The sequence below is a fragment of the Schistocerca gregaria genome, chromosome 2 (genome assembly GCF_023897955.1).
Source record: "Schistocerca gregaria isolate iqSchGreg1 chromosome 2, iqSchGreg1.2, whole genome shotgun sequence".
Lineage (NCBI taxonomy): Eukaryota > Metazoa > Arthropoda > Insecta > Orthoptera > Acrididae > Schistocerca > Schistocerca gregaria.
The window spans coordinates 823,409,831-823,554,009 of record NC_064921.1 but is presented as its reverse complement, the minus strand read 5'-3'; the positions used below and the strand labels follow the sequence as shown (position 1 = coordinate 823,554,009).

Here is a 144,179-nt window from a genome sequence, read left to right as displayed (position 1 = left end):
TTTTCTTGTAGGCAGTATCTATCTTACCCCTAGTGAGATAAGCCTCTACATCCTTACATTTGTCCTCTAGCCATCCCTGCTTAGCCATTTTGCACTTCCTGTCGATGTCATTTTTGAGACGTTTGTATTTCTTTTTGCCTGCTTCATTTACTGCATTTTTATATTTTCTTCTTTCAACAATTAAATTCAATATTTCTTCTGTTATCCAAGGATTTCTACTAGCAAGGACTAAGAGATGTTATGTCGCAATGGCAGTCACAATAGAGTAACATCCAGGATGGTTACACTAGAGGATTTGCAGTTCACATAATTAAGTGGGTTGAAAATACTAAAAATTCTGCTACTGTTAGTAGAAGTTCCATTAAGTTTTAGATGGATTATCACCTCGTTGAATGGAAGATTGAGAATGACAGTTGGTGTAGTGGGCATAGAAGATGGCAAAAATTGTTCATGTTGTTTCAGTTGAAGTTACTTACTCCTCACATACTGATGAAGATAGGGTTTTCATATATCAAAAGAAATCTTGGGATGAAAGCTGGAAGGTTTAAAACAGTAGTATTTATTTGTGTATTGTACTTCAGCACATCAGTAATATAATTTAAAAATAAAATTTTGTTTGTACTTAGCCAGCAGGAATAATATTAATAATTAAATTTCTGTAATTGTTTTTGTGTTTTGTTGGTAGTGAAAGATCGTTACTGTGTAAGCTATTCATAAGATACGTATTCACAGTTTTACTGTTGCCTCAAATACTTACATCCACTACTTTTCTATTGCAAATTTTCAGGAATTTGACCATCCACACATACTACTCAGTGACAACAACAGTATATTTTACAGTATGGTTGAACAGACTGGAAAGGCAGCAGCAGAAGAACTGAGAGCAATAGCAGAAGAAGTAAGTTGGCAGATACACAAAGTGATACATAATTTGCCCTGTTATGCACAATAATATATATGGTACCCATCAAGCAGAATGTAAAGTCTTCATAAATGTAGGTGCAAGTCTGAGAACTACCAGTAATTAAGAGGTTGTTGTGTGGCATTCTTTGATATCAGTTAAAGTTGTTAAGAAAAAAAAGGTTTCGTTTAGTGTTGAGTTTAAACCACATAGTGATGTATGTGAAACAGTCTCTGTAGTTCATTGAATTGTTTGTGGTGAACAGGTTGGGTGAAAAATCTGATATTCGGTGTAGCTTTTAAGTTTCAAGAAAAACGAATATCAGCAGGAAAGGCGATAATTGACAAACTGTAAACTGAGCTTCAATAGAAGCAGTTGTGATAGTTCAGAAAGTGCACAACTACTGAAAGTGATGTGAACCTTCAATAAAATTTGAACTAGACATGCCTTTTTAGCCACCGGGCAAGGAAGAATTGAGGATAGGTGATAAAAACCTGCAGCCTGTTGAACTGTAGAACAGGAGATTCGCTTTACCAGGTCAGAGGATACACATTTAAGTTTGTAATGAGCACTTTTGTAAACAGTGTTTCTTTAGCCATTATTGTCTCTTCTTATAAATCTGATACGTAAGGGCAGTAAGGTAATCATCAAACAAGTCTGTAAAATAACTAGTGACCCATCTGACTTCACATGTGTTGTACTAACTGGACAACTTACCTGGCTATCAGTAATAACTGAAATAGATAAACCCTCCTCAAAAATTGGTCTCTGTCAGTGGAAACTGTATCGGAGTCCCTACAGTAGTTTCTGAGATCAGACTTCACATACAGACAAAAAAATACAGGGAGTATAAAAAGAATTATCAGATTTTAAAAAATCATGACCATTATTATGTTTGTGATGGATGTGAACAATGTACTGTTCAAAAGAGCAAACTAGATAGTTCTACATGGTCCCTGCTAGGTAGCAAAAGTATGTGCCCACTTCAATTCTAGTAAAAATGGTGTTGGGACAGCAGAAATTATTGTTTCTTCATGCAATAATTTACCAACAGCCATAGGTATTGTAGAAATTTATTTTAGAAATTTATTTTATGTACTACTTATGTTGGCTGTTGGTAAAATGTTGCATCAAGAAATACATGCCAGCCATTGTCCTACCGTCCATAATGGATCAGCAAAGAAAGTGTTGTGTGTTTAAAGTTTAGTGCAGTGGCAGTCAGTAATAACTTTCAAACTATATATGGTTTGGATTCTCCTACAGCACAGAGCATTATAGACAATGGCATGAACAATTCAAAGAAACTAGTTGTTTGTGTAAAGCAAATGGCCAGGTCATCCCACTGTGTGTGACACAGATGTTGAACGCACCCACCATAGTTTCACCAGGAGTCCACAGAAACCTATTCGCGGTGCTGTTGAACAGCTGAACATGCAACTGATGTCAACCTGATATGTGTTGCTACAATGTTTACACATGAAACTGTACAGAATTCTGCTGCCGGCTCTCCTTAAAGGTGACAAACAATAATACGTGGAGTTCTGGAATTTCATTCTTGGCAATATGGAGGGTGACAGTTTTCTTCCACGCTTAGTGTTCAGTGACAAGGCAGCATTACATTTTAATGGAAAGGTGAACAGTTGTAAAGTGAGAATACAGGGTACAGAACAACCACATAAAGTTGTACAACATGAGGGACTCTCCAAACTATAATGGTTTTTTGTGCAGTTTCACAAGGAAAGGTGTATGGTCCATTTTACTTCTCAAAGAACACTGTTACAGGAAGCACATATCTCGATATGCTTGAGAACTTTATTTTTCCACGTTTGAAGACAGATTCAAACTACTTCATTTATCAACAGGATGGGGGCACTGGCATGTGGAAGTACAGAAACTTTTTAATCGAGGGATTATTGAATGATGGATTGGTCACACTGGACCAAATGATTTAGCCTTAAATTACTCTCCTCAAAGATCACCGGACATGACTGTGTGTGATCATTTCTTGTGAGGGTTCATAAGACTGTTCATGTGCCTCCATTACCAGCAACAATGAATGAACTGACACATTGCATAACAACAGCTGTGGAAGCTGTAACTCAAGACATGCTCACTGCAGTGTGAGAACAATTTGAATACTCCATTGACATATGCCGTGCATCTCAAGGGGGCATATTGAACACCTATGAAACGGCATGAAAAATAAATTTTTGTATTTCCCTTTGAATGCCAAATTGAATGACACTTTTTTGATACACCCTGTACGTGGATTTTAATTTATAACATACAAAAGTTACGTACTACAGGATGGCCTTGCAACCTGAAATCTAGGTCACACAGTGTTAATAAAGTTCTGAAATTTCATTTTGTGTGTAAGTCTGACAAATCTACAGGAACCAACAGAACAACATTAATTCAGGGATAGATTGAGTGGTTAATTAATTATTTATTCATTTATGTTATTCGTAGCTTTTGACAAGGAGAACCTTCAGGGATTTCGAACTGGTGGTGGTGGTGGTGGTGGTGGTGGTCTTCTTCTTCACTCCTAAGAGTGGTTTGAGGCAGCTCTCCCTGTTGGTCATCCTGTGCAAGCTTTGTAACCTCTGAATAACTACTGTAACTTAGACCCATTTGAACCTGCTTACCATATTCATCAGTCGGCCTCCATTTACTATTTTTACCCCTGCCCCCAATCAATCAATCACTTTTTTAGTAAAGTTATGCCATAAATGTCTCCCCCCCTCCCCTTTTGCCTCACTTCCATGCAAGGCTATATTCTAGACAACTGTGTTCAGAATAGACTTCCTAATATTTAAATTTATATTTGATGGTAACAAATTTCTCTTTTTGAGAAATACTTCTTTTGCCATTGTCACTCTGCAATTATGCCATCTATACTTGAGCCATCATCAAATGTTTTGTCGGCCAGGTAGCAAAACTTGTCTACTGATTTTTAGTGGCTGATGTCATGATCTAATTTGATCAGCATCACCTGATTTAATTATACAATATTTCTGTAACCTTGTCTTATTTTTGTTCATGTTCATCTTTAACCTCCTGTCTGTTCCAAAAGGCAGTATGTCTTTTAAGCTGCTCTTCAAAGTCCTTCGCTGTCTCTGACAGCCAAGCATACACGAGTAAGATATCTAAAGTGTAGAAATTTAATCTGTACGCTGCATGAAAAGCAAACTATAAATATAGTGCTTAGTACAATTTGTTGTTACTTCAAACAGTTGCTTCATTTGTTACAGTAAAGGCCTGTTAATCTTCATGATAAATTGTTTGTAAAACCAGAGTGACTAAAAATGCTAAGTATTATGATCACACTCCTGTTGTGCTAAAATGTTGCTGCAATTTGTTTAAATTGTGTACATTTCTTATGTTTCCTGTGTGATTAATTAATATTTGTCTTTTGTTCAGTCTTACAGAAGTAGAACGCACAAAAAGTCATCTTGAGGATAAAAAAATGACAAGAAGTCAGAGGAAAAATACAAATGACAGTGGTGATTTCTAAGTGCTAAACTGTGCCACTGTAATGTTTCCAGCTGCAGTGCATGGCAGGGCAGGACAGAGAAGGCAACAGTAAAAGAAATCAGCACAAAAAAGGCAGTGAACCATCATTCACTTTCTCATTTCATGTATCATCTCATACTATTTATTTTATTCCATATATTCTTTTAATGCATTGTCATGTTTTATATGTAGTCAGTTGAATGTTTGTATTTGTGTGAAATAAGTAATGCATGAAGACAAAGCAGATGAAAATGTTATATCTAGAGCTATATTTTAATTGAAAGACACCATTTACAGAGTGACGACTTGGTGCTAAATGATGTAAAGGAAAAAATGTATTCTTTCTGAGACATCCAGAGAACCTTTTTTAACTAAATGATCACTTTGTGAAAATAATAAAACATAAAATGTGAAACTTACATTTATCTATCTTACTTCTGTCTCACCTCCCCCCCTCCTTTCCCCATTGTAAAATCACTGACATTAGCTCACAGTATTGGAACATGATAGGACATTAAGTCTAGGAACTCCTGTGCTGCATTATTCAAGCTCTTCCTCCTGATAATTGTTGAGGCTCCCTTAGCAGATCCTCCATCTATTTTAGAATGAACAAAACTTTTAAAATGGATCAGCGTACCACTTCAATTCTTGTTAACATAATCTAATTAAAAATATGTGTAAGAGTGTGGCTTCAGTTACCTGAGACTGCAGTCGTGTGCCAGATGTTCTGCCATATTCCTCTTTCCATTACAGGAGCTGGGCATTGGTTGTTAGCCTTTGGTCTAAGATTTGTTGTACTTCTGTCACTTCCTCTTTGCATAACCAATCAGATGCTTCTGGTCGTCTCACTGTAATTCCTACTGGATAGATTTCGAGGATCGCTAGAAAAGCAAAGCAGTGGTTGGCGTGCTGCCAAAGGCCCCTGTTTAATCTGATGAGCACACACACTTGTGGGCACACAGAAGGAGTTGCCTGTTCCTCATGCACCAAAATCTGTACCCAGACATTTGTTTTGTAGCGTATTATTGATGTGAAAATGGCATCATTACAGGTTCTCACTGCATGCAGTGGTAGCGTGTGGTTGTATGTTGATGTGCGGGCAATGTTGGACATTTTGTTAAAATAATCTGAATATACTGTGTTAAGTTATTCTTTGTTGTACAAGGTTATGCTTTTCATCTTGGTCTCAAAGGTATCGCATGATTGACTGGTGATACATATGCTTTCTAATTTAACAGTTGGATATCTATGTAATGAAGTTGACTTGTGAATGGTTGGGGCTCTGTGGGGGCTATGGTAAAATTTTTTGTTTATGCATCATCACCATATCTGGGAGCTAACATGTAGAATGAAGTAAACACGATTCACTGAAGAAGGCACACATGATTTCCTTCCTTAAAATCTCTCTGTGGGGAAAGTATGGTGAGCTGGTGGATACTTATCATTTTTGGTGCATAGAACTGCTGCCCATACCACCACAGTATACTCTGGCTGTAAGTTATCGTGTACTAATGTGCTCCAGCACAATGTAAATACCACACTAGAATTATGCCGCTTCTCTTTGAATGCGTGCTCGCATGCAAATAAGAGGTGAAAACATGTTTTGTACCCTTCTCTCCACAATAATTAGAAACCAGTATCAGGTGCTGAAATGAATGATGGTCAGCTGTGCTCCAATAAATTTGGAAGAGTAGTGCAGTTGTCTGTTTTTCACTGCACATGCTCTGATGTGATGTCATTCCTTCTGGCACTAAGAGTGCTACATTGCTCACAACACCAGATCAATAGTTTCTTCGAAAATATGTGTAGCATATTGTTCAAATTAGTCTGAGGGGTTTATTAGGAGGGACAGAAACAATGGTTCTGTGGGGGTGTGGTTGACAGCAGGTAATTTGTTAGCATGAGTTCAATTCCTGCTGTACTAATATATTTTTTCTTCATTTTAGCTTATTCCTCCCAATGTTAAGCAATTAATTATAAAATTTGAATATATTTAAACAGTTCAGTTTATACACTCGAATTAATATATGAAGTTAAAATTACTCCGATTGCAAGTTGAAAGGTTACCAGTCACCACATGGTGTCACATTTGTAATATTGCACAGGTGCTACCACTGATCCCCGTGCATAGTTCATGTAGAGCACTACCTTCAAACTCAATGTCTAAAATCCTTAGAAATAAAATTCATAAGCATTACATGTTGTTAAATACCTTCTGTGATGCAGATAAACCCTAGTTTTCATGTTAGTGTCATTTATTAATAGTACCAGTGATAGCTTTTGCATTTCCTGTTAATGGCAATGAGCCCAGATACCTAGCAGTTCACTAGTAGTATTAAACAGAGCATCTAGAACCCACAGGGATAAGAGCAGAGAAAGGGAACCAATATTTGATTTGAAACTTAATTTTTAAAAGGGAAAAGCAATGCTTCAGGACAAACAGCACAATTTTGTAAGGCAAATATAGTTACAGAATGTATTCATTGCACCCCAAATGGAAACTGAATAATTCATAAATAAGCTTGAATATGGACTAAACAGGCTCCATCTAGACGAAAAGTCATTAGTGCTGTGTCGGGACATTAACATTGATTTACCTGGAACCAGCAAAATAAGAGCTACTGCTCAACCTCACAGATGCTTTAAACTTAAAACAGACCATAAAGACCACAGAAAGAATCACAAAAATTACTGCCGCTTCCCTAGATTAGATATTTGTGAATACAAACAGTTTTGGACAAGGTAAAAGTACACACCTTTATCATGAAGCTAAAGTTGTTACAATACAAAGCTGCTTGCTGCCCACCCAGAACTAAAAACAACGGTGAAAGGTGGGAAGAATTTCAACAAACGGATGACACCAACAGAAATTCATTAACATTCTTCTGTGATTACTTTGAAATTGTATTCCCTCTCAAAACACAAGTAATGAGGTGAGTCTTCAAAAGCAAAGAGATAAATAAGTTACCAAAATATTGGGTGCAAGGAAAAGAGAATTACTCAGATATGGGAGAAACAATAACACACCCCCTTTTCTGCACAACTACATTTAGAAATACCTTCAAATGTACAAGAGACTGATAGACCAGGCAAAAAAAAGCCAACGATAAGTTCATAATGGAGTCGGTAAATAAAAGCCAAGCAGTATGGAAAGTAATAAAGAAGAAAGCAAGTAGTGTCCTCTAAAATGGAGAACGTAACTCTGAGCCAGGAGAATAGTACAAGTGATCCACAACACATTGCAAATCTTTAAAGTGTAACTGCAAATATCACAAATAATTTGTCAATGACAAAACAGATACTAGATAGAAACAGAAGCAAAAAGTGCAGTCCTGTTCCTCCTCAATGTGTCTTCGTGAACCTACTACAGATGAAATCATCCACGTTGCATCAACTCTTAAAAAAAAGGTCATCAGGAATTGATGGTGTTCATGATTGCATCATAAAGAAATGTATTACAGGCATTTTACTGCCTGGTGAGAGTACAGTCAGTTGATTTTTAATGACTGGCACATTTTCAGACTTAAATTGCTGAAGTGGTCCCTATTCCCAAGAAAGGAGGTAAATAAAACTACAGACAAACTGCCATACTGGGCTTTAACAAAATCATAGAAAAGTAATGTATAATAAGTTAATGAAATTTTTAGAGAATTACAAAATTCTCACTGATATTCAGCAGGCACTGAGGCAAAGCAAATCGACTAGTGCCGTTTGATGTCATATGCAATTCCCTGCAAACAAGGAATAAAAAAAAAGCCACACTGGCCTTAGACATCTGGCCCATAACATGCTGTTTGACAAGCTCCAAGTATATGCCATAGAGACATTGCACTAAAAATGGTTCACTTCATACTTGACAAATTGGAAACAAGAAATACAAGTAAGACATTAACTAAATGAAAACACTAAGATATTTCTCAGATGCAAAAATGCTAAAACAAGTGTGTCAGGTACATCCGTAGGCCAACCAACTTTCTTCTCTGTATAAACAAATAGGGTCTTGACATTGGGTCACAAATACTTTCTTTACAGATGACACAAGCGTCCTTATTACGGGAAACACCCAAAGTCGATTAAAAGTGGCTGTAAATAAAACTTCAGCACAGTTAGATTGATTTCAAAGGAATGAATAAACTACTAATACACAAAAATAACATTCCTACATTTTTGTTTGAAAGGTGGTACATGCAACACCAGTGTGACAAACTCCAACAAAATTTCATCTTCTCTGGAAACAAAGTATTTAGATATATGGCATACACATATAAACAAAATAAATGAAATAAAAAATGTCATAGTCGGCAGTTACTCACAGTTACAGCAAGCACTGTCCGAATTGGCTACTTTGCTCAATTCTATAACATCTTGCTGACGGAATTATATTTCAGGGCAATACACTACCTAATGCACTAGTTTTCCTAATCCAGAAAAGAACTGCAAGAGCAATGCAACATGCTCAGATTGTTGCAAACCCCTTTTTCAAAAGTGATCAATCCTCCCATTTGTAGCAGCGTGGTTCCGTTAGCCCATTACCTGCACCTACGTTTGAATTCGCTGTAGGAAAGCTGAGCAGAAATCTACTGTATTGCAACTCCCAACAAGTTGCATACAGTGCAACTAGTCCAAGAATCTGGAAAAGGTCTAGATTTTGAATGAAAGATGGAAGTAATGGCAAAACTTTGGTATATTCTGAACCTCGATATTGTACACTGCCAAGCCCTTGCTAATCTTAACACAGTCATCCAAAAACCCTTTCATTCATGTTAGCAATTTTTTGGTAATGTATTTCCTGATATCTGAACAGCTACCAAACACTGATTGTTGCTACATGAAAATACTCACCATACTATTAAGTTTATCAGTGTCTAATGCACCCACGTTTTTAGTCAACGATTTGCTCAATAGGCCACGTGGAATTACTTGCTCTCATATGCAAAATTACTTAAAAATTTTGTACCTTCTAAAAAACACACTGGAATAAATATGCTTCCAATTTAAAACATTTTTGACGCATGTATCACTACTAAAACCAGCAAATTACAACTTCCTTCAGAGATCATACTACACATGCCCGTACCATTGAAAAGCTAGGTCCGGTTGCTTTAGACTGCTGTAAGCATTCTGTATCTCCAAGGAAAAGACTCATGAAGAATACTCCGTTCTGATTCGTCAGTTTTCTTTAAAACCAATAGAAAAATGTTATTCTCCCACATTAGTTCACACTTTGTGACCTTGAACTGTACTTTTTACCAAAATAAATATTCCAAATTCTGATATTTTGTTTATACTTCACATTATTAACTATTTTCATTTGCACTTGCATTAGCTATCCTTTTACCATAAACTTGCTAAACAGACACCACGTGATCAAAAGTATCCAGACATGTGGCTGAAAATGAAGTGCACCCTCCATCAGTAATGCTGGAACTCAATACGGTGTTGACACACCCTTAGCCTCGATGATCACTTCCACTCTCACAGGCATACGTTCAATGGGGTGCTGGAAGGTTTATTGCGGGAACAGCAGCCCATTCTTAGGAAGTGCTGCACTGAGGAGAGGTATCAATGAGGGTTGGCCTGGCACAAGAGGTGTTCTATATGATTCAGGTCAGGACTCTGTGCAGGCCAGTCCATTACAGGGATGTTGTTGTCATGTAACCACTCCGCCACAGTCTGTGAATTATGAACAGGTGCTCGATCGTGTTGAAAGATGCAGTTGCCACCCCTGAATTGCTCTTCAACAGTGAGAAGAAAGGAGTTGCTTAAAACATCAATGTAGGCCTGTGCTGTGATAGTACCATGCATAACAACAAGGGGTGCAAGCCCCCTCGATGAAAACCAAGGTCAGACCATAACACCACCGCCTGTTTAATCTCACTGATGGCACAATACACACTGGCAGATGACGGTCAACGGGCATTCGCCATACCCACACCCTGCCATTGGATCGCCACAGTGTGCACTGTGATTCATCACTCCACACAATGTTTTTCCACTATTCAATTGTCCAGTGTTTATGTTCCTTACACCAAGTGAGGTGTCACTTGGCATTTACTGGCCTGATGTGTGGCACATGAGCAGCCGCTCAATCATGAAATCCATGTTTTCTCGCCTCCCACCTAACTGCCACAATACTTGCTGTGGATCCTGGTGCAGTTTGGAATTCTTGTGTGATGGTCTGCCTCTTACACATTACGACCCTGTTCAATTGTCGGCAGTCTGTCAGTCAACAGACAAGGTTGGCCTGTACACTTTTGTGCTGTACATGACCCTTCACGTTTCCACTTCACTATCACATCAGAAACAGTGGACCTAGGGTATGTTTAGGAGTGTGGAATTCTCACTTACAGACATATGACACAAGTGACACCCAATCACCTGACCAAGTTCGATGTCCGCAAGTTCTGCAGAATGCCCCATTCTTATATTTTGTTGGGGGTGTCTGGATACTTTCAACCACATAGTGCATTATGATACAAAAACCCCCATTGTCTGCATTCACACTGTCTTAAAACTTTCTCACACCACTTCGTACTGTTTTCATCAGTAGAACCGTGATCTGCATATTTACTTTAGACCACAATGACACATCATTCACACTACTAATAGCATATACAAAAGTTTACAAACATAAATAAACAAAAAAGCCTAGAAGAAATAAACAGAACAACTCAAAAAATATTCTCTTAACCTGTTTCTTGAATGTGTCTATGCAACAGAACAACTAAAAAAAAATATTTCTGTTAACCTGTTTCTTGAATGTCTGTGCGCTACTGTCCTCTAGCCAATGAAAATGAGAACTACGTACGTGACTGAATCTGCTTCAGACCATCTGTCACGATGCACGCATGAGTCATTCCCGAAATACACAGGCTCCATACAGGAGTGATATATGATACCACAACTCACACCTCCTATGATTATGAACTTTTTTCCAACATTTTTAGAACTATACAAGTTATCAAACTGAAATTTTAAATCTTTCAAATTCTCATTCTTATAAACAAAAATTACAAATTTCTTACTCTAGACTCGGCAGTCTACAACTAACCTAGTCTAACCTTTTAATTTCTTTATGAAAAATCATTTCTTCCTTGACATAACTGATGCAAATTTTCAAAATTTCAATAACTTTTCAATATTTTTAAATTCATGTTTCATGAAAGTCTTTCGAAGTTAACTACTTGTTCACTTTTTTTATTTACCTTAGCACCAGCTCAGCACATCACGTAGTGGCACCTTTGCATTGTAGCATCCATAACATACCTCCACTATCCATATATCTGTCCTGCCAGGGTTTACATGCAATGTTGTCCCAGAAACCATACTTCCATCTAAGACTACTTTCTTTGCTTACATCCTTATACAAAATCACTTATTATTACAGGAAATTATTTACAAAATTTATATTTTGTTTAACTTGACTTCAAATGAAAGTAAATTAACGGAGTGTTGCTTCCTTATTTTATTTTAATCATCAAGATCAAATCTATCAGAAATTATTTTTAAGAATTTAGTTCCATTAGAAGATTTAATAATTTTTTTAAGAAAACTCTAGTAGCTATCTTAAATTTTTTCTTTACTTTAACTCAACTGGAGAACATTTAATTGTGAAAAACACATTTCACACAAAATAGTTATTTACTAACATTTTATAATAAATAGGTACTACTTTTATGCAGTGTGTCTATGCATCACTTCTACATAATTTTTTTTACCACTGTTGAACATAAATCAATTTTTTTTGTTTACAATATATAAAAATCTACACATTCATTCGTACTCCTTTCATAATAAATTTTCTTCAGCTTCATCCAGGTATATTTTTGTCATATTTATTAAACTTCCTTTACCTATGTGGCCACTGTATATCCCTTTTCATCATTAGAACATGCCTTTTCTTGACCTCTACACTTTAGTGTTCCTCTTCAAAACCTTCTTTATTAACTGCTCTTATCACATCCAGTTACTTTCATTTCCCTACGTTTCGCTGAGCCTCCAATTTATTTTTACATATTCCAACAGGATATGCCTTCCTATTTGCCATTATTTTAACTGACGCATTAATGCTTTGTACACTTCCACATACCATGGAATAACTTCTCATATTACTAAAGTCAATCCTTACTGTCAGCTCTCAGCAGTATAATGCACCTTATTTCCACTTTCCCTTTACATCATCACCTTCATACCTTAATTATTTTTGAACATCAACATACTTACGTTGTCACTTCACTCCATTACAGTTTGACCCCCCATTTCTCTCGCCATAAAACTTACTTCATTATAAGACAACATAACACCCTCTGAGGCTCTCAAACACTTTTCCTTCACTGATAGAGAAGAAAATTAAAGATGATAGATTCAGCAAAGAATGACAGAAGAGGAAGATTGACAATATGAAAAGAAACTGAAATAGCAGTGTCAATAACCTGGCACCTGGTGTTTGTCAAACACCTAGCATTGCGTAGGTTGCAATGCCCTTTGAGGCCTCCATGCTTAGCTCACAGCTAACTCTAGACTAATATATATTTTCAACTCTAAATCTGGCATCTCTTTTACTTTTTGTTCTTTTATTTCCTGTACCACCTTGATTTCCTCTGGGTCCATCCCCACATTGTATCCATATTTATTGTAGCCCTCTAAATCTTCCATCCTTCCGCAATACCTAATTGGTACACTGGCTACTACTTATTTGGTCAAATTATTTTTCGAAAAAATGGTGCAACCACATTTTCCCATTTATTTAAAAAATACTACATTTATAATAAAATTTAATCTCCCTTTGTACTGGTTACAGAAATCTATGCCAATTAGCATTTTAAAACATACACTATGTGATCAAAAATATCCGCACACCTGGCTGAAAATGACTTACAAGTTTGTGGTGCCGTCTATCAGTAATGCTGAAATTCAATATGGTGTTGGCCCACCCTTAGCCTTGATGACTGCTTCCATTCTTGCAGACATACATTCAATCAGGTGCTGGTAGATTTCTTGGGGAATGGCAGACCATTCTTCAAAGTGCTTCACTGAGGAGAGGCATTGATGTCAATCAGTGAGGCCTATCACAAAGTCATAACTTCAAAACATCCCAAAGGTGTTCTATACGAATCAGGTCAGGGCTGTGTGCAGTCCAGTTCATTACAGGGATGTTATTGTTGTGTAACTACTCTGCCACAGGTTGTGTATTATGAACATGTGCTCGTTCGTGTTGAAAGATGCAGTCGCCATCCCCGAACTGCTCTTCAACAGTTGGAAGCAAGAAGGTGCTTAAAACAACATTGTAGCCATGTGCTGTGATAGTGCCACACAAAACAACAAGAGATGCTAGCCCCCTCCATGAAAAATACGACCACACCATAACTGCACCACCTCCAAATTTAACTGTTAGCTCTACACATGCTGGCAGACGATATTCACTAGGCATTCGCTATACCCACATTACGTACCGTGTTTCATCACACTACACAACATTTTTCCACTGTTCAGTCATCCAATGTTTATGCTCCTTACACCAAGCAAGGCACTGTTGGTCATTTACTGGTGTGATGTGTGGCTAATGAGCAGCCGCTCGATCATGAAATCCAAGTTTTCTCACCTTCCACCTAGTCATAGTACAACCCTCTTTGACTGTCAACGGTTTCTGTCAGTTAACAGGTGAGGTTGGCCTGTACGCTTTTGTGCTGTATGTGTCCCTTCACATTTCCACTTAACAATTGAATTGGAAAAAGTCGACCTAGGGATGTTTAGGAGTATGGAAATTTCGCTTACCGATGTATGACACCTGCCTTGCCCTTATAGCATCACAAGTGCCGTCATTTATAGATGCTAGTATTTCTTCTACATTGACATCACTGATCTCCTATAATTCTGCAGCTTGTCCGCAGCTAGCATTGCTGCCTCTGGATCATGGGGACCGAGTTTGATTCCCAGCCAGGTTAGGGATTTCCTCTGCCCGGGGACTGGGTGTTTGTGTTGTCGTCGTCCTCCTCATCCTCCTCCTTCTCCTCCTCCTCCTCCTCCTCCTCCTCCTCATCATCATCGTTTATGACAGAGACTAAACTGGACTGTCAAAAAGTTGGAACTGTCAAAAAGTTGGAACTCTGCACGGGAACTGATGACGGTGCAGTTGAGTGCCCCACAAAACCGCACATCATCATCATTTTCCAGCTTTTGTACTTTCTCCTTCCCCAGAACATGACTTGACTTCAACTTGGTTGCTAAGACTTTCTGATAATCAGGTTCTATCACATTTTCTGCTAATACATCACCCGTTTCATCTGCAATAGAGTGCTTATTTTATGTGTGTCCAAAAAATCCCCAAAACCTCCGGTAATGTACAGATTTTTATGTAGCTCATTTCATCTGTTGTTACTACCTTCTTCTGCCCCTTATAATCTGTCTGCTTAGTGCTTACTCATACAAAGGGTTTTGCTGGCAGGTTCAAATTACTATTTCCTGTCTTATAAATGTTAGCCTTTTCACAGACGCCATTTAGTTTAATGGATTCTGGGATTTTGTACCATTTTTTACATTTAGTCCCATTTGCTGTCGCCATGGCGCAATATCATCCTCTTGCACCAGAGAATACGATCAATAGTTGTGCACCTACTCCCCATTATTTCGCCTATCATTTGCTTGATATTGCAGTCTCCTGGGACCCCTGCTTCTGCTATTTCCACAGTACACACCAATTCTGTTAAACATTTACATTCTGCTGTGGTTCTGCATTATTTGGTGGTTTGACATTACGATCTGTATGCTCCTCCTCATGCAACAACTTCTCAACTCTCTCCAAATAACTAATGAATTTATGAACGTCATCCCTCGGAGTTGCAATAATTTTGTTTCACCATATCATGAGCAATTTATCTTCCAGGCCCATAACAATTTGTTCTGGCTTGACTTTATTGTTTAAATATGACAAATTTGTCATCCACTTTAATGTGAATGTTCTTACGCTTTCTTTTCTGGGATTAAACTCTTCCCCAGCCCAGAAGCTATTTAGCAACTCAATTTGTTTTTGCTTGCCCCGGTATCTTTTTTTTTTTTTTTTTTTTTTAAAAAAAAGCCTCTTTAAATTTATCTAGAGTACTGTACTGTTCAGTAGCAATAACCCCCCACGTTCTAGCCTCCCCCGAAGAATTTAGAAGTAATAAACCCTATTATTTGCCTGTCTAACACAAACTAGGTAGAACACCTTCACAGTTCTTCCAAAATTCTTTTGGATGTACATTTCCTGTTGGATCAAAACGTAAAACCCGTCTGTTGGTGAGGTATGATATTTCAGACTATTCTACTACAAAGCTACACCCACTACGGTTTGTTCCATGTCTGAGGTTAGTTTCAAGTTGGCATAATCCTCTGCTATGCTCATCCAACTTATTTTCAACCCCTTCTGCCTGGTTGGTTAGCTGAAGTACATTTTCTTCAGACACACCCACATAGTCAAACACACTTTTTACTTCATTCATACATTTGACATGTTCAGAACTGATTTTACTGTCTAACAATTTGTGATCATTTACATATATAGACTCTACAGCCACCATTTTGACCTCTACTTTCTGCACATTTTTAAAATCAAATCTACCCTTTGTTTGTTTCCAATAGCAACTTTTTGCAAGGCATCTGTTAATTCCCTTTTTGTAGTTTTAATGGATTGCTGGCAGTTATTCTCAACTTGAGAAATGTTGCCATCAACTTTATTTTCTAATGACTTCTCATCATTTTTCCGCATTTCGTTAAAAACAGCTGCCTGCTTTTCAAGTTTTTCATCAGGTTCACTAAATGTCTGACCGATTGTTTCAGCCACATTAGTATGTTGTTTGTTTCCATCTTTTATAGAACCAATTAATGCTGCAAACAATTCTGTCATAAGAAACTTCCTGGCAGATTAAAACTGTGTGCTCAACCAAGACTCGAACTTGGGACCTTTGCCTTTCACGGGCCAGTACCTCGTCTCCTACCTTCAAAACTTTACAGAAGCTCTCCTGCGAGCTTCTGTAAAGTTTGGAAGGTAGGAGCAGAAGTAAAGCTGTGAGTACTGGGCATGGGTCGTGCTTCGGTAGCTCAGTTGGTAGAGCACTTGCCCGCGAAAGGCAAAGGTCCCGAGTTCGAGTCTCCGTCGGGCACACAGTTTTAATCTGCCAGGAAGTTTCATATCAGCGCACACTCTGCTGCAGAGTGAAAATCTCATTCTGGAATTCTGTCATACTTCCACATTCTGCTTTCTGCATTACTGTTTCCTGTTTACCCTGTTCCACAAATACTATACCAAATTTGGCATCCCCATTTGATTTAGTAACACTACAAACACTGTCATTACACAATTGTTTGTTACCGATTTCATGCTTAATTTCACTTTCAGGATTTACATTACCCCCACTAGTTACATCAACTGACATCCTTGAAGCTCATTCTGCTCCACTGACCGTAAATAACACAGAAATATCGTCAAAAACATCCTCTTTTACTGTAATAACTACTCCTCTCTGTTCAGGTGTGCTAATTTGTGAAGTACTTACACTGATCGAGAGTTCTTTCTCTTTCATGGTATTTACCAAATCCTTATCACTTTCCATGTTACTCAGTCTTCCAGCACACACACACACACACACACACACACACACACACACACACACACACACACACAACAAATGTAAAAACTTATCTTTCGTTGAATGCTGCAGCCTCGGCATGCTGTCCGTGAACACTCTGCACCAGATCGCTGGTAAGAAAGCCGAGCAGCACCCTACCATACTACAACTCGCAACAGGCTGCACATAACGTAACTGTTCCAAGAGTCAGGAAAAGGTCATAGTTAGAAAGAAAGAAGTACTGGCAAAACTTTGGTATGTTCATATTGCACACTGCCAAGCCCGTGCTATTCTTAACACAGTCGTGCACAAACCCTTTTATCCACGTTAACAAGTTTATGGTAACGCATTTTCTGAAATCTGAATAGGTACTAAGCACAGACTGTTATTAAATGGAAATACTCGCCATACTATTAAGTTTATCGGTGTCTAATGCATTCAAGTTTTTAGTCACCGATTTACCAGTGCTCAATATGCCCGCAGAATTACTGTCTTTTGTCACACACAAAATACTTTAAAAAAACCGTGGAGTCTAAATAACACACTGAAATAAATATGCCACCACTTTAAAACACTTTTGAAGCATATAGCACAACTAAAACCGGCAAATAATAACTTCCTTCAACGCTCATACTATACATGACCACACCATTGAAAGGCTAGACTCTGGTTACTTGACACTGCTGTAAGCATTCTTCACTACTGGCCATTAAAATTGCTACACCAAGAAGAAATGCAGATGACAAACGGGTATTCATCGGACAAATATACTATACTAGAACTGACATGTGATTACACTTTCACGCAAGCACACACATCCATGCCTGAGGCAGGTTTCGAACCTGCGACCGTAGCGGTTGCGTGGTTCCAGACTGAAGCGCCTAGAACCGCTCGGCCACACCGGCCGGCTTTCGGTGCATAGATCCTGAGAAATCGGTACCCAGAACAACCACCTCTGGCCGTAATAACGGCCTTGATACGCCTGGGATTGAGTCAAACAGAGCTTGGATGGTGTGCACAGGTACAGTTGCCCATGCAGCTTCACATGATACCACAGTTCATCAAGAGTAGTGACTGGCGTATTGTGACGAGTCAGTAGCTCGGCCACCATTGACCAGACGTTTTCAATTGGTGAGAGATATAGAGAATGCGCTGGCCAAGGGCAGCAGTCGAACATTTTCTGTATCCAGAAAGGCCCGTGCAGGACCTGCAACATGCGGTCGTGCATTATCCTGCTGAAATGTTGGGTTTCGCAGGGATCGAATGAAGGGTAGAGCCACGGGTCGTAACACGTCTGAAATGTAATGTCCACTGTTCGAAGTGCCGTCAGTGCCAACAAGAGGTGACCGAGACGTGTAACCAATGGCGTCCATACCATCACGCCGGGTAATACGCCAGCATGGCGATGACGAATACATGCTTCCAATGTGCGCTCTTCGCGATGTCGCCAAACACGGATGCGACCATCATGATGCTGTAAACAGGACCTGGATTCATCCGAAAAAATTACGTTTCGCCATTCATGCACCCAGGTTCGTCGCTGAGTACACCATCGCAGACGCTCCTGTCTGTGATGCAGCGTCAAGGGTAACCGCAGCCATGGTCTCCGAGCTGATAGTCCATGCTGCTGCAAACGTCGTCGAACTGTTCGTGCAGATGGTTGTTGTCATGCAAACTTCCTCATCTGTTGACGCAGGGATCGAGTCGTGGCTGCACGATCCGTTACAGCCATGCGGATAAGATGCCTGTCGTCTCGACTGCTAGTGATACGAGGCCGTTGGGATCCAGCACGGCGTTCCGTATTACCCTCCGGAACCCACCTGTTCCATATTCTGCTAACAGTCATTGGAACTCGACCAACGCGATACGATAAAAACAGTCCAATAGAAGAACATTATTCTCCCACGTTAGTCCGCGTTTTTCATGACAAACGAATCAACAAATAACACACTTTCGATCCATACTTTTTACTAAAATACATATTTAACAGTCTGCTATTTTGTTTGTACTTTACGTTATTAACTACTTTCATTTGCATTTACATTAGCTATCCTTTTACCATAAACATACTTAACATACACACATCAAAAGAAGTTTTCCATCACCTCGGTTCCGAGAGTTCCTGAACTTGTACGTCCTTTTTCATTGCTCATGAAAACCACACATTGCATGTTGTACAATAATACAGCAAGACCTTCAGAGGTAATGGTCCAGATGACTGTACACACTGGTACCTCTAATACCCATAGCACGTCGTCTTGAATTGATACATGCCTGTATTCGTCGTGGCGTACTACCCAGAAGTTCATCAAGGCACTGTTGGTTCAGATTGTCCCACTCCTCAACAGCGATTCGGCGTAGATCACTCAGAGCGGTTGATAGGTCACATCGTTCATAAACAGCCCCCTTCAGTCTCTCCCAGGCATGTTGTATAGGGTTCATGTCTGGAGAAAATGCTTTCGATTCTAGTCGAGCGATGTCGTTATCCTGATGAAGTCATTCACAAGATATGCACGATGGGGGCGCGAATTGTCGTCCATGAAGACGAATGCCTCGCCAATATGCTGCCGATGTGGTTGCACTATCGGTCAGAGGATGGCATTCACGTATCGTACTGCTGTTATGTCGCCTTCCATGACCACCAGCAGTGTACGTCGTCGCCACATAATGCCAGCTCAAAACACCAGGGAACCTCCACCCTGCTGCACTTGCTGGACAGTGTATGGCGTTCAGCTTGACCAAGTTCCCTCCAAACACATCTCCGACGGTTGTCTAGTTGAAGGCATATGCGACACTCATCGGTGAAGTGAACGTGATGTCACTCCTGAGTGGTCTATTCGGCGTGTCGTTGGACCCATTTGTACCGCGCTGCATGGTCTCATGGTTCCAAAGATGGACCTCGCCGTGGACTTGGGAGTGAAGTTACGCATCATGCAGCCTATTGTGCCCAGTTTGAGTCGTAACACGACATCCTGTGGATGCACAGAAAGCATTATTCAACATGGTGGCGCTGCTGTCAGGTCCGTCCGAACCATCATCCATAGGTAACATTCATCCACTGCAGTAGTAGTCCTTGGGCAACCTGAACGAGGCATGTCATGGACAGTTCCTGTCTCTCTGTACCTCTTCCATGTATGAACAACATCACTTTGGTTCACTCCGAGACGCCTGGACACTTCCCTTGTTGAGAGCCCTTCCTGGCACAAAGTAACAATGCGGACTCGATCTAACTACGGTATTGACTGTCTTGGCATGACTGAACTACAGACAACACGAGTCGTATATCTCCTTCCTGGTGGAATGTCTGTAACTGACCAGCTGTCGGACCCCCTCCATCTAATAGGCGCTGCCCATGCATGGTTATTTACGTCTTTGGGTAGGTTTAGTGACATTTCTGAACAGTCAAAGGGACTGTGTTTGCGATACAGTATCCACACTCAATGTCTATCTCCAGGAGTTCTGGGAACCAGGTCGACGCAAAACTTTTTTTTGTGTGTATTATGATACAAAATTCCCTGTTATCTGCATTCACACTGTCTTAAAAATTTCTCACACCAGTTCGACAAGCGTTCTTTAGTACAACAATGACCCACATTTTACTTTAGACCACATTAACGCATCATTCACACTACTAAAAGTATGTACAAAAGTGTACAAACATAAATAAACAAAAAAGCCTTCAAGAAATAAACAGAACAACTAAAAAAAATATTCTCTTAACCTGTTTCTTGAATGTCTCTGTGCACTACTGTTCTCTAGCCGATGAAAATTAGAACTACATACTCGACTGAACCCGCTTCGAACCATCTGTCACTGTGCACGCATGAGTCATTCTCCCGATACATAGGCTCTAGACAGGAGCGATATAAAGAGCCACGCTTCAGACGCCCCTGTGTGAACAAGTGTTGCCCAGAAAGTAATGCACTACATGTTTTTTTCTCAACAATTCTGTATTGAACCTAATGAGAATTACGCAAACGAAATAATGGTGTTTTATGTGCGCACCCTATTTTTCCACGTAATCTTCATCCTGTTCTATGGCCTCCCTCCAGCGCGAAACAAGGGGGTGTCGGTACCAATCGTCGTCCTGGTGGCAGAGCCAGTGCTTGTGTGAATCACCTCCACATTGTCCTCAAAATATCTTCCATGAATGGCACCCCTTAACGGTCCAAACAAGTAGAAGTCTGAGGGGACTAGGTCAGGGCTGTGGGGTGGATGGAGTAACACTGTCCAACCCTGTTTTGCGATGTGTTCAGCAGTTGTCAGACTTCAGTGGAGCTGAGCGTTATTGTGTTGCAGCAAAATGTTTCCAGAGTTGCTATGGTGCCGAAGTTAGTAGAAGTGTGTTTTCGAGTTTTGTTGATGTGCTGACACATGCTTCTTAATTAATGATACCACCTCTTGGCACCACATCAGTGAGAATCGCACCTTCACAGTCCCAGAACACGGTGATCATGACCATGCTGGCAGAAGCAGTTGCTTTGAATTTATTCCACTGTGGGGAGTGGGAACGGTGCCATTCCATCGACTGTTGTTTTGTTTCAGTCTCAAAATGGTGAACCCAGGTTTCATCACCTATCACAATACGGGACAAGAAGGCCTCCCCATGGCTTCAGAACATTTCAACAGATCAGGACAACTTTTTTTTTTGGTGCAGTTTGTGATCAACTGTTAGACCACGGGATCCACCTTGCACACACTTTTGAATATTCATGAGTGCGGATAAGTGCATCCAAACTTCCTTTTCTGATTGACGATGCAGTGCTCACTGCTGAGTCATAATGCGTCTGTCCTTGTGAATGACATCAGCTCGCTGCAACATGTAAGGTGCGACAGCCCCGACTGCTGAAAATCGTGGAGCTCCGCCAAACCTCCTTCCGATGAGCTCACCCTCTGTGTCCAGGGACTAACTATACTTCTGTCAACAGTAGATTCTCTATAGACTTTGCACAAGCGTTTGTGTATATTCCTCATAGTTTATTTCTCTGCATTGAGAAATTCACTATCGGCACGTTGCTTGTATCTCACATCACATATAGCCGTCATTTTGAAACTGCCCTGCAGTTACTCTGTCAGAAGTGAAGGAAACTTGGCGTGCTCACTCAGAAGAGTTCAAGTAATACATAAGTCATCACCCTGCAAAACTTCCGCAATAAACGATGATATAAAAATTTACAATAGTCTTCCACATAAGGCAGAAACCAAACGTCATTCACACTCTTTGTAAAACCCTTAAGGGCATTCTTATTGGATCATCGCTTCTTTTCAGTAGCAGAATTTTTGGAGCATTTGAGATACAAGAGATTTGAAACAAGACAGTGCAGCTATTGCAAGTAGTGCAAGCTCTTTTGTGGAAAACGCTAAAATTTATGTATCTACTGAAATAATCTGTATTTTTACTGTGTTGTGTTATGTTACTGTTTTGTGTTTGCTCTCTGTCCCACAACCTGAAAAGATTTTTTGGGGGTGAATAAAGAAATATAAATTAATGGAATTTAAAAGAAACTCGCTGAAACCAACTTTGGAATGCAGAAACCATGTTCCTATATCAGTAATGTTTGTTTAAGACATCAGGTTAAAAGCTTTTCTACATTTTTTTTATTACAATACTTTTGTAAGATTTCATTCATCACAGAGTCAAATTCTCAGTATGTAATATACATGTGTAATAATATTCTTGTATTTTTTATTAAGGAATTTTTGATGGAGTAAATTATTGGCCAAAATATGAATGCCATAGAGATAACGGGCGCACCATGTATGTTATTGTACAGATGTATCATAGTAGCATGAAGCATTCACAAAATTCTTGTTTGATAGCTAAGTCTACTAGAAATTGCTCTGAGCACTATGCGACTTAATTTCTGAGGTCATCAGCGCCTTAAGTCTACTACAGATGCATATCTTACCTACAGTGTAACTGATACATTTTCGTTATGCAAATAGCTGTGTTTACATTCTGGATTTTCTCCAAAAATAAACAAAATGGTTTGGTGCACATTTTATACCTTATATTTCCATCAAAATTGCTTAGTATAGCATAGAAAGAGTTTTGAAGTTCTGTGGCTTAAAAAACTTCACTGTCTGTCAGATGGTATTTGCGTGTCTTCAATGATTTTTTTAACGTATCTCCTTTTATTTCTTTCTTTGCTGGAATGATACACTAAATGGAAATAAATGAACAAGAAAAAGCATTCAGCGGTCTTCAAGGAGAACTACAAAAGGAACTGAAACTACAATCAGATGTGATGGCTTCGTTATACACCATTTTTAATTGATGGTTTCAACCATCTGCAGAAAGAAATGGCTCTGAGCACTATGGGACTTAACTTCAAAGGTCATCAGTCCCCTAGAACTTAGAACTACTTAAACCTAACTAACCTAAGGACATCACACACATCCATGCCCGAGGCAGGATTCGAACCTGCGACCGTAGCGTTCACGCGGTTCCAGACTTTAGCGCCTAGAACTGCACGGCCACCCCGGCCGGCCAACCATCTGCAGACAGAAAGTATCAATACCTCAAATATTTAGTGTAAGCAGCAACTTCGATGACAAGTTTGTTAAGGTTAAAACACTGCACCTCTTTACTGCATGACAAACTTTTTTATGAATATGAGATCTTAAGTTGATGGAAGTTAATGCATAGAAGCCTCTGCTGCGTTTCTCCCTCGATCAGGGACGTTATAAAATTTCGCCCCACTTGTTAACTCTGAGAGTAAAAAATGGCGCCGTGCGGTAAAATTGTCAAGTGAAAACTGCACCAGTAAAAAATAACTTAAAACTGCAAACAATAGCAAGAGTTGTGACAAAATGTTAAAAGGTATCCAGTGTAGCAACTGTCACAGTTGGTTTCATGAGAAACCAAAGTAAGCATAAAGTTTGTAACTGACTATTATTCATGGTCTTGTCTTATGTTCATTAGTGATGTCTGTGAACCCAAATTTGGAGACGTAATCAGAAAAAAGGACGAAATAATGAGAACACTTGAAAGTGGTATGTTTGCTCTATGTAAAAAGTATACTGCTCTGAAGAAGGACAGTGCATATCTGAAAATAAAATATACTTTCCTCCGTCGCTACAATCATAATAAAGAATCCGATGTAAACAAAGCAGACATATTGATCCAGCCTACAAATTGTACTTTATCGAAAGAAGACAGCCGTAAACACAAGGAAACTCCGACAGACATCTCAGCTTCGTGTAATAACGGTTTTTCAAAGGCCTGTGCTAACTGTACGTCAAACAACGGCTCACCAGTAGAAGAACGGCTACAAATGCAAAAAAGTGAAACTATTTGGCAACAGTCACGCACGAAACATTCCGGAGTTTTTGATAAACAATGTGAATGACAATGTTCAGGTTTCTGCCACCGTAAACGCCGGAGCAAATTTCGATGGGATAACGGGGAGTGTTAATGATGAAAGAATGTTGTGACTTTTCAAGGACTGTTTGTGCTGTGTTCATAGGGGGTGCTAATATGGTCTACGGGAACGAAAACTGCCTCTATTGACAAACTGTTTTAAGTGCTGCGGTTCCAGCAATTCACCAATGTTATCGTAACAACATTGCCACGACCAGACTGCTCTTGCGTTAACAGAGAAATTAGAGTTACTAGTTTGAAGCTGAAAAGCTTCTGCGCAAAGTTTGTGAATGTTGAGGTGATAGACGTTATTAATTATGAAAAACTGTTTCATATACCGTGGCATGCATCTCAACAAATACTGTAAAGGGATGCTAGTTACTAAATAAACCATGCTCTTGAGAGATCTCTCTCGTCAACGAAAGTAGAAATAAGTCTGTTATTGTGCTGGGCATTCCTTCACAGGGAAACTGAGTGTACAAATAAATTCCCATGGAATTTGGCCCACGCAAAACAAAATAACGAATGCAGTTTAGAATTAAAGACCCACGCAGGTGCCACATTCGACTGGCAATTAAATGATTCTCTGTTTGATTTAGATCGTAATAATTTCATAATGCATCTTAATATAGACGGTCTCTCAGTAGGAATGATGAACAAATTGTATGAACTAGAAGTATTTCTGGAGAACACAAGTTGTATGCTTAAGCGAATTCTGGCATAAAAGTGAAAATATAGATCTGATAAACTCACTTAACGGTTACAATTTAGCAGCGAATTTTTGCAGAAAAATCGGTTTTGGAGGGTTGTGCATTCAGACTTTTAATTGCTTGAACGAGGAGCTATTATTTGAAAGCTACTGCATAGAACTTTTGGATTACAGCGTATTAATTATTAGCTTATATCATATTCCTTACTATTCAGCTACATGTGAATTTCTAGACAAATTTGAAACCTTGCTGTGTAGGTTGCAGATAGAAAAGTTACGTAAAAAGGTTGTAATTCGTGCTGACTTCAATAGATTAGATTAGATTCCGTTTTCGTTCCTTAGACCCAAAAAATGAGATGATTCTCATGGGTATGGAACATGTCAGAAAGTGTAAAATAAAAACATAAAACATTTGAATATAATACTTACCACCCTGATCATTTGTAAGGAGATTGTCGAATACAATTCAGTAAATTGGAACAGGATTACAGAATTAACACGCTGTCAGAACGAAACACTGTTACGCAGTATTAATAAATTTATCACACACAAAATACCTTATCTGGGCTGTTATGACCAAGCGCTGTGAAAACTGAAATCCAACAAATATTTTTACTTAAGCTGGCTTAACAGTCTCTGTTAAGATATTCATCTATGGAGTAGAAGGAGTTGGCTATCAAAAAGTCTTTCAAACTCTGTTCAAACCATTCTTAATCTGAAACCAAGTTTTCAATGGTTGCTGAAAATTTATTGAAAATGTGTGTTCCTGAATGTTGGACCCCTTTTTGGACCAAGGTAAATGATTTTAGGTCTTTTTATAGATTGTTCTTATTTCTAGTATTGATACTATGTATTGAGCTATTGGTTGGAAATAAAGATGTATTACTTGCAACAAATTTCATTAAGGAATAAATATACTGAGAAGCAGTCGTTAGAATACAAAGTTCCTTGAACAGGTTTCTACATGACATTCTTGAATTTACATCGCAAATGATTCTTGTCACATGCTTTTGCACCCTAAAATCTTTTGCTCGGTTTGATGCGTTGCCCCAGAATACGATACCATATTACATTATTCACCATTAATATCCAGATGCAGTTTATTGTTAGTCTCAGTGATATTTCGGATGCTGTTTTACGTTTCCAGTCCAATCAATGCAATACTCGATTCACCAACGCTCAAATCAACTGGCGGGAAGTAATTTGCACGTAATAAAGATGATCGTTCATTTAACTTCAAAGTGTACGACATTGCTTGTGAACCTCAACTGATGAATGAATGTTTAAACTTCCTCCTTATATAATATGCTTCTTCTTCTTCTTCTTCTTTGTGAACGTCAAGAGAAACATGATCGACAATACGCACCTCGAAATAGTCTAATGGCTGAGCTGTCTCTGGAAGGTATATTGCATTGGCCAGGGTCTCAACAATCTTATACCCCGCTGCAACTGACATCCGCGACGTTTCTACCCGTTTTTGTTTTGACAGGTAATGCCCAGACAAATTTGGAGTGTGTATCAATAACCATTAAAATACATTTCAATCCATTATACTCATGTGAATATTCCCTCATATCTACAAGATCAGCTTGCCACAAGCCATCCAGCCCTTTAATCACAACATGCCTGCGAGGGGATGTTTTGCGTGCTGGTTTGTGCAGTTCCCGAACTGCTGCCTCCATACTTATTCGATGATACCTCTCTCTCTCTCTCTCTAATTTCCGAGATCACTGAAACAACCTCATTCGAATGAGCTGTATTACCTGCAGCAGCTGATGCCATCAGCAACTGTAATCGATCTATTATTCGTTGGGGTCGTCATATATATAGGGGGATTCGATTGCTCGCTGCTTTATGCTCAATTTCAATACCATCACCGCTGCTGCTGTTGTTGTTTTCGCCTTCAAGTATTGGTTTTATAATGGTTTTATATTTCTTGTTGCTCAGGCTTTTCGTGATCTTGTTTACATCAGTCATGTGAAGTATTTCACGGTATGTTTCCCTATCATTAACTGAATAATTTATAGGTTTTTTGGTAGGTCTTAGGAAAATAAGATTCATGAAGCCGGGTGTCCTCTCAAATCATCTATCACCAATCTGTATTGTGTCATCAGTTACAGTTATAAGATTCGTACCCAACATGTACGGTCTCACTTGCTAACACCGAATGTTCTATGTATCTGACCGGGGATGTGACGAATAATGAATTCATCAATGGCAACACCCTCGTTATCGTGTGTTTTTGTTTTTGCTGAGAGCTGTCGGAGAGATTCAGTAACCGGCTTAAATGTCTCTTTTAGTGTATGCTGTCGATCCATATGCCCTAACCTCAGCAACCGTAATTTCTCACGAACTGCTTTACGCGCCTGAATCACTTTCTGCTTCGTCGACATCTCGGTGTATACTAATCAGACATCTGCGCAGCGTGAGGCTTTATATACCTGGTCATTTTCTTCCTCCTCTTACTATGATCGTGATTGCTGTTCTCAACAACAAGGAAGTCTACATCTATTTTCCCCTCAATAGCCTCATCCTTTCCAGTTAAGTCGGATTACTTTCTTACTGACTTGAATTAACTAGCTCATTTAAAGCATTTTCCATTCTCAGAAGAGTCTCGTAATACGTCTCTAGTTCCCTGCGCATACTTGCAACTTTATGCGCAATAGCCTGAATGTTCGCATCCATGTACAGGCGAATGTTCTGTCTGTGTACGCCCACCCACTCGGGTTGAGAGGCAGACACACGCTCGAAGTTGTCCATGGTGTAGCGTAGACTGGTATACCAACGTCTCTTACCGTGCTATATATGCAAAAAGTCTTGAAAGTTCCACCTGTACCTACAATCACTCAGTTTTCTTGTTTTATCAGTAACAAGAAACCCATACTGTGAATGATTCCAGCAATCTGCACATACCTTTACAAAATCATTAAACGACATGTCCGTTCCGACGTGTGCCTGGTAAATGTTTTTTAAATACAGGTTGTCTTGTTTAAAGGCTATAATGAGGTTTGCGTTATTCCTAACCAACTGTTTGGAGGTTCTGGAATATGTTTGACTTAGATAAAATACATCAGCACCCATATGACGGCCGAAACAGAAGTATTTTAGAATATGGTCTTGGTTTTCCACAGCAAAATCGTCAAATATGAAGACGGTGTTTGGCTTTGCTTTCTCAGGTGGAGGGGTATCACCTCTTTCACTGCATATCGTGTATGTAACACCATCTGCACAGCGCAATGTCTCCTGCAATAGCTGATACTTGGGTTGAAACAGTGCTTTTGAGAATACAGATACATGTTCAAATTGAACCCCGTCTTCGTGTGTTAGCAGAGTCATGAGGACATTAGTCTTCCCACAATTGGATGGACCTACAATAATTGCTCCTATATTATCAGGAAGGAGAATTCCGCTCTCCTTGTTCTTCTTCAGGTCTTCATTTGCATCTTCACAGTACCAGTCACCGCTAACAAAGTCACCCTGTCATGATACTAACTACGCCAGGTACAGACAAGTAGTTGACAGACATAGAAAAATAGACTTGAAAGGATAATAATACTATGTGTAGCCATTATAGTCCCATCACTTAAACGACTGAGGTATATTGACTACACAGAGAAAACAGCTATATATTTTACCCATGAAGAGTAACTTGATCAATGATCATCTCAGTAACTCGTATAGAATTGAAAAAAATTAATAATTGTAATATTTGATTATAATGAGAGAGGTATGAAATAAAACACAAACACTGTTTGAGATTATACATACATAAATTATTTACTTAAATATCATACATGGGATGTAGTATTTCAGGAATATTATTCCAATCTGTATGTATCTTCTTCTTCTTCTTCACACCTGTACAGTATTTACCAAATAAAGCTTTTTGAATGCAATAAATTCTGCCCATATCTCACTCAAGCCAATAGATGACTCAGTACTTAAGTTTTCCACACACACATTTAAACTGTTTCTCTTCATGTTTAGCGTTCATGTGTGAACAAACTTGCTACTTAAGATCGTCAACATGTATGCTATGCACACATAGGGAGTTTACAACATCATTGTGTACAGAGTCTATGCTAGGCAACCAATGGTTCAGTCTGTCCAGTGCAAGACGTATGGCAGTGTCCAGATCGTATAACTTCATAACTGAGGCATGTCACCCGATTTCACACAGAATGCACAGTCATCATCCACTGTTGCAATAGAAAGTGTCACACCAGTAAGGCGAATGTCTAGGGGAGGGGGGAGGGGGGGGAACGAGTTGGATAATACTCTGTAGCCATCTGCTGATTGATGTAGCTCTCTGCATAACATATTTCATCCCAGTCAAACTCCGAAATTGGCACTTTAACTCATCTGGATACACTTTCATTCTCCATTCTCGCATGCAACTCCCAGACATGATGCACTTCTATAGCAATGTTCACACGTTTCGTGTGTGGAGGTGAGAAGCGTAGGTGCACTCGACGCCTTCTTATCCACAGTATCTGCACTCTGTGGTTGCGCTATCATAAGGTTGTTCTGCTGGGATGGATCATATGTTGGTGACCAGTACAGACCTCCATATTGTTGTTTAACACCGCTAGCGAGAGCATTCAATGTGTCAGGGGCAGATCGCATGTCCTCATCACACAAATCGATGAGTGGGACGGATAACAGCAACTCCTTGTCCTGCTCCATCAAGTGGGCTATGTCCGCTACCGGATCCCACCTGGCCGCTACTCGTTCAGATGCCCTGGATGCTGTTGCTGCAGGTCTCGACAAGCTGGCAGCCGAGGTTGCTTCAGGTGGCAGCAGAGCTTGACATGTTGATGCTCGACCCTGTTGATCAAAGATGAGGACGCATTAGACATGGACCAAGATGCGAAAACATTGAATAATACTAGTAATAATTATACGAAGGATAACAACAGAGAAAAATGTGATATGGGATACTTACTTTTCCGTTTAATCCTGGAGTGCTGGAGTGCGACTGCTGTTGGCGCTTCATGGTTCTTCTTCTTTTTCTGCTGCTGCTGCTGACTGACTGGACAAGACTGAGGTCCCAGAGCTGCCGAACCTCGCCTATATCTCCTACAATGATGTCACCAGATACTACCATCCTATTGACTAAAGTCGAGTACATGACTGGATTAAGGGTTCCTATTGGTTCTCGCCATTTCCCCCCAACCCCAGAACGTCATCTTGGATTGTGTCACGGAACGGACAATAGCACTCCCTGGTCATGGAAATATGCACTAGGCCATGTGGTGAAAACAATGTATGCTGCCATCTTGAATAATGGTACTCTGTCATCAGCTGACGTCATGATTGACAGCGCCCTCTGCTGGTGGTAGTGTGTACTGAGTCAGTTGGAGTCTGGAGCTTGTGGTGAGCAGACGCACAGGATGGCTGTACTGCATGAAATAAAAACTTGAGTCTGAGTCCTTTTGCCCCTCCAGTTCCTAGGAAGAGGTGACTTAGGTTAGTTCAAGTGCTCTTTCTTTCATGCCATACTCCAAAATTCAAACTTCCTGCCAGCTCGTAGGGTGATGTGACTTAGGTTAGTCAGGGTAGCCCAATTTCCCTTTCTTTCCGCCATTTTCTTAGGTGTGCTGCATTGTCTTGCTGGAATTTGAATTTCCCACCATTTTTCTGGGGGAGGGGGGTGGGTGGGTTAGGCTAGTGGAGGTAGCCCAATTGTCCTGTCTTCCCGCCATAATTCAGACTTCTCACCAAAATCCGCCATATTGGATGGTATCACGGCCGCCATCTTGGATGACGTCATCACCACCAACTTGGATAACGGTACTTTGGGCCAGAACGCAGGTTGTCCCAATACTGTCTAATATCGAAATTATGGTAGAGTAAAAGCTGGGAACCATAGCAAACTAGTCTAGGGATTCCTTCATTACTCGCTTCGAAACAATTAGGTGAATTAATTGTCAGCATGACACAACAGTAATTACACGAGGCTGTACACAGTACTTTTTATAGCAAAGTAGTCTAGTGGTTGCTTCATTACTCGCTTCGAAACAGATAGGCGATTTAATTGTCAGTATGACACAACAGTAACTACATGAGGCTGTACGCAATACTTATTGTTATTATTACACTGGTTAGATACAAAGCATGAACAGCCTGAAGTTGTCCGATTTGTACCAGTTCCAAAGCAAGGAGTCCAGCATTCAAGTGAATCACAAACAGTTAGATTAGTGCAGACATTTGGACTTGTTTGATTTTTAAATGGAGTTGCAGTGTGCAGTTCAAGAAAATGCCAGAACGGAGACGAGTAACACAGGGCAAGTGCGTTTTGTAGCACATGTCTACTGTTACTGTGGATAGTTAGCTTTTTTAAATCTATGATGAAGTTATGGGTAATACTTAAAATGCACCGCAGATTGCTTCATCATTCATTCTAAATCACACACACAAAATATCATTCCTCTTTCATCATTTTAAAAATAGAAGTTTTCCAAGAAAAGTCTTTCATTCTACAGTTTAGTTAGAAGCTAAAGATGGTGACAATGTGGAGGGGGAAGGCTAAAAGATGGTAGTGGGGGAGGGGAGGAAAGGTACTAGCTAATGTCTGATCACACTCAGGAGTAATGATCTACCAAAGTTTGGGAACCACTGCTCTAGGAGCACAAAGAAATTTGTATCTATCTGTTCTCACATTCCTCACCATATACGTGTCTGCCCCCGGTAGCTGAGTATTCAGCGCGACAGAATGTCAGTCCTAAGAGCCCGAGTTCGATTCTAGACTGGGCCGGAGATTTTCTCCGCTCAGGGATTGGGTGTTGTGTTGTTTTAATCATCATAATTTCATTTCCACCGACGCGCAAGTTGCCGAAGTGGCGTCAAATCGAAAGACTTGCTCCCGGCGAACAGCCTACCCTAGTCACACGATGGTGGTAGTGATTAGTGTTTAACGTCCCGTCAACAACGAGGTCATTAGAGACGGAGCGCAAGCTCGGGTTAGGGAAGGATTGGGAAGGAAATCGGCCGTGCCCAGTCACACGATGTTGGTCATATATGTAACAGGGGGTGGTTTTGGGAGAGAAATGGTCCCCTCTGGGAAAAATTAACCCTCTCCCACCCCCCAGCCAGCCAGAAATAAAAAAATTGTTTCAGTGTTCCTCCACAGCAAAGCAACAAATCCGCCTCCTGAAATCTTATTCCTGCAGAAAAACTTTTTCAGCTGTTATACAGGGTGGAGAAAAATTGTGTCACGAAATTTTTATCCTGGACAGCTGATGCCAGTAGGAACTAAAATTACTAATGCTGTGTAGGTCGACAACGCACAATTTTTAAAGTACGGAAACTTGGCGCCACGCGCTCCAATTGGCCGTGTGATTGCCCTTTTGCCGGATGCTCTGGACAGCGCATGACCGCGAATGCTTTGCTTGCCAGAAATCGTAATTTATCTAAGGCGGCCCGCGCGCTCGGTGGTAGCGCGCCATCCTTCCACTCTGGAGACCTGGCGGCGAATCCGCCTGAGGCCCGACACACCTATTGTAGTTCCATGATACGACGTTCCGGGAACAAACCCGTCAACAGCTGTTAGTTCGCGTACAGAAAGTCTTTTACAAATTGTGTCGGCCCTTAAACGGGCTTTTTTGTAGCTAGGACATTGTTCACTTAAAGCAGGTGCTCGAATTGGTGACCCTCTGATGCGACACAAGCTTGGTAACGTCGAACGGTGTTTTGCCGAACTCTTTCAAAGATTCCTGGCATTGCCCTGATGTGATAGGTGGCATGTTGAAAGCTATCCATTAATTCCTCTTCGTTTCTAGGTGGTTCGCGCGTGGGTGGATGAACTAGAACCTCGAAGAACCCCCACACGAAAAAGTCCAGTGGCGTGTGGTCTGGTGAACTAGAACCTTGAAGAATCCCCACAGGAAAAAGTCCAGTGGCGTGTGGTCTGGTGATTGCGGGAGCCATTTCCTACGAACACCTCTCTCAATTACTCGGTCGTCGAAGAGCTCATTTAAATATCCGAGCACAGTACAACTGTTATGTGCGGCGCCTCTTCATGCTCCAACCACATGTATAGCCGTATAACCAGAGGAACCTGTTCCAGCAGGCCGGGTAGCGTGTCTCGCAAAAAGTCAAGGTAATTTTGCCTCAGTAAGTCGAGGAGGAAGACGTATCTGCTCGATCAGATGGTCACCACAATGCTTGTCCAAATGTTGAGCGAAAATTGTTCCTGGTGTCCGTGGATGTACGTGACGTCAGGTTTACCCTTGCCCAGTAATGAACATTTCGAGTGTTGTAAAGGCCATCCCGATGGAAGGTGTACTAGTAGATAAACAACACAATGGCGGGGAAGTCGGGGTCACGTGCAACACGTCGCAGAAACCACCGACCGAACCCTAGCCTGAGTTCATAGTCCGACACAGGATTTAGGTCTTGGACAGGGTGGAAACTAAATGGATGCTGGCCGTCATCCCTCAAAACCTCCCAGACTAAGCAGTGAGTGACCCCCGTGTCGTGTCCAACCGCTCGAGTACTTGTTGTAAGAGCTTCCTCGAATCGCTCAAACAGTCTCTTAAAATGCAGCATCCCGTCGTGTTCGAAGTCTTCCAGCATAACCATGAAATCCCGCTAACGAGCCTGTTTCGCCAAGTCTCCGGTGTAAACGTGTATGGCGCCTTGCTGGGTACCGTTCCTCATACAACCGTGGAGTTTCACGTGCATTACCGTCAGCTAATCCATAAACAAGAAAACCATACCTCGTTGTCCTTCAAACTAATACTGTACTGCCATGAATACTGGATGACTAAATCGCAGGTGACATGTCTGTGTTTCAAAGGGAAGCTTACGTGTAATGCCTCTGACGTGAGGTGGAGACAAACAGCAAGACCTATTCAACACGTGTGCGTATCAAGTTGGGGCAGTGACGGGGCGGTGGACGTTTGTATGTGTTAACCGACAACCTTAGCGCTGCTCGTCAACCGACGAACGGCAACAGAGCAATCCCACGGCCAATCGGAGCGCGTGGCTCCAAGTTTCCGTAGTTTAAAAATGGTGCGCTGTGGACCTACACAGCATTATTAATTTTGGCACCAGCTATCCAGGGTTAAAATTTTGTCTCACAATTTTTCTCCACCCTGTATGTAAATTCTCCAGTCGTATGATATTACTTATTGTTTGCTGTGGGTGGCGAATCATCTGGATTTGGGGTACAGGATCAGGGACTGTGGCCTTTCAATTGCAAGATGCAGGTGTACCAACGCCTTGCAACTAAGAGAGCTTGAAAGTTGTGCGTTAATACTTCTTTGCAAAGTTGATCAATGATTCTACTGTGGTGTGCATAAGTAAACTCTGTAATATTACTATCGCGAGCAGTACCGAGCGAACAGTTATTGAGAGGAGTCGGAAGTGGTCGGACGCATCGTGCGGTGAAGAGAAGCCGCACGACATGAGAGATCGCAAAAGGTTCAAATGGCTCTGAGCACTACGGGACTTAACATATGACATCATCAGTCCCCTAGAGTTAGAACTACTTAAACCTAAATAACCTAAGGACATCACACACATCCATGCCCGAGGCAGGATTCGAACCTGCGACTGTAGCAGCCGCGATGTTCCGGACTGAGGCGCCAAGAATCGCTCGGTCACAGCGGCCGGCGAGAGGTCGCAGCCTGCTGCGGTCGTGCTAGCAGCGCCGGTGGAGACATTGGTATTAATTGAGGATTTTTGGTAATTTGCCTTTTTTTTGCACGTAACTGTTGCTTCCTTGCGCACTGGATGGGTTTTGCCGCATATGTGTACGCTTACACTGAAAGCAATATCCGTATCTTTGTTGCGGGGAGAGACGTATTTATTGAGTACAGACATTGTGGAATAATTAAAGTCTGTGTTAAGCTTGTTAGTATTTAAATAATCTATTTTATGAATACAGTACGTTAAAGTCTTTATTGGTAAAAAAGTAATTACGATACAGTTTCACCTGCCGACCTGCCTGCCAGGATTTCGTTTCGTTGGACGATTTCTCAGTTAGAGGAAGTTGTTGCATAGCATTTTTGTTCCTTGGGCGCTGCTTCGCATTAATTCAAAACTTTTTATTTCAGCAGTTTTCTAGTTCAGAATTTATTTTATAGGACTGATGTTAACAGCTTTGTGTAAGATAGTTGGTTTGCATTTTGTATTATTTCCTTTATTGCTACAACGACAACGAAAACTAGAGAACAGGCAGAACTGTACAAGAGGTCAGAAATAGTTTCAAATGAAGTTTCGAAAAATTTGAGACATGGTGTAGAAATTTTTTATCAGGATAATGAAGTCAGAGAACTTTCGAACAATACTGTGATAATAATAGTGCAGTCTATTATTTTCGTCGTGCATGACGAACTGCAGAGAACTACACGCAATTCAGACGATCAAAATACCATAATACAACCCGATTTCGTTATGAGAGATTCAGGTATTGCTTCTACTTCTGCAGAGCTAAGTAATTTTGTCTTCCCCTCTTTCAGTAATAATGTTACACAATTAACACTAGCTCAGCTCGATGAGATGAGAAAATCCAGTAATGAATGGTTTAGAAAATCCAATAATGACATAACAGATTTTAATAAAGAGATAAAAAAATTTAACGGTGAACTTTGTGGCGAGAACAAAGAATCGAGTAGCAAACAGGAACAAAATTTCAAGATACTTTTCATGATTAAAAACTTTGAGACATAGGAGAATTAAACCAATATTTATATCACGTTTTATACCATCTTGTAACCCTTCATAAAGCATTAAGAAAGAATTAGATAAACTTTGCAGATTGTACTGCTATCGTCAGCACAGGAATTGCGATTTATATCTATCTCATTTTCAAAGTATCGTTGACGGACTACCGAATAATTCTACAGCTTTGCCTCCCCTCCTTGCACTGTTAAAGAACAAACCACCACCAGATCCTATACAACAGTTTGTAGCACTCCCTACACTACGACGTTTAAAACACCGTGAAGTGATTAACTTAGCATTGGAAAACACAAAGAAATCCGCAGAGAAAAGGAAGAAGCTACAGAATCAACGAGTTAACATCAAGAGTTTACAGTTAGGCCAGAAACTGTTGCTCAAATCGCATCGTTTATCACTTATAGGGATGTCTTTAAGTAGCAAGTTTGTCATGGTGTATGAAGGTACTTCTCGCGTACGGCGAATCGCACATGCAAATACTGTGGAACTTGAAACCATACGCACACGTAAATCACGAGGTCTTCATCATGAATCGAACAGCGAAGTGTGCAAAGAGTAGTACCCTAGGTGGTTAACTGTGTTTTGATAAACATATACAGTAGCGAGCATAGGTGCCACATTTTCTTACATTAGCTATCAGCACTGCTTCATATTTTTCAACTAATCTGTATATTTGTTAATGTATCTCTTACTGTCAATCTACTTAATAAGGAATTTTAATGAATAGTGATGATCTATGATTCTTGTTGTGTGAAGAAAAGTACTTTGAATTTGATAATACAGTGAAAGAAGACAATTTTCTTTTGCATCTATATTAGGACGAAGACAATATGGAATGGTAAGCCATCTGTGGACAATCTATATTCATATCGTATTATTCTGAGTTTACTTATGAAATATCTGATTGAAATGTGATAGTGTTATCTTACGTCATGAACGTGGAACTTCTGAGAGCTTGATATAGCAAAGTAGACTTGGTTTTGAGGTTCTGAGGTAATCATTATTTTACTTTATTTATTTTTTAAGGAAGATTGTTTTCACAAATAATGAAGTTTCTTGTGTCTTGTGGTAACTTATGATGTACATTTTGCTTTACCTTCACCAGACAGAAAACTATGTTATTTTTTAGGAAAGTGCATGAGATTATTTTTTCTGCAGGTAGATATTTTGTGCCCCCCCCCCACCATGAGCCATGGACCTTGCCGTTGGTGTGGAGGCTGGCGTGCCTCAGCGGTACAGATAGCCGTAGCGTAGGTGCAACCATAACGGAGGGGTATCTATTGAGAGGCCAGACAAACGTGTGGTTCCTGAAGAGGGGCAGTAGCCTTTTCAGTAGTTGCAAGGGCAACAGTCTGGATGATTCGCTGATCTGTCCTTGTAACACTAACCAAAACAGCCTTGCTGTGCTGGTACTGCGAACGGCTGAAAGCAAGGGGAAACTACAGCAGTAATTTTTCCCGAGGGCATGTAGCTTTTCTGTGTGGTTAAATGATGATGGCGTCCTCTTGGGTAAAATATTACGGAGGTGAAATAGTCCCCCATTCGGATCTCCGGGCGGGGACTACTCAAGAGGATGTCGTTATCAGGAGAAAGAAAACTGGCGTTCTACGGATCGGAGCGTGGAATGTCAGATCCCTTAATCGGGCTGGTAGGTTAGAAAATTTAAAAAGGGAAATGGATAGGTTAAAGTTAGATATAGTAGGAATTAGTGAAGTTCGGTGGCAGGAGGAATAATACTTCTGGTCAGGTGACTACAGGGTTATAAACACAAAATCAAATAGGGGTAATGCAGGAGTCGGTTTAATAATGAATAGGAAAATAGGAATGCGGGTAAGCTACTACAAACAGCACAGTGAACGCATTATTGTGGCCAAGATAGATACGAAGCCCACATCTACTACAGTAGTACAAGTTTATATGCCAACTAGCTCTGCAGATGACGAAGAAATTGAAGAAATGTATGATGAAATAAAAGAAATTTTTCAGATAGTGATGGGAGACGAAAATTTAATAGTCATGGGTGACTGGAATTCGAGTGTAGGAAAAGGGAGAGAAGGAAACATAGTAGGTGAATATGGATTGGGGCTAAGAAATGAAAGAGGATGCCGCCTGGTAGAATTTTGCACAGAGCACAACTTAATCATAGCTAACACTTGGTTTGAGAATCATGAAAGAAGGTTGTATACATGGAAGAACCCTGGAGAAACTAAACGGTATCAGATAGATTATATAATGGTAAGACAGAGATTTAGGAACCAGGTTTTAAATTGTAAGACATTTCCAGGGGCAGATGTGGACTCTGACCACAATCTATTGGTTATGACCTGTAGATTAAAACTGAAGGAACTGCAAAAATGTGGGAAATTAAGGAGATGGGACCTGGATAAACTGAAAGAACCAGAGGTTGTACAGAGTTTCAGGGAGAGCATAAAGGAACAACTGACAGGAATGGGGGAAAGAAATACAGTAGAAGAAGAATGGGTAGCTTTGAGGGATGAAGTGGTGAAGGCAGCAGAGGATCAAGTAGGTAAAAAGACGAGGGCTAGTAGAAATCCTTGGGCAATAGAAGAAATATTGAATTTAATTGATGACAGGAGAAAATATAAAAATGCCGTAAATGAAACAGACAAAAAGGAATACAAACGTCTCAAAAATGACATCGACAGGAAGTGCAAAATGGCTAAGCAGGGATGGCTAGATGACAAATGTAAGGATGTAGAGGCTTATCTCACTAGGGGTAAGATAGATACTGCCTACAGGAAAATTAAAGAGACCTTTGGGGATAAGAGAACCACTTGTATGAACATCAAGAGCTCAGATGGAAACCCAGTTCTAACCAAAGAAGGGAAAGCAGAAAGGTGGAAGGAGTATATAGAGGGTCTATACAAGGGCAATGCACTTGAGGACAATATTATGGAAATGGAAGACGATGTAGATGAAGCTGAAATCGGACATATGATATTGCGTGAAGAGTTTGACAGAGCACTGAAAGGCCTGAGTCGAAACAAGGCCCCCGGAGTAGACAACATTCCATTGGAACTACTGATGGCCTTGGGAGAGCCAGTCCTGACAAAAGTCTACCATCTGGTGAGCAAGATGTATGAAACAGGCGAAATACCATCAGACTTCAAGAAGAATATAATAATTCCAATCCCAAAGAAAGCAGGTGTTGACAGATGTGAAAATTACCGAACAATCAGTTTAATAAGCCACAGCTGCAAAATACTAACACGAATTCTTTAGAGACGAATGGAAAAACTAGTAGAAGCAGATCTCGGGGAAGATCAGTTTGGATTCCGTAGAAATGTTGGAACACGTAAGGCTATACTGACACTGCGACTTATCTTAGAAGAAAGATTAAGGAAAGGCATACCTACATTTCTAGCATTTGTAGACTTACAGAAAGCTTTTGACAGTGTTGACTGGAATACTCTCTTTCAAATTCTAAAGGTGGTAGGAGTAAAATACAGGGAGCGAAAGGCTATTTACAATTTGTACAGAAACCAGATGGCAGTTATAAGAGTCGAGGGGCATGAAAGGGAAGCAGTGGTTGGGAAGGGAGTGAGACAGGGTTGTAGCCTCTCCCCGATGTTACTCAATCTGTATATTGAGCAAGCAGTAAAGGAAACAAAAGAAAAATTCGGAGTAGGTATTAAAATACACGGAGAAGAAATAAAAACTCTGAGGTTTGCCGATGACATTGTAATTCTGTCAGAGACAGCAAAGGACTTGGAAGAGCAGTTGAACGGAATGGACAGTGTCTTGAAAGGAAGATACAAGATGAACATCAACAAAAGCAAAACGAGGATAATGGAATATAGTCGAATTAAGTCGGGTGATGCTGAGGGAATTAGATTAGGAAATGAGACACTTAAAGTAGTAAAGGAGTTTTGCTATTTGGGGAGCAAAATAACTGATGATGGTTGAAGTAGAGAGGATATAAAATGTAGACTGGCAATGGCAAGGAAAGCGTTTCTGAAGAAGAGAAATTTGTTAACATCGAGTATAGATTTAAGTGTCAGGAAGTCATTTCTGAAAGTATTTGTACGGAGTGTAGCCATGTATGGAAGTGAAACATGGACGATAAATAGTTTGGACAAGAAGAGAATAGAAGCTTTCGAAATGTGGTGCTACAGAAGAATGCTGAAGATTAGATGGATAGATCACATAACTAATGAGGAAGTATCGAATAGGATTGGGGAGAAGAGAAGTTTGTGGCACAACTTGACCAGAAGAAAGGATCGGTTGGTAGGACATGTTCTGAGGCATCAAGGGATCACCAATTTGGTATTGGAGGGCAGCGTGGAGGGTAAAAATTGTAGAGGGAGAGCAAGAGATGAATACACTAAGCAGATTCAGAAGGATGTCGGTTGCAGTAGGTACTGGGAGATGAAGAAGCTTGCACAGGATAGAGTAACATGGAGAGCTGCATCAAACCAGTCTCAGGACTGAAGACCGCAACAACAACAACATATTTTGTAAAGTAGGTTATGAATTCTAAAGGAATAACTGCTTACTGTATTTAGAATGAGACTGTGTATGAGTGGTTCTGAATTGAGAAAGGTATTTCTGGTGGATACTAATTTAACTGGGAACGTTTCTGACTGATGCTTGTTCTGCTATTTAGGAAGTATTTTGAAGAGTGATAATTTCAGAGTTGAATGCATACAAGTGATAAATCAAGTGAATACTGTGCGATATAGATATCGAATAGGGTGAGGAATTTGGCTTTAGGGTTGTCATGTGAGGCTTATGTTGTTATTATGGTTTAGTATACTGCAACTATGGTATATTATGGTGCAACTATCATAAACTTATGGAATATTATATGAAGTGAATTATGGCTCAAAGGTTATTATGCCGAAGTATAATGAAATATGTTGTTCTGAGGTAGACAGATACGGCATTATATACGATTTAGTGAGGAAGCATTTTTTGTAGCTATTTATGGAACAAGACAAGGTAAGGAATGTATACTCCGTAAACGAAGCTAACCACAGCTGTACTAGACACCTGGCGGCTCTGTTTGTGCACACTTTATTCGAAGGTAGAGTCACAGTGATATTTTCAAGAGAGACTGATTTTGTAATAAAAGGATTTCTGAGAGAACAGTACTACTGAAGTCTTTTTTGCTACTGACGAGATGTATTATGACGTTAATATTTATCGATTATGGATAAAAAAACACGAACTACAGTTTGAGATACCAATCATACCTGCTATATACATTGAAAATTTCAAAAACATGAAACTTTTACCTGTATGAAACACCAGCGCTTGCAGATGACACCTATTTGCAAATAAGAGTGCATATATATATGTATCTGTCTAGTAATGAGCAAAGATTGTTTTACAGAGATTTTTTTCTCTACTGCTAAATCATGTTAGGTTTGTGTGAAATCAATTTTTTAGCTTTTCGAAACTGTAAAATGAAACTGTTTCAATGAAAAATTTTGTTTTTCTGCGTATTACTACTTACACTTACCATACTTTATCTTTCGTGTGTGTCATGCTTATAACTGAATTTTTCTCTATTGCAGGTGTTTAAAAGGAACACAGAACTCTATGCGTTTATAGGAACTAAGTAAAATTTGCAGATCGGAGTAAAACGTACGTAGCGAGCGAGTTACATTGTGACAATGTAAATGTTGAAGTGGTCTGTTACGGAGAATTAGACATCCCAGAAGGATCCAGTCAAGTTAGAAACGTTGATTCCTGACTAGTGTTATAAGTATGTTATGCATTTTGACAGTTTTTTCTTTTCAGCTTGTAGTATTTTTACAAGTTGTTCGGCTACATTTTAATACAAGGTAGTAAACAATTGCATAAAATAATTTACTTCAACATTTTAGTGTCTTCCTATTTAAGCAATTTTATTTCCGACTTTCTCTTATGGTTCCGTTACAGCTGTGAGGCCGTGCCGATTCAATCACGTTAAGTTAGTGATTGTAAGTAGATGATTTTTTTTTCTCTTGTCGTTAAGCAATACTTATGCTTAAGAGAGGCTGTGTGCTTTCAGCTACTACTGAACAGTTAGAGTAAAAATCTTTTTTGTGATGCATCCTAGAGTAAGTTACATCATTATTAGATGCTTTATAAGATATGTCCTTTCAACATTGTATTTATTTTGCTGTTGCGGTTAACTACATGTGGCCATACGATTATGACTTCATACGATTCTGACTCCATACGATTCTGACTCCATTCGATTCTGACTCCATGCGATTCTGACTCCATTCGATTCTGAGTCCACTCACAGACAAGCTGACATTTAACATCTGACGATATTGAATTTTTATACTACTTACTATTTTCTATTCGATTATCATCACATAAAAATTACTATGATAGTTAAAAATGAAATAATTATGTTATAATAATATGGAAGTACTTGTGATAATCACAGACTCATTACTCAGTGATTGTATGTGTAATACGTTATGAGAACTAAATTGAATTTGCAGTCATAAGAAATGACATTCTTTCCTAACTTACTTTGAATGAAGCTCAAGTCACTTATACTGTACCAGTATAAGAAGGAGTTGCATGTATACTCACATATGGTATTTCTTTAATGCCTGCTGCAGAAATTGTATTATATGAACTTAATAATTTGATTGTTTACCTGTAATTTTAGTGTGTATGTGAATGTATCTTCGAGCAACGCTAATTTTCTATTGTATGATAATTTAAATTGCTTGTAATTACTAAATACATACCAACTCTGGGATCTATGACTAATTGTAACTTTTTTTAAAAATATGTCACTATTAATATCTTTGGACAAAACTGTATGTCATTCAGTTATATTGTATGTCACACATTTTGCATGTTCTGGTTCAAAACATGTACTTTATCATACGCTGTGTGCTGTACCATCAAAAAATGACTGTATATAAAACAAGTTTGCCACTATGTGGTTGGCCAAAACTTCATATTTACAACTGCATTTCAAGGAACTTGTGACACTTATGCAATTATCTGTGATCATACATATTTTCAGTTACTTACTGAACACTGAGCTTATGTGCCTATTCAAAAAGGTTGATTTTTATATTCAAATGCATATAACTTACTGTCATTCTTTTATTCACTATGATTTGTTTCTGTTATTGAGTCATACATGAGACTTTTGATCTTCTATGTCAATGATGAGAACCTGTTTTCTCAAAGGGGTACAAAGTCAATGCTTTTATGATCTTCATGAAATCTTTGGTACTCAACAAAGTATATTGTGCCTTATACTATTACTACTGATTCCGTACGTCATCTTTATCTGAATATGAAAAGGAGTGAAACACTAAAACATTTTGGTTTCGTTGACAGTGGACATACTGTATGTAATGAGTCCCTGAGTCTCCTTACATCTCAAACTTGTGTGTCGTCAAATGAATGTATTAACATTTTAGTGTGGATTGTCGGTGGACATAATCTGACTTGTCCCCGAGTCTGCTGCACCTAAAACATGTGTTGCTTTACCTGGTTTTCTACTGCCAGATGATTTTTATTCTCTTGGATAACTGTAAATAACATTTCGTTATCTTGTCAAATGAACTACCTCCAATGCCATGCAGATATGAGTGCTTACCTGCACAGCATTACTTGCATATTTATTTTCTCTCCCTTTGCGCTATTTGCTATTCTGTGTAATATTTGTATCCACACAAATGGAAGACAAATTTTAAATTCTTTGAGAAATATAAATAACATTTTGTTATCCTGTCAAATGAAGTACTTTCAACATCAGAAGATTTTCTTCTATATTACTTTTTCTTTACTACAATGTACAGCTTATCAGTTTGCTATTAGGTCCATAGCTTATGTAACCTTTTGCTTGTGTTTATGTGTTCCGTCACATTTGTAGAACATCTGATACTATTTTTCTCTATTTTATTTTGTAAGAATTTTGCGTTTGCTTCTTGCCAACATGTTAGGCAAGAATCATCCCAAAAAGCTCTTAAACGTCGGGGTGGGGGTTATGAAAGACTCTGAGTCCGAGATATTATTATCGCGAATAGTAGTGAGGGAACAGTTGTTGAGGCGAGTCAGAAGTGGTCAGACATAGCCTGCGGTGGAGAGAAGCCGCGTGATATGAGATATCGCAGCTTGTTGCAATCGTGCCAGTAGCGCCAGAGGAGTCTCTGCTTAGGTATTAATTGAAGTATTTTTTAGTAATTTTCCTTTTTGCTTCACGTAGTTGTGGCTTGCTTGCACACTGGAGGGATTTTATCAGATTTGTGTTTGCATATATTGAGAGTAATATTCGTATCTTTGTTATGGCCAGAGACCTGTTTATTGAGTATAGATATTGTGGAATTGTTAAGGTCTGTGTAAAGTTTGCCAGTGTTGAAATAATCTGTTTTGTGAATATAGTAAATTAAAGTCTTTATCGGTTTCTTTCGTTTTTTTTACACCGTTTAAGACCTGTTGACTAAACGCCTCCTGATCATTCAGTTTCTATTAATATGGCAGTTTTGTTGCAATTATTATGACCAGGCATTACTCTCTGCGTGGACCACAGTGTTGCTTCTGAAATATTTTTAGCGTGTTGCTGATCACGCTGTTGTAGCGGCAGGATGAGGTAAGTTGTTCGTTGCGAACTGGAGCATTGCCGAACAGTTATTAGGAGTTGTTGGAGAATATTTTAAAACTCGCAGTCATAGACTTGAGAATTGATTTCTTTGTGATCTATAGGAAGAGTAATTAATTTATGTTTCCTTTTGTTTTCAATCAGAATTTTATTATTGTCAGGTATGCAACGTCACATACTTCCGTACGTCTTTCAGCAGAACAAACAATAGTTACAAAAATATACACTAGTTTAATAAAGATAATTTCGAATCGGTTTCAAGCTCACTGCGCTGGGGGACTAGGGTTAACACGTAAAAAAAACGCGAATGTATCAAGATGTTTTCATTTACACGTCTTTCAAGGACAGATAAGTCGTAAAGCTAGTTTTCTTCTTTTACATCCCCAACACTGCCCAGAACGTGTTCGCCTGTTTTGTTCTGAAATAGAGGCTTTTTCTTTCTGATTATTAATATATGTGCGATGGTGGTTTTAACTGTTTTTTGTAAGATTTGGGTCCAAGAGGCATTAGTTTAGCGAAAGCTCAGAATGAGTGCGACTTAGTGACGATTTCGAGTATGCTGGTGATGTATAACTCAATGGGTGGCATTACAGAAGATACCTCCACTTTGTACTTAATTTTGGTTCCACCTGTGTCGATGCTGTAATCGACTTACTACAAGTACTGTTAATTCGTAATAATAATGTGTGTCTTGCAAGTGAGTGGCGTTGACGTCGCGGTTTTCAACGTGGCGATTAGATACGACGGCTGGGGGGATAACAGATTACGAGCTTAGCCTCGCTTAAGTTTCGGCCACACGGCAACACTTCAGTCACCTGCCTATTGTGGTACTAGACGGGTGTGAATGCAGTGCTGGTAAGGCAGAATCTTTTCATAAAGGGGACATATCACGTACGCAATGACACCGGCAGTGCGGAAACGTCGTATCGCCTTTTCTTCTGGCTTCAGTATGAGGAAGTCTGGTTAAATCGCCTAATGCAGGCGCATATTAATGGCAAGCTTTAGCCTGCACCGTTGTTAGGTTCTGTTGATTTTGTGGGATGTTCGGTCTTTATTAGTTTATGTTTTGAGTTGATTCGGAGTACTTAAGCTCTTTTATACATGGGGATATATTGTGTTTCATGTCGGAAAAATTCTGTTTGTGGTTTTCCACACAGCTTTGGAATATGTGACGTATATTTTCTGCTTACACCCAATGTAACGGAGAATCACTATAGTGCATTGTTTTAGTTGACTTATACGGGTAGTAGTAGTAGTAGTAGCAGTAGCTTTACTCATCCGTAGATCTCTTTTTACAAGGATACAGGAAATGTCAAAGTATTTACAAATTTAGATCAATTTAAATAAGCAAATTCGTATACACATATATTTACAGACTTCTAGTTAGAGACAATCATTAGATTTACTCCTGGGATACAATACTTTTTTTTACAAATAGCTTATTAAATAATGTAATGCCACATTGTTCACTCATATCTCACTATTTGTCGTTGCACACGCTATACACACATTGTTTCATAACACTTCACTCACTACACACACACACCCACACCCACACAGCCACACCCACCCACCCACCCACCCACACACACACACACACACACACACACTGGTGTTCTCTGGGCCATGTTCTGCACCGGAACGTCCCATTTGCTATCCTGAAAAACTGAGTCAGCATCCCTACATAATGAGTGAGATGTTGAGCTCAGAAAGAGGAAGAGGTGTTAGTATTGTGCTATGCATAGCTTGGGGGTAAGTATCTCTAGAAAGAAAAAAAGAATGAAAAAACATAAAGTGAAGGTGTTATGTGGAATGTTGTGTATTTTATAATCCTTATTATTATTATTTATTTGTATAACATTTTTTATCAAACCCCTTCTCTGTTTTAACTAAGTAATCCTCCAATGTATAAAATGTACTGCATAACAGGTACTTTTTAGCTGCCTTTTTAAATAAGCGTATTTTGGCAATTTATTTAATCTCTTTTGGTAATTTGTTGTATAGTTTCATTCCTTGGTAGAAAATGCTGTTTTGAGTTTTATGTTTTATGTTTTTTTGTGGTAAATGTAAGCTGAGTCTATCTCTTGTTGCATGGTCATGAACAGAGCTGTTTGTGCAGTAATTACCAATGTTATTTTTGATGTGTACAACTGTCTGGTAAATGTATTCACATGGAGCAGTTAAAATCAGTGTTCTGAACAGATCTTTACAGTGAATTCGACTAGAATTTTTGGTTATATTTCTTATGGATCTTTCATGGAGTTTGAAAATTGTGTTCATATTTTGTGCATTAGTTCCCCAAAAAAGAATTCCATAGCTAAGAATTGAGTGTATATATGAATAATATGTAACTAAAAGACACTGAATGTTACACGCTGATGATAGGATTCTAAGGGCATAACATGCTGATGACATTCTGTTTGTAAGTACCTTTGTGTGTTCACACCACTTCAACTGAGAATCAATATTCATTCCTAGAAATTCTGCATTTGTTACACAGTCTATAGAGGTGCCATCTACACTTAATTTAACTTTGTCATTTTTCCTCTTCAAACTGAAATTCATGGCATTAGTTTTCTTTATGTTTAATGCCACTTTACTACTTATTGATCAATCATAAACTTCCTTGAGAGTTTCATTTGCTTTCTCGGCAAGGAGTTCTCTTGTTTTCTCAGTGACTATAATATTGCTGTCATGAGCGAAGAGAATTTTTTCATCATGAGTAACACTACTGGGAAAGCTTGTCCCCATTTGCTTTTTTATAACAACCCAGATTGCTTTGCCTTTTTTCTCTGCATTATATATTATTTTGTCATTAAATGACTTTTTTGCAGCAATCAGCACCTTCTCGTAGATCTTTTTGTATCTGTGATAGAAATGTAAGAATTCTGGAGCATTGCGAATATTTTTCATGGAACTGAGGTGTTTAAGTGTTTGGGAGAACTTCTTAATACCTACTGTTATCCATCTGTTTTTGTGAGATGTTGATACAAACATGCATACTTTTCGAAATGTCTTTTCGAAGTTCAATTTAAACAATGTGGAGGATTTAGAGAATTTCATATTCACGTTGGTTTCCTTATACACATCATCCCAGCTTTGTTTTTCTAGTTCTTTTGAAAAACCTTTTATTTTGATTTCTGATTGATGTTGTTAGTAGGCTCGTAGTTTAGGGAATGATTCGATGCCTGGCTTTACTGTTGTTATTTGACAGAGATGGTCTGATAGTCCAAGATCTTTTACAGCTACATCACACTTTTCCTTGTCCACGTTTCTGGCCACATGGTCGATTACTGGCGAAGTCCTTGTTGTAACACTTGTTGCACTATTGAGCAATAGGGACATGCCAAAACTTTGAAGGATGTTTATGAAGGTGCTGCTGGATTCATTTATGATGTTAGTGCTGATGTTAATGTCCTCACACAGAATTATGTTGACCTTTGTACTTGAGACTTTATCTAGAACTTCTGTTAACTTATTGAAAAAAGAGTCCACACTAACACTGAGAGATCTGTACACACACACAATATGATTAATTTCTTGGTGATATCAAGCCCTGTTAATTCAATAGCTGATATTTCAAAGTGTTTATCTTCACTTATGGTAACTGACGTCATGTCTTGATTTTAACTGTGTTCCTTTTCTGATATAAATGCATGATCCTCCAACCCTTGAAGCAGTTCTGCAGTAAGAGTTTGCCTTTTCATATAATGATAATGCTACATGTTGGATTTCTGTGTCTCTACACCAGTGCTCAGTAATACAAACTACTGTGCAGTTCAAAGAATGGAGCACAACTTCTAATTGTAGTATTTATTTTTTATGGATTGCATGTTTTGTTGGAGGATTGTTAAGTCTGTGAAATGCCCCATGGTACTCTTTCCAATGATTTGTTGTTCTTTGTGACATCAGGTATATGTGATGTTTGAGGTGTTAAAATCTGTCTTGTGAGTGATAGTTTCAATATTTTTTAAAGTGCTGGAGATACTCTTTAGGCAGGGGAACCTGTTGTCTGGGTTTATCTTAAAAAGACATACTTTTCCTACCCATGACAATAGGTATTTGACCACGTGTGGCCTGGGATCCAGCCCTATACTTTCATAAATCAGCTGTACCAACCTTCCCTTCCCAGTCCTGTTTAGGTGTAGGCCATGCCTAGTGAAAACCCATCTGTTGATAGTCCCCATGGGCACCATAGAAATATGAGCAAAGTTGGCTGTCCTCAGAGTCATCCCTAACCCCACATTGATTCGCCTCACAGCTCCATCAAGGTGTGGTCTATCATGACGCCAGAACAGCTCAACAAAGTGTACGTTGGTGCCAAGAGTCAGGGAAGCTATCTTGTCCAGGTCACCACCTATGTCATATGTGCCATCCGTGTCCAAACCGTTTGCCATCCCACCCACTATCACTACATGGTCCTCTTTTGTAAAGTCCTTACATAAAGATCCTATGTCCTCTATCACATGACCTAGCCCTGCATTTCGCTTGAAGATACTGGTGGCCTGGTACACTGCCCTGAACTTTCCTGTAACTGAGGGCCTACTCCTCGCTCATGGCTAGTAGCAGCACTTTCTTCTTCCCAACACTTTGTACATTCCTAGGCTTCTTGGCCTTGGTTGAAGTGTGCTGCACATTTCCTGCTCCTCGTTCTACCTGAGGCTCTTCTCCACTTAACTCTGGCAGTGGTAGATACATGTTTTCTGTGTCGATGATAAAAGTATCAGATCGCATTCTCTTTCTTCCTATCCTCCTACCAGCTGCCAGTTCCTGACCACCTTCCTCCCCCCTATCTCCCTTGATCTTTATGAGTTCCTTCCTGGCTTCTTCCAACTATGCATGAAGGGCACTGATTTTCCTTTCCTGTTCCCCAATCAAAATGTTCCTACTGCATGCTCTGCCGTTCCAGGGGAGAGTCTCTTCTGTTTTCCAACATTCTCCCTATTGCACCCCCCCCCCCCCCCCCCAAGTGAAAATATTTCCTACAAGATTGGCAACAAATCCCTCTACTCAGTATCCTATAACAGCTCCCATATTTCTCACTCTGCAGGTATTATGGTATCCTGTTTAGAACGTTACTACAAGTTTTGCTGATTTTCTTAGAGTTTTGACAATATCTAATGACGTAACATTTAGTTGTAATTTTTCAAATGTTCGTGAAGATGGAACTGTTGCCCTAAACCTATTTGTGCTCTCATTTTATTGGAAGGCAAAATTTAATGCATCTTGTGTGGTTGATGTAATAAACTATTAATCATGGATCAAAAGGTTCAAATGGCTCTGAGCACTATGGGACTTAACATCTATGCTCATGAGTCTCCTAGAACTGAGAACTACTTAAACCTAACTAACCTAAGGACAACACACAACACCCAACCATCACGAGGAATCATGGATCATTTATACAACAGTTGTGGACGTTATATCAAGAAAAACATGTGTCAAATGATGCCTGATAGGGACGTGGGGTCATACTATTTATATTTCTTTTACGCCGCGCCTTAGTCAGTATTAGTGCTGATGTGAAACTTGGCAAGTGGTGTTTAGTGCATGAGGTTGTACCTAAGTACATTTCAGCTATGGTTAGACAGGCTAGTGAATATATTTGTAGTATTGGCCAATTGTGCTTTGGCAATGAGAGGAGGGACTTGTATAAAAAGAAGAATGATGCAAATTGGAGATAATACTTATCACGCCTTGCGTTAAGAGCTGCTTTGAGTGCAAACCTTTTTGGTGTTGTATATAGGTATATTATGAATCAAATGCTAATATTTAAGGAAGAATTAGACGCCAAACATGAACGCAAGTTTCGGGAGCTGTAGGCTGGTCAAAAGCTACAACACGAACAAGGTATCTGTTCCCATTTCCCCCCTTTCGTATTCTACTTCATAGTACAAAATCGCACCAATACACGGTTTTCAGGCCGGAAATTAGATCTGATGCAAAATGGGATCTCACTTAATAACCAAAAAAAAGATTTTCACCGAAGGTTGTTTTGACAGTACAAGAAGCGTTGGAAGCAGTGCAAAAAGAAACAGCATTGAAACAGCTTGCACATATTCGTGAAAGAGTAGTGAATACCCTGATGTCTGATTTGTCACTGCAGATCACTTCTGCACTATTCCTCCTGGGCCCTATAATTCATTGATTCTATTAAAGTTTTCATTTTCCTACAGACAACAGTTCGATCGCCATTCACCAATATCGCTCACTCTGAGAAATTCTTTAACCTTTAGTTATGACCCACCAACCAACATCTCTTGTGATAAAGTAATTTCCCTACCAACACTTCAACAAAATCTCTGTCACTCCGTGCACTGTCTGAATGCTTCAATTTGTTAATTATTTCCTAACTTATCCTTTCACATTTTCCTGTAATATTCTGGGGCTGTTTGAAAAGCTTTCATTATTTCTCTATGTCTATCTTTGGAGCAGTAGTCATCCAAGAATAGTATATAAGTTGCTTCAATATTTGTATTTCTCAATGGCATATGCCTCCATTTTGATCTTTTTATTTTTAAGCTTGCACTGCTTATTCTCGACGTACTGTTTTCAGACTATTCATCAGTAACTTGGCTTCCAACCTTAACTTCTAACCCTATTTACAACAGAAATTGAATTCATTTCCCCAATGAGATCGCAAAACATGTTGTAAAGCTTACTATTATTATATGTTTGCATTATTGAAAATGACCCCAAGAAATTTTTGTTTTAGGGGTTGTTTTATAAATCAGCCATCGTTTTCACGGCTTCAGAAGTGGTCTCTTTAATTTCTTCCAATTTTGCCTCATTCTTCCTACTACGCACCTGGAAAAGATGATTAGTCACTCTCTACTTTGGCTTTCCCTTGTTTACCCTCAATAGCTTGGTCTTAAGTGATTTTATACAAGCATTCTACCTTTTCGTTTCTAATACTTCCCGACTCTTCTTGCTATTGAAATATTCTAAGTTTAACTTTTTCCGGTGTTTGATCTACGGTTAGTTAGTTTGTCAAACATTGCATCCACTTCTTTTTGTGATTCATGTACCATTTTTCTCGCTGCTTTTACTGTTCTAACAGTTTCTTTCTGTATATCCACTTCTTTGTGTGATTCTTCCATTTTTCCTAACATTCTCTTCCGCCCTTCTGTCAAGCCCTCCTTCATCAGTAACACCACTTCGAACATCATTTCGATCGTCTTATTGTAGACGCAGGAAAAACAAAACGAACGGACAAACATGGAAGTGACACTCAGTACATTCCGAAATTCGTACTCCACTGTCAGATTTCGTCAAGATATCATTAAAACAACGCTGCCTTCTCACTACACGGCGGTCTATGTGATGTAACAGGAACCCATTGAACATAAATCTTACCAAAACTGATCGGTTTATCTCACGTACATATGTTTGGAGATAATGGAAATCAAGAATATTTAACTTTTCTCGGGATTAACCGAATATTACACCTATACAGAGTGCAATAACTTTTGTTATCTACCACACATGCAAGGAAGGCTCAGGAAAATCATAGGATGAGGAGTACTGAATAAATGTAAAAATCGAAAAATTCCCCCTACCGAAGTAGTTCACTAACAAGAAAACATCAGCTATTCGTGATTAGCTGCTGCCAGCTAGCTTTATGATGGACAGTGCAAACTCGTGTATTTTACCAACATACGAAATTATCAATATTAAAATTGACACAAAAGTTAAGGACCATGCAAATGCAGAAAATAACACTTGCATACAACACAATAAACACGTACACAATAAAAGCGAAAAAAAGACTGATTAGTCAAGCACCACTGATAACAACAGCAGTTATTTGCAATACTGAGTGCAGTGTCAGAAAATATGTTTGGCATGTTCCAACACTGCGGCAAGACGTTAGTAAATGAAAGAAATTAATTTTACTTTTTAACTGAAAGTTACAACTCGATGGACACTTCAGTTTTGAGAAATGCGGTGATAATGAGAGAGTAATACATATAGAGCAGAAATCATAGCTTTATTGCAAAATGCTTTCAGACAGTAGTCAGCGAGGGTTAAGCTTTTATAATATATGCAAAGTCAGCCTCCACTTAGCTGGAACTGTCAGCGTGTAATCATCGTCCGCGTTGATGAATCACAATCCAGTCGCGCGCAGTCCAGAAATCATCGCCGTCTTGCGAATCCTTTTGATCGTTACCGCTCGTTGGTAGATGCAGCTGGACAGCGCGATGGTTGAAGAATCATCTCGATTAGTTTATCCACAAGCGGCAACGCAAATAAGACGCTTCATGAAATTATTAAACAAGGTATCCAGAAATCGTAACGTTTGTTAGCCGTTTGTAGCCACAGTTTTGAATCTTCTGTTTCCCGTTCGATCTCTATTTGGAACATTTAAAACTAGCACAATCCATAGTAAGAAAGTACATTAATTTATTTACAATTCGATTTAACAAACCACGGTACGAGCCAAACAGTACATACTCTTCACAATAGTTAGTTACCGTAAACTCACTGTAGACACGCCGCGATCGACATATCGTAGATTTAAGATCAACGTTCCGAATATCAGTTCAGCTAGAGTAATAGTACGCTAAAGTGGAGACACTTTACTTAGCGTATCGCAGTTTGGATTCCAGAAGGGTTGCTCGACGGAGAAAGCCGTTTATGCATTAGCTCATTAAATAGTACACGACTGGCCATTAAAATTGCTACACCACGAAGATAACGTGTTACAAAGGCGAAATTTAAGCGACAGGAAGAAGATGTTGTGATATGCAAATGATTAGCTTTTCAGATCATTCACACAAGGTTGGAGCCGGTGGCGACACCTACGACATGCTCACATGAGGAACGTTTCTAACCGATTTCTCATACACAAACAGCAGTTGACCGGCGTTGTCTGGTGAAACGTTGTTGTGATGCCTCGTGTAAGGAGGACAAATGCGTACCATCAGGTTTCCGACTTTGATAAAGGTCATATTGTAGCCTATCGCGATCGCGGTTTACCGTATCGCTGCATTGCTGCTCGCGTTGGTCGAGATCCAATGAGTGTTAGCAGAATATGGAATCGGTGGGTTCAGGAGGGTAATACGGAACACCGTGCTGGATCCCAACGGTCACGTATCACTAGCAGTGGAGATGACAGGAATGGCTGTAACGGATCGTGCAGCCACGTCTCGATCCCTGAGTCAACAGATGGGGACGTGTGCAAGACAACAACCATCTACACGAACAGTTCGACGACGTTTGCAGCAGCATGGACTATCAGCTCGGAGACCATTGCTGCGGTCACCCTTGACGCTGCATCACAGACAGGAGCGCCTGCGATGGTGTACTCAACGACGAACCTCGGTGCACGAATGGCAAAACGTAATTTTTTCGTATGAATCCAGGTTCTGTTTACACCATCATGATGGTCCCGTCCGTGTTTGGCGACATCGCGGTGAACCCACATTCGAAGCGTGTATTCGTCATAACCATACTGGCGTATCACCCGGCGTGATGGTATGGGGTGCCATTGGTTACATGTCTCGGTCACCTCTTGTTCGCAGTGACGACACTTTGAACAGTGGACGTTACTTTTCAGATATGTTACGACCCGTGGCTCTACCCTTCATTCGATCACTGCGAAATCCTACATTTCAGCAGGATAATGCACGACCGCATGCTGCAGTCCTATACGGGCCTTTCTGGATATTATTAAGTGGTTTCCTGAAAATGGGTTGTCCCTAAATTTTGAAAAACACACGCTACATTTAACTCTCACGGTAGATAGAGTCATACCAACAACTGACAGAGGAGTCGGTAAATAGGATAGAATATTTCAAAGTTTTGGGTATACATATAGATGAAAACTTGAACTGGAAGAAGCATGTTACTGAGCTTCTCAAAGAATTAGTTCAACTACTTTTGCTTTTCGTATGATTGCTGACCTTGGAAACAAACGTATCAGCCTCATGACGTATTTTACATCTTTCCATTCAATAATGTCTCACGGAATAATTTTGTGGAATCACTTAGAACGTAAGTATTGGTTGCACACAAACGAACAATAAGAATAATATATCGTTTCCACCCATGGACATTATGTAGATACCTCTACAAGGAGCTAGGTATTTTAATTGTGCCGTCACAGTACATATATTCGTTAGTAAAATTTGTCACAAACATTCAGTCACAACTTGAGAAGAGCAGTGATGTACATATCTACATCACTAGAAGGAACAATGATCTTTACTACCCATTGTTAAAGCTGTCAGTGGCTCAATGAGGAGTTCAACATACAGCAACAAAAATGCTTGATCGTTTGTCCAGTAACATAAAATGTCTGACAGTTAGCGAAGCAAGTTTTAAATATAATTCGAAATCATTCTTCTACTTAAAAACTGATATCCAGTAAGAAAAGTGTAGTTGCATAATTAGTACTAAAAATAACAAATAACAATGCGTTCATTAATGTTAACACTAACCATGTATGTGTACCCTGTAAACTGGCTCGTTCCACATCATTCCGATAGAAGAAGCGGTCAAATGATCTATGGAACATGTAACTAACAGGCTAAGTGCATTAACGTATTTCTAGTCTAGTTTCACAGTCCGCAATATGCACTTCAACTAGATACAGTAACGCAAAGATCACCCAGGTTAGCAATTTGCTTGTAATAAGCTTTAAGATTAATCACTTGAATGTCAATCCACGATGGAAAGTTGCATTACAACATTTCTTTTTTATTCTGGTAGTCTGCAGTACGTAGAATACAGTTCGTGGCATTCGCACTCGATACTACATGTGCACATTCAGATCTCCAAATTGTAGTTTGGACAGATGCCAAATATCAATTCAGAATGAGAAGCAGTAAGACACGTTTGATTATTCGTTCCTTTGTCCGCAATACACACCATAATGAAAACGCTTATCACGGATAAAACAGTTTTTTTTAACATCGGCCAAGACGCACCACTCCAGCACACACGTGACACAAAAATCATCGCCGTTCTCGCTCTCCAGAATTTTCGTTGGCGCACCTCTATCGGTAAATTTCTACAGCTCAACACGTTTCACTTGACATTACACCGAGTACAACAATTCACAGTTTCGTACAAAATTACTACTTCATATTATCATGTTCATGGAAAATAATTTAAAGTAACATGTTAATAAACGTGCAAACTCACATCAGGAAAAAACAAAAATAGCAGTTCCATGCGTAGCAGTTTATCTACATCTATATCTACATTTATGTGGATACTCTTCAAAGCACACTTAAGTGCCTGGCAGTGAGATCATCGAATCACCTTCACAATAATTCTCTGTTATTCCACTCTCGGAAAAAAACAAACCCCTATCTTCCAGTGCGAGGTCTGATTTCCCTTACTTTATTATAATGATCATTCTCCCTATGGAGGTCGGAGTGAAAAAAATTTTGTTTCGCATTCGGAGGAGAAAATTGGTAAATGAAATTTCGCGGCAGGCCGCTGTGGCCGAGCGGTTCTAGGCGCTGCAGTCCGGAACCGCGTGACTGCTACGGTCGCAGGTTCGAATCATGCCTCGGGCATAGATGTGTGTGATGTCCTTAGGTTAGTTAGGTTTAAGTAGTTATGAGTCTAGGGGACTGATAAACTCAGATGTTAAGTCCCATAGTGCTTGAACCGTTTTGAACTTTCGCGAGAAGACCCCGCCGCAAAGAGAAACGTCTTTGATAACTATATGCATCCCAATCCTGTATCATGCCCGTGACAATCTAACCCCTATTTTCAATAATACAGGACGTCCTTCTCTTCCTTGAACTGTCTCGATGTACTACGTTAATCCTATCTGGTAAGGATTCCACACCGCGCTGTAGTACTCCAAAAAGAGGACGGACAAGCATAGGTAGGTATTCTCTTTAATAGATCAGTTACATTCTCTAAGTGTTATGCCAATAACACGCAGTCTTTGATCCGCCTTCCCCACAACATTCAAATTGTTCGGAATTGCATTTACTAGATATTTTGTTGAATTTACGGCCTTTGGATTTATTTGATTTGCTGTATAACCGAAGTTTAACGGGGGGGGGGGGGGGCGGGGGGGGGGGGGGGTAGGGAGGAGGCTTAACTGGGGGCCGAACCGCACAGTAAGGCAATAACCCTGGTTTCGGTGTGGGGCGGCGGTTGGGTGGGAGGACTGCTGTGGCCCGTTGTGGGATTGTGAACCACTGAAGGCTACGGCGGGACGAAGCCTCACCGTCGTATCTAGGTCCCCGGTTCAATACACAATACACACACAATATACCGATGAACAAAATGTCGTAACAAAGTAATTCGGAACTGCGCTATCGAATGGGCACGTAAGATTTCACTTCAAGAGTGAGTTTGTTCTTAACGGGATACAAACCGACGTTTTCCGTCGACAATGGGCGTTGCGTGAAATGTACGATGAGCAGTGTTTGTTTGGGGTGACTCTAGCTGTACATTAAACTAAACTAAAGTCGTCCCGCACAGGCCATGAAGGCCCAAAGGTACCGACTGTCCGCCATGTCATGCTTTAGCCCACAGGCGTCACTGGATGCGGATATGGAGGGTCATGTGGTCAGCACACCACTCTCCCGGCCCTATGTCAGTTTCCGAGACCGGAGCCGCCACTTCTCAATCAAGTAGCTCCTCAGTTTGCCTCACAAGGGCTGAGTGCACCCCGCTTGCCAACAGCGCTCGGCAGGCCGGGTGGTCACCCATCCAAGTGCTAACCCAGCCCGAGTGCGCTTAACTTTGGTAATCTGAACGGAATCGTTGTTACCACTGCGCCAAAGCCGTTGGCTTCCAGCTGTACATTGCAAAAGCGAAATTGGAAATACCTGCCGGAATACAAGAGGAAATGCACATGGCGACTCTCAGGAGAGGCACCTGGTACTGGAATTAGCTTCCTCTTTCTGGATAGAGTCGAGAATCAATACTCCTTATGAAACAAAATTTTGGCCATACAAGACGAGTGAGTGTAATGCTCATTATTTTTTCTGAATTCTTAATATACCCGATTGTTAAGTTTAGCCATGGTACACAACAATAACGCTATTACAGTGAAAACAACAAGCTGGCGTGTGTACCAGGTTGTATTTATTATTAGAAGTTCGCTTCACCGTGAAAAAGCTAAACGACTGAGATTACGGATACTTGTTTGCTCTAATGCCTGTCATAAATCACAATGAAAATTAACAGAGCGCAAAGTTCTGTAAAAATCAATCCAAATTACAAAATGTCGCTAACATTGTGGGAAGGTATCAAAAAGTGTAGAAGACTACCCGGAGAAAACGCAACAAAATCTGTTGAAGTTGCGAAGGAATCGGGTATAGAAATAATTCGATGGTGAAGGTCGAAAATTTGTGCCAGACCGGGACTTGAGTCCGGATTTGCCTCATAACACGAGTGGTTGGTTGCCTTAACCGCCCCAGCCATGCTGAAACGCTTCCCGTACTTCCCACAGCTTCTCAGCCTGTCACACGCCAAGTAACGTGCACTGTCCATTCGCCTTCTTGCTCGCCGCAAGTCCTGTATTCCCGCAAAGAGTTTCGATCCTTTGGTCGAACTGAAGTAATCAAGACTAATCAAGACCGTCACGCCTACTGATGAAGTACAGGGTGTTTCAAAAATGACCGGTATATTTGAAACGGCAATAAAAACTAAACGAGCAGCTATAGAAATACACCGTTTGTTGCAATATGCTTGGGATAACAGTACATTTTCAGGCAGACAAACTTTCGAAATTACAGTAGTTACAATTGTCAACAACAGATGGCGCTGCGGTCTGGGAAACTCTATAGTACGATATTTTCCACATATCCACCATGCGTAGCAATAATATGGCGTAGTCTCTGAATGAAATTACCCGAAACCTTTGACAACGTGTCTGGCGGAATGGCTTCACATGCAGATGAGATGTACTGCTTCAGCTGTTCAATTGTTTCCTGATTCTGGCGGTACTCCTGGTCTTTCAAGTGTCCCCACAGAAAGAAGTCACAGGGGTTCATGTCTGGCGAATAGGGAGGCCAATCCACGCCGCCTCCTGTATGTTTCGGATAGCCCAAAGCAATCACACGATCATCGAAATATTCATTCAGGAAATTAAAGACGTCGGCCGTGCGATGTGGCCGGGCACCATCTTGCATAAACCACGAGTTGTTCGCAGTGTCGTCTAAGGCAGTTTGTACCGCCACAAATTCACGAAGAATGTCCAGATAACGTGATGCAGTAATCGCTTCGGATCTGAAAAATGGGCCAATGATTCCTTTGGAAGAAATGGCGGCCCAGACCAGTACTTTTTGAGGATGCAGGGACGATGGGACTGCAACATGGGCCTTTTCAGTTCCCCATATGCGCCAGTTCTGTTTATTGACGAAGCCGTCCAGGTAGAAATAAGCTTCGTCAGTAAACCAAATGCTGCCCACATGCATATCGCCGTCATCAATCCTGTGCTCTATATCGTTAGCAAATGTCTCTTGTGCAGCAATGGTAGCGGCGCTGAGGGGTTGCCGCGTTTGAATTTTGTATGGATAGAGGTGTAAACTCTGGCGCATGAGACGATACGTGGACGTTGGCGTCATTTGGACCGCAGCTGCAACACGGCGAACGGAAACCCGAGGCCGCTGTTGGATCACCTGCTGCACTAGCTGCGCGTTGCCCTCTGTGGTTGTCGTACGTGATCGCCCTACCTTTCCAGCACGTTCATCCGTCACGTTCCCAGTCCGTTGAAATTTTTGAACCATTTTGTCTCGCCTAACTCTGGCACCTCATATGTTTACGAAAAAAAAAAACAGAACAGATTGTTTAACATGCAACTGGCTAGGAAAGCACCCTCGTCAGGGGCTCGCGCAATGGGCAGGAATGCATAATCCATAGGATTCAACGAACACCACTTCCAACGTTTATTGACATGGTAAATGATTGTTTTTTTCAACAGAAGTGAAAACGGGAGGTGGCTGACTTGTTTTCACTGTTATAAACTTCACACACTCTGAAATATTAGACTTCACAGGACGGCAACGGCGCTGCTGTTTCTGTCCCATTGCAGTGGGCAAAACCTGCCTGCACTGTCCTGCAACCTGCTGTAAACAGATCACTATCAGTACGCACTTACTGCTTACACTGTTCAATCTACTGGTGTCTCCTTCTCGGTCCACCTGTACTGCTGTCGGTACCAGACAGGAAAATATACTGTGACGCATTTCACGTACATTTCGGACAGTGCTTTTCTGTTGCGACATCTGCGGTCTTCGCGTTGATAATCCGGTCTTCAGTAATGAAGAAAAACTAGATATATTGTTAATTTATTGCGAATGTCACAGAAATGCAACCACAGTCGTAACAGATTGGCGGCGTCTTTTCCCATCGTACCATTTCGAACACCTGCACAAGACTCACGGAAATAGGCAGTTGTGCGCCCAGAAAGCATCAACGCAGAATTAAAATTACCTGATAGTCAACGTTTGTCACATGCCGCTGCAGTGTTGCTACATCGCCTGCCGGCTACTGCTCGATTACAGCTGTCACAGAAACTCGGCGTGTCAGTTCATAAATTTTTGATTAAACTCAGAAAAAAATATCGCTATCCCTACCGAGTTTAGAATCTACGACCTTCCAGATGAGAAGTTACTGCGCTATTCACTCCATACGTTTCTACTATGCTTCGTGTAGTTACATTTATGGCTCATATTCCAGTAGTAACGCTGAAATGCAGCTTTCAGAAATTTGGCTTCAGGTAATGTGCGAGTAATTATATATGTGGTGCTGAATCGCTTCTTGTACAGAGTGATCCAGTAGAGTTTGGTTAGCGCTGTGTATGAAACACGTATGTATATATACACTCCTGGAAATGGAAAAAAGAACACATTGACACCGGTGTGTCAGACCCACCATACTTGCTCCGGACACTGCGAGAGGGCTGTACAAGCAATGATCACACGCACGGCACAGCGGACACACCAGGAACCGCGGTGTTGGCCGTCGAATGGCGCAGCATTTTTGCACCGCCGCCGTGAGTGTCAGCCAGTTTGCCGTGGCATACGGAGCTCCATCGCAGTCTTTAACACTGGTAGCATGCCGCGACAGCGTGGACGTGAACCGTATGTGCAGTTGACAGACTTTGAGCGAGGGCGTATAGTGGGCATGCGGGAGGCCGGGTGGACGTACCGCCGAATTGCTCAACACGTGGGGCGTGAGTTCTCCACAGTACATCGATGTTGTCGCCAGTGATCGGCGGAAGGTGTACGTGCCCGTCGACCTGGGACCGGACCGCAGCGACGCACGGATGCACGCCAAGACCGTAGGATCCTACGCAGTGCCGTAGGGGACCGCACCGCCACTTCCCAGCAAATTAGGGACACTGTTGCTCCTGGGGTATCGGCGAGGACCATTCGCAACCGTCTCCATGAAGCTGGGCTACGGGCCCGCACACCGTTAGGCCGTCTTCCGCTCACGCCCCAACATCGTGCAGCCCGCCTCCAGTAGTGTCGCGACAGGCGTGAATGGAGGGACGAATGGAGACGTGTCGTCTTCAGCGATGAGAGTCGCTTCTGCCTTGGTGCCAATGATGGTCGTACGCGTGTTTGGCGCCGTGCAGGTGAGCGCCACAATCAGGACTGCATACGACCGAGGCACACAGGGCCAACACCCGGCATCATGGTGTGGGGAGCGATCTCCTACACTGGCCGTACACCTCTGGTGATCGTCGAGGGGACACTGAATAGTGCACGGTACATCCAAACCGTCATCGAACCCATCGCTCTACCATTCCTAGACCGGCAAGGGAACTTGCTGTTCCAACAGGACAATGCACGTCCGCATGTATCCCGTGGCACCCAACGTGCTCTAGAAGGTGTAAGTCAACTACCCTGGCCAGCAAGATCTCCGGATCTGTCCCCCCATTGAGCATGTTTGGGACTGGATGAAGCGTCGTCTCACGCGGTCTGCACGTCCAGCACGAACGCTGGTCCAACTGAGGCGCCAGGTGGAAATGGCATGGCAAGCCGTTCCACAGGACTACATCCAGCATCTCTACGATCGTCTCCATGGGAGAATAGCAGCCTGCATTGCTGCGGAAGGTGGATATACACTGTACTAGTGCCGACATTGTGCATGCTCTGTTGCCTGTGTCTATGTGCCTGTGGTTCTGTCAGTGTTATCATGTGATGTATCTGACCCCAGGAATATGTCAATAAAGTTTCCCCTTCGTGGGACAATGAATTCACGGTGTTCTTATTTCAATTTCCAGGAGTGTATATGCATCGTCGTATATGTGAGTGTTTGTGTGTGTGTGTCTTGTTTTATGGTTATGACGTATGATGAAATACGAAATTAAAGGGATCTAAACACAGCAAGAAAGCAAGCCGTAAAAGGTGAACTGACCAATTGTTGTCGCAGTTTGACTACAGCGAACGGTTAGAGTGTGACCTTGCGCGCCCTGATTGGATGAAACCATCTCCAGCCCATGAAGTGTCAATTATCAAGTAATTTTAATCAGACTATAAAAATGACAACTAAGTTGTTGTTCTGGCTGCTGTAACGAACAGTCCTGAGGTGAGTGTACAACGCACTGTACGCGGTTGTGGATAAGCCGTAGTAGTGTGTGGATAGTTTTGCACAGGGATACGTTTCTTTCATATCTCACTCCACCAAGACCTGTAGTGGAATGACCTTCGATCCCACATGGTATTCTGTCGTTTTACTCTTCAGCAATCGTAAGACCATCCTGACGTCCTACGCGGTAGGTTGTTTATGGATGAAGAATCGTTCACAAATCGTCGTCATGTGAATATGCGAAACATGCACTACTGGTCCATGTGGAGACACCACTGGCTTCGCGTGATTGCTCATCAACGGCTGTGGGATATCAGTGTTCGGAGCGCATCATTCGTACCCATATTGAAGGTCCCTACTTTTATCAGAGGACGTTAACTGGACGTCGGTGTGTATCATTTGTGCAAGACACTCTACGCCATCTCATGGAGGACGTGAGACGGGACACGTGTCTATCAGTGATTTCCAGTATGGATGGATGCACCGCATACTGCACATTTGCTTCCTCGGAAATTTTGAATGCAATGTTTCCAAATATACTGACAGGAAAAAAATCCCAGCATCAGAAACCAGTTGCGCGAGATAAACTGAAGTTGATGGGCGTGTTTCTACATGTGAAAAAGGACATGTATTTCAATTTCGCGCCAGTCGCATAAGACTGGCGCTATGGCGCTATAAGCGCCACTATGAGGAAAATCTGATTCGCTTTAAATATGCGCTTTGGCGGTCATGAGCGAAAGAAGCTTTGAGACTGGACGAAATGAGATGATGTTAGTCAAGAGCGCCATTAACACGACGAGGACGGCTTTATCAGTAGGTCACTGAATTTGAACGAGGTCGCGCAATAGAGCTACGAGGGTCTGGATGTTCCTTCCGCGATATTTCAGGAAGACTTGGCACGAATGTAGCCACTGTATACGATTGCTGGCAGCGATGGTCACTGGGAGGTATGGTCGCAAGAAACCCGGTCTCGGGACAGCCACGTGGCACCACCGAGAGTAAAGACTGTTTGCCGTGTTCAGCGTATGACTATGGCGCATCGTACTGCGTCTGCAGCAGCGGTTCAAGCACCAGTTGGCACTACAGTGACTCGACGAACTATTCTATGTAGCGACTTGACAGAAAATCCTAGGAAGTTCTGGTCTTGCGTTAAATCAGCAGGTGGATCGTAGCAGCATATCCAGACACTCCGGGATGATAATGGAATTGAAACAGAGGATGACACGCGTAAAGCTGAAATACTAAACATCTTTTTCCAAAGCTGTTTCACAGAGGAAGACCGCACTGCAGTTCCTTCTCTAAATCCTCGCACGAGCGAAAAAATGGCTGACATCGAAATAAGTGTCCAAGGAATAGAAAAGCAACTGAAATCACTCAACAGAGGAAAGTTCACTGGACCTGACGGGATAACAATTCGATTCTACACAGAGTACGCGAAAGAACTTGCCCCCCTTCTAACAGCCGTGTACCGCAAGTCTCTAGAGGAACGGAAGGTTCCAAATGATTGGAAAAGAGCAAAGGTAGTCCCAGTTTTCAGGAAGGGTCGTTGAGCAGGTGCGCACAACTATAGACCTATATCTCTGACGTCGATCTTTTGTAAAATTTTAGAACATGTTTTTTTTTTTTTGCTAGCGTATCATGTCATTCCTGGAAATCCAGAATCTACTCTGTACGAATCAACATGGATTCCGGAAACAGCTATCGTGTGAGACCCAAGTCGCTTTATTTGTTCATGAGACCCGGAAAATATTAGATACAGGCTCCCAGGTAGATGCCATATTCCTTGACTTCCGCGACGGTGCAGAACTGTATCGAACGCCTGATAAACAGAGTAAGAGCCTACGGAATATCAGACCAGCTGTGTGGCTGGATTGAAGAGTTTCTAGCAAACAGAACACAGCATGTTTTTCTCAATGGAGAGACGTCTACAGACGTTAAAGTAACCTCTGGCGTACCACAGGGGAGTGTTATCGGACCATTTCTTTTCCCAATATATATAAATGACCTGGTAGATAGTGTCGGAAGTTCCATGCACCATTTCGCCGATGATGCTGTAGTATACAGAGAAGTTGCAGCATTAGAAAATTGCAGCGAAATGCAGGAATGTTTTGCAGCGGCTGGCACTTGGCGCAGGGAGTGGCAACTGACCCTTCACATAGACAAATGTAATGTGTTGCGAATACATAGCAAGAAGGATCCTTTATTGTATGATTATATGATAGCGGAACAAACACTGGTAGCAATTACTTCTGTTAAATATCCGGGAGTATGCGTGCGGAACGATTTGAAATGGAATGATCATATAAAATTAATCGTTGGTAAGACGGGTGTCAGGTTGAGATTCATTGGGAGAGGCCTTAGAAAATGTAGTCCATCAACAAAGGAGGTGGCTTACAAAACACTCGTTCGACCTACAGTTAAGTATTGCTCATCAATGTGGGATCCGTACCAGGTCGGTTGACAGAGGAGATAGAGAAGACCCATACAAGCGCGGCGCGTTTCGTCACAGGGTTATTTGGTAAGCGTGATAGCGTTATGGAGATGTTCAGCAAGCTCAAGTGGCAGATTCTGCAAGAGAGGCGCTCTGCATCGCGGTGTAGCTTTCTGTCCAGGCTTCGAGAGGGTGCGTTTCTGGATGAGGTATCGAATATATTGCTTGCCCCTACTTATACCTCCCGAGGAGATCACGAATGTAAAATTAGAGAGATTCGAGCGCGCACGGAGGCTTTCCGGCAGTCGTTCTTCCCGCGAACCATACGCGACTGGAACAGGAAAGGGAGGTAATGACAGTGGCACGTAAAGTGCTCTCCGCCACACACCGTTGGGTGGCTTGCGGAGTATAAATGTAGATTTAGATGTAGATTACAAATCGGTTACTTCAAGGACAGCTCCGAGCCAGTCGCCCCATAGCGAGCATTCGACGGATCATCAAACCACCGGCGTTTCCGACCACAGTGGTGTTAAGCGAGAACTCGTTGGAGGTCGGAGTGGAGGTCTGTTGTGTTTCCTGATGCAATTCGTTTCTCTTTCGGTCCTGGTGATGCCTGTGTGATGCTTAGAAGGAAGCCAGGTAAGGACCAATGTCCCGAGTTATGCTCTGGGTTTCGATTTCGTATGGCAGCAGTAGCACTCTTATGGTTATCCTACTCACCCTGACTGCAGATTTGTGCGTCAGTATGGTGATTCGAACTGTTCTGCTGTTATTCATGAACAGCATTCCATCGGGAGTTTTCCAATAGGATAACACTCGTTCACATACCGCTGTTGTAACCCAACATGCTCTTCTGAGTGTCGACATGTTGCCTTGGTCTGCTCGATTGCCAGTTCTGTCTCCAATCGAGCATCATCGTCATTAGACGACAACTTCAGCGTCATCCACAATCAGCATTAACCGTCCTCTATTGACCGACCAAGTTCAAAATGGTTCAAATGGCTCTAAGCACTATGGGACTTAACATCTGAGGTCAACAGTCCCCTAGACTTAGAACTACTTAAACCTAACTAACCTAAGGACATCACAAATATCCATGCCCGAGGTAGAATTCGAACCTGCGACCCTAGCAGCCGTGGGGTTCCGGATTGAAGCGCTTAGAGCCGCTCGGCCACCGACGCCGGCGACGCAGGTTCATCTCGTGAAATTACCGGTTATTTGTGAGTACTCCGTGCCCGATATCATGTGCAAACACGAACTTTCTGTGTGCTGTGTGCCACTAACAATTTTACTTTCTGTGGGCTGTGTGCCGGCCGCGGTGGTCTCGCGGTACTAGACGCGCAGTCCGGAACCGTGCGACTGCTACGGTCGCAGGTTCGAATCCTGCCTCGGGCATGGATGTGTGTGATGTCCTTAGGCTAGTTAGGTTTAAGTAGTTCTAAGTTCTAGGGGACTGATGACCACAGCAGTTGAGTCCCATAGTGTTCAGAGCCATTGGAACCATTTTTTTGTGGGCTGTGTGCCACTAACAATTGTGTTTAGGACACTAGAACCACTTCTTATAACTAAATTGTACCGTTAGTTTTCGTTTCTGAAGAGAAAACATACATGTGTCATTTAAAATAAAAACCTAACTTTGTGTTGAAATTGGTGTTAATTGACCCCGATGGGTTATGCATTACTGCCGATTGTGTGAGGTCCTGATGGAGGTACATCCCTTTTAAATTGCATGTGTGACATTTTTCATTTTGGAAATATATGAGGTAGCAGAATTAGGAGGGACATCCTGCACATGTGGTGTCAGTTGCGTTGAACATGTCCACATTACAGAGACTACACATGCATATATATAGTAAAACCTGTTCACCTAGGCAGCTCGCGATACCAGAGTTAATGATAAAAAAAACAAAAGAAAACACATGGGTCAAATGGCCCTGAGCACTATGGGACTTAACATCTATTGTCATCAGTCCCCTAGACCTTAGAACTACTTAAACCTAACAAACCTAAGGACATCACACAACACCCAGTCATCACGAGGCAGAGAAAGTCCCTAAACCGGCCGGTAATCAAACCCGGGCGTGGGAAGCGAGAACGCTACCACACGACCACGAGCTGCGGTCTAATGATCCAACAAGATGCCACAAATTATAAGCATATTAAGCAATACAAGTTACACAGCAAAGTAAGCAAGTACGATCTGCAAATTCATGGCATTTACATTTCCCCAACATTAGCAAACCGTGTACCCGTCAGCACCCAGTGGTGGCTAAGAGTCGAGTGACCATCTCGGTGGACAGCAATCGATCACAAAACATGTACTCCCTCCACAACTCTCCATTATAAAAAATTTCAATATTGAAGGGACGGCTCAATGCTGTTGCTAGCGTGACTGACAAGAATATCGCTTATTTCAGGAAAAAATGGGAGAGTGCTGCAGAAACATCCCACTCTTGGGGTACAAAGCACACCTTAATGAATAAAAGGTTGCTGCTGCAACGGAGCAGTGTCCCATGATGGGTCGGCTGTTTTGCACCAAACACGATGGTGAGGCGGCTCAGTTCGACTGGGTACACCAAATTTTGGAATGAAAACAACAGACTATCCAATACTGGTCGCATTTCAGAGGTTTGTTCATCGAAATCCGAACACAATTGGTAAAAAATCATGCTGAGTTACTTTCTGGAGATGGCTGTGGCGGCATGGTACTTCTGCTCAGGTCTAGCAGAGATGCTGGGTCTATTGGCAAAAAGCACGAAGCAGGTGTTACTTGTGCAAAATCTGCTCAACTCTCAGGGGACCTTCAACTTTCCTAATGAGAATAACTGAGTTGGAACTATCCCATCTCAAACAAACTACGGGGAAGCAGATTAAGTGCAGAACAGCAGTCTCGACAGCAAGAACAGCTATGCACCTGGATATAAATGACTGACGATCTCGTGCAGACCCAAGACACGATGGGTGAACCACCTTAAGAAGGACATGGAATTCATTAGTGCTACCTATGAAGATGCTCTTGACGAACCAAAATGGAGGCAAATGTGTCAGCAAGCGGAAACTGCTAGCGCGGATAAACACTAAGAAGAAGAAGAAAACTGCAGTAAGCACTACAAAAAGACGTCAAGCTGGAGTTATAACGTCTGCAGAACTGAACAGTACTCCCTGTTTGGTATATATACGTGTTTAAAAAACAAAAAAGGAGCCCCTGGCATGTAGATGTGTTTCCACTTTCATTGTTAAGTGCACTATACGTCTCCACAAAGACGCGTTTTGAGCGGGAGAAAACTACGAAACCTTTATTCAGGTGGGGCGGGGACCGTGTAGATGACAAGCAACTGAGCAAATGGTTTGCCTCGGTGTGCGGGGTTGACCGTATCTAGAGATAAGGGCGAACCTGGCGGAAGCGATAGTCCTCGTTGCATCAGGCAGGCGAAGTACAACATGGAAACGTGACTGCAGGAAAAATCTGATGGCTGAGAGGGCTTTTATCACAAGGCGGATGGCACGTGTTAAGATTGCACACGTACACCTTCGAATGTGTGTGTGAATATGTATTTATCAGTCAAGACTAGATAAAATTAATGTAACACCTCAAGGACCTACGTGATCAGAATAGTTACTAGGTGATCATGCGCACGTGGCGGAAGTGCCAAAGCTGCGCCTTCCTCCCCTGGTAGGACTCAATACCAAAATGAGAGTCTTAAGCAACTGCGTGTTGGAATGGGTACACTCTTCTGGTAGGACTACACACTTTGAAAATAAGTGTGCTCGCTGCTCTACTATGTTTCAATGAGAACGCAAGGTCAAGGTTTAAGACTACAGAATTGATGGGAGTGCCTGGAGAACTAAATATGCAAAGGACTTTATTTTCCGTTGACCTAAGGAGACTCTTCGAAGCAGAGAAATCATCTACATCTACATCTACATACATACGTACTCCGAAATCCACCATACGGTGCGTGGTGGAGGGTATCTCGTACCACAACTAGCATCTTCTCTCCCTGTTCCACTCCCAAACAGAACGAGGGAAAGACGACTGCCTATATGCCTCTGTACGAGCCCTAATCTCTCTTATCTTTTCTTTGTGGTCTTTCCACGAATTGTAAGTTTGCGGCAGTAAAATTGTACTGCCGTCAGCCTCAAATGCTGGTTCTCTAAATTTCCTCAGTAGCGATTCACGAAAAGAACGCCTCCTTTCCTCTAGAGACTCCAACCCGAGTTCCTGAAGCATTTACGTAACACTCGCGTGATGATCAAACGTACCAGTAACAAATCTAGCAGCCCGCCTCTGAATTGCTTCTATGTCCTCCCTCAATCCGACCTGATAGGGATCCCAAACGCTCGAGCAGTACTCAAAAATAGGTCTTATTAGTGTTTCATAAGCGGTCTCCTTTCCAGATGAACCACATCTTCCCATAATTCTACCAATGAACCGAAGACGACTATCCGCCTTCCCCACAACTGCCATTACATGCTTTTCCCATTTTATATCGCTCTGCAGTTTTACGCCCAAACTTTTAATCGACGTGACTGTGTCTAGCGCTACACTACTAATGGAGTATTCAAATATTAAGGGATTCTTTTTCCTGTTCATCTGCATTAATTTACATTGATCTATATTTAGAGTTATCTGCCATTCTTTACACCAATCACAAATCCTGTCCAAGTTATCTTGTCACTCAACGACGGCACCTTCCCGTATACCACAGCATCATCAGCAAACAGCCGCACATTGCTATCCACCCTATCCAAAAGATCATGTATGTAGATAGAAAACAACAGAGGACATACCACACTTCCCTGGGGCACTCTAGATGATACCCGCACCTCTGATGAACACTCACCATCGAGGACAACGTACTGGGTTCTATTACTTGAGAAGTCTTCGAGCCACTCACATACTTGGGAACCAGTCCCATATGCTCGTACCTTAGTTAGGAGTCTGCAGTGGGGCACCGCGTCAAACGCTTCCCGGAAGTCAAGGAATATGGCATCCGTCTGATACCCTTCATCCATGGTTCGCAAGATATCATGTGAAAAAAGGGCGAGTTGCGTTTCGCACGAGCAATGCTTTCTAAAGCCGTGCTGATGCATGGACAGCAACTTCTCTGTCTCAAGGAAATGCATTATATTCGAACTGAGAATATGTTCGAGAATCCTGTAACAAACCGATGTTAAGGATATTGGTCTGGAATTTTGAGGATCCGTCGTTCTACCCTCCTTATATACAGGCGTCACTTGATCTTTTCTCCAGTCGCTCGGGATTTTACGTTGGGCAAGAGATTCGCGATAAATGCAAGCTAAGTAAGGAGCCAATGCAGTAGAGTACGCTCTGTAAAACCGAATTGGAATCCCATCAGGACCTGGCGATTTATTTATTTTCAACCCATTCAGCTGCTTCATAACCCCAGGGATGTCTATCACTATGTCCCCCATATGGGAATCTGTACGAGACTCAAACGGCGGTCCTCCTGCGTGAAAGATTTCTCAAACGCTAAATTTAAAATTTCAGCTTTCGTTTTGCTGTCTTCCGTTGCCAGGACAGACTGATCAGTGAGTGACTGGATGGAAGCCCTCGACCCGCTTACCGATTTTACGTAAGACCAGAATTTCCTTGGGTTTTCATCAAGACCTTTGCTAGGGTATGACGGTGGTAGTGGTTGAATGCTCTTTCTACAGCAGCATGAATCTCTTCTAACTTTTGCCTGTCCTCATTCTCCCGATCAGTGAAGGAAGCCACGAAAGAAGCAAGAATAAGAAGTCTCAACAAGAAAGGGGAGGGGGGTCGGGGGAGGGCGAGAAGAGGAAAAAACACCAAAAACAAGATGAATATGAACCTGAGACACGTCAGTGTTATGAAAGGAGGACAGAGTAACAAGCTTTAACCTTCAATTGAATTGTTCGGAAGTTCACTTTTTTGATGTTCTTTTACACATTGGTTAAAACCATTGGAGAAAGAGGACTGAAATTTTGTGTATTGTCTTAAAACATGCTTAACTAATGAGCAGACTAATGGTGTGACATAAATTTCAAATTTGATGGCTTTTTTTAAAGAAAAACTATGAGTTAAAGACTGAAATTTTTCACACTCATTATTAAAATTTTTTGAGCTATAATTTGTGACAACAACATATTATTAAAGGTCTGCTTTAAACATAAGAGCATAAAGAACATCTAGGAAAAATCAAAATTCTACTTCGTTTTCATTTCGAGATATACTTACCTAGGCTTTAACTAAATAATTGAATACTTTATTTCACTTGAAACACAAAATATAGTTCAGAAAAAAATGTGAGAGCAAAAGCTACATCTACATCTACATCTGTACTCCGCAAGCCACCTGACGGTGTGTGGCGGAGGGTGCCTTGAGTACCTCTGTCTGTTCGCCCTTCTATTCCAGTCTCGTATTATTCGTGGAAAGAAAGATTGTCGGTTTGGTTCTGTGTGGGCTCTAATCTCTCTGATTTTATCCTTATGGTCTCTTCGCGAGATATACGTAGGAGGGAGCAATATACTGCTTGACTCCTCGGTGAAGGTATGTTCTCGTAACTTCAACAAAAGCCCGTACCGAGCTACTGAGCGTCTGTCTTGCAGAGTCTTCCACTGGAGTTATCTATCATCTCCGTAACGCTTTCGCGATTTCTAAATGATCCTGTAACGAAGAGCGCTGCTCTTCGTTGGATCTTGCATATCCCTTCTAGCAGTCCTATCTGGTACGGATCTCACACCGGTGAGCAGTATTCAAGCAGTGGGCGAGCAAGTGTACTGTAACCTATTTCCTTTGTTTTCGGAATGCATTTCCTTAGGATTCTTCGAATGAATCTCAGTATGGCATTTGCTTTACCGAATTAATTTTATATGGTCATTCCATTTTAAATCACTCCTAATGTCTACTCCCAGATAATTTACGGAATTAACTGCTGTAAGTAGGCTGTTTAGGTTTTTGTGTTGGTGTCGCCACGTAGTGCTCTGTATGAAAATCACTGACTATGCTGTGTGCAGTCTCTGGCTGGTTGGCATTGTTGAAATATTCGCTTGTGTAGTGTTGGGCAGTTGGATGTGAACAGCGCGTAGCGTGGTGCAGTTGGAGTTGAGCCGCCAGCAGTGGTGGATGTGGGGAGAGAGATGGCAGAATTTTGATAGCGGACGATCTGGACGCGTGTCCGTCAGAAAATAGAAATTTGTAAGACTAGATGTCATAAACTGATATATATGACTTTTGAACAGTATTAAGGTAAATACATTGTTTGTTTTCTATCAAAATCTTTCATTTGCTAACTATGCCTATCAGTAGGTAGTGCCTTCAGTAGAATCTTTTATTTAGCTGGCAGTATTGCCGCTCGCTGTATTGCAGGAGTTCGAGTAACGAAGATTTTTGTGAAGTAAGTGATTCATGAAAGGTATAGGTTATTGTTAGACAGGACCATTCTTTTGTAGGGATTATTGAAAGTCAGATTGCGTTGCGCTAGAAAAAAAAATATTGTGTGTTAGTTTAGTGTTGGTCAGAATGAATAAAGAGAGAAATGTCTGAGTAAGTTCAGCTTTGCTCAGCTGTTTGAAAACCAAATAACGTAAGAGGTTTTCCGACACTGTCATTTATAAATTTTTCTAAGGGGATGTTTCACAGCTTTCAGTTGCTGACCTGCTATATTGTAGCTAAATGATGAAGGATCTTTCTTTCTATGTATTCGCAGCACATTACACTTGTCAACATTGAGATTCAATTGTCATTCCCTGCACCATGCGTCAATTCGTTGCAGATCCTCCTGCATTTCAGTACAATTTTCCATTGTTACAACCTCTCGATATACTACATCATCCGCCAAAAGCCTCAGTGAACTTCCGATGTTACACACAAGGTCATACATCAAATTGTTCCTAAAAGAGTTTCTAAAAGATGATAAGCATTACATGGGATTACAAATCTTGTTCTTTGAGCTACACTGTTGAGAAAACTGACAGATTTTCCACGATCTCCCTTGTCTTCACGAACCAGTCGCATTAAGCAGCTCCTGTACCGAGGCTTGGTTGAAAGTGATTGTGATTCTTTGCCTTCTTCGACTTCTGATTCTCCCCTGGTGGAGAACTTCAGGTCTTTCTCTAGTGGGTGAGACTTTTGGTATGTAACTTGCGATGGACTAAAAGCCAGTGGCAGTTTCCAACTGAATCGACAGTGGAAGTGCATATCATCACGGACATACCGTGTCTCATAAGAGTGAACTAATTCGGCCGGAGTCGGCCGTCTGAACTTTGACAATTCCAGCATGCACTGTAGTGCCTGTGAGTCAAATTGGTTTGACACATCCGCGAACAGCTGCACCTTACACTGAAAACTGCCGGGACTTACTGCTGTGATAGGGAAGTTTCTCGCTTTCCGATAATCAGAATGCCAGTCTGCGTAGTTTGAATATTTTTGTGGGTGCCTCAAAATATTACAGCTGCCGCAGCGCGCCGCTCCTCGCCCACACCGCACCTTTTTGTGCTTCCGCCTGTATCAAGGTGAATTGTCGGGAAATTTGTCTGATGAAACCTTATCCGCAGAAAGGCATCGTCGTCTTGAAACGGCATTTCAATGAGTCACCCAAACGTCGTCTTTGCTTCATAATGACGAGTAACAGATTCGTTAAAACACCTCATGAAGAAGAGCTGCCGCTCCGTTGACATCCCGGGAAGATTTCGACAGCAAAATTTAAGGCATTGTTGAAAATTTGTGAAATAATTTTGCAGCTTCAGTCACTTTTATTTACCAGTGCCCATCAAATGGTTCAAATGGCTCTCAGCACTATGGGACTTTGAACTACTTAAACCTAACTAACTTCAGAACATCACACACATCCATGTCCAAGGCAGGATTCGAACCTGCGACCCTAGCAGCAGCGCGGTTCCGGACTGAAGCGCCTAGAACCGCTCGTCCACAACTGCCGGCTCTGATATAAAATTCATTGTACAATTCTCATCACGTAAAGTAATATGCAACAATTTATTCTTTTAGTCAATATGCTCTGTATTTCAATATGTAATTATTGCTGTGTTATATCCTCCACAGTTTAGGCCTAAAGATGAGGTAGTGTAACGTTGAAACTGGTTGCCTAGAAATAAACCTATATAACGGCGATTGATATTGTTTTTATTGAACATTGAACAGCCGCAGTCCCATACTCAACCAGAAGATGGAGTTCATGAAGTTAAAGTGGTCGTCTTTTTTGATAACACTTCCTGAAGTACTCTCCACTCGTAGATCAGAACGTGAGAGAAGTTTACCTTCGATTTCTTTTTACTCCAGTAATTGCCATTATTCTCCGTCTTCCAACGTTCAGGGAATATTATAATGTAGTTGTCTCTCCATTTCCTTTCCACATCACAGTATCGTGGCCAAAGAACCAGCTTATGATTGGTCATCGATCTTGATCCATCTAAAGCATCATTTGCTCTGTTCATGAAGTCAGTTCAGGTCCCGCTGCTGCCCAGTACCAACCTACCCAAACCGCCAGCTGAGCACCCTCAAGGACGTGGACATTGGGTTGCCTCTTCCGCCAGTTCTGTCCCACCGATGGTAGTCATCTCCGCCTTCAGTGCCGTTGAGGTCTTCACCGTTACTCTGACGAAGGGCTCTCATGAGGTACTATCACTCCCGCCAGGTGCACCAAGTATTTTTAACGAAGTTTCACTGCTCCCAACCCCTCCCTCCTTTCTCAAGTGGGCTTGGGCTATTGTGGAGTTATCGCCCTTATATTGAAAGTAAACGTTTTAGATATCCTAATATGTGCCTGGTGGAATATCGACTGCAAGCACAGTATAAATGAGACGTGGCGAAGTTGTCAAGGTACTGGACTCGTTTTGAGGGAGAGCTAAATTTCTATCTCCATTTGGCTACCCTGACGTAGATTTTCTTTGGTTTTTCTAGATAACTTCAGGAAAACGACTAAACAAATCTCAGAAAAAGGCTCCAACCGAATTCCTTCCCAATTGCTGTCCAGTCTGTACCAACGTCTCATCCACACTAATCTCGATGTCGCGAGATGTCAAACTCTTTCCTACCTTCGATTAATTTTTCCGCATTAGTCAGGTAGAACTGTTTACAGAGGGCTAATTTCTTTTTCAGGTATTAACATTTTGCCACAGGACAGAGAGTCGCAGACATCCTAGCGAAATGGACAAGCCAAGACTGTTCAGTCACGACGGCGCGCCCTACACGGCGGTGGCAGAAGCCCAGATCGCCGAGCTGTGGTCCATCCTCAGCTGGCCCGAGGACCCACTGCCGGTGCTCGACGTCGGCTGCGGACCCGGCGACGTCACTAAGAAGGTACTTCGTTCCAGTGACATTGCCATACAGTCAGACAATCGTGTGAAGATCTCTGACATTTTTTTTTTTTGATCAATCCGAAAGTGAACTTGGCCAGCACAGTGGTTTACTAGGCGTATCTGGAGGTTGTATTCCCTTGCCTTCTTCCGACCTCTGAACAGAGTTACGCAGCTAGTTATAAAAGGACCTACAGCCAACGTGGACTCCGAACCACGATTTAACTAGTCAGTCATCAAACATTGCCAGAACTGATAGAAGTGATACGTGACGAATAAATACCCTTAGACTGATCGGAAAATCGAGACTGAGGCCTTTGACTCAGCAGTCTGTCATTTTTTCCTTAATAGCTTCCATCCTCCCGTTCTAGCCCACCTCTGTTCTCACTACTTACATCACTGAGACACCGATTCACACCTTTTGGAACGTATAATACTAGTCTGCATGGTATCAGATTTCTGAAAACTAATTCGTGATGCTATCTCGAATTTTTATGCTGATTCGAAATCTGTTCTTCAGTTTCTGCCTGTCACGTACAGTTTTGACGCCAAGATATATTCCTCTTGTAATAGGTATGCATATTGTTGGAGGAAAATTTCTCAATATGGCTCTGTAAACGCACCCCTGTTGCTGATAGTTGATGGGCTATTGTATTCAGAGGTTAAGATCGCAGACGAAAAAAAAACAAATTTCTTATCAAAGCATTGATTCAGACATTAGGGAGTTGCGGCTGGAAAAGATCTGATTGCTCCTCTCCCTACAGCTGTTTAAGATAACGTGGCTGGATATGATGATGAAAATGAACCTGATGCCATTATCGAAGAAGATATTGATGTCTAACAGTCTGAATGCTATTTTAATCCACAACTGTTCACTCAGAGTAAACTTAATGATCACGTACGAGATATGAGTTTGGGTAAGGAATCCGTGCAACTACTTGGCTCCGGGACAGAAAGTAAGAATCTTCTGGAACTAAGAATACATTACTCACGTTGCATAGAGAGAAAGAATTAGATCCTTCATTCTCACAGAACGAGTCCTTGGTTTAGTGCTATAACATAAACGAATTAATCCACTTCTGTGCCATTGGACATGATCCTGCTCCATGGAGACTTTTTCTACAGTCATCAACGAGGAGCCTGAAAGATGTGTTACTGCAGAATGGGAACGTATGTGGGTTCATTCCTGTCGTCTTTTCGGTTCAAATGAAAGAGACGTATGGCAACATGAAGATACTCTTAACAAATATCTAGTATGAGGAACACAAATGGCTTATCTTCTGTGACTTCAAAATTTTCGGAATACTACACACATACAAAAAAAGTATTACATCACCCCATTTCCCAGAACTCCTGAAGATAGACATTGACTGTATGATGGACACAGTCCCTTTGACTGTTCAGAGACGTCACTAAACCCGCCCAAAGATGTAAACGACCATGCATGAGCAGCGTCCATTAGATGGAGGGGGTTCGACAGCAGATCAGTTAGAGGCATCCCATCAGGAAGGGCGTATACGGCTCGTGTTGCCTGTAGTTCAACCATGCCTAGGCGGTGTTGACCGCGGTTCGATCGCGTCCACATGGTTACATTGTGCCAGGAAGGGCTCTCAATAAGGCGTCTCGGAGTGAACCAAAGCGATGTTGATCGGACACAGAGAGACCAGGAACTGTCGATGACATGCCTCGCTCAGGCCGCCCAGGGCTACTATAGCAGTGGACGACCGCTGACTTCGGATTATGGCTCCGAGGAACCCTGACAGCAACGCCACCATGTTGAATAACGCTTTTCATGCAGCCACAGGAAGTCGTGTTACGATTCAAACCGTGCGCAATGGGCTACATGATGCTCATCTTCACTCCAGATGTCCATGGCGAGGTCCATCTTTGCAACCACGACACTATGAGGCGCGGTACAGATGGGCCCAACAACATACTGAATGGACCGCTCAGGATTGGCATCACATTCTCTTCACCAATGAGTGTCGCATAATCCTTCAACCAGACAATCGTTGGAGATGTGTTTGGAGGCAACCCGGTCAGGCTGAACGCCTTAGACACAGCGAGTGCAGCAAGGTAGAGGTTCCCTGCTGTTTTGGGTTGGCATTATGTGGGGCCGACGTTCACCGCTGATAGTCATGGAAGGCGTCATAACTGCTGCACGATATCTGAATGCCATCCTCCGACCGATAGTGCAACCATATCGGCAGCATATTGGCGAGGCATTCGTCTTCATGGACGACAATTCGCGCTCCCATCGGGCACATCTTGTGGATGACTTCCTTCAGGATTGCAACATCGCTCGACTAGAGTAGCCGGCATGTTCTCCAGACATGAACACTATCTAACATGCGTGGGATAGATTGAAAAGGGCTGTTTATGGACGACGTGACCCACCAATCACTCTGAGGGATCGATGCCGAATCGCTGTTGAGGAGTGGGACAATCTGGACTAACAGTGCCTTGTGCCACTACGAATACAGGCATGCATCAATGCAAGAGGATGTGCTACAGGGTGTCACAGGTACCGGTGTGTAGAGCAGTCTGAAGTACCAACTCTGAAGGTCTCGCTGTATAGTGTTACAACATGCAATGTGTGGTTTTCATGAGCAATAAAAAGGGCGGAAATGACGTTTATGTTGTTCTCTATTCCAATTTTCTGTACATGTTCCGGAACTGTCGGAACCGAAGTGATGCAAAACTTTTTTGATGTGTGTACTACGACAACAAGCTGGGTTCACAAAAAATATTGCTTTTTATGCGAATGGGTCAGTCGGACAAGGCAAAGACAGTGGAGTGTGAGAGTTTGACCAGGGCGGAGAAGTTTTGTCCCTCGAACTAAAAATACCCTGCACGAACTGAATGTGGGGGAAAAATCTTGCTTCCACCTCTACACATAAAATTGGATTTCATGAATATTTGTAAAGGCTGTAACGCAGAATGGACCCTACTTCAAACACTGTTCGAAGAAAGTTCCCTTTATCACACAAGACAAATCGAAATCAGGAATTTTTGTTGATCCCAAAATAAAGAAGTTGATGAAGGACAAAGATTTTGATAAGAACAGATAAGAGAGAAACAGACGGGCGGGCCGCTTTCCCATCAGTTACTGAGAACTTTATAGGGAATAACAAAAACCCCAATTACAAAGCCATTGCTGAAAAAATGTTACAAAATTGCAAGCAGGTGGGTTTTAACATGAATATGAATGTCGACGTTCGACACTCACGTTTCGACTAATTTCCGGAAAATTTGGATCATTATAGTGAACGGCAGGGTGAATGTGTTCTCCAAGATACGATGGAGATGGACAGGAGGTACTAGAGGACCTGCAATACAACTATGGTGGCTGACTACTGTTGGATGCTGAAGAAAGGCAGTCATCATACACAACGATCAACGATCAAAGAAGAGAAAGCTGGCTTCTTCTTTCTGTACCAGGCAGTCATGAAGTAAATTAGGGGAGTTCTTAGAGTATTACTTAAAGGTATTTCATTTTTTAAATGTGTTTTGATTTAGAAACTCACCTTGTGTGAAATGATATTCAGATATATTTGTGAGCTCAGAAATTAAAATAGTCAAACGCTTACTTCTCTTTTTGTGTAAAAATGTGACATGATAGAGAAAAACGGAAGTTATTTCTAGAATCAGCATAAAAAATTGAAGAACATCTACTTTCAACCAGTTACACCACAAAATGTTTTAAGTTGTAGACTAGTGTAATTGCTGCAGATTTGTAATTTAATCCCAGAGAGATTCAAACAAAACTTCGACTTTGCATAGCGAATGGCTGCTCATTTTAAATATGAACAAATGGAAAACAATCTGCCTAAACAGGAGAGCTGACCCTACAGTAAGCGTATTGTTAGTATTTACTGCCGTTGTTACTCAGTTTCTACTTCAATCATGTGCCTCATGTAAGATAAGAACAAATTCGTCTTTTGTAATCAAAGTTTATTTCATTTTTAGCCAAAAGTATTTCACCTTTTGGTACTAGGTATTATTAGTGACCTATAATTTAAATAAAATCATTTAATTATACATATTTTGTTAGAATATCAGTAGTGTATCTTGGTAGTAAATTTAAATTATCTACTTAGAATTATAGGGTTGTGATTTATCACTTATTTTCAGTTTTCTATTATTTTCATGCGTTCATTTGTTCCTGTGGAGGCACTGGGTTCACACACTACTCATTTCCAATTAATATTGTGTCACAGTTATAGATTTCACTACACGTAACCCTCCTGCTGCATGCTGCACATGACTTTGCTGACTTACTGTAAGACTGACTTAGGAATCACGGGAGCTTAGAGGTTGAGAGTGGAATGGGTGTCGGAGTGGGGATGGAGGAAGGGTGGATGGTGGAGGCAATCTCTCTCTCTCTCTCTCTCTCTCTGTGTATTAACTTTTTAATATAGTAAAACTATAAAACTATTGTTGTATTTCTGCTAAGATTTTAGTAATTTTATGACACGCTATGAAGGAGTGAGAATGTTGGCCTTATATTAGTGCGTTTTTGTCATAGGGCGTGTTTTCATTTTTGTTAATGGCAGTGTGTATGAAATTCTCTTCCTAGAGACTGAGATTTCCCTTTCTTTTGTTATTAGGGATTAAGACTGCCTTGACAACTATTAAAAAGCACACAACACACGAACACGTACACACACAGTTTGGACGAGAGAAGACAAATTGTATCTAAGGAGAAGGCGTGGAAGAGACAGGAATGCGACTCGCGATGACGGCCGTACATTTATCTGACAGACACCGAACAATACGACGTCCTCTCTTCTATCCAAGGAGCAACAGACTGCACCCCTGTTACCCCACACCATGCCAATCATCTCCGTGACAAGGCGTCTACGAAGGATGACCCAATCGCCCAAAAATGTCAGAAACCAAGGACAACAGTAGACTAACGGTGTACAATGTTCAGTGATGAATCTCGCTGTTTACGTGTGAATAAACAGCGGAATTCGTTTATGGGACCAACCTGTCTAACAACAGATAACAAGCATTTCTGGCGTTCGTGAGTCATGTCTTAATAATTTCGGGTTGAGGAAAACAAATGTGACAAACAAATTTTGTATTACCTCTAGTTTCTGTGATATACACGTTTTGGATTCTATTTTAATAGACTAAGAGGAAATGATATATTTTAATTACATATTAATTACATGTGCAATAACATTAAAAGTACATTTGATATTTTCAATGACAGTCACGTTCTAAAAGTTCTAAATTGACGGAAAAATGCGTTGCAGTTGGTCTGGTCTGTAGAGAATCATGTGCTGACTTTATGACACTATTGCCTTTCGCAAGTAAGTTCTGTCAGTACTTTGCAACCATGACTCATTAAGCTGATGGTTCAGTAGTATTGCCACCAGTCATCACCAAACTGTTGTGGAAGTAGAATCGGTATTTTATTCCTGAAGTCTGAGGGTATTTTCGCCTGTCCCATATATCTTGCATATCAGGTGGAATAGATCCCTCATGGCTGGCTCCCCTCACGGATCTCACTAATTCTGAGGGAATGTTGTATGCTGCAGTGGCTTTGTTCCCACTTAGAGCTTTCAGTGCTCTTTCAAATTCCTTTCGCAGTATTCATCTCCATTTACGTCCTCTTTTCTTTGTAAAACATTATCTTCACGTTCATTTCCCTTGTATAGCTCTTCTACAGGGTTCCCGTTACAAACGTCTAAGGCTTGGAGAGGGGAATAAGTACATAGCACAGCGTGCATAAAAAAAATATCCAATTAAAAAAAATCATAACTATTATGTTATCTGAGAAACGTGCGTGAACAACATACAGTTGGAAAGAGCAAACTCTCGAGTTTTACATGGTTCTCGCTTGGTAGCGGAAGTGTGCGCCCACTTCAGTGTCGGGATAACAGGAAGTGTTTTGTGTTCCACATTTAGCGCAATGCGGGTCAGTAGTAACTGTTCAGCGTGACTTTCGTACTAGGTATGGTGTGGATCATCCTACAGCACAGAGCATTAGACGATGGCATGAAAAATTCCGAGAAACAGGTTTTCTGTGTAAAGGCAAATCGCCGGGCCGTTCTCGAGTGTCTGACGCAGACGTCGAACGCATTCGCCATAGTTTCACAAGGAGTCCACAGAAATCCGTTCTCCTTTCAGCTTGACAGCTCAACATCCCCCCAATGTCCGTCTGGCGGGTGTTGCGACAACATTTACACATGAAACCGTACAAAATTCAGCCACCGCAAGCTCTTCGTAAGGTGACAAACAACAGCGTGTGGAGTTCTGTAATCTTGCTCTTGACGAGATGGAGGATGAAAATTTTCTTCCACGCTTAGTGTTTAGTGACGAGGCAACATTCCATGTAAATGGAAAGGTGAACCGTTACAATGTGAGAATATGGGGTACGGAACAACCACATCATATTGTAAAACATGAGAGGGACTCTCCAAAATTTAATGTGTTTTGTGCAGTTTCAAGGGTAAAGTTGTATGGTCAATTTTTCTTTGCCGAACACACTGTTACAGGAAGCATATATCTCGATATGCTTGAGAACTTCCATTTCCCACAATTGGAGACTTCATTTACCAACAGAATGGGGCGCCGCTATACTGGCATTTGGAAGCGTGGGAATTTTTAAATCAAAGGATTACTGAACGACGGTTCGATCGCACTGAAGCAAATGATTCAGCCAGACAATACTGGCCTGCAAGGTCACCGGATCTTGTGGGGATTTATAAAAGACTGTTTATGGACCTCCTTACCAGTAACAATGAATGAACTAAGCCATCGCATATCAGCAGCTGTGGAACCTGCAACTCAAAACATGCTCGCTGCAGTGTGGGAATAACTTGAATACCGCATTAACATATGCCGTGCACTTCAAGAGGGCGGGGGGGGGGGGGGGGGGGAGGAGCCTATTAAACACTTATGAAAAACAAAACTTTTTGAGTTTCCCGATCATCAAAAAACATAATTCATTGTACATATTTATTAGTCTCAGAAATACAGACCTGCCAAATCTGATGATTCTTTTTGATTTACCCTTAATTTAAATGGGGACCCATGTCTGAAAACGCACCGTTTCCGTTCTACGACTGTTTCAGTTCAGATGTCTATCTCATCCACTTCTGCTTCAGGAATTGAATTCTACATCTAGAGCTACATGGATACTCCGCAAATCACACTTAAGTGCCTGGCAGAGGGTTCATTGAAGTACCTTCACAATAATTCTCTATTACTCCACTTTCCAACAGCGCATGGAAGAACCGAACACCTATATCTTTCCGTGGGAGCTATGATTTCCCTTATATTATTAAGATGATCGTTTCTCCCTATATAGGTTCACAGCAACAAAATATTTTCACATTCGGAGGAGAAAGTTGGTGACTGAAATTTCGTGAGAAGATTCCGCCGCCTTTGTTTTAATGATGTCCACCCCAAATCCTGTATAATGTCAGTGACATTCTTTCCTCTATTTCGCGGTAGTAAAAAACGTGCTGCTCTTCTCTGAACTTTCTCGGTAGACTCTGTTAATCCTCTGTGGTAAGGATACCAGACACCGCAGCAGTACTCCAAAAGCGGACGGACAAGCGTGGTGTAGGCAGTCTCTTTAGTAGATGTGTTCTGCCAGTAAAACGCAGTCTTTGGTTTGCCTTTCCCCCAACATTTTCTATGTGTTCTTTGCCGTTTAAGTTGTTCATATTTGTAATTCCTTGATGTTTACTTGAATTTGCGTCCTTTAGATTTGACTCATTTATAGTGCAACCTAAGTTCAACGGATTTCTTTTAACACTCATGTGGATTACCTCACACTTTTCATTATTTAGTGTCAATTGCCAATTTTAGCATCACACATATATTTTCTCTAAATGGTTTTTCAATCTGTTTTGATCTTCTGATGAATTTACTATACGATAAACGACTGCATCATCTACGTAAAACCTTAGAAGGCTGCTCAAATTGTCTCCTAAATCTTTTATATAGATAAGGAAGAGCAGAGGTCCTATAACAATACCTTGAGGAACACCAGTAATCACTTTTGTTTTACACGATGACTTTCCGTGAATTACCATGCGAACTCTGACCTCTCGGACAGGGAATCACGAATCCAGTCGCATAACTGAGACGATATTCCATAAGCATGCAATTTCACTAGAAGCTACTTGTGTGGTATAGTGTCGAAAGCCTTCTAAAAATCTTGAGATATAAAGTATGTTTGAAGTTCCTTGTGTGTGGAAAGAGCTAGTTGTGTTTCAAAAGAACAATGCCTTCTAAATCCGTGTTGACTGGATGTTAATAGACCGTTCTCTTCGGGGTAATTCACGATGTTCGAACACAATATATGCTCCAGAATCCTGCTGCATATCGACGTTAATGATATTGGCCTGTAATTTGGTGAATTATTCCTACTACGTTTCTGGAATATTCCAGTCTTTGGGTAAGGATCTTTTATGAAGCGAGCGGTTGTATATGATTGCTAAGTATGGAGCTAATACATCAGCATGCTCTGAAAGGAAGCTAATTAGTATACGGTCTAAACCGGAAGACTTGCTTTTATCAACTGATTAGTGTTGCTTCACTGCTCCAAAGATATCTACTAAGTTACTGATGTTGGCAGCTGTTCTTGATTCGAAATCTGGAATATTACTTCGTCTTCTTGCAGGAGGAATTTCGGAAGGCTGTGTTTAGTAACTGTGCTTTAGCAGCAATGTCATGGATAGTATTTCCATTGCTGTCGCACAGAGAAGACATTGATTGTGTCTTGCCGTTACGTACGACCAGAATCTCTTTGGATTTTTTGTCAGGTTTCTAGAGAAAATGTCGTTGTGGAAACTATTATAAGCATCGCGCATTGAAGTCCGCGCTCAATTTCTAGCTTCTGTAAGAGATCGCTAATTATGGAGATTTTGGTGTTCGTTTAAATTTGGCATGCTTTTATCGTTGTTCCTGCAAACAGTGTTCTGACCGTTTTATGTACCATGGGGGATCAGATTAGTCGTTTGTTAATTAATTTAGTGTAACTCTGTCAACTGCTGACGATACTATATCTCTGAATTCGAGACACGCCTGGCCTACACTTACGTGGTTAATTTGGAAGGAGTGGAGGATTGTCTCTCAGGAAGGCGTCGAGTTAATTTTTACCTGTTTTTTTGAATAGATATATTTTCTGTTTATTTTTGAAGGTTTGGGGGTTTCATTATTCAGTGTCGCTACGACAACCCTGCGTTCACTAACCACTGTTTCCGTTTTGGTGCTTGTTATTAGCTCATTATTGTTTGTTCCTAAGAGGTCAAGTGGGTTTTCACAACCGTTTACTATTCGGGTGTGCTCGTGAACTAAGTGCTGGAAATAATTTTCAGAGAATGTGTTAAGCTCAATTTCGGATGATGTTTTATGCGTACGTCAAGATTTGAACGAGTGTTTTCGCCAACAACTGTAGGTGTATGAGTCGGGTACATGTTTGAAATTAAACTAAAATTGTCTATGAACGTCTCAGCAATTGTATCATATCATTTGGGAGGGCGGTAAAAGGATCCAGTTACTATTTTATTTGGGTTGCCAAGAATGACTTCTGCCCGTACTAACTCACAGGAACTATCCACTTCAGTTTCGCTACAATATAAACTATTTTTCGCACCAAGCCTGTCCTTTCGGAAGACCGTTAGATTTTTTCGCAAAATTAGGTGTGACGTAGTACAATTATTAGGCAACAGTTATAAAGGAAACATAATGAAACATCCATTCATCACTTAAACACATTTGTTTGTATTAACACTTAATGATTACGTGTTTAAATTATTCCGAAAAAAAAGAACCCATCAAATTGCACATACAGAACAATACCTAATGCATTGCAACAGCTGCTCGATGTAGCGACCACCAACTTTGTTACAGGCATTGTACCTATGAAGGAAGTTCTATCCTCTGCATATTAGGACAAGCAACGGACATGGGTTCCTACTCAAAATACACTGAAAAACCAAAGAAACTGGTACACCTGGCTATTATTGTGTGGGGCCCCCGCGAGCGCGCAGAAGTGCCGCAACACAACGCGGCATGGAATCGACTAATGCCTGAAGTAGTGCTGGAGGGAACTGACACCATGAATCATGAAGGGCTGTCCATAAATCCTTAAGACTAAGAGGAGGTGGAGATGTCTTCTGAACAGCATGTGCAAGGCATCCTAGATACCCTCAATAACTTTCATGTCTGGCCAGCGGAAGTGTTTAAACGCAGAAGGGCGTTCCTGGAGCCCTTTGTAGAAATTCTGGACGTGTGGGGTGTCGCATTGTCCTGCTGGAATCGTCGAAGTCCATCGGGATGCACAATGGACATAAATGGATGCAGGTGATTAGACAAGATGCTGACGTGACAGCTGTCAGAGTCGTATCTAGAGGTATCAGAGGTCTCGTATCGCCCGAACTGCACACGCCCCACACCATTACAGAGCCTCTACCAGATTGAACAGTCCCATGCTGACATGCAGGGTCCATGGATTCATGAGATTATCTCCATACCCGAACAAGTCCATCTGCTCGATACAATTTGAAACGAGACTCGTCCGACCAGGCAACATATTTCCAGTCATCAACAATTCAATGTCGATGTTGAAGGGCCCAGCCGAGGCGTAAAGCTTTGTGTCGTGCAGTCATCAAAGGTACACGAGCGGACATTCGGCTCCGGAAGCTCATATCGATGACGTTTCGTTGAATGGTTTGCACGGTAACACCTGTTGATGGCCCAGCATTGTAATCTGCGGAAGGGTTGCACGTCTGTCACGATGAACGATTCTCTTCAGTCGTCGTTGGCCTCGTTCCTGCAGGATCTTTATCCGGCCGCAGCTATGTTGGAGATTTGATGTTTTACCGGATTCCTGATTTTCACGGTGCACTCGTGAAATGGCCGTACGGGAAAATCCCCACTTCATTGCTGCCTCGGAGATACTAGGTCCCATGGCTGGTGCGCCGACTGTAACACCAAGTTCAAACTCAAATCTCGATAACCTGTCATCGTAGCAGCAGTAGCCGATTTAACAACTCCTCCAGACAGTTGTTGTCTTATAGAGGCGTTGCCGATCGCATCACCGTATTCTGCCCGTTTACATATCTCTGTATTTGAATGCACGTGCCTATATTGGTTTCTTTGCCGCTTCAGTGTATTATGTACCCACTCCTCTCTAGAAGTCCTAGACGTTTGTAACAGGAATATCCGAACGCCCTGTATTCAGGGTGATTCTGTGCTGATAGTACAAACTTTCAGGGTTGATCGAGAAGTATAAATGCATCAATTTGAGTTTAGGGACTCTGGTACGGAAAAGACCGAGTCGAAAATGACACGTAAAAATCGTTCTGAAACCTCTGACAGTCGAATACGCGTACCGACCGGTACTGTTGTTGCTAAGATTGTAGGGCAGGCAACTTTCAGAGATGGTACTAGGGAGCAAAAAAAGAAACAATTTGTAGTAAAGACAGACTCTAAAAATTCATACTGCAAAAGCTATGAGCACTTGTTCAAGTATGCTACAGTGAAACACATCTCTTCTACTGAACAATTGCCCTTAACTCATAGGGTATGCAATTTTGAGCTCTTGTTTACTAGATTATTTTTCTTGTTTTTGTCCCTACTACCTCCTCCAAATCTGTCGAAACCAAAGAGGTTGCAGCAAAAGAGACGTGTTTGACAGTATCGAAGATGAACAAGTCCTCGTAGCTCTTAATGAATCCATTTTAGAGGCCTTGTTTACTAGACTTTTTCTTTCTTGTTTTGATTCATACTACCACCTCTGAAAGTTGTCTACCCTGTAATCTTAGCAAAAACCATGCCAGTACAGCTAATTTCACTGTCAGAGGTACCAGAACGATTTTCGCTTATAATTTTCAAATCTTCACCATCGACCTTGGAAGTTTGTAACATCATTACGGAAGCACCCTGTATAGTCGTTCCACCTTGTAGCTTTCCCCTTTTTGCCAAGCGCTGGTTTGCCATCTGAGCTCTTAATACTCATACAGCTGCTTCTCTTTTTCTCCAGAGCTTCCTTTCATCTTCCTATTCACGGCATCTATCTTCCATCCAGCTATGCACGCTTTTACAGTCTTGCATTTGTCTCTAACCATTACTGCTTAGCCATTTAGCATTTACTGTGAATCTCATTTTTTAGGCGTCAGTATTTTCTTTGGCCGATTCAATTGCTGCATTTTTATATTTTCTCGTTTCTTCTGGATCAGTATATGAGTTGGTCGTAGATGATGGGTATGCAGACGTCGATAGTGGAAGTCTGTATCACTCTATAACACAGTAACATCACTCATGTCTAATTGCGTAGGCTTCCACGGCCAGAGTCTGTCGACATAAAATTTTCTGCCTATTGTATCGCGTCATATTGTATAAAATTACTGCTGGAGAAAAACCAACGTTTCGGCCACGGTTGCAGCGGTCTTCTTCTGGTCCTACCAGGCCGTTGCAACAGTGGCCGAAACGTTGGTTTTTCTCCAGCAGTAGTTTTATACAATATGAACCGGTACCATAGCCAGAAAACTTTTATGTCCATCATTCATGTCTTTCTGAGTGATTTAAAGTATGGCGCGTGTCTCAACAGCTCACACAGATAAGAAGTTGAAATGAAGGAAAAGATGCCTACGACATTTTTTATACTACGAGAGGGAGGGAAATCCGCTTGTGCTCCAAACTACGACGAGGTGAGAGCAGACACTTGCTTCAGACTGGAGTCTAATTAGCACAAGCCTGCTCTCAACCTTCTTCCAAAGTGCCAGTGTATCTCTTTGGCATTTCCAACCAGGACTGTTCTAAAGTGATCATGAAATAATTTTGTGAGTTTGATTGTAGCCATGTAGAACAAACCAGGCAATGTGTTCTTGTTCTGACAGGTCATAGTTCCACGGCTGACCCCTGGCACGAAGATGGTGGCCTGCGACGTCAGCCAAGAGATGCTGGAGTTCTGCAGGCAGCACAACGCGCTTCCCGGCACCATCACGTACGAGCCTTTCGACGCGATGGATCCTCACGTGGAGAGCTCCGCCGTTTGGAAGTACGCTCCCTACGGCAAAGTATTCGCCGTGATGCTCTTGCACTGGATTCCTGACAACAGGTGTGTGGCCTCCACGTTTGCAGATAATCCGATAGCAAAAGTCTTCCGAGTTTCGCTTTTTGCAACTATGTCGGAGTAGGAAATTGTCCACCAGACATCGTATAGGAGTTCCTTTCATCCACAGCAGATATCACTCTCATACTGTGTACCGTCGCCTCTAGGCTTGATAAAGGTCTTCTCCATTCGGCGAGGAAGAGGGTCCAAGTTTCTCCAGGAACGCGATATATTCTTTGATAATTATATCCTGTAGAGCTATGTCTCACCACATGGGTCAAAACGGAAGCTCAGAAAGGAAATTAAATAATGGCCTGCCACAGGGCTCAGTTTTCGCATCTCTCCTGTCCAGACTTTATTATTATTATTTTTTTATATCTGAATTCCAGAAAACATCTCCAGGGAAATTCTGCTATGCAGACGATATCGTTCTTTATTGTCAATTAAAAGTGCTTGGGTAGTCAAAGCGAACACTAACATAGAAATTAGCGGCCCTTATCTCGTATTTGAGAATAAATGGAGATTGAAGGCCAGTACCATTAAGAGCGAGTTTTGTGCGTTTCATCTTACCAACAAACAAGCTAACACTGAGCTCGAGGTGCAATTTGACGGCAGTATTCTCCGTCACAAGTGCGTAAGTGTCTTGGCATCAACTCGACTGCACTCTGTCCTATAAAAACACCTGGAAAACACATCAACCGAGATAAAATCTCGCAACAACGTTATTCAGAAGCCTTGTGGAGAACCTTGTGGACTTAATGGAGACTTTGTGTATATCGGCTCTTGCACTGGTTTTGTTCGCCCGCTGGGTACTGTGCTTCATATGATGCAATAGTAGTCATACAAACCTCATCGATGCGCAACTCAACAACACGGTGCTCATGTTTGCTACTACAGTCAAGCGAGCTCCTACTGGCTTACGCTGCTAAGCAACATATTCTGAGACACTGCTTGGAGATTACCACAATATTCAAGAGAGTAAGGAACTGCCGGCTTATCTTACGAAGAAATTGGCTTCGTTCGAGTCACCCGCTGCTACTGCAGGCTGAGCATCTAGATAAAAGTGACACCAAAGTAAGAGATCTCTGGAACAAGAACTGCCAACACTTCGGAAATTACCGAGAACGAGAATGGTTCGAGAAATATAAATGTGATACTTCGAGTGTCGAACCTGAAAGGAAACTTTGGGTTTAATTAAAGAGAATAAACTCTATAAATGGATTGTTGTGGAGTGACTGTGCTGCACTGAAACAAACTATCAGACATATAAGAGAGGAGTGCGTCCTACGATGCTATAAGGGCAAGTGGAATCATTTTATGAATGTCAATGCCACAGCGGTGGAATGAATTAGAAACTAAAATATTAACATTTAGTGGATTTTTATGCAATGACATTCATTAGAGATTCATTTTATAAATATGAGGTCTCTTCAAAAAGTTCCGGAACATTCGAAATTTCGTGCCAATGGTGTGTTGGAGCGAAATGTGGTTTCCATCCCCGCACACCTATGATGTGTAACTGCCGGAAGTTTCATTGTTGTTTGTTTGTTAGTTATTGTTCAGTGCTGTATTGAGCAAAAAGTTGTGTCTCACAGTTTGCGAATTTCGAGGTGTCAGAATTAGAGAAGCAACACGTTCGATGGCGTTGAGACAGCAACTAGCCACAAATTTACATTCAGTTCCTTTATTCAGTGGGTACCGCTACCGGTTTCGAATCGTTATGATTCATCTTCAGACCGTTTTCATGCTTTCATTACGTTTTTTTTACAGATTAATTGTCCTAAAGTATAAATAATACATAATTATAAGCACGCCACACAGATGGTTGTCATTGGTTGTGACTTACGTGAAATGTCGATTTGGAGTGCTTGTTTTCATTACATTCGTCCAACAGATGTGAATACATTCCCAGTGCATGCTTATTGTTACACACGTAAATTTTACTCGCTGAAGTGTTCAGCAACCATCTGTGTGGTGTGCTTATAATTGTGCATTATTTATTTTTTAGGACAATTAATCTGCAAAAAAAGGTTGTAATGAAAGCATGAAAACCTTCTGAAGATGAATCATAACGATTCGAAACCGGTAACGGTTCCCTTTGAATAAAGGAACTGAAAATATATTTGTGGCTGGTTGAGGTCTCAACACCATCAATATCTGTCTTCAAGTAATGGCTACGGTCTCCAACCATGTCATCATATGACAAAATTGACATCGTTGGTGCCGACATGTGCAACAGGTGGCTGCACCCCACACGCTCTATACCCCAAGAGGAGCGTCTTCCACATCCTGGACAAGGCCCCTCAGCAATCACACCGAGTGAACGTTTGACTTCTTCCCGAGCCTAGTTGCTATGTTGCTGACGGGCTTCATGAGCCACCTAACATTGGAGCTCCCCACGTGGCTGTCCGGACCTTGCTGAAGGAGCGGCCTAGTGGCATAAGGTGGATCATGGTCCAGCTCAGCCTCCCCCCCCCCCCCCCCCCCCCAGTATCAGATAGCACACTGAATCTATTAGCAAAGTGCATGGGATTTGACAGCAGTCTTCGTCCCCCATGCAGCCTTCACCTTGAAGCTCGAGACCTTGACACAGTCTGCCACCCACACTGAGGTGAGAGTGAGAGTAGTCTGCCCGGCTCATTGGCAGAGAGCTGTGGCAGCCCTCGCCCTGCTCATCTAGAACAGCAGAGGCTGCCCCAAGCACCCCATCCCTACCGCACCTCAAGGTGGCACTCTGGAGCCTGTTGACTATGGCTAACAAAGCTTCCAGCTGCGTCTTGACTGTAGCCAACTTCTCCTCCATGTGCACACAACAGACACAGTTCCTATCCATCTAGCTAATATGTCATTTACTATAAGAAACTTAAGGAAACCTACTGCCACACAAGGTTAACAGCTACTCTCTAGTTGTCAGAAAGGACACTCGACAATGAAAAACAATAAAAAATGTGTGATAGAAGCTAGATTTGGTGCTTATTTTCCTGCTAGGGGCCATCTAGTGAATACTAAAGAAAAAAAACAGTGGTCTACAGTGAACTGCTAGGGGCTATCTAGTGAATATTATTAAAGAATTAAACAGTAACCTACGGTAAGGTACACCTATTGATTATCCCTCATATTTATAATGTAAGCAAATGTTTATGTACATACATACATAATATTTTGAGCAGGAACCCATGTCCGGAAACATACTTGCATGCTAGCCAGGTGATGGAAAGCTACAATGTACAAAATTCTTGCAACGTTATCTACTGCTGGTGAAGTATCCTTATACTGAGGAGCGCTTGAAGACACTTTAAAAGAAATGCCTATAGTTAGAAAAAGAAAATTACAATGTCCTTGGATGAATATCCAAACAGCTACATTTAACAGAAATAGCTCTTCTCTGATCTTGTCTGTGACGTGTTTACACGATGAGCACCAGAGTCGGTGGTGTGAAGACGCGATACGTTACTGCGCTGGGTCTACATGCTTGGAGCGCTTAGACGGAACTACTGGTACTGCCACCTGGTAGCGCTCGAACTCAGCTTTTGGTTCGACTGGACGTAATTGCTGGTACTGCCGACTTGAGGCATAGGGCGTAACTGACTTATCAAGTTTTTCTTTTCTTTATTGAATTTCCGTTCTGACCCAGAGTGGGTCTGGCTGGCAGCAACGTAATATGCTGCTCTGCGGCCTACAGATGTTAAAAAGATAATGAGGAGATAATAAAACAATAGAAACAGGTGACAACATGGAGACTGATTAAAACTGGAACAAGGCGAAAAGTGGTGAGGTGAAAATAAAAAACAAAGGGTTGGTGATGCTGATTAAAACAAATAGTAATTAGACAGGCATAATTAAAAAACATGGCAACAGTCCAGTTTCTGTTCACAAGAGTTAAAAAACACACCTAGCGATAGTATGGTGTCTGTTTGCAACACTGAAAGGGGACGCACAACACGGAACACTCACTTAAAACTGCACCATAGAAAAGACACGACGACAAATGGGGTGGGGGGGGGGGGGGAGGATCCGGACTGATGAGGGGGGGAAAAGTGACGGAGAGGAAAAGGAAAAGGATGGCATTGGAGGGAGAGGGCACATGAAAGGGAGGGAGCAGGGTGGATGCAGAAAGGAGTGGGGAAGGTAGAGGAGGTGAAACCAAAAGGACTCCGGGGAAAGAATGGAGTCAAAGAGAGGGTAGGTGGGGAAAAAACAGGATGGAAGAGGGGGGGGGGCAGAGGGAGCCCAGGAAAAGGATAGAGGGAGGGAGGGGGAGGTGATCAGAGAAGGGATAAATGGAGGGCTAGAGGGAATCATCCATGAGGGGGAGTTGATGGGAGCCACTTTGGGAGAGGAGGGGAAGGATATAGAGGTGGATATTAGGGGGAGGGGGACACAAGGATGAAGGCACAACAGCGGGTGGGGGTTGGAGAGGAGTGAAGAAATCAGGGGATGGGGGGATCAAGTCGGCACGAAGTGTGGAGGACGCAGATATGTTCGAGGAAAAGGAGCAGATGGGGGAAAGGCTCTCTTCAGAGAGGATCCGTGTGGGGGGACGGAAAGCTTATATAGAAGGCGAAGCAGAGTGCATGGTCCTCGACAATCTGGATGGACATATAGAATCTCGGGGGGGGGGGGGGGAGGGGAGGGCAGATATCCAGGCTTATCAAGTAGCGTCAGTGGCCTAAATAGCCAGGATTGGTTGGACATCTGTGTGGTTCTGTGAGAGCACGTGACATCACATAGCAAAGTAGTGCCCAGCCGACAGTGCTCTCTGCTGTGACAGGAATGCTGCTTGTCGGTGAGTTGCCACCCCCAGACACTGTGGAGGCGACGTGTAGCTCTGTGGTAAACAGCCCAAGCCACACAAGGAAAATATCTTTCTTTTGATGAAAGCCATTTGTGCGTGTCCTCCTTGTAGCGGAGCTGCCCACCCGGCCTGCCTGGTGTGCTGAGGAATCCATTACCAGGCGGATACAATAACTGGCATATCTCTGTTTAAGTTTTATCCTGATCCTTGTATTCATTTATGAAAATTGTTTCTGCTTACCGAAATTGATCATCTGTGACCATTTGTTTGCCTGCATGGACTGAAATAAAGAAAAGGTTTTCCACAATTCCCAGATCGCTGTATCATTCACCATGACAGGGTAACATCTGTAGTTGAATGGACATCAGAATATCCCTTACAGTTGCAGTCGACTGGACATCTGTCTCAACTAATCACATAACGCGGTTTCGTAAATGTCTGTGTGGCATCGCCTCGGTATTGTCGCACTATATAGACGACTATGTTTTTCGCCTGCTGCTATAAGTGCTACACAGCTGGAAGTTGGTAAAAGCACTGCCAACTGTCAGGAATCTTCTTACGCCGTATTTGTTTGCCTGTGTGGACTGAAATAAAGGGTTTCTACCTGAGATGGTTGCACCATAGAATGCTCTGTCCTGTGCAGCTGGCCGACTGAAATAAAGGGTTTCTACCTGAGATGGTTGCACCATAGAGTGTTTTGCCCTGTGCAGCTGGCCGAGTGAGCAAGGCAGTTTGTGGCCAGATAGTGTGGTTATGGTTCTCCACTTGAATTTCATATAACCCCACTGGCTTGTGGGATGGAGCCCTGCAACGTCTTCGAAAAGCATGAACACGCGATGCGCGCTCTATATAAAACAGGTAAAGCAGTGAAAAACGTTTTCTCAGGGAAAGGTTTAGACCGAAGGGCCAAATACAAAAAACGTATCTTTCGACAACCATTTACTTTGAAGTTCGGTGGCTTCCAACAACAATACATAGAGGAAAGAATTGCCACAAAACAGGTGTGCCTGGCACCAACGCAGAGAGCCAAATCTTAGCACTGCGACGCGGGGCTGACACTTTATTTCATGACTCGAAAAATTTCCCCACTCTCGGAGTTCTTAAGAACAGAACTTCTTTATCGCGACTAGTGGTCTCAGCGGCTTGATTACTACAGTCAGGAAGTCACTCAAACACGAGGCGCTAGTGCGTCGGTGACTTACAAGGGACACTTGAGACAAACTTTGGAGCTGCAGAGGTGAATAGCCGACGCTGTGGGTGCTTTCGGCGTAATACCGCATGAAGGAGAATCTGGTAACTTCTCTGTAGTTCTTGACCGGATTAACTCCGTATAATCTACACTGCCGGAAAAAAATGCAACACCCTCAAACAATCTGTTCTGGGGCACCAGGGTGTAATATGCCCTTACTGAGACGTTGGAGTATTAATGATTCATTTGTTATGGTCATCGCTTATCAATAACGCTCGGTAGTCTCGTCTGGGCACCCTCTGCGGGCAGTAACCGTGCTGAGTTTAGAGTTAAAATATTTGCAACATTCATTCTAGGGGACAACGATGCCCCACTGGAGAGTAATTACTCCGGTTGAACAGCTTCGGCAATTTGAATGAGGTCGCATTGTGGGCATCTGGATGGACGTATCAATGAACTGCTGCACATGCTGGACGTAATGTGTCAGTGGTGTTTCACTGTTTTCAACAATGGTTTGGACTATTTCCACTCATGTAGACAAGGTTCTGGACGTCAAGCTCAAAACATTGTGCGAGCAGCTGTGACCGACCAAAAAACTTCCAAGGAAAAAGACCAGGCATACGTTCCACCCATAGCGCCGCAACGAACCATTGGGAACATTTTCCTTTCAGCTCTCCAGTAGTACATAATTCGAGTCCACATTAACTCACGAATTACAAGCAAGCAAAACAAATGAAGGCTTCTTACCGTACCCTCCTTTTTAATAATTCGAGAGGACATTAGCTCATGAAATCACTATTCAGTAAGTACTACTAAAGCAGAAAGGGGTGTGGACCCCATGTCGGGATCAAGCTACATTGCTACCTCACTAGAAACTCAGGTGAGATACTCAGCTGCCGTTGTGGAGCCCTACACTGGTTGCCCTTGTACGATAGCCTAGGTATCAGTAAATTTCTTATTTCTGACCTCATGTTATAATTCGAAAAATCTTACAAAATATTTAATCTTTCTCCTGATGTACCAACACACACTGAGAATGTTCAGGTTAGTTGAACTTATTTTGTACTTATAAGTCGGTAATCAATAGCACCATGGCAGTTCTTCATATACAGAGAAGTTACCGAATGGAGATTACAACAGTCATAGCGAATGGTTATTTTCTTATTTTCACAGGCGTGCTGTGCAGAATATGCACAAACTCCTGGCGCCAGGCGGAGAAGCTGTGTTTACAATAATAGCTAACATGCCGCTATTCGCTGCATACGAAGAAATGGTGAAAGATCCACGCTGGACCCAATATATGGAGGTAACGTACCGGTGCTAACAGCGCCCTCTTTCTTATTTCTTTACGTCTTGAAAATGATCATTTTGCCAGAACATTTGCAGATGTCTTCCGCAGTCTAAACTACATCTGTAGACTACAGGGAATTTATGGACCATTTAATCGTGAATGAACGATAAATGTGTATTGCGGGTCGGAGGTGGAGTGTATGTGGCGTCATTGACAGACATAACGAATTTTCACACTTACTATATGACAGCTTCTCGTACGCTTAAGTAAAGCAACATTTAATTTTATTGATAAAAACATCAATGTAATGCAGCGATGAATGAACCTTGTAACTAGTACTGGGATAAAAATTACGCAATGGTAACACTGTTAGAATATTATAAAATGACGTACAGATGTGAGAAAACCCCTCTTGTTCTTTAGCTCTCTTATTCTCTAGCTCTGATGCACTCTTGTTCTCTTGCGATTAGGTCCTTTTTGATCGCTGTCGCTGGGCTGTATTACGAAACGATCGTAGTGTTTACGTGTGGAGACTGAATTTTCATTGAAGCATAAAAAATGAACTCCATATTGTGACATTCGTATTTGAATACCGTCCTTCATTTTGGATAAAAATAAGAGTAAATAGATTTTATCCATAAAAGAGAGGAAATTAAATACGTAAGCTTTTCGTTTGGTTCTCGATCGTTTCAAAAGCCATTTGTTGGTAATTACTTTTGGCATATGACATTCATTAGAACCTGCAGTCACTTTTTTTTCTCGATGTCCGATAATTTTTCTGAGTGTAATTTTTACCAAAGTCACCTACACTTCTTTACATGGTCAATAAAATACCAAAACGTTGTAACTCTTCAGAGTTTCCCAGCGATCTGATGACATCTTGGGTCGTCAAGTGTTCTGCTGGATATCAGCGTCGTACCTGCACGATATTTCGCTAAAGTAGCTCGTAACCTTCACCATGTGTGACCTGAGGTTGCTCCTAGAGTGGACCTGATCCAATATTTATGTCTGTGGCCTTCCTCTCCACCGGCGGTTGCAGGCGATCCCTATGCGGTCCGCACCCGCTCGCTGTAATCTTCTGGAACATTGCCGTTCCGTTTTCCGTCCAATGCGGTTCTGGGTGTTCCCTCCGTGGACCACGACCAGCAGACTGGCTTCTGCACATGTGAGCCCTGTATTAGCCATATTTGTAATTTTTCCTTTGGGAACAGTCAGTTTCCTGAAAGATTAAAGTACTCAGTAGTAAAGCCGCTTTATAAAAAGGAGGAAAGGGATAATGTAGACAGTTGTAGGCCTATTTCCATGCCATCAGTGCTTGCTAAAGTTATTGAAACGGCTGTGCATGTAATGATAATTGATCATTTTATATCAAATAATTGGCTACCAAATGTACAGTTCGGCTATAGAAGTCGTTTAACAGCTGAAAATGCTATATTCTCTTTTCTCTGTGGTGTACTGGATGGGTTAAACAAAAGGTTTCGAACGCTAAGCATAGTTTTTGATTTAACTAAGGCGTTTGATTGTGTTGATCACAAATTAGAGCTCCAGACGTTAGACCATTGCGGAATACGAGGAATAGCTCACAATTGGTTCACCTACTACTTTAGCAACAGACAGCAAAAGGCCATTATTCAAAGTGTTGAGAATGGCTGTGATGTGGGGTCTGAGTGAGGTACAGTCAAGTAAGGGGTGCCCAAGGGATCAGTGTTGGGGCCACTCCTGTTTCTTATTTATATAAATGCTATGCCCTCTAGTATTACAGGTAACTCTGAAATATTTCTGTTTGCTGATGACACTAGTTTGGCAATTAAAGGACGTTATCTGCAACATTGGCTCGGTTTCAAATAGAGCAGTCCATGCCATAAGTTCATGGCTCGTAGAAAATAAACTAACGCTAAATCACAGTAAGACTCAGTTTTTACAGTTTCTAACACGAAATTCAACAAACTCTGACATTTTAATTTCACAGAACGGGCATATGGTTAGTGAAACTGAACAGTTCAAATTTCTAGATGTTCAGGTAGATAGTAAACTGTCATGGAAATCCCACGTTCAGGATCTTGTTCAAAGACTTAATGCTGCCATTTTTACTACTCGAACGGTATCTGAAGTGAGTGATCGTTCGACACGAAAGTTACTCTACTTTCCTTATTTTCATTCGCTTATGTCATATGGTATTATATTTTATTTGGGTAACTCTTCCCAATCTAAAAGGATATTTTTGGCTCAGAAATAGGCGGTTTGGGCTAAACGTGGTGTAATTTCACGAACCTCTTGTCGACCCATGTTCACGAGTCTGGGTATTTTGACATTGGCCTCTCAATAAACACACATCAAAAAAAGTTTTGCATCACCTCGGTTCCGAGGGTTTCGGTACCAGTACAGAAAATTTGAATAGAGATCTATAATAAACATCATTTCCGCCCTTTTTATTGCCCATCAAAACCACTCAATGCATGCAATTGCAGGCTTTTTGGCGTATTTCAGCTATGAAATCTTCACAGGTTATCAGCCGAGTGGCGTCGTCTTCTAGTCCCAACGTTTCAATAAATTGTGTATCTATCATCTTCAGGCGAAGGTGATGGATACGTAATCCATTGAAACGTTGGGACTAGAAGACGACACCATTCGGCTGATAACCTGTGAAGATTTCATAGCACACATTGCATGTTGTAGCACCATACAGATATACCTTCAGAGGCGGTGATCCAGATTGCTGTACTCACCCGTACCTCTAATACCCTGTAGCACGTCCCCTTACGTTGATGCATTCCTGTATTCATCGTGGCATACTGTCCACAAGGTGATCAAGGCACTGTTGGTCCATATCGTTCCACTCCACAACGGCGATTCGCTGTAGATTCCTCAGAATGGTTGGTGATTCAGGCCATCTATAAACAGCCCTTTTCAATTTATCCCAGGCATTTTCGCTAGGGTTCATGTCTGGAGAACATGCTGGCCACTCTAGTCGAGCGATGTCATTATCCTGAGGAAGTCATTCATAAGATGTACACAATGGGGGTTCAAATTGTCGTCCATGAAAACGAATGCCTCCCCAATATACTGCCGATATTGTTACACTATCGGTCGGAGGATAGCATTCACGTATTGCACAACCGTTACGGCGCCTTCCGTGACCACCAGCAGCCGTACGTTGGTCCCACATAATGCCACCCCAAAACAGCAGGGAACCTCCACCTTGCTGCACTCGTTGGACAGTGTGTCTAAGGTTTTCAGCCTGACCAGGTTGCCTCCAAACACGTCTCCGACAATTGTCTGGTTGAAGGCATATGCGACACTCATCGGTGAATAAAACGTGATGCCAATCCTGAGTGGTCCATTTGGCATGTTTTTGAGCTGATCTGTACCGCACAGCATCGTGTCGTAGTTGCAAAGATGGACTTCGCCATGAACGTCGGGAGTGAAGATGCGCCTATTGCACACAGTTTGAGTCGTAACACGACGTGTTGTGGCTACACGAAAAGCATTATTCAACATTGTGGCGTTGCTGTCAGGTTTCCTGGAGCCATAATCCATAGACAGGGGTCATCCACTGCAGTAGTAGCCCTTGGGCTGGCTGAGCGAGGCATGTCATCGACAGTTTCTGTCTCCCTGTATCTCCTCCATGTCCGATCAACATCGCTTTCTTCACTCTGAGACGCCTGGACATTTCCCTTGTTGACAACCCTCCGTGGCACAAAGTAACAATGCGGAAGCGATCGAACAGCAGTATTGACCGTCTAGGCATGGTTGAACTACAGACAACATGAGCCGTGTACCTTCTTCCTGGTGGAATGACTGGAACTGATCGGCTGTCGGATTCTGTCTGTCTAATAGGCGCTGCTCATGCATGGTTGTTTACTTCCTTGAGCTGGTTTAGTGACATCTCTGAACAGTCAAAGGGACTGTGTCTGCGATACAATATCATGCCACGTCCGCACTCTAGCCAAGCTGGGAACAGAAGACCTCTACCGGGATTTCTCTCAGTCCACTCTTCGCCTCGGTTTCCCCTCCAACAAAATCACTTACGCCAATTGCAGCGCAAGTCGCGTTAATTATGCGTCGCTTCTCAGCGCCGACCAATACCTGCTCTGGGAAGTGAACAAATTCCCTTTCCTCTCAACTTCTGCTATTTAGCTCCTCCCAGGCCACCCATAAAGTTTAGTGTCTGCACCAATTTTTCCGGAATTCTGACTCCCAGGAGAGTACTTCAAATTCCTCGGTCCTACATTCCCACCAGAAGCCGGTGTATTTCATTCTGTTGCTCTTCACCTGATTTAGTTCAGGCTCTGCGAACTGTGAATCCAGCGTGAAATTGCTATAGTCACGAATACGCATATTTTGACCTCTGTTGACCGCTCCACCATAGCTTTGCGCGGCTTTCTCGCATGTTTCACTGAAAACGGGACGACAGACATTTATCAACAGCGTACAAGTTCTCCGTCTGCTTCCTGGTACACCAGCATGGGGTCGGGGTCAACCACCCATGCTGCCACTCATCTTAAGGCAGCTGGAGGCCGCGCCCCGTCACCGCTTTCTCAGAGCTTGAGCCGCCCTAAGCTGCCTATTGTCGCCTCCCTTCGCCGCTTCCAAGACACGCGGCGCGGTCATTTCTGGGTTTTTACCTGGGATAAACTAGCCTCCAGTAAATCGACGCGTTTCCACAAAGTTTCCAGGTCGTGTGAATTACTTTAAAACCATCACCCGACAATGATTATTCCAATATGTCGATACTATACCATCTACAAGATGCATTGTGCCTTGTCAGTCATTTTGTTCAGTCCTACTGTTCGCTCAACGTGAGTTAGGTGATCTTTAATGACTTCATGTAAGGGACATAGTTCTTACCATCTTACACACCTTACGGCAGACGATATCTGAAATCGTCTGTGAATAACACGTTTCGCCATTGACGAAGTTGCCAGTTGACGTGAGAATGGCAGAAATGAAGGGGGGCTGCAAGATGGTGTGTCATGTGGGTTACTGTAAAAGGACGTGCGGGTAGTAAGGTCCTTTCTCGTAAGCTGTTCATTACAGTCTGATCGGACACTGCAGCTTCACTGGCCCATCTGCAATCGACTTGCAGTGCTCAGCCAGTATCCGTATGACTCTGCAAGGCCGATATGGGCAGATATCGATCTTCAGGTGCCACTGTATTGCGTCGCCGGACTTGTCCTACTTGCCTTTTGTACTGATCTCTCTCTGTCTCTCTCTGTCTGTAGCGTGTCCAGAACCTATGGATGACAGATGGAGAGACATTGTCGTCTGCAGCAACACGACCGAACGGCCATCCTTTTTTAGATCAAACAGACCACCCTTGCAAATTGCACTGAATTAAGATGTCGCATCGCATGTGAATCGTTGAATACGATGTCCACAAATGACAACAGCCATGGAGAATCTAACTAGAACACTATGTGCCACCACTATTCACTTTCTTCTTCAGAGTCACCTGACACTTCTGTCATTGCCAATAGATGGCGAATGATATTAAGTTTTGTCCACATTGGCTCAAGCCATGCAGTAAGACCACAGCTATCGCCTGCATCAAAATAGATTTAATATACAGGATGTCGTTATATGTTTTCGTCCAATTCTTTCAAACAGTTTAAAAATCGGCTATGAACTAAATCATTTGCCTTCGATAACGCCTTCTGTGAGTACTTATTCGGGTTACGTTCTTACAGCTGTATCTCTGTAACCAACAATATTCAGACTTATTGACTGGAATGATTTATTCGAAATAGTCTATACTACCACCTCCTGACATGTTTGCTATTCCTCTTGGAACGCTCTGTATCTACGCAGCTGGGTCGATGTCAGCATGCAGTGTCACAGTGTTGTCCGAGTGTAAACCACCGCAGAAGCGTGGCAGTAAAGGCTGTGTCTGACAAACAAGTGACTCTGCGTCGTGACATAACAGCTAGCCGATTCGCAGCGGTAATCGAAACAGTCACGTGACTTGGAGCTGTCTGCATGCGTGGGTCATTCTGCTACAGACATCGTCTTGCTGCTAGATGGAGGATGACAACACCGTCTGGCATATCACCGCATCCCTAGGTCAAAGGTCGGGAAGGAATGTGCACAGTGAGGAAATGGAGCTCCCTGCTGCAACAAGATCATTTCTAATGGGATCCCCTGAAGACGGTAACATACTTTACTCCTGCTGCATTACAGTATGACGTGCCCCGTTCGTTGCAATACCTTACTGTAAGATACTACATCTACATGGATAGTGTGCAAGCGACCGTAGAGTGCGTGGCGGAGGGTACCATGTACTACTCCTAGTCGTTTCCTTTCCTGTTCAACTCTCAAATACAGAAAGTGAAAAACGAATATCTGTGTACCTCCGTATGAGCCCCAGTTTCTCGAATCTTATCTTCGTGATCCTTACACGCAGTGTATGTTGGTGGCAATAGAATCGTCGGCAGCCAGTTTCAAATGGCGGTCTCAAAATTTTCTCAATAGTGTTTCTCGAAATACACGTCATTTTCCCTCCAGGAATTCCCATTTGAGTTCCCGAAACATTTAGGTAACACTTACGTGTTGCTCTAACCTACTGGTAACAAATCTATCAGTACGCCTCTGAATTGCTTCGACGTCTTTCTTCAATCCGACCTGGTGCGAATCCCAAACACTCGAGCCGTACTCAAGTATACGTAGCACCAGCGTCCTATATGAAGTCCCCTCTACAGGTGAACCACTCTTTCCTAAAATTCTCCCAATAAACCAGAATCGACCATTCGCCGTTCCAACACAGTTCTCACATGCTTGTTTCATTTCATATTGTAATGTTATGTGAGCCTCACTACTCTTTTTTTAAACTAATTTGTGCCTGATTTTATTCTGAGAAGCTCAGTAACGTATGTAAATACCGTAAATGTAAATTTAATTCAAAAAGTACTTGAAGTGAAGTGAAGCTCAGCTGGACAGCAACAAACTCTTTAGCGTGCAATCCCCGCAATGATAGTAGTTGTGAATCTTTGAGTATGGACTCTAACAAAAAGAAGACAATTGATTTTAAAAAAAAATGTGGACTGTTAATCTGTATCTTAGGGGACGTGTTGCTAGGCCGCATCTCAGAACGTTTTGTTGCAGTGAACTTCTTTGTCGTCACCGGCTATTAGTCGACAGAACCTCAAGTGCACAAAGTTCACTAAAATACAGGAAAGGAAATGCATTCTATATAGTTTTCATTCAATATGTAATCTAACAACCCTACCGCAACAAAGGTCAAAATTTAATAATGATTGTGGTGTTGCTCACGCTGCTAAGTACTGCATTTTCGGGCAACAAAAAAGTTGTTATGTGGCAGGTGTCATTAGAGCACAGTTAGTAAAGTCATTTCATGTAATAATGAATAAACTAGGCACTCATCTTTTGGTGTTTCCCACGCTGGTCTTGTTGTAAAATCATGGCTCAATCGTCGAAAATCTAGGTGGTGATGATTCCAAGCTCGGATGCAAAGAGGCCTAGGTTTTATTCTGCTATATTCAAAAGTTTTATAGGTGTGTTTCACAAACCATTCTTGAAGATTAGACCTTTGAAAGTTAGCACAATGGTGATGTAAAAAAAATCAGCACTCCGAATTTAAGTTACACTTCCTTTTTATTGCTTTTGTTGCAATATCACGAAACACACAAAACATCACTTCACAAAACAAAACATACTTCAAAAAATCTTCCTCACTGTTAAAGTTCACATTGTATAAACTGACTACGTTATGCGTCTTTCCAACATGACGTCCAAGACTTGACTTTTTCAAGGTCCGATTCTCTAACTAACTAATAACCGCTTACGCGCCCAAAAATCAGAGTTACAAGTACGTCAAAGATCATACTGACAAAAGAAAGAATACACATACGAATAATATCATTGCCATATAAACATATCGATATATCAAAGTACCTCTACATTAATGAAATCAAATCTGAATGTTGTCTCAGAAATATGTCAACTACTTTACAGAAACACAGTAGAATATTACTGGTATCGAGAGGTTCAGGTGAGGTGCCGTAATGGTTACGTAATTCGAGTACCATTACAGTAACAACCTCTCGTAATTTCTTAATTGCATTAATTGGATTATGTTCTTGTATAATAGTATGGTGCTGCACTCCACTGACCAATTCTGATGCAGCAGGATGTGTAGTTTGAAGGAAGTTTGTGTGCTAAGCAATCTCCTTTTCTCACGAGAAGCTGATTGCTGTTTGATCTTATTTACAACAGTGGTCCCATAGGTATGAAAATCTACGAAAACTTGGGCTCGAAGGTGTCTCAATACGGCCTAGTAACTAACAGAGTCGTATTTTACATCTTAAAGAACAATAACTTCCTCCAGATTATAATACGTCACCAACTGGTGCAGAAGCTGATCATTCAAAAAGGCGGCAACCAAAATTCAGGTACCAGTTACGACTTAAAGTAAAAATCTCAATCAAAAATCAATCTCTCTCTCTCCAAACACATATATAAGTGTTCATATTATTAAGATAAATGCCATTTTACGAGTATAATATCGCTTTGTAATGTTACACCCAGATATATAAACTGCGTCAATCAGGACACTAGCGGTACTGTAACCGAACATTACAGGTTTGTTCTTCCTACTCATCCACATTGACTTACATTTTTCCACAGCTGTAGACCTACAAGCCATCTGCCACACCGACTAGAAGTCTTGTATCTTCCCTTTTTTTTTTGAGTCATCAGTCTTTTGACTGGTTTGATAAGGCCCGCCACGAATTCGTCACCTGTGCCAACCTCTTCATCTTAGAGCAGCACCTGCAACCTACGTCCTTAGTTACTTGCTAGATGTTTTCTAATCTCTGTCTTCCTCTACGGTTTTTGCCCTCAACAGCTCCTTCTAGAAACATGGAACACATTCCCTGATGTCTTAACAGGTGGCCTATCATCTTGTCCTTTCTCCTTCTCAGTGCTTTCCACATTTCCTTTCCGAGTCTGGGCAGACCTTCCTCATTCGTTACCTTATCAGTCCACCAGATTTTCAACATTCGTCTCTAGCACCATATCTCAAATGATTCGATTCTCTTCTGTTCCGGTTTTCCCACAGTCCATGTTTCACTACCATACAATCCTACACTCCCAGAAACTTTTTCCTCAAATTAAGGCCTATATTTGATACAAGTTGTAAGTAGACTGTTAGGTTTTTTTGTTGGTAACGTCGCGTAGCGCTCCGAGTGAAAATCACACTGTGTGAAGTCTGTGGCTGGTTGGCATTGCTGGAATAGTTGCTGTTGTAGTGTTGGACAGTTGGATGTGAACAGCGCGTAGCGTTGCGTTGCGCAGTTAGAGGTGAGCCGCCAGCAGTGGTGGATGTGGGGAGTGAGATGGCGGAGTTTTGAGAGTGGATGATCTGGACGTGTGTCCATCAGAGAGAGTAAATTTGTAAGACTGGATGTCATGAACTGATGTATAATGACTTTGGAACGGTATTAAGTTCAGTACATTGTTTGTTCCCTATCAAAATCTTTATTTGCTAACTATGCCTATCAGTAGTTAGTGACTTCAGTAGTTAGAATCTTTTATTTAGCTGGCAGTAGTTGCGCTCGCTATATTGCAGTAGTTCGAGTAACTACGATTTTTGTGAGGTAAGTGATTCATGAAAGGTATACGTTATTGTTAGTCAGGGCCATTCTTTTGTAGGGATTATTGAAAGTCAGATTGTGTTGTGCTAAAAATATTGAGTGTCAGTTTAGTGAAGATCAGAATAAGTAAAGAGACAAATGTCTGAGTACGTTAAGTTTTGCTCAGCTGTTTGAAAATCAAATAACGTAAGGGGTTTACCAGCAGTGTAAATCATTAATTTTTCTAAGGGGACGTTTCAAAGTAGACTATTTTTGTCTAGGAGTGCCCTCTTTGCCAGTGCTAGTCTGCTTTTGATGTCCTCGTTGCTCTGTCTGTCATGGGTCTTTTCGCTGCCTAGGCGTCAGAATTCCTTAAATTCATCTACTTCTTGTCCAGCAATCCTGATGCTAAGTTTCTCGTTCTTCTCATTTCTGCTACTTCTCAGACTTTCGTCTTTCATTGTTTTACTCTCAGTCCGTATGTTGTAGTCATTAGAAAGTTCGTTCCACTCAGTAGATCATGTATTTCTTCTTCACTTTCACTCAGGATAACAATGTCATTAGCGAATTGTATCACTCATATCCTTTCACCTTGAATTTTAATCCCACTCTTGAACCTCTCTTTTATTTCCGTTATTGCTTCTTCGATGTACCGATTGAACAGTAGGGGCGAAAGACTCCATACCTGTGTTACAACATTTTTAATACGAGCACGTGGTTCTTGGTCGTCCATTCTTACTCCCTTGTAAATATTGTACGACGCTTATTCGGAAAGTAAGGAGCGATCGATCGCGAAATGGAAACCACACTGAAAGTCCGATGAAGTTTTGCACAGGTGTGTTGGGCTCTAGTATGCTCGTTGATAGCGTTCGTCGTTCTTTTTTGTTCTGAGCACACAGAGAGCACATAAAAATACCTACATCAGTAGTGTCTCCCGCCGAGTGCGAGAGCCTGGTGAGAAATTTCGCCTGAAGCTATGCAGGCAACAATACATAACCGTCGTGCGCTCTCTTCTTCAAGACAATTCTCAGCCGCATTCTACAGAGGCAATGAAGTTGCTCGTGCATCGTTGTCAACTGGAAATGTTTGATTACCTACAATACAGTCGGTAATTGTCTCCCTCTCAGTTTCATCTCTGGTCACATGAACTGCTGGCTATGAAGACAACATTTTGGCATAGACGTCGAGCTGTAGGCCAGCGTAGAGAATTGGCAATCGCAGCTGCCTTCTATAACGAGGGTATCGGAAAGTTGGTACAACGCTACAACAAACGTGTAAATCGGATCGGCGACTATGGAGATAAGTATCTGGAAGTTGTAGATAACTGTTGCAAATAAAACAGTTTGATTTTCACTGTGGTTTCCATTTCGCGACCTATCGTTCCTTACTTTCCGAATAGCCTTCGTATGTTACCCGTCTCTCCCTATAGCATACCCCTACTTTTCTCAGAATTTTGAACATCTTACACTATTAAACATTGTCGCACGCTTCTTCCAGGTCGACAGAACTTGTGAACATGTCCTGATTTTTCTTTAGTCTTGCTTCCATTATCAACCGTAACGTCAAAAGTGCCATTATGGTGTCTTCACCTTTCATAAAGCCAAACTGATCGTCATCTAACACATCCTTAATTTTCTTTTCCATTCTTCTGTGCATTATGCTTGTAAGCAACTTAAATGCATGAACTGTTAAGCATATTGTTCGGTAATTCTCGGACTTCTCAGTTCTGACAGTGTTTGGAATTGTGTGGATGATATTTTTCCGAAAGGCAGATGGTATGTCACCAGACTCATACGTTATAATTACCAACGTGAATATTCGTTTTATTGCCACTTCCCCCGGATGATTTCAGAAATTCCGATGGAATGTTATCTATCCCTTCTGCTTTATTTGATTTTAATTCCTCAAAAGTTAATTTAAATTCTAATTCTGATATTGGGACCCCTATCTCTTCTAAAACGACTCCTGTTTCTTCTTCTATCACATCAGACAAATCTTCCCCCTGCTAGAGTCCTCAGTGTACTCTTCTCCCCTATTCGCTCTCTCCTCTGCATTTCACAGTCAAATTACCACCCTTGCTTTTGACTTTCGTATATGCTGAGTCAGTCCTTCTGACAATCATTTCTTTTTCGATTTCTTCACGTTCTTCATGCAGCCATTTCGTCTTAGCTTCCTTGCGCTTCCTATTTGTTTCATTCCTCAGCGACTTGTATTTCTGTATTCCTGAATTTTCCTTAACATTTTTGTACTTCCTTCTTTTAGTGCTCATATGAAGTATTTCATCTGCTTCTCATGGTTTCTTCGCAATAACCTTCTTTGTAGCTATCTTTTTTTTTTCAACTTCTGATTGCCCTTTTTAGAGATGTTCATTCCTCTTCAACTGTACTGCCTACTGAGCTATTTCTTAATGCTGTATCTATAGCGTTAGAGAACTTCAAGTGTATATCGTCATTCCTTAGTACTTCCGTACCAAACTTCTTTGCCATTTGATTCTTCTTCACTATTCTCTTAAGTTTCAGTTTACTCTCCATCACTGCTGTATTGTGATATGAGCCTATATCTGCCCCTGTGTACGCCTTACAATCCAGTATCTGATTTCGGAATCTGTCTGACCTTGATGTAATCTAGCTGAAATCTCCCTATATCACCCCGCCTTTTCCAAGTACATATCCTCTTCTTGCGATTCTTGAACAAAGTATTTGCTATTAGTAACTGAAATTTGTTACAGAACTCAGTTACTCTTTCTCCTCTCTTGTTCCTTCTCCCAGGCCCACATTCTCCTGTAACTGTTTCTTCTACTCCCTCCCCTACAACTACATTCCGTCCCCCATGACTATTAGATTTTCATCTCCCTTGACGTACTGTGTTACCCTTTCAACCTCCTCATATACTTTCTCTAGTTCTTCATCTTCACATTGCAACCTCGACATGTATATCTGAACCATCGCCGTCGGTGTTGTCTTGCTGTAAATTCTGACGAGGACAACCCAGTCAAAGTACTGTTCACAGGAACACACGTTCTGCCCTAACTTCTTATTCATAACGAATCCTACTCCGGTTGCACCATTTCTGCAGCTATTGATATTAACCTATACTCATATGACCATAAATCTTTGCCTTCTTTCCATTTCATTTCACTGACCTCTGCTATACTTAGTTTTAACCTCTGCATTTCCTTTTAGATTTTCTAGCTTTCCTACCACGTTCAAGCTTCTGACATTCCATGCCCCGACTCGTAGAATGTTATCCGTTTGTTGGTGACTCAATCTTTTTTTCATCGCCCTTTATAGTCCCTTCCCAGAGATCCGAATGGAGAACTATTCTGGTTACTTTTGCCAATGGAGAGATCATCATCACACTTTTTCAATTACAGGCCACTTGTCCTTTGGATACACGTTATGTGACTTTAATGCAGTGGTTTCCATTGCCTTCTGGATCCTTGTGCCTTTGATCATTGCTGATTCTTCCGGCTTTAGGGGCAGTTTCCCACCCCACGGACAAGAGAGTACGTTGAAGCTCTGTCCGATCCTTCGCCCTCTTTGACAAGTCCCTTGGCAGAATGAGGGTGACTTCTTATGCCGGAAGTCTGCTGTTTATTAATCAAAATTTAGTGGGTGGCGTGTTTCGAACCCGGGGCCGAAATTTTTTTGAAAACGAACCAAAGACGCTACCCCTGCACCATGGCACTTCCTACAGTCACTGAACTTCGACACTGTACACCGCAGCATCATCAGCAAACAATCGCTGACTGCTGCCCACCATGTCCGACAAACCATTTATGTATATATAGAACAACCGTGGTTCTATCACACTTCCCTGGGGGACTCCTGATACATACTTATCTCTGGTGAACATTCGTCGTTGAGGGCAATAAACTGCGTTCTGTTACTTAAGAAGCCTTGGTGCCACCCACATATCTGTGAACTTATTCCATATGCTCGTACCTTCGTTAACAGCCTGAAATGGGGTACCGTATCAAATGCTATCCGGAAATGTAGAAATATGGACTTTGCCTGTTGCCCTTCTTCCACAGTTCTCAGTATATCATATGAGAAAAGGGGAAGCTGAGTTTCGGACGAGCGATGCCTTATAAAACCATTCTGATTAGTGGACATAAGCATCTCAGTCTCAAGGAGACTGAAAACATGTTCAAGGATTCTGCAGCAAACCAAAGTTATCGATATTGACCTGTAATTTTGCGGTTCCGTTCTTTCGTCTTTTGCCCTTCTTATATACTGGAGTCACCTGCACTCTTTTTCAGTGGCTTGGGACTTTGTGCTGGGCGAGAGATTCACAATAAACGCAAGCTAGGTGAGGGGCACTCTCTGTAAAACCGCATTGGGATTGCATCAGGACCTGGTGGTTTATTTGCTCTCAAATTTTTCAATTGTTTCTCTAAGCCAGGGATGCTTTTTACAATGTCGCTCATATGGGAGTCTGTCCGATGGTCAGTTTGTACGACTTTCCTATGTGGACGATGTCTTGAACGTGAATTTTAAAACTTCTGCTTTCGTTTTGCTATCGTCAGCTGCCACACCACACTGATCAACAAGTGACTGAATCGAAGCCATAGGCCCTCTTATCAATTTTACCAAAACTTCTCGGATTCTCTGCCAGATCTTCTGCTAATGTGTGACGGTGGTAATTGTAACATGCTTCGCGTGTAGATCTTTTCATAGACGCACGAATATTTACTATCCTTTGCTTGTCGTCATTTGTGAGTTCGGTTTTGAACCAAGAGAGCGACAGCCTCTGCTTCGACAGCATCTTCCGAATTTTGTCATTAACACCTCAGTCGAAACAGGGCCCCCGGAGTAGACAACATTCCATTAGAACTACTGACGGCCTTGGGAGAGCCAGTAATGACAAAACTCTACCAGCTGGTGAGCAAGATGTATGAGACAGGCGAAATACCCTCAGACTTCAAGAAGAATATAATAATTCCAATCCCAAAGAAAGCAGGTGCTGACAGATGTGAAAATTACCGAACTATCAGTTTAATAAGCCACGGCTGCAAAATACTAACGCGAATTCTTTACAGACGAATGGAAAAACTGGTAGATACAGACCTCGGGGAGGATCAGTTTGGATTCCGTAGAAATGTTGGAACACATGAGGCAATACTGACCTTACGACTTATCTTAGAAGAAAGATTAAGAAAAGGCAAACCTACGTTTCTAGCATTTGTAGACTTAGAGAAAGCTTTTGACAATGTTGACTGGAATACTCTTTTTCAAATTCTAAAGGTGGCAGGGGTAAAATACAGGGAGCGAAAGGCTATTTATAATTTGTACAGAAACCAGATGGCAGTAATAAGAGTCGAGGGGCATGAAAGGGAAGCAGTGGTTGGGAAGGGAGTGAGACAGGGTTGTAGCCTCTCCCCGATGTTATTCAATCTGTATATTGAGCAAGCAGTAAAGGAAACAAAAGAAAAATTTGGAGTAGGTATTAAAATTCATGGAGACGAAGTAAAAACATTGAGGTTCGCCGATGACATTGTAATTCTGTCAGAGACGGCAAAGGACTTGGAAGAGCAGTTGAACGGAATGGACAGTGTCTTGAAAGGAGGATATAAGATGAACATTAACAAAAGCAAAACGAGGATAATGGAATGTAGTCAAATTAAATCGGGTGATGCTGAGGGAATTAGATTAGGAAATGAGACACTTAAAGTAGTGAAGGAGTTTTGCTATTTAGGAAGTAAAATAACTGATGATGGTCGAAGTAGAGAGGATATAAAATGTAGACTGGCAATGGCAAGGAAAGCGTTTCTGAAGAAGAGAAATTTGTTAACATCGAATATAGATTTATGTATCAGGAAGTCGTTTCTGAAAGTATTTGTTTGGAGTGTAGCCATGTATGGAAGTGAAACATGGACGATAACTAGTTTGGACAAGAAGAGAATAGAAGCTTTCGAAATGTGGTGCTACAGAAGAATACTGAAGATAAGGTGGATAGATCACGTAACTAATGAGGAGGTATTGAATAGGATTGGGGAGAAGAGAAGTTTGTGGCACAACTTGACTAGAAGAAGGGATCGGTTGGTAGGACATGTTTTGAGGCATCAAGGGATCACAAATTTAGCATTGGAGGGCAGCGTGGAGGGTAAAAATCGTAGAGGGAGACCGAGAGATGAGTACACTAAGCAGATTCAGAAGGATGTAGGTTGCAGTAGGTACTGGGAGATGAAGCAGCTTGCACAGGATAGAGTAGCATGGAGAGCTGCATCAAACCAGTCTCAGGACTGAAGACAACAACAACAACAACATGGTGGGTACTTTCCATTCTTTACCCATTTACTAGGCATATAACTCTCCAGACCACGATTTACGGTCTGCTTAAACTTTGCCCATAATTCCTCTACGTCCATCGTACTGGAACTAAGTGATGTCAGTTTACTGTCTAAGTGAGATGCTAACAACTGCTTATCTGCTCTGTGTAGCAGAAACACTCTCCTAGCCTTCTTGACAGATTTATTAACTTTCGTACCCTCAGTTGCCATAATGACATTGTTTTAATGACATCATGATCGCTAAACACCATTTCTATACTGACGCTGTCGATAAGGTGAGACCCATTTGTAGCTACAAGATCTAAGGTATTTCCATTGCCTGTGGGCTGCCGAGCTGGCTGCTCAAGACAGTTTTCAGAAAACGTGTTCAAAAGTATTCCGCATGACCGTGTCTGTAGCCCTACAATGAATCAGTAGGCATTCCTGTCTATACTCGGTTGGATAAAGTCGCCTCCAACTAGTATTGGGTAATCTGGGTATTTAGGCGCTACTGGCAGGAGAATTTCTTTGAATGATTCTAGAACTGTCACAGCGGAGTCAGTTGTTCGGTAAAAAACGTGACCAGATAACCTGGCTGTCACATTCAACTTCGAACTCAATAGAGACAATATTTTTGTCAACTGCAGTCAACATTCTCCATCCTATTGCCTCTACTTTGTCTTCACGATATTCGTTCCACGACTTGCTAAATATCTCAGAGCTTTCCACTTCAGGTTTCAAACAGCTATCGGTCCCAAGGATAACCTGAGAGCGAGGACTTTTCTGGAGGGTAGTAAATTCCGGAACTTTATTACGATACTTCGACAGTTTACTGATAAAACTTTGACAGTCGAAGTGTTTTTCTTCTGAAGGCCGTCTGACTTCCCTTGCTGCGTATCGACTGGCGAGTGTTCATCAAAGCACCTCAAACTACCGTCTAGCCTGAAAAACCATGTGCACTCAACAAGTACTCTGCTACTCGCGTAGCTGCTTCCTTCGTGCAGTGCACCCCTGACCTATCAAAGTGAGTCTTACAAATCCCCACGCTGTAACGCAGGTCCAGAGATCTGCAGCCAACACCGTCACAGAGACGTCGAAACCTTTGGTTCAGACCCTCCACTCGGATCGAAACCAAAGGACCCCGTACAATTCTGGAACAATGTTGCAAACTGTGATCTCTGCTTGCATCCCGTGCGCGGGGCCAGTAGTCTTCACCATCTCATTAGGCTTATTAGTGAACTTGGTTGACAGAAAATGCAAAATGGTTAAGTAGGAATGGCTGGAATGCAATGCGTAAAAGCATGCAAAAGGAGCAGCTAGATAGTTGGGGTCTATAGGAAAACTAAAGAGACGTTTGGAGGAAAGGGAAGCGGGTGTTACGAATATCAAGAGCTCAGATGGCGAACCATTACTGAGCAAAGAAGGGTAGGCTGAAGGGTGAAACGTGGAAGGAATATGTAGACAGTCCGTGTAAGGAAAGCAGGTTTGGGGACAATGTTATACAAAGAGAAGAGATAGCAGGTGGAGATAAAATGGGAGAGATGATACTGCGAGAAGAGCCGAACAGTGCTCTGAAAGACTTACGTGGAAACAGGTCCCCTAGAGTAGGCGACATTCCCTCAGAATTACTCACATCCTTGAGAGAGCCAAGCGTGATAAAATTATTCCACATGGTGTGCAAGGTATATGAGATAGGCGAAATACCCTCAGGCTTTAGGAAGAATGTAATAATTCCAATTCCAAAGAAGGCAAGTGCTGACAGATGTAAGTACTACCAAACTATCAGTTCTATAACTCGAGATTGCAAAGTATCGATATGAAGTTTTTTACAGAAGAATGGAAAAAATGGTTGAAGTCAAGCTCGGGGAATATCAGTTTAGGTTCTGCAGAAATATATGACTTATCATAGAAGTTAGGATGAAAGAAGGCAAACACAACTTTATAACGTTCACAGATTTAGCGAAAGCTTTTGAAAAGGCTTACTGGGCAACACTCCATGAAATTTTAAAGGTATCAAGTATAAAATGCAGAAAGCGAGTGGTTATTTATAACTTGTACACAAACATGACTGCAGCTGTAAGTGTCTAAGGACATAATGGGGAAGCCGTAGTTGAGAAGGGAGTAAAATAGGATTTTAACTTATCCCCTATGTTATTCAATCCTTTTATTGAGCAAGCAGTAAATGAAATCAAGGAGAAATTTGCGAAAGAAATTACAGCTGCAATTTGCGTGGGAGTGCTATGAGACGAAGCGGCAATACGGATGCATTATAATAACTTTCCTGATGTCTTGACCACATTTATTTCTATTATTCGAAATCCACCTTACGCGTTTCGACATCACGTCATTTTCAAAGCCAGTGTTACGTCAATCATACAAAATTATTCAATTATACGTTGTATCTCGTCAACATTCTCAACTGCGGGACAAGGGCAAAGAAATGAAAACTTTGATGTTTGTCGATGATGTATCTTCCGGAGAGGGCAAAAAAGACTTTGGAGAATGTATGTGCAGAACGAAGCGACGAATGAAAATTTGTACCAACGCCTGGATTAGAACCCATGGTTCCTTTTCACTAATTAAATGCGCTAACCACAACGCCATCCTGACACAGTGGCTTTGCATAGCTGCATGGACAACCCTTCTCAATCTAAATGACCATTCACGCACCAGCCCACTTGGAATTCCTCCTAAACACGAACAGTATTGCAGAGGCTCTCCAGCTATACTGAAGTATCACCTTAGCATCAAACGAAACAGGGGATCCCGTCTGAAACCCAGGCACAGGTGATTTAATCAAAGGAAACTACCTTACTTGTTTCCAGAGACCTTTTCAAGTCTCAAATATCTATGATAGGACTGTATACATTATAGATGATTGAGACTTGAAAATATCTCTGGAACCACACAGATTCATCTGCTTGGAAGAGTAGTTCAACAGAATGGAAGTGTCTTGATAAGAGCTTATAAAAAGGAATGTCATAATACAAGGGTAATGAAACGTAGTCGGCGTAAATCATGCAATGGTAAGGAATAAGATTAGGGAATGAGACATTAAAAGTACTAGATGGATGTGCAGTTTAAGCAGAAAAATATGTAGTAATGGTCAAGAAAGAGAGAATTTAAAATTAAGACTGGCAATGACAAGAAAAGAATTTATGAAAAAGAGGAACTGATGTAATCTAATATCAGTTATATTGCTAGGATATGTTTTCTTAAGCTATTTGTCTGGAGTGTAGCCATATAGCGAAGTGTAACATGGACGACAAGCAGTTCAGACCAGAAGAGAATAGAAGCATCTGAATTGTGGTGCTACAAAAGATTGCTAAAAATTAAATGCACTTATCGAATACCAAATGACAAGGTACTGAACCGAGGAGAAGAAACAAGAAATTTGGGCGGCACCTTGATTAAAAGAATGGAGCAGTTGGCAGCGCACATAATGAAGAATCAAAGAGGCCTCCACAGGACAGAGTAGCATGGAGAGCTGCATCAAACCAGAGTGAAGACCCCACCAACAACATTAATGGTCCTGCCATACACTCATCACCATGTTTCAGATGTAAATCTTTAACAGTAACCTGATGTTCAAGATAAAATGTGTTTTTTTGTTTTTTTTAGTCGTACTATGTCTTATTTTAGTCTTACTTTAGTCTTACTTGGTTCAAGAATCATAAAAGAAGGCTGTATACATGGAAGAAGCCTAGAGATACTGACAGGTTTCAGATAGATTACCTAATGGTAAGACAGAGATTTAGGAACCAGGTTTTAATTTGTAAGACATTTCCAGGGGCAGATGTGGACTCTGACCACAATCTGTTGGTTATGACCTGTAGATAAAAACTGAAGAAACTGCAAACATGTGGGAAATTAAGGAGATGGGACCTGGATAAACTGAAAGAACCAGAGGTTGTACAGAGTTTCAGGGAGAGCATAAGGGAACAATTGACAGGAATAGGGGAAAGAAATACAGTAGAAGAAGAATGGGTAGCTCTGAGGGATGAAGTAGTGAAGGCAGCAGAGGATAAAGTAGGTAAGAAGACGAGGGCTGCTAGAAATCGTTTGGTAACAGAAGAAATATTGAATTTAATTGATGAAAGGAGAAAATATAAAAATGCAGTAAATGAAGCAGGCAAAAACGAATACAAACGCCTCAAAAATGAGATCGACAGGAAGTGCAAAATGGCTAAACAGGGATGGCTAGAGGACAAATGTAAGGATGTAGAAGCTTATCTCACTAGGGGTAAGATAGATACTGCCTACAGGAAAATTAAAGAGACCTTTGGAGAAAAGAGAACCACGTGTATGAATATCAAGAGCTCAGATGGCAACCCAGTTCTCAGCAAGAAAGGGAAGGCAGAAAGGTGGAAGGAGTATATAGAAGGTTCATACAAGGGTGATGTACTTGAGGACAATATTATGAAAATGGAAGAGGATGTAGATGAAGACGAAATGGGAGATACGCTACTGCGTGAAGAGTTTGACAGAGCACTGAAAGACCTGAGTCGAAACAAGGCCCCCGGAAAATAGGAATGCGGGTAAGCTACTACAAACAGCATAGTGAACGCATTATTGTGGTCAAGATAGATACGAAGCCCACACTTACTACAGTAGTACAAGTTTATATGCCAACTAGCTCTGCAGATGATGAAGAAATTGAAGAAATGTACGATGAAATAAAAGAAATTATTCAGATAGTGAAGGGAGACGAAAATTTAATAGTAATGGGTGACTGGAATTCGAGTGTAGGAAAAGGGAGAGAAGGAAACATAGTAGGTGAATATGGATTGGGGCTAAGAAATGAAAGAGGAAGCCGCCTAGTAGAATTTTGCACAGAGCACAACTTAATCATAGCTAACACTTGGTTTAAGAATCATGAAAGAAGGTTGTATACGTGGAAGAACCCTGGAGATACTAAAAGGTATCAGATAGATTATATAATGGTAAGACAGAGATTTAGGAACCAGGTTTTAAGCTGTAAGACATTTCCAGGGGCAGATGTGGACTCTGACCACAATCCATTGGTTATGACCTGTAGATTAAAACTGAAGAAACTGCAAAAATGTGGGAAATTAAGGAGATGGGACCTGGATAAACTGAAAGAACCAGAGGTTGTACAGAGTTTCAGAGAGAGCATAAGGGAACAATTGACAGGAATAGGGGAAAGAAATACAGTAGAAGAAGAATGGGTAGCTCTGAGGGATGTAGTAGTGAAGGCAGCAGTTGATAAAGTAGGTACAAAGACGAGGGCTGCTAGAAATCCTTGGGTAACAGAAGAAATATTGAATTTAATTGATGAAAGGAGAAAATATAAAAATGCAGTAAATGAAGCAGGCAAAAAGGAATACAAACGTGTCAAAAATGAGATCGACAGGAAGTGCAAAATGGCTAAGCAGGGAGGGCTAGAGTGCAAATGTAAGGATGTGGAGGCTTATCTCACTAGGGGTAAGATAGATACTACCTATAGTACAATTAAAGAGATGTTTGCAGATAAGAGAACCACTTGCATGAACATCAAGAGCTCAGATGGAAACCCAGTTCTAAGCAAAGAAGGAAACGCAGAAAGGTGGAAGAAGTATATAGAAGGTACTTGAGAACAATATTATGGAAATGGAAGAGGATGTAGATGAAGATGAAATGGGAGATACGATACTGCGTGAAGAGTTTGACAGAGCACTGACAGCCCTGAGTCGAAACAAGGGCCCCGGAGTAGACAACATTCCATTAGAACTAATGACGGTCTTGGGAGAGCCAGTCCTGACAAAACTCTACTATCTGGTGAGCAAGATGTATGAAACAGGCGAAATTCCCTCAGACTTCAAGAAGAATATAATAATTCCAATCCCAAAGAATGCAGGTGTTGAAAGATGTGAAAATTACCGAACTATCAGTTTAATGTCACAGCTGCAAAATACTAACGCGAATTTTTTACAGAAGAATGGAAAAACTAGTAAAAGCCGACCTCGGGGAAGATCAGTTTGGATTCCGTAGAAATGTTGGAACACGTAAGGCAATACTGACCCTAAGACTCATCTTAGATGCTAGATTAAGGAAGGACAAACCTACGTTTCTAGCAATTGTAGACTTAGAGAAACCTTTTGACAATGTTGACTGGAATACTCTCTTTCAAATTCTGAAGGTGGCAGGGGTAAAATACAGGGAGTGAAAGGCTATTTACAATTTGTACAGAAACCAGAAGGCAGTGGCATGAAAGGGAAGCAGTTGTTGAGAAGGGAGTGAGACAGGGTTGTAGCTCTCCCCGATGTTATTCAATCTCTATACTGAGCAAGCAGTGAAGGAATCAAAAGGAAAATTCGGAGTAGGTATTAAAATCCAGGGAGAAGAAATAAAAACTTTGAGGTTCGCCAATGACATTGTAATTCTGTCAGAGACAGCAAAGGACTTGGAAGAGCTGCTGAACGGAATGGACAGTGTCTTGAAAGGAGAGTATAAGATGAACATCAACAAAAGCAAAACGAGGATAATGGAATGTATTCCAATTAAGTCGGGTGATGCTGAGGAGAGTATAAGATGAACATCAACAAAAGCAAAACGAGGATAATGGAATGTATTCGAATTAAGTCGGGTGATGCTGAGTGAATTAGATTAGGAAATGAGACACTTAAAGTAGTAAATGAGTTTTGCTATTTGGCGGGAAAAGTAACTGACGATGGTCGAAGTAGAGAGGATATAAAATGTAGACTGGCAATGGCAAGGAAAGCGTTTCTGAAGAAGAGAAATTTGTTAACATCGAGTATAGATTTAAGTGGCAGGAAGTCTTTTCTGAAAGTATTTGTATGGAGTGTGAAACATAGACGATAAATAGTTTAGACAAGAAGAGAATAGAAGCTTTTGAAATGTGATGCTACAGAAGAATGCTGAAGATTAGATGGGTAGATCACATAACTAATGAAGAAGTATTGAATAGAATTGGGGAGAAGAGGAGTTTGTGGCACAACTTGACTAGAAGAAGGGATCGGTTGGTAGGACATGTTTTGAGGCATCAAGGGATCACAAATTTAGCATTGGAGGGCAGCGTGGAGGGTAAAAATCGTAGAGGGAGACCGAGAGATGAGTACACTAAGCAGATTCAGAAGGATGTAGGTTGCAGTAGGTACTGGGAGATGAAGCAGCTTGCACAGGATAGAGTAGCATGGAGAGCTGCATCAAACCAGTCTCAGGACTGAAGACAACAACAACAACAACATGGTGGGTACTTTCCATTCTTTACCCATTTACTAGGCATATAACTCTCCAGACCACGATTTACGGTCTGCTTAAACTTTGCCCATAATTCCTCTACGTCCATCGTACTGGAACTAAGTGATGTCAGTTTACTGTCTAAGTGAGATGCTAACAACTGCTTATCTGCTCTGTGTAGCAGAAACACTCTCCTAGCCTTCTTGACAGATTTATTAACTTTCGTACCCTCAGTTGCCATAATGACATTGTTTTAATGACATCATGATCGCTAAACACCATTTCTATACTGACGCTGTCGATAAGGTGAGACCCATTTGTAGCTACAAGATCTAAGGTATTTCCATTGCCTGTGGGCTGCCGAGCTGGCTGCTCAAGACAGTTTTCAGAAAACGTGTTCAAAAGTATTCCGCATGACCGTGTCTGTAGCCCTACAATGAATCAGTAGGCATTCCTGTCTATACTCGGTTGGATAAAGTCGCCTCCAACTAGTATTGGGTAATCTGGGTATTTAGGCGCTACTGGCAGGAGAATTTCTTTGAATGATTCTAGAACTGTCACAGCGGAGTCAGTTGTTCGGTAAAAAACGTGACCAGATAACCTGGCTGTCACATTCAACTTCGAACTCAATAGAGACAATATTTTTGTCAACTGCAGTCAACATTCTCCATCCTATTGCCTCTACTTTGTCTTCACGATATTCGTTCCACGACTTGCTAAATATCTCAGAGCTTTCCACTTCAGGTTTCAAACAGCTATCGGTCCCAAGGATAACCTGAGAGCGAGGACTTTTCTGGAGGGTAGTAAATTCCGGAACTTTATTACGATACTTCGACAGTTTACTGATAAAACTTTGACAGTCGAAGTGTTTTTCTTCTGAAGGCCGTCTGACTTCCCTTGCTGCGTATCGACTGGCGAGTGTTCATCAAAGCACCTCAAACTACCGTCTAGCCTGAAAAACCATGTGCACTCAACAAGTACTCTGCTACTCGCGTAGCTGCTTCCTTCGTGCAGTGCACCCCTGACCTATCAAAGTGAGTCTTACAAATCCCCACGCTGTAACGCAGGTCCAGAGATCTGCAGCCAACACCGTCACAGAGACGTCGAAACCTTTGGTTCAGACCCTCCACTCGGATCGAAACCAAAGGACCCCGTACAATTCTGGAACAATGTTGCAAACTGTGATCTCTGCTTGCATCCCGTGCGCGGGGCCAGTAGTCTTCACCATCTCATTAGGCTTATTAGTGAACTTGGTTGACAGAAAATGCAAAATGGTTAAGTAGGAATGGCTGGAATGCAATGCGTAAAAGCATGCAAAAGGAGCAGCTAGATAGTTGGGGTCTATAGGAAAACTAAAGAGACGTTTGGAGGAAAGGGAAGCGGGTGTTACGAATATCAAGAGCTCAGATGGCGAACCATTACTGAGCAAAGAAGGGTAGGCTGAAGGGTGAAACGTGGAAGGAATATGTAGACAGTCCGTGTAAGGAAAGCAGGTTTGGGGACAATGTTATACAAAGAGAAGAGATAGCAGGTGGAGATAAAATGGGAGAGATGATACTGCGAGAAGAGCCGAACAGTGCTCTGAAAGACTTACGTGGAAACAGGTCCCCTAGAGTAGGCGACATTCCCTCAGAATTACTCACATCCTTGAGAGAGCCAAGCGTGATAAAATTATTCCACATGGTGTGCAAGGTATATGAGATAGGCGAAATACCCTCAGGCTTTAGGAAGAATGTAATAATTCCAATTCCAAAGAAGGCAAGTGCTGACAGATGTAAGTACTACCAAACTATCAGTTCTATAACTCGAGATTGCAAAGTATCGATATGAAGTTTTTTACAGAAGAATGGAAAAAATGGTTGAAGTCAAGCTCGGGGAATATCAGTTTAGGTTCTGCAGAAATATATGACTTATCATAGAAGTTAGGATGAAAGAAGGCAAACACAACTTTATAACGTTCACAGATTTAGCGAAAGCTTTTGAAAAGGCTTACTGGGCAACACTCCATGAAATTTTAAAGGTATCAAGTATAAAATGCAGAAAGCGAGTGGTTATTTATAACTTGTACACAAACATGACTGCAGCTGTAAGTGTCTAAGGACATAATGGGGAAGCCGTAGTTGAGAAGGGAGTAAAATAGGATTTTAACTTATCCCCTATGTTATTCAATCCTTTTATTGAGCAAGCAGTAAATGAAATCAAGGAGAAATTTGCGAAAGAAATTACAGCTGCAATTTGCGTGGGAGTGCTATGAGACGAAGCGGCAATACGGATGCATTATAATAACTTTCCTGATGTCTTGACCACATTTATTTCTATTATTCGAAATCCACCTTACGCGTTTCGACATCACGTCATTTTCAAAGCCAGTGTTACGTCAATCATACAAAATTATTCAATTATACGTTGTATCTCGTCAACATTCTCAACTGCGGGACAAGGGCAAAGAAATGAAAACTTTGATGTTTGTCGATGATGTATCTTCCGGAGAGGGCAAAAAAGACTTTGGAGAATGTATGTGCAGAACGAAGCGACGAATGAAAATTTGTACCAACGCCTGGATTAGAACCCATGGTTCCTTTTCACTAATTAAATGCGCTAACCACAACGCCATCCTGACACAGTGGCTTTGCATAGCTGCATGGACAACCCTTCTCAATCTAAATGACCATTCACGCACCAGCCCACTTGGAATTCCTCCTAAACACGAACAGTATTGCAGAGGCTCTCCAGCTATACTGAAGTATCACCTTAGCATCAAACGAAACAGGGGATCCCGTCTGAAACCCAGGCACAGGTGATTTAATCAAAGGAAACTACCTTACTTGTTTCCAGAGACCTTTTCAAGTCTCAAATATCTATGATAGGACTGTATACATTATAGATGATTGAGACTTGAAAATATCTCTGGAACCACACAGATTCATCTGCTTGGAAGAGTAGTTCAACAGAATGGAAGTGTCTTGATAAGAGCTTATAAAAAGGAATGTCATAATACAAGGGTAATGAAACGTAGTCGGCGTAAATCATGCAATGGTAAGGAATAAGATTAGGGAATGAGACATTAAAAGTACTAGATGGATGTGCAGTTTAAGCAGAAAAATATGTAGTAATGGTCAAGAAAGAGAGAATTTAAAATTAAGACTGGCAATGACAAGAAAAGAATTTATGAAAAAGAGGAACTGATGTAATCTAATATCAGTTATATTGCTAGGATATGTTTTCTTAAGCTATTTGTCTGGAGTGTAGCCATATAGCGAAGTGTAACATGGACGACAAGCAGTTCAGACCAGAAGAGAATAGAAGCATCTGAATTGTGGTGCTACAAAAGATTGCTAAAAATTAAATGCACTTATCGAATACCAAATGACAAGGTACTGAACCGAGGAGAAGAAACAAGAAATTTGGGCGGCACCTTGATTAAAAGAATGGAGCAGTTGGCAGCGCACATAATGAAGAATCAAAGAGGCCTCCACAGGACAGAGTAGCATGGAGAGCTGCATCAAACCAGAGTGAAGACCCCACCAACAACATTAATGGTCCTGCCATACACTCATCACCATGTTTCAGATGTAAATCTTTAACAGTAACCTGATGTTCAAGATAAAATGTGTTTTTTTGTTTTTTTTAGTCGTACTATGTCTTATTTTAGTCTTACTTTAGTCTTACTTGGTTCAAGAATCATAAAAGAAGGCTGTATACATGGAAGAAGCCTAGAGATACTGACAGGTTTCAGATAGATTACCTAATGGTAAGACAGAGATTTAGGAACCAGGTTTTAATTTGTAAGACATTTCCAGGGGCAGATGTGGACTCTGACCACAATCTGTTGGTTATGACCTGTAGATAAAAACTGAAGAAACTGCAAACATGTGGGAAATTAAGGAGATGGGACCTGGATAAACTGAAAGAACCAGAGGTTGTACAGAGTTTCAGGGAGAGCATAAGGGAACAATTGACAGGAATAGGGGAAAGAAATACAGTAGAAGAAGAATGGGTAGCTCTGAGGGATGAAGTAGTGAAGGCAGCAGAGGATAAAGTAGGTAAGAAGACGAGGGCTGCTAGAAATCGTTTGGTAACAGAAGAAATATTGAATTTAATTGATGAAAGGAGAAAATATAAAAATGCAGTAAATGAAGCAGGCAAAAACGAATACAAACGCCTCAAAAATGAGATCGACAGGAAGTGCAAAATGGCTAAACAGGGATGGCTAGAGGACAAATGTAAGGATGTAGAAGCTTATCTCACTAGGGGTAAGATAGATACTGCCTACAGGAAAATTAAAGAGACCTTTGGAGAAAAGAGAACCACGTGTATGAATATCAAGAGCTCAGATGGCAACCCAGTTCTCAGCAAGAAAGGGAAGGCAGAAAGGTGGAAGGAGTATATAGAAGGTTCATACAAGGGTGATGTACTTGAGGACAATATTATGAAAATGGAAGAGGATGTAGATGAAGACGAAATGGGAGATACGCTACTGCGTGAAGAGTTTGACAGAGCACTGAAAGACCTGAGTCGAAACAAGGCCCCCGGAAAATAGGAATGCGGGTAAGCTACTACAAACAGCATAGTGAACGCATTATTGTGGTCAAGATAGATACGAAGCCCACACTTACTACAGTAGTACAAGTTTATATGCCAACTAGCTCTGCAGATGATGAAGAAATTGAAGAAATGTACGATGAAATAAAAGAAATTATTCAGATAGTGAAGGGAGACGAAAATTTAATAGTAATGGGTGACTGGAATTCGAGTGTAGGAAAAGGGAGAGAAGGAAACATAGTAGGTGAATATGGATTGGGGCTAAGAAATGAAAGAGGAAGCCGCCTAGTAGAATTTTGCACAGAGCACAACTTAATCATAGCTAACACTTGGTTTAAGAATCATGAAAGAAGGTTGTATACGTGGAAGAACCCTGGAGATACTAAAAGGTATCAGATAGATTATATAATGGTAAGACAGAGATTTAGGAACCAGGTTTTAAGCTGTAAGACATTTCCAGGGGCAGATGTGGACTCTGACCACAATCCATTGGTTATGACCTGTAGATTAAAACTGAAGAAACTGCAAAAATGTGGGAAATTAAGGAGATGGGACCTGGATAAACTGAAAGAACCAGAGGTTGTACAGAGTTTCAGAGAGAGCATAAGGGAACAATTGACAGGAATAGGGGAAAGAAATACAGTAGAAGAAGAATGGGTAGCTCTGAGGGATGTAGTAGTGAAGGCAGCAGTTGATAAAGTAGGTACAAAGACGAGGGCTGCTAGAAATCCTTGGGTAACAGAAGAAATATTGAATTTAATTGATGAAAGGAGAAAATATAAAAATGCAGTAAATGAAGCAGGCAAAAAGGAATACAAACGTGTCAAAAATGAGATCGACAGGAAGTGCAAAATGGCTAAGCAGGGAGGGCTAGAGTGCAAATGTAAGGATGTGGAGGCTTATCTCACTAGGGGTAAGATAGATACTACCTATAGTACAATTAAAGAGATGTTTGCAGATAAGAGAACCACTTGCATGAACATCAAGAGCTCAGATGGAAACCCAGTTCTAAGCAAAGAAGGAAACGCAGAAAGGTGGAAGAAGTATATAGAAGGTACTTGAGAACAATATTATGGAAATGGAAGAGGATGTAGATGAAGATGAAATGGGAGATACGATACTGCGTGAAGAGTTTGACAGAGCACTGACAGCCCTGAGTCGAAACAAGGGCCCCGGAGTAGACAACATTCCATTAGAACTAATGACGGTCTTGGGAGAGCCAGTCCTGACAAAACTCTACTATCTGGTGAGCAAGATGTATGAAACAGGCGAAATTCCCTCAGACTTCAAGAAGAATATAATAATTCCAATCCCAAAGAATGCAGGTGTTGAAAGATGTGAAAATTACCGAACTATCAGTTTAATGTCACAGCTGCAAAATACTAACGCGAATTTTTTACAGAAGAATGGAAAAACTAGTAAAAGCCGACCTCGGGGAAGATCAGTTTGGATTCCGTAGAAATGTTGGAACACGTAAGGCAATACTGACCCTAAGACTCATCTTAGATGCTAGATTAAGGAAGGACAAACCTACGTTTCTAGCAATTGTAGACTTAGAGAAACCTTTTGACAATGTTGACTGGAATACTCTCTTTCAAATTCTGAAGGTGGCAGGGGTAAAATACAGGGAGTGAAAGGCTATTTACAATTTGTACAGAAACCAGAAGGCAGTGGCATGAAAGGGAAGCAGTTGTTGAGAAGGGAGTGAGACAGGGTTGTAGCTCTCCCCGATGTTATTCAATCTCTATACTGAGCAAGCAGTGAAGGAATCAAAAGGAAAATTCGGAGTAGGTATTAAAATCCAGGGAGAAGAAATAAAAACTTTGAGGTTCGCCAATGACATTGTAATTCTGTCAGAGACAGCAAAGGACTTGGAAGAGCTGCTGAACGGAATGGACAGTGTCTTGAAAGGAGAGTATAAGATGAACATCAACAAAAGCAAAACGAGGATAATGGAATGTATTCCAATTAAGTCGGGTGATGCTGAGGAGAGTATAAGATGAACATCAACAAAAGCAAAACGAGGATAATGGAATGTATTCGAATTAAGTCGGGTGATGCTGAGTGAATTAGATTAGGAAATGAGACACTTAAAGTAGTAAATGAGTTTTGCTATTTGGCGGGAAAAGTAACTGACGATGGTCGAAGTAGAGAGGATATAAAATGTAGACTGGCAATGGCAAGGAAAGCGTTTCTGAAGAAGAGAAATTTGTTAACATCGAGTATAGATTTAAGTGGCAGGAAGTCTTTTCTGAAAGTATTTGTATGGAGTGTGAAACATAGACGATAAATAGTTTAGACAAGAAGAGAATAGAAGCTTTTGAAATGTGATGCTACAGAAGAATGCTGAAGATTAGATGGGTAGATCACATAACTAATGAAGAAGTATTGAATAGAATTGGGGAGAAGAGGAGTTTGTGGCACAACTTGACTAGAAGAAGGGATCGGTTGGTAGGACATGTCCTGAAGCATCAAGGGATCACCAATTTAGTATTGGAGGGCAGCGTGGAGGGTAAAAATCATAGAGGGAGACCAAGAGACGAATACACTAAGCAGATTCAGAAGGATGTAGGTTGCGGTAGGTATTGGAAGATGAAGAGGCTTGTACAGGATTGAGTAGCATGGAGAGCTGCATCAAACCAGTCTCAGGACTGATGACCACAACAACAACAATGTAGTATGAATGTTCTTGCTCTTTGTGTAAGTATTTACTATTTTGGGTACAAAATTCAGAACAAAGACAACTCATTGACTAAATCACTGGAAGAGGAAATAGAGCTTCTTCAATACAAAACAGTACTAAACATCAGATTAGCTTGGTTTTGTTCTACATTTTTTCTTTTCATTTATAAACTGTTGCACCAAATCAACCTTGGGTCGACGATTCGGTAGATTTATGGGAAGTAGTTTAGATTAGATTAGATTAGATTCAGTTTTCATTCCATAGACCCAAAAATGAGAAGATTCCCGTGAGTGCGGAACAAGTCAGGAAGTATAACATAAAATATTTGAATATAATACTCACTAACCTGATCATTTGTCAGGAATATATCAAAATAGATGAATAAATTCTAGTAAGCTGGAAATGCTAATATTTACAAAATTAATACACTGTTATAATGAAACATAGCTATGCACTTTTAATAAATACCTAATTAATAAATACCTAATCTTGACTGTTGGGACCAAGTGCAGTCAAAACTGAAATGTAACAGACATTTTTACTGAAACTGGTCTAACAGTCTCTGTTAAGATATTCATCTATAGAGTGGAAGGTGTCGATTGTAGCTACTTATCAACTGTGGGCAGTGCTCGCGGATTGATTGCTATCTTTGAGCGCCGAGGAAACCGAGGATAGTCGATTCACAGTCAATCCAGTAGCCGCTGCCCTACGATGTAGTTCTAACTCTTAACAGTACAATGCTCGTTGGCTGCTGGCGGTTGGTGGGGGTGATGCGAGGAAGAATTTCAAACTGGACTACTCTCTTAGGTGGCGGGTGCAACAATAGCCACGCAAGGATACGTCTTCACGAAATTTACCGTTATTTCTGCATGAAAGGAGTTAGTTCACTTAGAAGCGGAAGTGCGGCTGGTTCCGGCGGAGGTTCGAGTCCTCTCTCGGGCATGGGTGTGTTTGTTTGTCCTTAGAATAATTTAGGTTAAGTAGTGTGTAAGCCCCCCCCCCCATGAACCATGGACCTTGCCGTTGGTGTGGAGGCTGGCGTGCCTCAGCGGTACAGATAGCCGTAGCGTAGGTGCAACCATAACGGAGGGGTATCTGTTGAGAGGCCAGACAAACGTGTGGTTCCTGAAGAGGGGCAGCAGCCTTTTCAGTAGTTGCAGGGGCAACAGTCTGGATGATTGACTGATCTGGCCTTGCAACATTAACCAAAACGGCCTTGCTGTGCTGGTACTGCGAACGGCTGAAAGCAAGGGGAAACTACAGCCGTAATTTTTCCCGAGGACATGCAGCTTTACTGTATGATTAAATGATGATGGCATCCTCTTGGGTAAAATATTCCGGAGGTAAAATAGTCCCCCATTCGGATCTCCGGGCGGGGACTACTCAGGAGGATGTCGTTATCAGGAGAAAGAAAACTGGCGTTCTACGGATCGGAGCGTGGAATGTCAGATCCCTTAATCGGGCTGGTACTCGTAGGTTAGAAAATTTAAAAAGGGAAATGGATAGGTTAAAGTTAGATATAGTGGGAATTAGTGAAGTGCGGTGGCAGGAGGAACAAGACTTCTGGTCAGGTGACCACAGGGTTATAAACACAAAATCAAATAGGGGTAATGCAGGAGTAGGTTTAATAATGAATAGGAAAATAGGAATGCGGGTAAGCTACTACAAACAGCATAGTGAACGCATTATTGTGGCCAAGATAGATACGAAGCCCACACCTACTACAGTAGTACAAGTTTATATGCCAACTAGCTCTGCAGATGATGAAGAAATTGAAGAAATGTACGATGAAATAAAAGAAATTATTCAGATAGTGAACGGAGACGAAAATTTAATAGTAATGGGTGACTGGAATTCGAGTGTAGGAAAAGGGAGAGAAGGAAACATAGTAGGTGAATATGGATTGGGGCTAAGAAATGAAAGAGGAAGCCGCCTAGTAGAATTTTGCACAGAGCACAACTTAATCATAGCTAACACTTGGTTTAAGAATCATGAAAGAAGGTTGTATACGTGGAAGAATCCTGGAGATACTAAAAGGTATCAGATAGATTATATAACGGTAAGACAGAGATTTAGGAACCAGGTTTTAAGTTGTAAGACATTTCCAGGGGCAGATGTGGACTCTGACCACAATCTATTGGTTATGACCTGTAGATTAAAACTGAAGAAACTGCAAAAATGTGGGAAATTAAGGAGATGGGACCTGGATAAACTGAAAGAACCAGAGGTTGTATAGAGTTTTAGGGAGAGCATAAGGGGACAATTGACCGGAATAGGGGAAAGAAATACAGTAGAAGAAGAATGGGTAGCTCTGAGGGATGAAGTAGTGAAGGCAGCAGAGGATAAAGTAGGTAAAAAGACGAGGGCTGCTAGAAATCCTTGGGTAACAGAAGAAATATTGAATTTAATTGATGAAAGGAGAAAATATAAAAATGCAGTAAATGAAGCAGGCAAAAAGGAATACAAACGTCTCAAAAATGAGATCGACAGGAAGTGCAAAATGGCTAAACAGGGATGGCTAGAGGACAAATGTAAGGATGTAGAAGCTTATCTCACTAGGGGTAAGTTAGATACTGCCTACAGGAAAATTAAAGAGACCTTTGGAGAGAAGAGAACCACGTGTATGAATATCAAGAGCTCAGATGGCAGCCCAGTTCTAAGCAAAGAAGGGAAGGCAGAAAGGTGGAAGGAGTATATAGAAGGTTTATACAAGGGCGATGTACTTGAGGACAATATTATGGAAATAGAAGAGGATGTAGATGGAGACGAAATGGGAGATACGATACTGCGTGAAGAGTTTGACAGAGCACTGAAAGACCTGAGTCGAAACAAGGCCCCCAGAGTAGACAACATTCCATTAGAACTACTGACGGCCTTGGGAGAGCCAGTCATGACAAAACTCTACCAGCTGGTGAGCAAGATGTATGAGACAGGCGAAATACCCTCAGACTTCAAGAAGAATATAATAATTCCAATCCCAAAGAAAGCAGGTGCTGACAGATGTGAAAATTACCGAACTATCAGTTTAATAAGCCACGGCTGCAAAATACTAACGCGAATTCTTTACAGACGAATGGAAAAACTGGTAGATGCAGACCTCGGGGAGGATCAGTTTGGATTCCGTCGAAATGTTGGAACACGTGAGGCAATACTGACCTTACGACTTATCTTAGAAGAAAGATTAAGAAAAGGCAAACCTACGTTTCTAGCATTTGTAGACTTAGAGAAAGCTTTTGACAATGTTGACTGGAATACTCTTTTTCAAATTCTAAAGGTGGCAGGGGTAAAATACAGGGAGCGAAAGGCTATTTATAATTTGTACAGAAACCAGATGGCAGTAATAAGAGTCGAGGGGCATGAAAGGGAAGCAGTGGTTGGGAAAGGAGTGAGACAGGGTTGTAGCCTCTCCCCGATGTTATTCAATCTGTATATTGAGCAAGCAGTAAAGGAAACAAAAGAAAAATTTGGAGTAGGTATTAAAATTCATGGAGACGAAGTAAAAACTTTGAGGTTCGCCGATGACATTGTAATTCTGTCAGAGACGGCAAAGGACTTGGAAGAGCAGTTGAACGGAATGGACAGTGTCTTGAAAGGAGGATATAAGATGAACATTAACAAAAGCAAAACGAGGATAATGGAATGTAGTCAAATTAAATCGGGTGATGCTGAGGGAATTAGATTAGGAAATGAGACACTTAAAGTAGTAAAGGAGTTCTGCTATTTAGGAAGTAAAATAACTGATGATGGTCGAAGTAGAGAGGATATAAAATGTAGACTGGCAATGGCAAGGAAAGCGTTTCTGAAGAAGAGAAATTTGTTAACATCGAATATAGATTTATGTATCAGGAAGTCGTTTCTGAAAGTATTTGTTTGGAGTGTAGCCATGTATGGAAGTGAAACATGGACGATAACTAGTTTGGACAAGAAGAGAATAGAAGCTTTCGAAATGTGGTGCTACAGAAGAATACTGAAGATAAGGTGGATAGATCACGTAACTAATGAGGAGGTATTGAATAGGATTGGGGAGAAGAGAAGTTTGTGGCACAACTTGACTAGAAGAAGGGATCGGTTGGTAGGACATGTTTTGAGGCATCAAGGGATCACAAATTTAGCATTGGAGGGCAGCGTGGAGGGTAAAAATCGTAGAGGGAGACCAAGAGATGAGTACACTAAGCAGATTCAGAAGGATGTAGGCTGCAGTAGGTACTGGGAGATGAAGCAGTTTGCACAGGATAGAGTGGCATGGAGAGCTGCATCAAACCAGTCTCAGGACTGAAGACAACAACAACAACAACAACAACAGTGTGTAAGCTTAGGGACTGATGACCTTAGCAGTTAAGTCCCATAAGATTTCACACACATATAAGCGTAATACGTAGCGTCATGGATTCTTTTGCTTCCAGCGGGACCTACATAAGTTCATATCACCGTACCAGCACTGCGAGGACCCAGTCAGCGTGTTCTGTCAGCTGCTGAAGAGTGAGGGGTTCCAGGTTCTGCGCTGTGACGTGCGTCCGCAGAAGTTTGTCTTCCCATCCGAACTGCAGCGCAGAGGTGAGTATTCCCTGAGTTTTGCAAGGAACTGTCTTCGTGAACGAGTTTCACTTCTTGTGAATTGTGTAAATGACCTTCCATCTAGTATCCAACAAACAGCATTAGTTCTTTGTGTAGTTGACGCGAGTAAGGCAATAAATCAAAAATACGTAAAGCATCAGAATAAATGGTAAACAGGGTTGCTAAAATTGTGATTAAAGGGTGCTCTCGAGATTTTTAACAATAAACCACTCCGTTAAGCACAAAGGCTTTCTTGTAGCACCTACCACTGGAATTGGATGGGCGCCTCTGTGACGCTTTCGTACACTCCAAAGTAACCAGTGACGTAAAGTGCTGCTGTTCTTTGGATCGTCTCAAATTCACCCGTCCATCCTATCTGTTAAACGTCCAAAATAGTCGGACAATACTGAAGTGTCGGTCGAATGAGACTTCTGTGGGCTACCTCCTACATGGGTATGCTATACTTTCTGAGAATTCTGACAGTGAATCTCGGCCTGTCACGTGCATAGTTAGTTTGTTGTGGTAGTTCCACTTGAAATCACAGCGTACGCATACTCTCAGATATTTGATATATGTGGTTTCGACCAGTGACTATCTGGAAATCGTGTCATCATACAATATCCGGTCTATTCTCCTATATATGCGGACTACTTTTCCTTTTTTGTATGTCCAGGATCAACTAGAATCACTGAACCATACGTTCATCATCTGCACGTTTTCTCACTCTTTGCTAGAACTTTCTAGCTTTACGAGTTCTCTCTATAGAAAAGCATGAACCGTGAGCACTGTGGGGTAACTTCCCTCGCCATCCAACAGGTCAGTCAACATTAATAATACAGATAAATCGCAGGGACTGATTTCTGACTGGAAATTGAGGAAAAAAGATCCTATCAACACGTGTACGGGAATGGACGGCGTAGGTGGAGCGACAACAAATCGTCCTGGAACACAATACAGAATTGTATGGCATCCACGTCACAACAGTTGTTCAAAGTGGCCTCCATGGAATTGCAGCCGATAGAGATAGTAGTGGTTGTCATGCAGGATACAAATTGTATTGTGTTGTTTGTTAACCGGGGACCTAGAAACGCTAGAAAAGACGGAGAGGCTCCGTCCCCGCCGCAGCCGCAGTGGTCCACAACCCCAAGGCGACTATCAAAAATGGTTCAAATGGCTCTGAGCACTATGGGACTTAACTGCTGCGGTCATCAGTCCCCTAGAACTTAGAACTACTTAAACCTAACTAACCTAAGCACATCACACACATCCATGCACGAGGCAGGATTCGAACCTGCGACCGTAGCGGTGGCGCGGTTCCAGACTGAAGCGCCTAGAACCGCTCGGCCACTACGGCCGGCCGACGACTATCGCAGTCCACTTCACCCCTCCGCCTCTCCACACCGAACTCAGTGTTATTGTGCGGTTCGGTCCCTGGTGGAACCCCCAGGGAACGTCTCACAGCAGAGCAGTGTAATCCCTATGTTTGCGTCTTACAGTAATGGTGGTGTACGCGTACTTGGAGAACTTGTTTGCGCAGCAATCGCCGACATAGTGTAACTGAGGCGGAATAAGGGAAACCAGCCCGCATTCGCCGAGGCAGATGGGAAACCGCCTAAAAGCCATCCGCAGACTGGCCGGTTCACCCGACCTCGACACAGATCCGCCAGGTGGACTCGTGCCGGAGACCGGCGCTCCTTCCCACCAGGAAAGCAGTGCGTTACACCGGACGGCCAACCGGGCGGGCAGGATACAAATAGTCTATTTAGGCTTAAACCAAATTGGCGGACCACCTTCCTGAATCTTGTATTACGGTTCGTCTCAGTATCCTGTAGAATCCAGTCCTTCAAGTCTTGTGAACGCACAGTCTACTTCCATGCACGTTCGTCTGTCTGAAAGGAGTCATAATCACTCAAATGCTCAAAAAGCGCTTGAAATGTTGTGTAATGTAGCTGGTATCTGTGAGGGTTCTTGTTTTGGTGTAGCCGTGCTGCATCTCGACCGTTTCCATCTGCTTGGCAGTGCACAAATACCATCTCAGCTTTTTACGTTATGAATATCGGACCATTCTGCTGCTTGCAGTAGTCTACGTCTATCACACAGCCTGCAACACACAAGGAACACATGCACGTGGTCAGAGGAACTGTCATTCGTTAGCATCATCTACCTTGGCAGCGATGCATTTCCGGACACGTGTTCATAGGACTTTTTATCTCCATTTTCAGTCAAGAAACCGTCCCTGCAGTTCGTCAGTTTTATTAAAGTTCATTCCATATTTACTCTGAACAGTAATGGATATATAACATTTCCTTGTGGTACACCCAAAATTACTTTTACATATGAATATTTCTCACCAATAACAATGACATACTGCGACCTATTTGCAAGGAACTTTTCAATCCAGTCACAAAGGTGGTCTGATATTCTGTGCCCTATTCTTTGCATTAGGTGACACTGCTGAACTATATCGAACGCTTTTCTTAAGTCATGTAATACATGGTCAACCTGGGCGCTACTAGGCAGATGGTAGTCACATTTTCTCTTCCCCATTTCGTATTACCTTAAATGTCATAGTTTTCTGATCTTAGTGTAGCTTCCTCTCGACTACTTGGAAGCTACTGCCTAGTTAATTAGTTTCGCTTATTTCGGTATGACGTACTCCGGGAGTAAACATTCAAAAATGGTTCAAATGGCTCTGAGCACTATGCGACTTAACATCTATGGTCATCAGTCCCATAGAACTTAGAACTACTTAAACCTAACTAAACTAAGGACAACACACAACGCCCAGCCATCACGTGGCAGAGAAAATCCCTGACCCCGCGGGGTATCGAACCCGTGAACCAGTGCGCGGGAAGCGAGAACGCTACCGCACGACCACGAGATGCTGGCCGGGAGGAAAGACCCTCCGATGCATGGAATTGATGTGGTTCTTGCGGGAAGAGGAGGTAAAGAGCAAAGTGTTGTGCTCAGCATATAAGTTTGGCACACACTGTAAGGGTCGCAGGAAGTGAACCCTGTACCACAGAAATCAGTAGTTACTGTGTTAAGATGACGAGCTGGCATGCTACATCTGTCTCATCACAGGGTACTAGTAAGCTAAAACATGAATAATTTTGGCGACACAATGAGAAACACTTAAAAATCCTTTATTAGATAAATATGCACACAAGTAAAGACTTAACTTTAGTTCTGTGATGAGACGTGACACTTAAAAATATTGAGTGCTGGTCTAGTCTAACTCAGTGAACTATGACTAGCCAATCTAGAAGTTCAGTGGGGCTCTCAGTAATTAAACTCTTCGATGACACTCGGCGTTGAGTGAAAGATGACTGTGATAATTGTAATTTAAACTGGAACTCGGAATGCGGCATAACTTGTAGGCAACTGTGAAGCGCTGCGATCACTTAAATCTACACTAGTTACCGCCCGCCATCCATGTGGAGCACATGTAGAATTCTAGACTGAACCACACACAACTGATTTCAGCAAAGTGTACGGGCCTGAAGATGGCCTTGACGCAACTCCGAAACTAGTAGCAAAGTAAATAAAAAATCTTAAGTACAGGTGGATGAATTTAATTTTTAATAAGAATTATACCAGCTGTGTCCCACCTTCATCCAGTTCAAATTTGGATGTACAAAGAAAACTTGAATCTACAATCGTCGGACGAATGTTAATCTGTGACCTAGAATGATGGAAAAGGAATCATAACACCAAAAAGGAGTTGTGCAACACAAACGAAAATTGGTAGGCGTGTTTCTGCTTCTGAAAGACGATGTTTATTAAATTTCGCGCCGGTCAGATAAGAGTGGCGCTAGTAACGGCACTATGAGGATGCAAAAAAATTGTTCAAATGGCTCTGAGCACTATGGGACTTAACATCTGAGATCATCAGTCCCCTAGAAATTAGAACTACTTAAACCTAACTAACCTAAGGACATCACACACAACCATGCCCGAGGCAGGATTCGAACCTGCGACCGTAGCGGTCGCGCGGTTCCAGACTGAAGCGCCTAGAACCGCTCGGCCACACCGGCCGGCTAGGATGCAAATCGAGTTTGTTTTAAATACAAGCTGTAACGATCGTAAGCGTTAGTTACCTCTCAGACCGGACGTGGTGAATTGATGCTAGTCAAGAACGCTTTAAGGCGACAAAGACGTCATTATCAACATCTCACTAAGATTGAACGAGATCGCGTAATAGAGCTACAAGAAACAGGATGTTCCACGTGCGCTGCTGGAGAAAGACCTGGCAGGAATGTAGCAGCTATACAAGACTGCTGGCAGCAGTGGTGACGAGAATGTACGGTCGCAAAAAGACCGGGCTCCGAACAGCTACGTGGCACTACTGAGAGAGAAGACTATCCTGTTCGGTGTATGGCTCTGGCCCATCGTGCTTCTACAGTAGTAATTTGAACGGCAGCTGGCACTAGAGTCACATAACGAATTGTTACAAATCTGTTACTTCGAAGACAGCTGCTAGCCAGAGACCCTGCAGCGTGCATTCCACCGACCCCAAACCACCGCCATTTGTGACTTCAGTGGTGTCAAGCGAGAGGTAACTGGAGAGCGGGATTGAGGTCTGTTGTATTTTCTGATAGAAGCTGGTACCGCCTCGGTATCAGTAAGGGCCGGGTGTTGGTTAGGAGGAGGCCAGTTGAGGGCTTGCGACCTAACTATCTGCGAGCTAGACACATTGGATCTACACCTGGATTTATGGTGTAGGGTGAGATTTCGTATGACAGGAAGAGCACTGTCGTGGTTATCCCAAGAACCCTGGCTGCAAATTTGTACGCCAGTCTGGTGATTCTATCTGTTGTGCTGCCATCCGTGAACAGGGTTCAAATGGTTCAAATGGCTCAGAGCACTATGGGACTCAACTGCTGTGGTTATCAGTCCCCTAGAACTTAGAACTACTTAAACCTAACTAACCTAAGGACATAAGACACATCCGTGCCCGAGGCAGGATTCGAACCTGCGACCGTAGCAGTCGCACGGTTCCGGACTGCGCGCCTAGAACCGCGAGACCACCGCGGCCGGCTGTGAACAGAGTTTCAGGAGGTGTTTCCCAACAGGATAACGCTCCCTTACACATTGCTGTTCTAGTCCAATACGCTCTACAGAGGAGTGTCCACGTGTTGCCTTGGCCTGCTTGATCAACAGATCTGTCCCCAGTCGAGCACGAATGGGACGTTGTACCTTCAGCGTCATGTCTGTATTGACAGACCAAGTGCAACAGGCATGGAACTCCATGCCACGAACTGACATCCGACACGCGTACAGCACAATGAATACATATTTTGCTTGTGTGGATTCAAAATTCTGTCGGTTACACCAGTTATTAATGTACCAGTACTTCACATTTGCAATTGCTTATCTCGCGCTTACATTACCATGTGATCTTGCAATGTTAATTACTTATGTTACCTTGACAAACATATTCCAGAAAATTCATTACTCTTCATTAATCGTTTTTTGGCGTTGCGATATTTCTTTAAGTCAGTGTATTTGGCGCACTGAGGAAGCAGCTCCGGATTTAGCTCCCCATGTGGCGTCAGGAATAAATGCCGACAGATAGATCAGACAATTTGAACACCTCGTGATGGAAGCATAATATAGCTCCTGTTATGTGCACCAGATATGTGACGACTGACTGTACCTATGCGACACCACTCCGGATACTGCCGTCCGTGCGACACCCTCTCCTGTATTGACGGTTGACACAGTACAAAGCGTAACAGCTATGACACTTACATGGGCTGATGAACAGAAGGATTGTCGAGTGGAGAGATGCTCATCATTGATTAATTGCAAGAAACAGATTTGTAATACACGAGGAGCAAGCAAAGAGAAAGGGTTTCTCAACTGTGGTACTAGCACGGTTTTCCAAAGACAAGAAAAAAGTCAGAGAAACGACACTCAGACTATTCAGATTCATTCTGAAAACAATCTTATGTTTGTGGCTCAGCCATTTCTCCTCAGTATTCTGTCTCCCAGGTCTGCTAGTCCTGCAAAGTACGCTGGAGAACTGCTGTGAAGTTTGGAAAGTGGATAAGAGGTACTGAGAAAAGAAAAGCTGTGAGGGTGCACCGCGAGTCGTGGCTGGATAGCTCAGCTGGTAAAAGCACTGCATGCGAAGAACGAGGTTCTTGATTCGAGTCCTTCTGTAGCAAAGAGTTTTAATGTGACAGAATGTCCCAAGAGTAAGACCAGTCAGAAAATCAAGAGTCGAATGTGTTAAGAATTTACTCAAGTTTACAGAACATGACGGGGCATGAGTAAACGCGGAAACACAGTTTCAGATAAAGATTTTTGTTTCAGATATACGAAACAAATGTGTCATGTCGTTACGCCACAAGCAAAGCCAATGCTAAATATGTGCCCCGAGTAGAAACACACTACACATAGTGATTTAATGATAGTGTCTATAAACTCCTCAACAAGGAATCCGTTACTTCTTCCAAAATTATTCTCAGTGTTCCAAGGGTTTAGGAGGGAGAGGGGTATAGAATACCCAGAACACAATTCTGCCCCCCCCCCCCCCCCCATCCTAAACTTTCGCAGTTCAGATTATGTGAGCGAGCTGGCCACTGTGCGCTTGTTTGGTCGAGCGTTATTGTCCTGTAAGACGAAAACGTCAGGACGAACGTAAGCATCAGGATGTCATCCCTATGAAGGTATGGAATCAGTATCGTATTCGTGCGTTTACCCAAAGTTCTGTCACCGTGAATACAGATGCTACCTCATCCGAAAGCATAACTGAATGGATTTTGATAAATGATAACAGATATCGCTAAAATATCCTTCAGTTTGCGGAATTGTCGAAAAGTGTTTCCATATATTGAATTGGTTGTGAATTTTAGTGGTACCCTAATTACATGGAAGACCCTTATTTACCACACCAGGGATATTTACGATTTGTACTGATGCCAACATAACATTGTATCGTTTATTTATTGTTTCAGATGCTCTAAAATCAGTTAGTGCCTTCCTGAACCGCATACCGGAAGAGCAAAAGGAGGAATTTATGGACGACTGGATGCAGCACATGGAGAAACTGGGGGGACTAACGAGGGATGCTGGGCCTGCTGGGGAGACCGAGTTCTACTTGCACTACAGTTCAATGGTCGCCGTGGGCAAGAAGCTGTAGGGGAGAACCGTGAAGCTAAAAAAGTGATCCTGAGCCCCTGGCAGAACTGAAAAACCTGCGACCCCATCCCACAGCACGAAACCATCTTTCTGTAACTTTTTTTTCTACGCAGTCTTGACAAACTTTTTAATTTTGTAAACAAATGTGATGCCAACGGCCTTGCCGCAGTGGTAACACTGGTTCCCCTCAGATCATCGAAGACAAGCGCTGTCGGGCTTGGCTAGCACTTGGATGGGTCACCATCATGGTCTGCGAAGTGCTGTTGGAAAGCGGGGTGCACTCAGCCCTTGTGAGGCAAACTAAGGAGCTACTTGGTTGAGAAGTAGCGGCACCCTTTGCGTCCGCATCGGGTGACGCCGATGGGCTGATGACGACACGGCGGCCGTTCGGTTCGGCTTCAGGGTCCGTTCGGAAGGTGTTTGTTTATAAATAAATGTAATAAAACTGAAGTGTTATTGAAAAATGTTACTTAAATCAACTATATTGATGAAAATATTACACAACACAAAGGAACTATAGCCTTAAACTAGATATATCGCAAATTGTATAAAAATTCCTAAAAAAATTGAAATTAAAATTAAATCTATATGGTGTCTTATTTTATAGGACAATTACTTCATAATGGTGTTAGTAAGATGGTTAATAAAAACAGACTTTATTTCATTCCCATAAAGTATGAAGTGGGATTTAAAGAAAAAGACTGTAAATGGAGAGTTGAGGAAATATTGCTTTCCTGAAATAATTTTTATTATATGATAATTAAATGGACACCCTAGCTGCAAACCGGCGTTGATATATTTCATTGGGGACATGTAGAAAATATGCTTACATCTATCTGAGCGACCGAGGGCACAGAGGATAGTGCGCCTGCAGGGACTTATCCCCTTGCACTCTGCCAGTGAGACCCACATTCCCAACATGTCCACACAACTACATTAAGCAGGAGATCCCGGGTTCGAGTCCCGGTCGGGGCACACATTTTCTACATGTCCCCAATGAAGTATATCAACGCCGGTTTGCAGCTAGGGATCCATTTAATTATCGTTTCATTTCTAGCAAAGCTACATGGTCATCAACGGTAACTGTTCTTTCGGGAACAGATACTACCGTCATATATATTTTTATTATAGTTGTACTTGGCATTTCCTTGAGAGCAGCAGAAGTACGGAATGGAGTGGTAAGTAAATACACTAAGGAGACAAAAGTTATAGGGTAGCTAAATGCACATGTACAGGTGGCGATAGTATCGCGTACACAATGTATAAAAGGGCAGTGCATTGGCGGAGCTGTCGTTTTGTACTCGGGTGATCATGCCAGACGGTTTCCGACGTGATTATGGCCGCACGATGGAAATTAACAGACTTTGAACGCGGAATGATACTTGGAGCTAGACGCATGGGATGTTCCATTTTGGAAATCGTTAGGGAATTTAGTACTCCGAGATTCATAGTGTCGAGAATACCAGCTTTCAGGCATTACCTCTCAACATGGACAATGCAGTGGCCGATGACTTTCACTTAACAACCGAGAGAGCAGCGGCGTTTGCGTAGAGTTGTCATCGCTAACAGACAAGTAACACTACGTGAAATAACTCACAAATCAATGTGGGTCGTACGGAGAACGTATCCCTTAGGACGTGCGGCGAATGTGGCGTTAATGGACTACGGCAGCAGACGACCGATGCGAGTGCCTTTGCTAGCGACATCGCCTGCAGCGCCTCTCCTGGGCTCGTGATCACATCAGCTGGACCCTAGACGACTGGAAAATCGTGTCCTGGTCAGACGAGCTCTGCTTTCTGTTGGTAAGAGACGGTGGCAGGTTTCGAGTGTAACGTAGATCCCACGAAGCCATGGACCCAAGTTATCAACAAGGCACTGAGCAAGATGGTGGGGGCTACATAACGGTATACGTTGTGTTTACGTGGAACGGACTGGGTCCTGTGTTATGTTTGGCTACTTGGAAACCATTTGCAGCCATTCATGTTAGCAAACAGCGTTGGAATTTTTGTGGATGACAATGCGCCATGACGTCGGGCCACAATTTTTCGCGATAGGTTTGAGGAGCATTCTTCATAATTCGAGCGAAGGATTTAGCCACCCAGACCGCCCTACACGAATCCCATCAAACATTTATGGGACATAATGAAGAGGTCAGTTCATGCACAAAATGCTGCGCCGGCAACACTTCCGCAATTATGGCAGGTTATAGAGGCAGCATGGCTCAATATTTCTGCTGGGGATTTCTAATGACTTGTTGAGAGCATGAGTCATCGAGTTGCTGCACTACGCTGGGCAAAAGGAGGCCTGACACGATATTAGGAGGTGTTCCACGACTTTCGTCACCGCAGTGGATACAGAGTCCGGCAGAAAAATGTGTACATACTCTAAGGAACGGAAAATATTACTTATGTTTATTTTACTTTTAAAAATTGATCACACATGTTGTACAACCTTTAGTTTAGCACATGGTTACTTCAAATGTTCAAATGTTCACCGTCGTGGCTATGCACATAACAGAACGACGAGCGGTCGCCGCAACTGCGTAGGTCAATGTTACAGTGGAGACAGCTGCACATGTCGCTGTTATCTCCTGGCAAAGTTCCTCCTGCGTGTGTGGCTTACGTCAGTAGACGTTATCTTTCACAGTTCCCCACAAGGAAAAGTCCATAGGTGTTAGATCTGGCGACCGTCGAGGGAACTGCAGTCTTCGTCCAATCTAATGCCCCGGAAAATTATCATTAAGGAAAGCTCCTAAGGCTAGGTAATAGTGTGGTGACGCCCCGTCTTGTTGGTAGAAGACTTCTTCATCAGCTCCATAAAGCGCACGTATACCTGGCAAAATTGATAAGCGTAGCATTTCCAGTTACACTTCTCCAGTGACAGTAGCATCAAAGAAACCGGGTGCTGCTAAGCCCCTAGATGATAGTCCACACCACACATTAATCCCTGGTAGACTGACCGCTTTATTTACATAAACATGCGAATTTTCCGGTGCCCAGTACACAATGTAATGCCGGTTCACGGATCCATGAAGTTTAAATTGTGCCTTGTCGCTCCACACTACCTTCGTCACAAATTGTTCATCACTTACCATTTGCTGATACCATTCGCAAAATCGCATTGGGCGATCAAGATCGTCATCATTAATCGCGTGCAGTAATCATGGAATGTAAACTTTCCACTTTGCAGCTTTCAGAATTCTTCGTACACTTTTACTGCTAACCCCCACTTCATGTGCACATTGTGTAGCAGACTTCTGTGGAGAATTAACAAACGTTATCAACACGAGAACCGACGAAGCAGGACTTGTAGCTGTACGCTGTCTTCCTGTTCTCCCTTTATGAATATCACAAATCGTTCTGTGCAATCCAGACTTGTCAATGATGCGTTTAATTGTTAGGCGGTTCGGCAGTTCTGTTTCAAACTCTTGCCTCCATTGACGTTGCACTTCAACGGTATTATCAAACTTGTAAAACCACTTCACAATACATTTTCGTTGCTCGAATGTCCAGCGTGTTCCAGCCATGTTGTTTTCTCAATACCGAGATCGAAGTACTAACATCTGTTGAGCCAAAGACAATACTACAACACACACGTAAGTCAAATCGAACGACAAGAGCATGACAAAGAGAGTATACATTTTTCTGTCGGACTCTGTATACACCCTCCACCGTCATTCTTGCTGCAGTTGCTAGAAGTCGGCTGTTTCAGCACACGCTCGACAGCCTTTGAAAGCCTACAATGTTGAAGCGAAGCAGCTATGTGGTCGGTAGCTTTATGAACCAAGCGCACTGTTGCCAAATAAACCTTGTTAGCTGTTATTAACTATTTGGCAGTAATAGTTTCTTTATGTTGGTACTTGCACGGCTCTAACAACAGAGTTCGTTTACAGTCGCCCACCAAGGGAAAGGCTTCTTCTCGCAGGCCATAGACAGGAACAGGACGGTTAGAACTCACGAACGTGGACCAATTAATTTTTAAACCGTCTTTCTCTCTTTTTCGCTCAATTTTTGCACCCCCTCTGTGCCTGCGCTCCTGGGGTGTGAGGAGGTTGGGGGCTACCTAGGTACGGTTGTGCAAGGGACCCTACACACACTTTACAGCGATCATTAACAAAATTTAAAGTCAAAAATTTTTATTGCTTGGTATGTGCATGAAGCCCTCCAGCCATTTTGATAACAAGACAAAATTAAAAACTTTCTACTGAACTGCATGTACTATCATGCTAAAAAATGTTCGAGCTACCTGAGTTTCTTTCCGCCTGATCCGGATGCAGGTGGGGTTGCCAGATTATAGTGACAAAATTACCGAACATTGCCTGGCGAAAGTATTTGCTGTGTGGGAGCTGAGGTGCACACAATAAAACACTCAGTAAACATTAAAAAATATTTACTTTTGCTGTTTTCAATCTCAACAAACATTTGTTACCTTTAAATTTTTAGTAAAGGTCGTTGCATGCTGCAAACTTCAAATTACAACAAATGCATTGTCTACTTTTACCATATCGACACTTATTTCGTTTCTAGCGTCAGACCGTAAATGATTGTGTGACTGATGATTCCTTCCACATAGGCACTGTTGTATGAAACCGCCGCTATCCTTTAGATAGCTTTACACTGAATACATGTCCGCCCCCTGTATCTGAGTGCTCAGTCCAAGAGAATGTCAATGCTAAGGGCCCGGGTTCAATTCGGGGCTAGGTCGGAGATTTTATCCGCTCAAGGACTGGGTGTTGTGTTGTCTTAATCATCATCATTTCATCCCCATCGACGCGCAAGTCGCCGAAGTGGCGTCAAATCTAAAGACTTGTACCCGGCGTACGGTCTACGCGATGGGAGGCCCTAGTCACAAGACATTTACATTTTTCTGATTACGTAAATTAGTGGAATGAAATCAATTCTAAAAATACCGAGCCACTCATACTTCGGTGCCGGACACATACCACGTGGTTGAAATACCGAACAGTTCGGCAAGGAACCGAACAAATGGCAACCCAGGGTGCAGCCCACAGAGTGCAACATTCTTGCAGGTCTTCCAGTCTCTTTTGGGTGCAGACGTTTTTGACTGTATAAGATGGTTACCACAGGAGAAACTAGAGGATACTGACTACTAGAGGACAGTGCTTGTATGGCACTTGATCCAGGTGAAAATTAATATCACGATATTGCAAATATCAGGCAACATGTTAGAGATGAGACAGTCATTAACGCATGTAAATTCAGATTCATTATAACAAGTGACAATTCAAAACTGTTACCAATCTCAGTAGCATCTGAGGCAACTAATACTGTAAGTATATCACATAAATCATCCAGCAATCATGTGACATTTTTTTGGCAGTAAGAGATTTTGTAAGAATTTCTGGACTTCTACGATAAAAGGATTTCTAAACTTCTGTTACTCTCGTTCGCTTGACAAGTGGTTTTGTATAAAATCTTTAATGAACCAACTGCGATCAACAGTGTCGACCGCTCAACAGAAATCTCAACTTGAACAACGTATTACTTAAATTTCAATGTACTCATGATGCCACATGCATTTTTGTGCAGTTAAAAAGTCACATACTGCCCTTCTTATCTAGAACGAAGTGACGATGGGTATCCAAGGGGTTCGCCAGTGACTAGGTGTGCACATGTTTGAACTTTTAAATGACATGCCGAACGGTTTTGTTCTGGATATGGATTTAAACCCAGCAACTATAGACACTACTTTCTTGCCTGATCAAACCTCGAACACGGCACAGATCGTCTTTGCTGACTGGGTCTGAAGAGACATGAAATATATCGCTTTTGGCCAGCATCATTTTGTCAGTCTGAACTTCAAATTACATGACGAATTTATTTGTACTGGAGAACGACTCCTATCCAGCAACTACTGACCGTAATAACTAACCGCGAAATATGTTAAATAAGATTTTATTCTGAAGTAGTAAAGTGTGCACAGGTTTAAACTTCAAATGACGTGATGTAAATTGTTGTCTTGGGTGTGTATTCGAACAGACGATCTAATTGGAACGTCTTCTAAGTGCAGTCAAATGTTAGATATCGAAATTTTAACTACTACTAAGATTTATAAACTTGAAATGAGAGACGATAATGTTTTCCCTTACAGGGATACGAACCAGGCGTCTATCGGTTTTGTTTTATAGCCATAAATAGACGTTAAATATTGGCTTCTTTCATCAATATGCATGTTTTAACTAGAAAGAACGTGGCGAAAGTTTTTTTCTGGCTCGGAGTAGAATCTTGTACATGTCGTCGTTGTTGATTATACACAAAGAAATGGTAACAGTCGAATTATTTGTCACTAGCAGCCAGGAGTGACACATTTGAACCTAAAACGGTGTGTGGAAATTTCTATGTCTGAATTGGAATCAAAGTGCTCTCCATCATCATCCGAGTCTGCTCCAGTTGGTAGCGAGGGACATCACGTACGATGTGGATGTGGAACCACAGTGCTGCCCTGTGTTCTTTCCTTTGGGTTACCAGAAGTGAAGAGGATCCGTTCATGTCCATTAAAAAACGATCACCTGAAGTGAGTATTTAAAACAGTCCTTGTACAGATCATGCTAGCATCGTTCCAACAGACCACGGAACCAACATGTGACGGTGTCATCCTTTTGTCGTAGGATAATATGCTCAAACTTGAAGGGAATTCCGATTGCCTGCTGGTGTATTGTAAGCTGCTCTTAACGTTCATTTCTTCGTTCATTCGCACCTCCTTTTTATCACCGGCACTGGCTACGCAGTGCATACTTTCGATTTGTGATCACTGAAATGAAATCTTATAGCGGCCATCTGCACAAAATGGCAACACTGTAGGATAGAGAAGTCTACAAGACGTGTACCTTCCACTTCAGGCGTCCTGGTGATGTATATGTTGGTGCTCTAGCAGCCGCCGGCTGTAAGTATTTTATATCTTTAAGAGAAAAGACATGCGAAGAATACTCAGTTCTGTTCTGTCAGAGGGCTGGCTACCCTCTGTAACAGAAAAAGTGAATGAAGTATTTAACGACGAACTTCAAGGGGTGTCATGTGACCCCAGTCCAGACCAAATGACGAGTACCCAGAATGGAAAAAAAAGTTGCAAAGCGTGAGTGTGGAAATTAAGGAGTCCTGTGGAAAAAATGAAAGTAATCAACGTGAAGTGCCAAGTCAGAATTGAGACCTCAAGCGCGTTGCACTTTATTTCTAAAATCGCTTTGTGCATGGTGGAATTGTGTA

The 144,179-nt window shown here is 41.8% G+C and overlaps 2 protein-coding genes across 5 annotated transcripts in view; both read left to right on the top strand.

Annotated features, from left to right (window-relative positions):
• The window catches only part of LOC126335166 (probable multidrug resistance-associated protein lethal(2)03659), a 262,493-nt gene extending 257,658 nt beyond the window's left edge, over positions 1-4,835 (top strand). For all 4 annotated transcript variants that reach the window (XM_049998144.1, XM_049998145.1, XM_049998143.1 and 1 more), the window contains 2 exons: positions 788-898; positions 4,322-4,835. In XM_049998144.1, the coding sequence (XP_049854101.1) occupies positions 788-898; positions 4,322-4,357 (147 nt within the window). In that variant the 3' untranslated portion in view covers positions 4,358-4,835. The remainder of the gene's footprint in view (positions 1-787; positions 899-4,321) is intronic.
• A 40,262-nt stretch (positions 4,836-45,097) lies between these two features.
• Positions 45,098-137,545, top strand: LOC126335165 (juvenile hormone acid O-methyltransferase-like). The gene is made up of 6 exons (XM_049998142.1): positions 45,098-45,219; positions 74,415-74,615; positions 87,481-87,701; positions 94,853-94,985; positions 129,657-129,807; positions 136,773-137,545. The coding sequence occupies exons 2-6, from the start codon at positions 74,463-74,465 to the stop codon at positions 136,955-136,957; spliced, it is 843 nt and encodes a 280-aa protein (XP_049854099.1). The 5' UTR covers positions 45,098-45,219; positions 74,415-74,462; the 3' UTR covers positions 136,958-137,545.
• Positions 137,546-144,179: the final 6,634 nt, after the last annotated feature.

What these genes read in the sequence shown, in the direction of transcription:
- LOC126335165 (XM_049998142.1), top strand. Translation starts at nt 74,463, where the DNA reads ATGGACAAGCCAAGACTGTTCAGTCACGACGGCGCGCCCTACACGGCG. An exon ending in CACTGGATTCCTGACAACAG is followed by an intron (nt 87,702 to 94,852) that starts GTGTGTGGCCTC and finishes TTATTTTCACAG; the next exon opens with GCGTGCTGTGCAGAATATGC. An exon ending in ATCCGAACTGCAGCGCAGAG is followed by an intron (nt 129,808 to 136,772) that starts GTGAGTATTCCC and finishes TTATTGTTTCAG; the next exon opens with ATGCTCTAAAATCAGTTAGT.